The sequence below is a fragment of the Stenella coeruleoalba genome, assembly GCF_951394435.1.
Source record: "Stenella coeruleoalba genome assembly, chromosome: 7".
Classification (NCBI taxonomy): Eukaryota; Metazoa; Chordata; class Mammalia; order Artiodactyla; family Delphinidae; genus Stenella; species Stenella coeruleoalba.
Window position 1 is genome coordinate 113,972,940 of NC_137153.1, and position 142,208 is coordinate 114,115,147.

Below are 142,208 nucleotides of genomic sequence, written 5' to 3' on the forward strand. Positions count from 1 at the left end.
TAGATTGAGTTGTCAGGGCAGCTGGCTGAAGAGGTGACATTAGGGCTGAGTCCTGAAGGATGGAACAGAGCTAGACTTGTGGAGAACCGGAGACAGCACACCTGCTCACCAAGCCTCATCTGTAAAGGATGCAGGGTGGAGTTGTCCCCACCCTTGAGGAGGTCAGAGACTGAAGTGAAGCAGAAGCCCAGGCCGCTCTGACTCATGCGACCCAGGCAAAGCTCAGAGGAGCAAGGGGCTCCAGGAGCTGGAGGGGTTGACTGGGGAGCCTCAGGGGCCCGAGGGCTGGATCACGGCCGGCCTGGGGACTGTAGCTGCATCCCCAGCAGAAGGAAGGAGGACCAGCGAATGAGCTTGGGGTGTGGAGCTCAGGGCACACAGGAAGCAGCGGGCAGGGTGCTAACCCACAGCGCTGAAATCTGCCCCTCGAGGGGCAGGGATGGGCTGACAGGACAGGACAGGACAGAGGCTGAGGCCCTCGGGCTGGGAGGGGGAGGGGCCACAGATGGGAAGCAGGTGAGGGGTGGATGGGAGGCAGGAGACAGATGAGGCCTGGACAGGGAGGAAACGGAGAACAAGATGGAGATAAGATTTCAAAGACGCGTCAGACAGTGGCAGCGGCTGGACCGGGAAGGGCAGGGGTGGGGTGCGTGGGGAGGGCTGAGGGACCTGAGGCGGGGAGAGGAGGGGAGGGCTAGGGACAGCTCTGGGCCAGCCTCCCCAGAGCCCTGTCCACACCGCCGTGTCTCCACCACAGTCCACTGTGTCCCTGACTCTGTCTAGGTGAGACTCACTCCCACCATTCAGGGGTGAGCCTAGTGCCAACTGTCCCCTGCATCCCTGGCCACTGTGTGATCCCTGCTGTCCCTGTCTGTGTCCCCACAGCTCTGGCCATGCCCTTGCCTGGTGACAGCACCCACACTCCAAGGGGTCAATGTCCCTCTGTGGTGGGAGGGGAAATCCAGACCCCAAGCACACAGGGCTGCCCACAGTGTGGGACTCCCCTGAGCTCCTGCAGCCCCAGGTTTCAGAAGCAGATGAGACCCCAAGGGAGGGGCTGGTAGGGCACGGGAGAAGCCCCTGCAAAGCTGAGTCCCTGGAAGCATCTACAACCTGGACGAACTGAACGTACTGCCACCCGACCCAGCCTCCTGTTTACACGGCATCCTAGGTGGCCCGCAGGTGGCTCCAGGGACACAGAGGCATGCAGATCCTGCGGTAGCCCCCGAACTGCAGACATCAGCCCAAAGCGCCCCCCCCCACTCCTGCAACCTTTCTGCACTACAGGTGTTGGCACCAGGCAGCCGGGTCGACACCCAGCTCCACTTGGCACTTGCTGGGAGCCATCGGCAAGCTGTTCAGCTCTCAGGGGCCCAGGTGTGGATGGGTCGATGGTGGGACCTGCATCCCAGGGTCAATGTTAGGGGCCAGTGAGGGCCTGGCACACAGTAGGACCTCGCTGAATTGGCATATGATCCCCTGCCATCTCCATGGCTGTACTGGGAATGATGGCGTATGAAGGACCCAACTAGAGGTAAGACTTAGGGGCATCCCCGGGGCACCCGCCCAGGGGCATGAGGCGGTGTTGGAACCCAGGGTGGAAGGGAGAGCTGAGGAGGTGTCCCGATGGAGTGGATTGGGAGGCGGTGAGAGAGAAGAGTCAGGTTTCTGGCCGGAGTCAGAGGCAGGAAGGAATTCCCCGTGCAGAGATGGGGAAGGTCGTGGAAGGACCCGGCTGGGTGGGGAGGAGGTTGACCTTTAACTTCATGCACTGAGGGCAGCATGTGGGTGCAGCGGAGGATGGGGCTGTGCGGTGAGTGACACTTTACAGTGGTTGCAGAAATGCCAGTGAGTGCGGGCAGCTTGGGCAGCTCGGGCGGTGCATCAGGGCAGAGGGGCTGTCACCCCCTCCCCCCGCCCCAGCACAGGCACAGGGAGAGCAGCTCCTGGCACTGCAGGGCTTGGGATCTGACCACCCAGAGGGGCAGGAGTGAGTGGTGCAAAGCAGAGGCTGGGCCAGGTGGGCAGAGCCAGCAGGTAGGCGTGGGGATAGGGAAGAACCAAGGAGGTGGGTTCTCAGTGCTCCTTTGAGAGTCCTGGGACCCATCAGGCCAGTGACGGTGGTCTGCCTGCAGCCTCTGACATCAGGGCACACGGCGCAATGTCCGCAACCTGGAGTCAGACAGGCCCAAGTTTGAATCCACCCTCTATTTCCCAGTGGACGACCCTGGGCAGCCCAGTCTGAAATATCTCTGGGATAAAAATCTCTGCTCAGTGACATTGAACTGGGAGGTTTTAATCCTCCTCTTTCTGTGCATTAGAGCAAACCCAAATCCACTTCTGTAAATAACTTTATCTCGGTTACAGTTTATCAGGTACATATTCCTCGCCAGTCCTTCCGCTAAGCACTTTACATGAATTATCTTGTTTAATCTTTATCCCAACCTTAACCTCGGCTGTTGACTCCTGGGCCAGTGATTGCCGAGGGGCCAGTTGTCCACTAAAAGTCTTCCGGTTTGTGATAATGGAAACACATCATCTGAATACACACAAAAAACTCTACTTCTAACCTCTAGAGCTGTGCAACTCTAGCCCGTAGCCCCGTGTAGCCACTGAGCACTTGAGGTCCAGCCAGTACCAATGACACCTGCAGCTGGTATAAAATACACACCAGATTGTGAACACATATACGAATGAAATAATATAAACTATCTCATTTATTTTTATATCGACTCTATGTTGAAATAATAACATTTTGGATATATTGGATTAAATAATCTTTTATTGAAATTAATTTCACCTGTTTCTATTTTAATACGACTCCTAGAAATCTTTAATTGCATATATTTTATGCATTCGACCGGACAGCCCTGCAAAACAGCTCCAGAGCCACCAAAGTATCAACAATTATCATCAAACACGAAGGTTCCAACCCCTGGTTTATGTCACCGGACATCTCTTCTAACTTCCCAGGGGGCACTCCCTACAGGCGCCAACTCTGCCGGACCCAGAGTTGGTTCTGCGCAGGCATTAGAAAACCAGCTAGGCTTACGAGGCTTGGCCCAAGGTCTCCCCAAAGGTCAAGACACAACCCATAAAAGCCACAAGCACATGTTCTTTCTGGAAGGTTTCCTCACAGGTGGCTCAGAGGGTCAGGCACAAGGCTGGTTCATTCTCATCTCAGGCCCCAGTCCAAATGTCACCTCCTCGGAGATGCTGTCTGGACACCGTTGAACACTGTGGATGCGTAGGGGCAGTAGGGCAATGCCTCACTCAGGCTGGGCGACCCTCAGCTCACCTCCTGCCTTGGGGTTTCTCCCTGCACATTGCACGGTGGAAACCCACTTGGAGCCCACACATTTGCAACCCAAACGTTCAGGAAGAGATAATGCCCAATGGGGCGAACCAGTGACCAGAAAATGGGGTAAACCTTTGAGCAACGGGGGACTGGTGTGGTGGACAAACCCTTCCCCCATCTCGCCACTTGTCCCATGGATTTGAGCAGACACTGTCCCTAGATAGCAGAGGCCAGCTTGATGACAGGCCCTCACACTGACTCTCCCTCCTCCCCGGTTCGTTCTGCGTCCCTCAATCCTCCCTGGGATCACGCTCCTCACAAAGTACTTGCACTGATGCCTTGTCTCAGGCCCTGCTTTCTGGGGGGCCCAGACTGAGACAGAGTCCCTCCCTGGCGGCCCATTCCCAGTCCCTGGTTCCCCCATCTCAGCATCTTTTATGCTCCTGACGACTGTGTTTGCTTGTTTGACTTGTGTTTTCCTCTCTGCCCAGCTAGACTGCAGGCTCCATGGGGTTCCACCTCCAACACCTGAAACTGGGCCTGGTGCACACTTGGTGCTTGGTTGAAAGGAATGACCCCGACCAAGTCTGACTGCTCCTCTCTGAGCACATTAGACTGAAAAGCCAGGACTCCGCATGCATCAGCTGGGTCAGGCATCGTTAGAACAGAATACCTAGTAAGCTGATAGGGCTTCATCCTGGGGAGAGAAGATGCTGCTTTTCTGAAAAATAGGATGTTACCTTCTGGATCCACCCAGAGAGGACCTTGCCCTTGAAGGTGCTAAAAGTCAACAGAGAAGCAAGTATTGAAATCCACCAGTCAGAGAGCGCTTGGAACAGTTTCGGGGACAGATAATCCTCTCCTGGAGCCTTGATGGCCTTGAGCTTCTAAATCAACTGGGATATTAGGAAGTATCACCAACGCCCCAGAGAGCAGCCTGGGAGAGCTGACGACATGGACTTCCTTTTGCAAAATGGCAAAGGTACTAAAAGTACTGAGCGTCCCTGATTTCACCAGCCTCCCAGGGGGGGCTTCCTCAGGGGTTGGGGTGGAGACGAAGCAAGATACCGCATGCAGGAGCCCTGGACATAGGCACTGTCTTCATTATTCTTCCCACCTAGGACCCTGAACCTCATTGTCAGACCTAAGAGGCAAGCCCCGGTCCACTCACACAGACCACATCCTCACCAGAGGATGCAGGGTCTAGAGCAGGGTTTCTCTACCAAGGGCAAAGTTAGCCACCCTCCCGGGGCACGTTTGGCAATGTCAGGGGCATTTTGGGTGGTCATAGCTGGAAGGAGGGTGCTACTGGCATCTAGTGGGTAGAAGTCAGTATGTTTAATCCTCCAGAGCAAGGACAGCCCTTCACATGAAGAATTAATCAGGCCCAAATGTCCGTAGAGCTTGGTTGAGAAACCCTGAGTTGAGGATGCAGGGTGTGTATGGAACTGTCCCTGCTGCACAGGGCAGCGTGACCCCAGCAGACCTGGGGCCGAAGCCTGGACCCCCTCTGGCTGTGTGTCCTTGCGCAAGTGAAGTTCCCCTTCTGAGCCTCAGCCGCCTATAAAATGGGGAAGACCACACCCATCTCTGTAGGTTGCAGGAGGATTAAATGAGATAATGTATAATAGGGTTTAACTCAGTTCTTCTCAAAAAGAGCTCAAGGAATGGGGGCTGTGCTAGGTTGAATAGCTCCCCCCCACCAATTCATGTCCAACTGGAATCTCAGCCTGTGAATTTATCTGGAAATAAGGTCTTTGCAGATGTAATTAGTTAAGCTAGGATGAGGTCACACTGAATTAGGGTGGGACCAAAATCCAATGACTAGTGTCTTTATAAGAGAAAGGAGGGGGACATTCAGACACACACCGAGGAGACCCCCACGGGGAGAAGGCCACGTGGAGACAGAGGCTGAGATCAGAGTGATACAGCTACAAGCTAATCTGGGGCTATGGCCATCCGGTGGCTGGGCTCGTCATTACCTGAAGGGAACAGACCCAGAGCACACAGCGGCCTCCACCCGCTGAGGGGACCCACATACAACTCAGCGCCCAGGCTGAGTCTGGAGCTCGGGGGTTTTCTCCTCACATCGAGGAGAACGTCTGTATCTCCAGACACCCAGTCATGTCTGGGAGTCACCAACAGTCCGCAGTGTACACCATCAGTGCCACCTGTGTGCACCAACCCTGGGGTATGTCCAAGGTGGTGACGGCACACAGCATGGTGTGTGTACCAGCCACGTGTGTCTAAGGAAAGGAGAACAAATTTGGAGGATGCAGACAGAGCCCGTGGCACACACGTGTGCACATGGGGGCAACACCAGGTGCAGCCCACACACTGCATCCCCGGCAAACGGACGGTATTTACAGCACACAGCGAGTCTGCGGCACCCGGGCGCACGCACAGCTTGCTGACGATACCTGCGGCCAGAGAGGATGTCTGCCCGCAGCGATGGCTCCAAGGAACTCGGAGTAGCTATGGCACATGGAAAGCAGAGAAGGAGGAAAATCCATTTGGGGCCAAGAGCTCTGTCTGAACTTTGTCCTTTTCTCAAGCAAAAGAAAATATTATTTCACCCTCTAAAGAACCACACATAATAACAGGCGAAATGTCAAGACCAATGTTGATATAAACCCCCAAGGAAAACAAACATCTTTGTACCTTCTCCGCGGCCTCCCCACCTCACCCTGCTCAGCTAGTTTAAACAGATCTAGCGGTGGGCAGAGGGGAGGCGGGGGGAATGGGAAGAGCCTGCCTGGCTGGGAGAGCTTCAAGGGAACCTGGGCCTGTCCAGGACCAGGAGCCGTCTGGGCGAGCCTGGCCTGGAGGGACACACAGACCAGACCAGCCTTTAAGAAGTCATCCTGATTTCAAATCCCGGTGTCACTCACTGGCTGTGTGACCTTGGGCAAGTAGCCTGACCTCTCTGAACCTGAGGTTCCTCATTGGTAAATGGAGAGGATGGTATGGGATAATGCAGTAGGGCACCAAGCACGGTGCCTGGCACATTACTGATCGTTACCCTCTGTCAGGCCAGGTCTCCCCAGGGGGTAGGGGGTGGCGGCGTCACCAGGGAGGCCCCCAAGGCTGCATGATCACGTGAAAAAACATTTCCTGAGCACCCACTAGGTGCCGGCACTAGCCTAGCTACCCTACTGAGATCACCTCATTGAATCCATGCAGCCCTGTGGAGATTACCATCGAGCTGCAAGAGCGGGGACAGGTTTGGAGGAAGTGAAGGGACTTGCCCAAGGTCACACAGCTGGGAAGATGGACTGAAGTTTAAAGCCACATGTGTTTGGCTGCAAGAGCCCGGGCAGGTCTCATCCAGGAAGCTGGAAGCCCAGTTGTAGCCCCAGAGTTTGCAGGACTCGCCACACCCTGAGATGTGTGTTGGGGGGGGGTGTTGGATTACACAGCCCAAGAGACCCCCCCCAGGTTTGGCTCGGGCTTGAAACCCCAATTCACTAACCTTTGGCTATTGGTCCTCCAAGCCCCACCCAGGTGATCTTCCAAACTTCCGGTCCACTTTTTCTTTTTCTTTTCTTTCCTTTTTTCTTTTCTCTTCTTTTCTTTCCATTTCTGAATTGGAGGCAATCCAACAAATACTCGTTGAGCTCCCTCTCCATGCTGGACGCTGGGCTGAGCACTAGAGGCCCAGAGTTAAAGTCTTCCTGAGCCGAACCCTCAAGAAACTCCCCATCCAGTGGGGGTGGGGGTGAGGGAGCCGGACAGAGGTAACAAGACTCTTACAATATGACAAATACTCACTTCCACGGTGCCTGTGTAAGCTCCACTAGGACCACAGGAGAAGGGGCACCTGAGACCTCCAGGGGAGTCAAAGGCAGGTGGCATCCGAGTCAAGACTTGAAAAGGAACAGCAGTTTGCCTGGAGGACCAGAGGGGAAGGGTGTTCAACGCAGAAGGAACGGCGCATATAAAAGCGTGGAGGCAGCAAAGCCCCGAGTGACGGGGATCTGCACGCAGCTCGTGCTGATACTGAGCCTGGGAGACTGGCAAGAGAGGGTAGTGGGCTGACCCAAGATGCCCCAACAAGAAAGTAGGACAGAGAGGCTGGCAGGGGCCATGGTGGGTTTTACTGAGGTGGGCTTCATTGCAAGAACAACGGGGAGCCACTGAAGGGACATAACCGAATCAAATTTGCCTTTGAGAGAGGTGGCTCTCTGTACAGTAGGGAGAAGAGTTTAGAGGAGCAGGGCTGGAGATGGGAGACCAGCGAGAAGGCAAGAGAATATGGTGGCCTGAACGAGGGCGGTGGGCCGGGGGACGCGGAGGAGGGGGAACAGAGGACGTACAGAAGGTAGAAGTGATAGGACCCGGTGCCCCGCTCGCAGCAGGAGTGAAGAACACAGGAGAAGAGGGAGGCGTCTACAGGATGCTCCGACTTCACGCCTGGTTGGAGGCTGATGGTGATGTCCCCGAGATGGGCAGCCCAAGAGGAAGTCTCATTAGGTGCTCCGATGCGGATGTGCTGAGTCTGTGGGGCCAGAAGGGTGTCCCAGCGAAGACACCAGGACACCAGGAGGCGGTTGGCTCTGTGGGTCAAGAGGGAAGCCAGAGCTGGGGTGCAGGTTTGGACATCACCCCTGTGGTCGTGGTGGCTGAGTTCCCCCAGGGAGCGTGGTCCATGTGCACCAACATTCAGGACAGGGGGCAAAGGAAGAGTTGTCAAGAAGTAGCTGGAGTAGAAGCAGCCAGAAGGTGGTGAACCAGAGGAGACAGGGGGTAAGCAGGAGGTAAGATGAAGCCCAGAAGCTGGACAAGTGGACGAGATGACCCAGGGGTCAGAGGTGGCCTCACCCGGGGCCATTTCAGGGGAGACTTGGGAGGAGAGTGCAAAGAGCTGAGGGGTGGGTGGGGGTGACGAGGCGGGCATATGGGGGGGCACACACTGGGCTTTTAAGAGCTTGGCAGGAGATGGAAAAAGAGATAGAAGGTGGTAGCTAGCAGGAGCCTCAAGGTCAAGGAAGGGCTGTTATCTCAAAATGGGGCAGTTGAAGAGCCGCTGGTGAGTCAGGAGTTCAAGCCACAGGAGCTGATCGGTGACTGGAGACGAGGAGGTCCCTGTGGAGACCAAGGTTGAGGTCCGGAGCCCGTGCTGGGAGCGTGGTTCCCACACTGAGACTGAGTGACAGAAGTGACGAGTAGGAAGGTCAACCCAGAGGGGGCGGAGGGAAAAGCGGCCGGACCCCAGGCCGGGGAGCTCGTCAAGGGCGGGCTGAGGCCTCCAGCAGGGCCGCAGAGAGCTGGAGAGGCCCCGGCTCTGGACGCAGGCTGACCCGAGTTTGCATCCCAGCTCCGCCACTCAGCAGCTTCGTGACCCTGCGGTCCCCCCGCACCGCTGCTCCCTCTTCCCTGAGACCAGGATAGCAACAGTCCCTGCCCCATGGGAACAAATGCATGAAAGGCATCCAGCACAGGACCCAGCGAGCAGAGGACCTCGATAAATGCAAGCGAATAAGAATAATAAATAATGAGGAGCCATCGAAGGGTTCTGAAGCCGGGAAGTGACAAGGTCAAATCTGTATTTTAGAAAGACCCCGCTGGAGGAGGTGGTAGCCTTGGGGAGAAACTAAAAGGTCGTGCACTTCTCGAGGTATTTCTCTGAAGTCTGTGGGAAGTTTGTAGTGTCAGGTTAAAGATTTTATTGGTTCCATGTTTGGTTTTTGATTCGGCTGTTTCCTCGGGTCCTCACGCGTCCGATGCCGGTCTTACTGGCGGACTCACGACTGGCCTGGTGAGTTGGGTCTATCTGGGGCTTTGAGGTGTATTTCAGGAATGAAATGAAGTGGTGGGAAAAGTAAATACAGAAAAAAAAAATTAAATAACGGCGAGGGTGGATTTGGGGGAGGGCCTGGGCCAGGGGATGGGTGGTCCAGCGGTGCCCTGAGGAGGATGCGGCAGGGCGAGGGCTGCTGGCCCGACCGGGGAGGGGCTGGGGGTGATTCCTTGTGAAATCCCTGGTCTGCTCCCAGGGATGACAAGCGGTCGGGATTCACACACAGGCCAGCCCCCCCTCACGCCCCTCACGGCCTCGGCAGGAGAAGCTGCCACTCGGGAACAGCACTGACACATCTTGTAGGACACTCCTGGGCCCGCGGTGAGCCCGAGGGTGTGGTACTGGGTGGGATGGAAGACTAGCAGTGATACTAGTATAATAACAATGGTTATTACTGAGTTCTCCCCCCTCATCAAGCTGCACGGCTCTGACGAGACAGACGCTGTCATCAGTCCCGTTGCACAGAGAAGGAGACTAGGGCTCAGAGAACACTGCTTGCCCGAGGCCTCGGCTTGGACTGGAGCCCCTTGGAAGAGAGGTCCACGCTCTTACCCATCCTGCTTCACGGACCCCGGCCTGTGGGGAACCCTGGGCAGTGCCTCTTCCGTGAAGCCCCAGGGCGGCTGAGTTGCTTTGCCAGTAACTCAGGCATAAAAGTAGAAAGAGCCCAGGGGAGCATGCGGCCTCCCCTTCCAGCACTCTGCTAACCTGCTGTGTGACCTTGGGCAAGTGGCTTCCCCTCTCTGCACCTTGGCGGCCTCCTCCTCCGTCGAGTGTGATCAGTCAGCACCTGATCTCTGGGGGTTGGGATCTCATTGGCTCCCGCCTACCTCGGGCCTAGCACACAGTAGGCACTCCGCAGAGTCCCGAGCCCTCTTCCAGGGCTGCCCCGTCAGGGCCGATTATCTCCATGGAATCCACACTGTGAAAATAAACATGAACTCAAGTGGCCCCGGTCTCCGTGGCAGCCAAGGGGAAGCTCGGTCCCCAGCCTGTGTCTGTTCTGGGCAAGAACAAAAGTTTCCCTGTGAAGTTGCCCCCACCCCGCTTCCCTTTCGGAGCCAGCTGGGAAGGGGAGGAAGGGTGGGGGGAGGGGCCAGGCCCACAGCCGGTGAGCCCAGCTGCCTGTCAACACCCAGCCTCCCTCCCGCCCAACCCCATCCCAACACCACCCAGGGCTCAGGCAGGTGAAGGGCCCCTGAACCCAGGAGCCCCAGGGGCAGAAAGCTGGGTCTGGTAGTAGGATTTGAGGAAGAGAAGGTTTCCACGGGTGGCCCTGGGGACCGAGCGCGTGGGACTAGAGTCCAGGGATGTGGATGGGAGAAGCTGCCCAGTTACCCTTGCGCAGAGCGCCGTACCATCCACGCTTCTCACATCCCTCCACCTACCCTCCTCCCGGCTCAGAGCCTCTCCCCTCGTGGGTTTCAGAAGCTGGCGGGAAACGGCCGGTCCTGGAGGACACAGCAGAACTAGCACAGAACTTGGCATCAGAGAGAAATGGCACAAATTCGGGCTCCGTCATAACTTGAGGGGAGAACTTGGGCAGGTACGGTCCTCTCTGTGAACCACCATCTCTGCATCTGCACCACGGGAACGGACCCTCCGACCGGGGTGGAGGGGCAGCCACGTCGAAGTCCAGCAACACGCTTCTGCTCGACAGCTACTGCGCCCACTGAGGACCCAGCAGCATCCTGGGGTAGATGTGAAGCTCACCCACTGTGGGTTCGGACGTGTGACATGTGACAGCCTGGGGAACATGGGAGCAGAGTACCCAGGAGGAGCAGTGGGCCCCTGGGAGAGGAAAAGAGCCAGACTGAGCCCAGGGCCTGAGGAGCAGAGCGGGGCGCCGGCAGGATGTGACCGCTGTGGGTGGCAGTGCGGCTCAGCACTCACGTGGACACAGCTCTCCTGACTCTCCTGACTGCTCCCTGGGGAGAAAAAGAACTGTGCGGAAGGAAGCCTCACTTCACTAAACTCTGCCCCTTCGTGTGCCCAAGCAGCGCTGCTGCGGATCCCCCTAACCGAACAAAACCCAGAGGAATGACCTCCCCTTCCCTTCCAAGGTCATCAGCGCACAGGAAGTCCGCGGGGAGGAGTGTCTCTGTGTGGCCAGTGACCACAGTGGTGAAGTTTGTTCACAGGGCAATGGCATAGGAGGTGAGGGAGGGTGAAGGAATTGTCAAATGACAACAAGGACTTGCGTGAATTATATCTCAATAATTAGTTTTAGCAGCTTTTTTGTAGATTACATTGGATTTTTCTACATGGATGATCATGTCGTCTGCAAATAAATCAATTCTATATTTTCCTTTCAAAGTAAAATGACAACCAGGACTTACCTGTGGGTGCACGTTCTACACCCCTTGGGGTCTCCCTGAAACACCAAGAAGAATGGGACCCTTCAATGTGCGAGGTCTCCTGAGTGAAGGGGCTGCTGCGATCAGAGTTATGGAGATCACCGTCCCTCCCCTCCAGGGGAGTCTTGAGAACTCATGACATCAGACCTGTAAAAGTGTCTGATGCAGAGAAGATGTGGAGCCCACAGAACTGGGATCCCTGCCATCTGGAAAAGACAGTTAAATGTTTGATAATATTGCTACAGGCTAAATGTTTGTATCCCCACCCACATTCAAGGTTGAAGCCTAATCCCCAATGTGATGGTATTTGGAGGTGGGGCCTTTGGGAGGTGATTAGGTCATGAGGGCTCCATCCTCACGAATGGGATTAGCGTCTATAGAAGAGAGACCCCAGAGAGCTCTCTCACCCCTTCCACCACGTGAGGACACAGGTGTCTATGAATCAGGAAGAGGGTCCTCACCAGGCACCGAATCCGCTCATCTTGGACTTCTCAGCCTCCAGAACTGTAAGAAATAAATTTCTGTTGTTTATAAGCAACTCGGACTCTGGGATTCCGTTATAGCATCCTGAAGAGACCAAGACGTGTTTTATTCAAAAACTAAACATTCCAATAAAAATTACAAGGTAGGTTTTTAAATCTGTGAAACTCTTTGACTCTGCAATCCTCGTCTTAGACACTGATCATTAGAAAATTATGAAATGCATCAAGATACAGATCAACCGATTGACAGATGATAGAAAATGCCGTCACAACATCATTAATACAAAAATAACTTGGAGACAATCTGTATTCAACAAAAACATAGAATGCTATGCCGCTGTTACGAACAACTGTGCTGTGCAGATATACCTTTGTGCTGTGTTTGATTTCTGAGTGAAATAGGTTATAATACAGTATTAGAGCATAATCCCATTTTGGTTTTTATGAATATATATATATGAAAATGTCTGGAAGAAGAATATTTCAAAATAGTTACCTGATTATCCCTAAGAGGTGAAATTAGGAATAATGTGCACTGTTTTCCCTGATATTTTTTGTTTTATCTGATTTTCTTGCTTTTCTACAAAGTTATAATGACAACAATATAAATAGCTACCATTTATTAAGCACATACTTTGTTCCAAGTACTGCACTGAGCGCTTTCTATACATTTCCTTATCTAATCCTTATAACAATTCTGGGAGACAGGATTCTTTCCGTTGAAAGTGACAGAATACCCAGTTTGAATACCCAATTCAAACTGGTTTAAGCAAAGAAAGAGGATTAATTCACTTGTGTCAATGGAAAATCATGATTGGGCTTCAAGCAGGGGCTCAAAATTTGTCCACAACTGGTTTCTCTTGACTCTATTCCCCTGGAGCATGTTCCCATTTGGGAGCAAGATGGCTTTGAAGCAGGAGCCAGTCGCACCCTCACAACTGCAAGGCTATGGAGAAGAAGTGGTTCTCAAAGGCCCTAAGGGCTACTCCATTGGACTGGCGTGGGTCACATGACCACCCACCAACCAATCTCTGTGGTCAGGTGATGGGTGCACTGATTGGCGTAAGCCCAGGTCACATGCCCCAGTCACAGAGCCAGGGAGTGAAATCATAGTTCAGGGTAGGAGAGAATTGGTTCTCCCAAAGCAACAGCAAAAGCAGGGTAATGGATGCTGGATGGGAGGGGGAAAAGCTGTCCACTGCAGTTATCTCCAACTTACTAAGAGGAAGCTGCAGCTCAGAGATGGGAAATAGTTTGTTCAAAATGATACAGATAGTAAGTAAGGAGGCAGAGATTTGAACCTTCATTGTCTAGCTCCAAAGACCGGAAACTTCGTTACTGTGTGATATTGGCTTCCATGATTACTTGTGTAGTATTTTGATGAGTTTAGAAACAAAATAAAGTCATAATCCCCTGTCAATGTGTTTAGGATGCCTGACCGCTTAAGGTCAGGGTGGGGTCAGGGCACACCTGAGACCCTTGTGTCCAATGCTTCCTTCTAAGATGGTTGGTCATCCAGTTGCTTCATATCTTTCTATCAAGACGAGTTGTCAAGAGCAACCCTCACACCAGAGAATGGCAAATGCCACTTGGATAGAAGAAAAAACGCTCCAAACACAAGTTATAATATCTGATGTTTATTGGTGACCTATCATGTGCCAGGCATTGTGCTGTTGAGTCCCCGTGACCGCCTGTGGAGGTGTGAGCACGTGCTGCTCTGTGTTACAGATGAGGGAACTGAAGCCAAGAGAGGTGAATGTCCTTGCCGAGATCACACAGCCGTCTCATGTGGAGCCGGGCTTAGGGTGAGTCTGACTCCAGAGACAGCCTTTAATCACACTCTGATGCCTGTATACAGTTCCTCTGCAGCCAAGAGAGAATTTTAGTGGTACCTGCAGAGATCAGAACTGTAGAAAGTGAATATGCTGATAATATAACTCCGAGTATTAAAGGAGCCAAGTAAGGCTGAAGCCTCCAGCCGACATTCTCAAGGCATTTCCCTGGGCGTTTGCTGGGGAAAGATTGTATGGTCATGGCTGGGGCCCAGTGCGCTGCCTAGAAACCTGCTAAATATGCTTCCCATTATGACTTAACCTCAGTCTTGAGCTTATAATTATTTTATATGGTAAAGGATGTAGTCACTGGTGAAAATAAATCCAACCTCTAAGGAGACACTTAGGTTTGAAAAGATTTTCGAATAGGAAAATGTTCATTATACATCGTTAGTGAGGTTTTTAAATGCAAACTACAGATATCTCTTTCTATCTATCTATAGATATAGATCTATCTATCTATCTATCTATAGATCTATCTATCTATCTATAGATATAGATATATCTATCTATATATAGATATATAGCAAGATCCAAATGTTGCATCTTAAAAAAAGATATTCATACATAAAAAAGCCCAAAGGAATACAGAAAAAGACTAACTTTGGAGGCTAGTATTATGGATTATTTTTATTTTCTCATTTGCGCTTTTCTATAGTTTCCAAATTTTCTATAATGAGGTGCATTATATCCATAACTTAAAAGTTATTAAATTTTTAACAAAGGTTTCTGAGTATAAGAGGCATAAGACTTCCATTACAACCACAAGCTTTGTTCTTCTTTCAACCTTCTTTCTTCATTTATTTATTTATTCTTTCAACAAACATCCACTGGTTTCTGCTGTGCGGGGCTCTCACTTCGAGTGGATCAGACAGATTCCCTTGAGGCATTCCCTGTGCAGTGGAGGACCGACAGATGAACAGATGCTCAGACATGAATGATCCCCTAGATGTGAGCCCCATGAGGACAGGACCCTGCCTGGTTCATCTCTGTATCCCAGTACCTGGGATGGGGTCTGAAACAGAGTTAGGAACTTTGGAAATACTTATGAACAAATGGGTGAAATAAGGGAGACAGGAGTTCAAATCCCAGTTCGTTAAGTTCCAGTTTCCACTTCTGCAAAATAGGGGAATAATACCTACCTCATGGGATTGTCTGAAGGCTCAACTAACACACAGAAATCTTTTTATACAAACCTGGAAATAGCAGTAGGCCCTCAACAAAGAACAGAAATAATGTATTTCACATTGGGTGGATTCTGACGGTGTACAAAGTCTGGGGTCAGGCCTTCCTCTGCCAGTATTTGGAGGTTGACTAGAAAGAAATTTGGTTTAAAATTTGGAGAAGAGTGTGTAGACTATATTCTTATTTATCTAAGAATTATCTAATGAAAGGATAGGGACTTCCCTGATGGTCCAGTGGTTAAGAATCCGCCTTCCAATGCAGGGGATGTGGGTTCGATCCCTGGTCAGGAGACTAAGATCCCACGTGCCGCAGGGCAACTAAGCCCGCATGACACAACTACTGAGCCCATGCGGCACCACTACTGAGCCTGTGCGCCTCAACTAGAGAGAAGCCCGCATGCCGCAATGAAGATCCTGCGTGCCGCAACTAAGACCCGACGCAGCCAAAAATAAAATAAAATAAATAAATATACATTAAGAAATAAATAAAATGAAAGGCTAAATGAAAAATTTGAAGCAGCAAAAGTTATCTAACAGGAGAGGAAGGGAACAGGGTAGAGGGGCGGAGACAGAAGCTAGACTACTTGTAATATTCCATGATTTGTGGACCTGAGTTGGAAACCAGGCAAATATTCTCCATAACCATATTATAAACATGTTAAATGTTTGGAAAAGAAATTCCAAATAACAAAAGGAAAACAAACAAACAAAAAGCTGACTTATGGCAAGTTGGCGATAGATACATGGAGAGGATTTCCTCCAAGCGACTAAAACAGAGCAGTCTTGACTGTCCATCCCTAATAAGGTATTCCCTAAAGGCAAAGTAAAAATAAATAAACTGCAAAAGAAAAAAATCAATAATTGCACTTTCGGTGGTATTGGTATTCTCATCTGAGAGTATTGTGTAGAGTAGGACTTAGCAAATGAGTGTATCTTTCACTGGGAACTGGGAAGAAAGGACACACAGCATGTGAGAAAGGATATGCAGATGTAAGACGGATGAGACTAAGTAAAAACACTATAGCCCTGAATTTAAATTAGAAATGTCAATTGAACTCATATTTTGAAAATAAATTAACAGACTATTTTTTTAGCAGTTTTAGGGTTACAGAAAAATTGAATAGAAAGTACCAAGGGTTCCCATATACCCCTTCACCTCCACCTCCCCCAATTTCCCCCATTATTTAACATCTTGCATTAGGTGGAGTACACTTGTTACAACTGATGAGCTAATACTGATATATAATTATGACCCAAGGTCCATAGTTGATATTAGGATTCAGTCTAGGTGCTGCACATTTTAAGGGTTGTGACAAACATACAATGACACGTATCCACCATGGTAGTATCATACAGAATAGTTTCCGTGCCCTAAAAATCCCCTGTGTTCTGCCTATTCAGCCCTCCCACCCACCCCCCAACTCCTGGCAACCACGGATCTGTCTCCAGAGTCTTGCCTTTTTCAGAATATCGTATAGTTGGAATCATACAATATGTATCCTTTTCAGATTGACTTCTCTCACCTAGCAGTATACATTTAAGGCTCCTTTATGTCTTTTCATTGCTTGGTGCCTCATTTCTTTTTACCACTGAATAGCGTTCCATTGTGTGGATATACTAGTTTGTTTATCCATTCACCTTCTAAAGGACATCTTTGTTGCTTCCAAGTTTGGGTAGTTATGACTTACGATATATTCAATCTTTAAAAAAACAAATGTATTTCCTAGCTCTGTCCACTGAAAATGCCCAGAAACAATGACCAACCCAATGGCAATAAGCATCCCTTAAACCTTAACTGTGGTCTCTAAATACCACTACCCACTCCAAGAAACCAGGGATCCTGGAAGAAATGGCTGATTCCAGGTCTGGGGCAGAAAATGTCCAAGACAAACCTGGGCATCTTGCTATTCCAGAAAGCAAGGAAGTTATCAAAGCCTACTGAGGTCAAAAGGCTGCAGGAGCCAATCCAAAGAGCTTCACTCTGGTCTTGTGGGATCATTTGAGTATCAATAAGGATAATAATTGCAGGGGATTGAAACACACCAAATAACATTAAATCCCTATGTTCATAATGATACTAAAAAATTAATAATAATAACTCAATAAAAAATAACTCCAAGGATGTCAGGAAACCAACTCAGTATGTGAGAACTATTAAAGAATCAAGTCTTTGTACTGTCTGTATTATATGTATGAAGGATATTGTACTGTACCTTGGGGTAACTAAAAAGTTGAAGAAGAGAAGTTTCGCTTTTACAAGTATTCCAGCTAATAAATGAAGAAGGAAGACAGAATTAGAATATCATCACTTTGCAATCCCCAATGAAAGAATGAACTTGGGCAGTGGACATCAATGACTGCTAACCTCACAAAAAGAGAGATCACAAGACATTATGGGCCTCCTGATGGAAGGACAGGATACCTCCCGTGAAGTATTATGGCCAAAAATCGAACCTGAACCTCATCAAGCCTTAAATCTAATTACAGGAAATACAGAGGACAGAGGAACATGTTAAAGGAACTCACAGGAATACAGTCCAGATTGAGGAAAACTCTACAGGACAAACAACCAGGTTCCTTCAACAAATAAATGACAAGGGCAGAGAGGTGGGGTGGGGATTATAGATTAAAAGGGACATATATGGACTTTTTTACAAGGTACAAAAAACATTTATGAGACCATCAAAGAAATGTAAACAATGACTAGATATGTGTGATGATAATCTCTCCGGCTGTGATAATGGTATCATGGCTATAGACTTTTTCTTTTTTAATATATTTATTTATTTATTTTTGGCTGTGCTGGGTCTTCGTTTCTGTGTGAGGGCTTTCTCTAGTTGCGGCAAGCGGGGGCCCCTCTTCATTGTGGTGCGCAGGCCTCTCACTGTCGCAGCCTCTCTTGTTGCGGAGCATAGGCTCCAGACGCGCAGGCTCAGTAGTTGTGGCTCACGGGCCTAGTTGCTCCGCGGCATCCGTGAAGATCCGTGGGATCTTCCCAGACCAGGACTTGAACCCGTGTCCCCTGCATTGGCAGGCAGATTCTCAACTACTGCGCCACCAGGGAAGCCCAGCCTTCTTTTTTAAAAAAGATTTTCTTAATTTTTAGAAAGATACAGCCAAATAGCTACGGTTGAGATGTTAAGAGTGTCTGGGATTTGCTTCAAAATAATCCATTGGGATAGAGGAATTGGGGTGGAATGTAGATGAAACAAGATTATGCATGAATTATAATTGTTAAAGCTGGGTGATAGATATATTATCCTCTCTACTTTTATATACGTTTGAAATTTTCCATAATAAAAAAAATAAAGCTTACCAAAAATAAAAATATAAGCTCCTTTTAACAAAGCCAGAGGCAACCCAGGGTCTCTTGTGCCTCTGATGTTTTTATGTTGTCACTTCTTTGTGTAAAATTGACCTGACTGGACTTCCCTGGTGGCGCAGTGGTTAAGAATCCGCCTGCCAATGCAGGGGACACGGGTTCGAGCCCTGGTCTGGGAAGATCCCACATGCCGCGGAGCAACTAAGTCCGTGCGCCACAATTACTGAGGCCCAGGCACCTAGAGCCCATGCTCCGCAACAAGAGAAGCCACCACAATGAGAAGCCCGCGTACCACAACGAAGAGTAGCCCCTGCTCGCTGCAGCTAGAGAAAGCCCGACGCAGCAAAGAAGACCCAAAGCAGCCAAAGATAAATTAATTAAATAATTTTTTTAAAAAAATAGGGCTTCCCTGGTGGCGCAGTGGTTGAGAGTCCGCCTGCCGATGCAGGGGACGCGGGTTCGTGCCCTGGTCCGGGAAGATCCCACATGCCGCGGAGCGGCTGGGCCCATAAGCCATGGCCGCTGAGCCTGTGCGTCCGGAGCCTGTGCTCTGCAACGGGAAAGGCCACAAGAGTGAGAGGCCCGCATACCGCAAAAAAAAAAAAAATTGACCTGACTGGTAAATTTCTTCCCCTTTTCCTTCCAAGTGCCTGCTGGTGAGCTGCTTCTAACCTGCCTGAGCAGAGGTCAGGAGGGGCCGCCTGTGATGCCCCCTCCCAGTATCAGCCTGCACTGTGCGAAGCACTACCAACCACCAGGCAGAAGGAACCAAGCTGGGTGGGGCCCCCAGCCCTGCAGCCAACTTTGCTTCAGCAAAGTAGGAGGATTTTAACCCCCACTACCACTTGGGCAGGCTCCTCTCTGGGTCACACCAGTGCCGGGCGCTCACAGCCTGGCATAAACCAGGCAGATAAAAGCAGAAACGTGTAGTGATTAAGAGCCTGGGCTCTGAAAGACACAGGTTCAAATCCCAGCTCTCCCAGCATGTGTCTTCCACTGCCTGAGCCTCAATTTCCCCACCTGTAGATGGGGAACAATACGAGCGCCTTCCTCGTACAGCTGGTGTGTGCATTCAGTGAGAATGTGTGTGAAGCAGTGAGCTCATGGCCAGGCTGGAGTGGCTCCCGACAAATGGTGATTATTTCTGCTGCTATTATTATTGTTATTATTTTATATTAATTATTCTACAGCTAGAATAGGAAGTAGAGCTTTTCCCCCCAAAATTATTCCTTATATTTGCCTCTTTCCAAAGCATGTTGTATTATGGGACATTCTCTCAATCATTTCATGTGACCAACAGAACACTGTTTGGGGAAGATGCATTAGCCTGAAATGACTGCACTGGGTGCTCATTTTGGATGTTAATCGCAGTAAGCTGACAAATGGGCTAAAAGAGATCAAGTAATTTCGTGTAGCTTTAGAATTTCTCCTGGGAGTGTGGCCTGGCACACACAGGGGTTGCACACTGTTGCAAACAAGCCTTTTACAACTCACTTTATGATGCAATATAGAAGCTCTGCAGATTATGAATGTGTACCTACAAGGAGAATAAGTATAGCCCACTGTCATAATGTGTGGCAAAGTGGTATTTGTGGCTGGGATAATTACCATACTAAGCATGAATCTGTGTGTCAAACAGTTTAGAGAGAAGTGGAGAGAGGTCCTCTGGAAAGCGATGCTGAACGTTTTGAAAAGTGGCTCCGTAATGACAAAGGACACAGCTTCACAAATGCAGGGGAAGCACAGGCAACGAAAGCAAAAATAGATAAATTGGACCTCAAAATTGAACATTTCTGTGCATTTAAAGGACATGATCAACAGAGTGAAAATACAACCCACTGTATGGGAGAAATATTTGCAAATTATATATTTGACAAGAGGTTAATATCCAGAATACATAAAGAACTCCTATAACTCAACAACAACCAAAAACCCCGGGTCTTCCCTGGTGGCACAGTGGTTAAGAATCCACCTGCCAATGCAGGGGACATGGGTTTCATCCCAGGTCTGGGAAGATCCCACATGCTGCGGAGCAACTAAGTCCGTGCGCCACAACTACTGAGCCTGTGCTCTAGAGCCATGAGCCACAATTACTGAAGCCCGCGCACCTAGAGCCCATGCTCCGCAACAGGAGAAGCCACCACAATGAGAAGCCCGCGCACCGCAACAAAGTGTAGCCCCTGCTCGCCGCAACTACAGAAACCCTGCATGCAGCAACGAAGACCCAATGCAGCCAAAAATAAATACACAAAAATTTTTAAAAAACCAAAACAACCCAAAACCCCATCAAACATGAGGGGAAGACTTGGTAGACATTTCTCCAAAGAAGGTATACAAATGTCCAATAAGCACATGAAAAAATGCTCAGCATCTGGGACTTCCCTGGTGGTCCAGTGGTTAAGAACCAGCCTTCCAATGCAGGGGACATCGGTTCGATCCCTGGTCGGGGAACTAAGATCCCACATGTCACGGGGCAACTAAGCCTGTGGGCCGCAACTACTGAGTCCACACGCCACAATCAGAGAGAAGCCCACGCACTGCAACAAAAAGCCCATGTGCCGCAACTAAGACCCGATGCAGCCAAAAATAATATAAATAAATAAATATTAAAAAAAAATGCTTAGCATCACTATTCATTGGGGACGTGTAAATGAAAACTACGATGACACCACATCACACCCATTAGGATACTACTATCAAAACACAGAGGAGGTGGAGAAATTGGAACCCTTGTGCACCGTTGGTGGAAGTGTAAAATGGTGCAGCCACCGTGGAAAACAGTAAGGCGCTTCCTCAAAACAATTAAAATAGAATCACCGTATGATCCAGCAAATCGAATTCTGGGTATACACCCAAAAGAACTGAAAGCAGGGATTTGAAGAGATATTTGTCTACTCATGTTCATAGCCGCGTTATTCACCATAGTCAAGGGGTGGAAGCAACTCAAGTGTCCACTGACAGATAAATGGATTAAAAAAATGTGGTATACATGTACAATGGAATACCATTCAGTCTTAAAAAAGAAGGAACTTCTGACACATGCTGTAACACAGATGAACCTCAAGGACATTATGTTAAGTGAAATAAGCCGTCACAGATGGACAAATACGTATGATTACACCTAAGTAAGATACCTAGAGCAGTCAAATTCATAGAGACAGAAAGTTGAATGGTGGTTGCCAGGGGGTCAGAGAAGGAGAGAATAGGAAGTTATTGTTTACTGGGGACAGAGTTTCAGGTTTTTTTTTTAATTGGAGTACAGTTGCTTTACAATGTTGTGTTAGTTTCTGTTGTACGACAAAGTGAATCAGCTATACGTACACATACATCCCCTCCCTCTTGAACCTCCCTCCCACCCCCACATCCCACCCCGCTAGGTCACCACGGTGCACCGAGCTGAGCTCTCTGCACTACACAGCAGGTTCCCACCGGCTATCTGTTTTACACATGGTAGTGTATATATGTCAGTCCCAATCTCCCGGTACATCTCACCCCCCCTTCCCCCACCCATGTCCACACGTCCGTTCTCTATGTCTACGTCTCTATTCCTGTCCTGCAAATAGGTTCATCAGTACCATTTTTCTAGATTCCACATATACACGTTAATATATATTTGTTTTTCTCTTTCTGACTTACTTCACTCTGTATGACAGATGCTAGGTCCATCCACGTCTCTACAAATGACTCAATTTCGTTCCTTGTTATGGCTGAGTAATACTCCACTGTATATATGTACCACCTCTTCTTTATCCATTCATCTGTCTATGGACATTTATGTTGCTTCCATGTCCTGGCTTTTGCAAGATGAGAGGAGTTCTGGAAATGGGTGACGGCTGTACAACCAGTGTGAATATACTTAATGCCACTGTACACTTAAAAAATAGTTAAGATGGTAAATTTTATGTTACGTGGATTTCATCACAATTAAAAACAATAATAAAAAAAGGAAGAAATGCAAGTGAAGAGTCTGAAACTAAACTGTTTCAGAAACTGCAAGAAAAAAACAATATTTATATTTACTATCTCCTTTTAACCCATTTGTCAGGTTACTGTTATAAACATCCAAAATTATAATAATAAAAATTGTTATTATAATTTTTCCGGTAATATCCAACTCAAATTAATATTTTAAGTAGGCATTGGACAGTTTCTTTGTCTTGAGTTTCTATACTCAAGTTGGCCAAAAACATTTGGGAATATCTTCTTTTTGTTTGTTTGTTTGTTTTTGTTTTTGTTTTTTTTCAGTACGCGGGCCTCTCACTGCTGTGGCCTCTCCCCTTGCGGAGCACAGGCTCTGGACGCGCAGGCTCAGCGGCCATGGCCCACGGGCCCAGCCGCTCCGCGGCATGTGGGATCTTCCCAGACCGGGGCACGAACCCGTGTCCCCTGAATCGGCAGGCGGACTCTCAACCACTGCGCCATTAGGGAAGCCCGGGAATATCTTCTTGTTAGGCAAATGCAGGGTGTTCTCCATCCCTCCTCACATGTTCAGGGCATAATGGAATCATCTCCCATCACCACGGTCCCCCAGCCCGGCGCGCTCCTTGGGCAGCCTGGACTGTTCTGGGCTCCCACACAACCTAGAACTCAGAGCTCAGGGCCCTAAGACTCCCATGAAGACTTCCGTCCCCTCAAAGGTGCGCTTCCTAAATGCAGAAAACATTTATTGTCTAAAAGGCTCTTGTTTGGGTGTGAGGGAGGGGATATGGGGATATATGTACACACACAGCTGATTCACCTTGTTATACAGCAGAAACTAACACAACGCTGTAAAGCAATTATACTCCAATAAAGATGTTAAAAAAAATAAAAATAAATAAAAGGCTCTTGTTTGTGTTATACTTCTTAACGTTCTTTTATTAAAAAGAAATGAGCTTCTCAAAGAAATGGTTGAAAACAGATCTTTAAAATTGCTCTCATGCCCTAACACCCTGAAAACACAGGTTTCCTTTTGCGGGGTCCCCTCAGGGCTGTCACCTTCCAATTGCCCACACAATGACCTCCTTCCATGGGAATCTGGCCTCCGCTCAGGGGTGGCAGACAAGGGCTTGAGGCCTTACGGTTGGAGCCCTGACGGTCACCACCATGCACTGGGTGCTTATGATGGAGACCAGGCTCCCCGCTACCTCTTCTTGTCCTCTTGCACTGCGTGAGACACCACAGCGGCCCCAGGAGTTGCCTCTATGGTTGCCATCAAGAATCCCCAGGTATATCAACTATACCTCAATCTTTAAAAATTAAAAAAAAAAAGAATCTCCAGAAACAGAGAACAGCCTCTCCTTTCCTCACCCTCTGCCATCTCCCTCCCCCAGGCCCCTTAGCTCCTCCCCCATCCCCAAGACCCTGCTGCCTCAGTTTCCCCAGATCATTCTACCCTCCCCTAGAATCTAGCAGGCCCAAGTCTCCATTTGCATCTTCTCCAGCATGGGCTGTGAGTCCAAGCTTTCTTCTTCCCCATTCTTAGCGCTCCCCCGGAGAAGGGAAGGCAGCGATGGGGGGACGAAATGGGATGCTCATTCAGTACAAGAAATCAGAGTCATCTTATGCTGTGAGAAGTCATTTCTTGCCTTGAGTCCTCAGCTGGTCTACAGAGGAGATGCATAGCTCCAACCACCGAGCAAGCGCAATGTGGACCGTGTTATATTTCAAGGGCACTTGTCCCCTCCCCGTCTTACAGATCCCCTTCACTGCCTTGACACTGAGGATGTGCTCCCTATCACTCCTTCCTGAGACCACACGGGGACGGGAGAAGGGTGGGGAAGACAGATAACCCATGTCACCATGATGGAGAAACACACGTTGCTGAAAACATATAAGAGGTAGACAGACCTAAGCTAGTATAGGGAGTGAAGGAAGCCTCCTGGGAGGTGGTGACATTTACACTGAGACAGAAAGGATGAACAGGAGTAAGCTAGGAATAGAGTGGAGAAAGCCTGCCAGGCAAAGGGAACAGCCTGTTCAGAGCCTGCAGGCAGGAGAGAGTAGGAGCTGCTTGAGAAGCTGAAACAAGGCCAGTACACTTGGCATGTAGTGCAGCCTGGAGGGGAAGGAGGTAGGGATGAGGCCAGGGAGGTGGACAAGGGCCAAGAGGCCTTAGAGGCCATTGGGAGGATTCTAGACTTGGAAGCTTCTCCTGGGTTTGGAAAAGCCTGAATTACCAAGTTCTTCCAGGGAGAATAACTTTGTAGGGCAGATTGTGTGGGCTGAAGTGTAGATGGAGGCCAGGATGCTGGGTTTGGAATTTTCTGGCTTTTCTGTGCACTGGGAACAGTTGCAGGGCTGTCTGGATCCCAGAAAGTTCAACAACACGTCAGCTCGCCTCCCTCCTGAAGTGGCCCAGCACCCACAGGTGGCAGCCTGGTTCTGCCCCGCAGTAACCATGAGCAAGGCACTTCCCCACTTTGGGCCTCGCTTTCCTCATCTGTACAATGGGCATCAGTGCCAGCTAACTCACAGGCTTATTTTAGGATTCCATGAGATCCCAGATGTTAGAGACTTCACAAAGGCCTGGTATGGTAAGTCATCAATAAAGGTTAATCGTTGTCATCATTACTATTATTGTTATTATTGATGCTTGCAGCCTGTCCCAACTCCTAAACGCTCTTCCATCTGTTGGTTGCTGGACTGTTTCAGGGACAGACACTGCCAAGCCCCGGGACTGCGATGCTCTACTTTTTTGCATAAACGCGCATCTTGCATTCAGAAGAGCCCCTCCTTCCACAGAGGGTCCAGCGGGGTTGCTTGGGGGACACATTCCAGAAAGAATAACTCTGTGTAACATGAAACCCTGAATCTGGAAACACAACCTCTATGGGAAATTAGAGGATAAGGTCTGCTCTGCGGACCGCCCAACCTCATTCCATACAAAAGGGATATTGAAACCCAAAGGCCTTATCACTTGGCCTCCTGCCTGTGGTCTCACCCCTCATCGCAGCCAGAGAGATCTTCCTAAAAAACAAACATGACCGTGGCACAATGCTGTTTAAACCCTCCCATGGCTCCCTACTGCCCTCAGGTTCAAGTCCACACTCCTCGTTGTGACCTATAACGTCCTGAGGTCAGGCTCCTGCCCACACCTGCAGCCACATCCTTCCTCTGACCCAGCCACACAGGCTTCCAATGGATCAAGTTCTCTCCTGCCTCAGGACCTTTGCATATCCAATGACCCTCCTGCCCCCTCTAACAGACCACTGCTAATTCTTCCAGATTCAAAAGCCCACAGACCTCGTTGAACCTCCAAATAGTCATGAAAAGTAGTAATATTATCCCCACTTTCCCAATGAAACTGAGGCCCTATGAACTATCACGTGGCTCCTGAAACTAAGCCCCAAGCCATGCCAGCCAGACTCCAGAATCTTTGAGCGCCCAAGAGGAAGCACCTGGCTGCACCCCCATCATAACAGGAGAGTGGAGGGGGCTCCAATAAGAAGACTGAGCCAATGTGGTACAGAACAAAGACATACCACTCATACACTTGTGGTCCAAGGTGAGACATTGACCTCTTTGAACCTCAGTTTTCTCATCTGTACAGTGGGGCTAAATAATAATACCTACCTCATAGGCACCTTGTGAACATTTGGAGATGACATACAGGAAGTGCCTGGCACATGGTGGATATTCAGTGACTGGCACGATGCAACCCTCCCTTGCTGCATCTGGGGAGGCTGCACCAGTCCAGACCAGCCCGTCCCAGACTAGACTTGCATCACCCGAGGTTAGGCTGCCGGGGCCTGGGAACCATCCCTGCCCTGTTTTCTGTTTTGGGTTTTGTGTTTCCCAGCGTTTCCTTTGGAAAAAGTCCAGCTTCCTCCCCGCTAGAAGGAGGCAGAAGGGGATTGTTCACGCCTGGGCCTGGATGCCCAGGGGAGCCATGTGGGGAGGTGACAAGAGCCTGAGGTTTGGGGTCTGGCCAATCCAGGTTTGAATCCAGGATCTGACACTTACAATGCTGTGTGACCCCGGGCAAGTGATTTCACCTCTCTGAGGTGCTGATTTCCTCACCTGTTAAAAGGTCTCATGATTTCTACCTCAGAGGGTACTGGATGTAGATGAAGGGACTGAGATAAGAGAAGATTCTGGATGTACTTCCCCAGTGTACACACAGTTAATTCCTTTTGAGGAGGGGTTGAAGATCACGGGAGAAGCCATAGGTTTACAGCAGGAGTCACCAGGCCAGACACTGAAGAGGGCAGGTGTCCTGCCTGGAGCAGGGTGGGAGTGGGGGTTAACTGGGGGGAGGGAGGAAGGGCACAATTCAGCCCCAGATTATCAACACCCTGCTGGAATAAGGGTCCAAGATAATCAGACCTCTGATGTTTCAGGAGAAAAATCCATATTTTCATGCAAAATCTCATGATTAAAGTCTGGTAAGACACATATACTCTACGATTCTGCTTATATAAAATTCAAAAACAGATGAAACTCATGTATGGTGTTAGAAACCAGATAGTGGTTTCCTTGGAAGAAGGGATGGGTAGTGCCTGGAGGTGGGGGGGATGAGAAGAGATTCTGGGGAGCCAGAACATTCTCTCTCTTGATTGGGGTGTCGGAGACATCACCGTGTCCCCTTTGTAAATTTATGCACTGTGCACTTCTCTATATGTATATCATACTTCAGTAAAATGCTAAAATAATTTTAGAACAAATAAATCAGGACTGCAGTGCTGGGAGGAGAGACAACCCAGCATGGGCTAAACTGAATGCACCTGCAGGCTGCATCCTGGGTGCCAGGTGGACACGTGAGACGGGCATGGATGCTCCTAGCCCCTGACACCCTGGATTGGCTCCTGGCCCTTAGGGAGCACCCCTGCTTTCCCGAGCCACACAGGAGGAACACCTATCCTGTCCCACCCCGGCCACCTTGTCCGGAGAGGGCCGGGGAGCCATATCTCCGTTCAACCTGCCGCGCCACCAGATTCTGCTGAGCTCACATTCCAGAGAAGTAGGTTTACCCTGCCACTTAAATGATAACGTGACAACCCCAAAACTCACCCTTGTCTATTATTCATTTTTCTTCACCAAGGATACCCAGAGGACAGTAATCAAAAGACAGGCAGAGTTCTGTTTCCAAAAAAAGCCTTCCTAGAATCTGTGTTTCACCAAGCCCACCTCCCAGCCCCGAGCAACTCTACACAGGAAACCCAAAGGCTGCAAACTCATTTGGCGGCATCCCGGTGCCCACGAGCCCTTGTCAGAGGGGTGTCGGTCTGTAGTGGGACTGCCTCGGCTCCGCCCCTCTCCCTGGGCCGGATATCTAGATTTTATTTTTATTTTCACTCTCATTCTTTTCTGAGGACCAACGGAAGACGCACACGCCTCCTATATAAAGCAGCACGAGCCCAAACAAATGCACATCAAATACATCTATTTGCACAGACACTCATAAAAACTTTACTAGACACCAAATAATTACAGGAAGAGGCAAACCTCCAACTCTGCTGATCCCCAGCTTTTGAAGTGGATTTAAGATAAAGATCAAATTGGATGGGCGCTCACCCCCATATCACACCCAGTCCCCTTCCCCAGCCATGGACCCTCAGGGTGGAGACGAATGAACTTTCTTGCTTTTGTGAATTTGTGTCCAATTCATATAAAATGTCTTTCTGCGAGTTGTTCTTAGTGTCCTAATGGGGGTTTTATGGCTCCAGATATGGTCCTTGGCCTTTTCTTTGTTCTGGTTCAGGTCCTCTGTCGGGAAAGCCCCTGGTTCTAGATGGGCTGCTGAAATAACCCAACCCATCCATTTGGCAAGAAATGCAAAGATTCTTGAGGAAAGTGCCTTTTAAGAAATAAATATAAATGGCACCTTGAGAGTCCCACATACACAGTTTTGATGCACTGGCTGAAGCCCTTAATCTTGTTGCCTTCCAAAAAACCCCAGCCTGCGCTCCACAGCCCAAGCAAGTAGTGAAGGCTGAGACTGTCTGTGCTGGCTGTCTAGGCACTGCCTGGGGGGTCTCCTGTGCCCAGCCCACAGCTGCCTGGACCTGAGTTTCACCTGCCCTAAAGGAAGAGAGATTGCTGAGCTCAGGGTGTGTCTGGTTCCCCTCCGGCCCTGGTTGGAGGGGGAGGAGGCAGCTGTGATTTCCCTAAGTCCTGGGGACTCTCTTTCAGCCAATATTTGAGTAGAGACTTGCTAAGTGCCAGGCACTGTGGTGAGCACTTGAATTGCATTCAACAACCCTGTGGGAATACATGCTATTATTATGCCCACTTTACAGACAAGAAAGCTGCGGTAGAGAGAGAGGGCAGGACTTTGCAGAGGTCCTGAGCCAGATCTGGTGACTCCCTGACACCTGCTCTTGACCTCACTTCTAACCACTGCCCGGCCAGTGAAAGACCTTAGCCTTGAGCCACCTGGCCAGGGTGGCTAGCCACGCTAGCCCCGAGGGCTCAAAGCAGCCTTCGGATCTGAGGGAGCCTGATCTCCTGACCCACCAGGGAGAAATCCCATGACTAATGACCCAGACCTTGTGCTGAGAAGTCATGAGTCTGTGGCCAGAGACCCCACCAGCTGGTTGAGGGTGGGGCTAGGCTGCAGAGAGGGCAGAAGGACTATTGCTGGAGCTGGGCGGTCCCGACGTTGCAGACACACATCAGCACACAGCCTCAGAGCCACACACACTGGGCCTCAGCAGCAAGGTCCGACTAAAATCTCGTTCCCTGCCACCTCAGCCTAGAAAACTCCAGATGGGAGAGTGAGAACATGCTTCCAGTCCTGAGTCAGAGGGACCCCAGCTTGGACCTCCCCAGTCATTCCTCTCTGTGGACCTCCACAGGGCTCAGGATCTCTGAGCTCTCCACAGACACCTTTCCCTGGGCTGTGGGAAGGTGACCGGATTACTTATCACACACATCCATCTCTCTGCTAGCTGAGAAGGGGACTGAGCCTTTGACCCATGTGTCCTGGGGTCAAGTACAGATGCGATCCAAGGAGCCAAGGGTGGTCACCACTGGCTCCAAAGGCCGGGACCCCCGCCCTCTTCCAGTGCCGGCCGGCTCCACTCCCTGAGCACGCAGGTCTCCGGAGCCCGGCTACGACCTGGGAATAGCAGCCCCCAGCCCGGCCCTTGGCTGGGGGCGGCTCTGGTCCAACCTGACTCCCTCCCGCGGATCTGAGGAGCCCCAGGGCCAGTGGTGGGCGGGCAGCGCGGGACGGGTCCGGGTGCTCTGGCAGCCCCAACTCTCCCTGCTGGCAGGGTGGAATCGCGGATCCCTGCAGCTCAGCGCCCGCGCCTTCACGCTGCACAGCACTCGGCTGGGCAGCTCCCTGTACTCCACCCCTGCCCAGGATTCTCACTTCCAGCTGGGGTTGTAAACTGGGAGGGGACCCCGCGGCTGGCTCTGGTCAGAAGCACCGCTCGAGGGAGGACGGACAGGCCTCCGCTGGGGGGAGAGGGGGGTCCTAGGGCCGTGCCTGTGAGCCGCTGGTAGCGAAGGCAGGCTTCGGGAGTGCAAAGCCCTACGGAAAGGAGCAGGGAGGCACAGGGAAGGGCTCAGTGGAGATGGGGTGTCTGCAGAATTGGGGGAGCTGACTCCCGCCCTAGAGCCTCCATCTCAGATCTTGCTTCTTCCCAAGTGATTCCAAACAGCCGACTCGGTCTTTCCTTAGGTGGAGAAAATCTGAAGCTGTTTCTGACGCTTTAGTCCGAGCCAGAGAGAATCCCGTATCGGCCGGAGCGCCCGGGGTTGCCCTGGGGAATCGGCAGGTCCTGGATCGCACCGGCTCCCGTCAGGCGCAGCAAGATGCCACTCGCCGCCTACGGGCAGTACCCGACTTCGGGCCTAGGCCCTGTTTCTACCATTCAGTCTGCCACGTTTTCATCAGGGGAAGCGGGAGGCTCAGGAGCCACGATTGTGCTTGAAAGAGACCTGGGGCGTCTGAGCGCGTGTGCGAAGGAGCCGGGACGCCGCCGACTCAGCTGGGGGAATGAGGGACCGGGGAGCCGGGACAGAGGGCAAGGAACAGGACCTATGGGTTGATCCAAAGTCGGGGTGGGTGGGGGGATTAATGCACAGTGAGCGGGGAGGACGAGGAGACGGGACCCCAGGTTCGTGGCCTGAGCAGCCCCACTTCCAGACCAGAGAGAGCAGCCAGCTGCCTGGGTCCACACCCGCACCTCGGCAGCTGCGGGCAGCTCTGAGCACCTGCCTTGGCCCTCCTGATGTAGGCCCTGGTGGTGTGGGCTGTGACGCCGGCAGGGGCACGGGGTGACATGCCAAGATTCTGTGCGCCCCAGGTCAGATGAGCCGTGGCATCCGAGGGGGCCGCCTGCACGTCCTTCTGCCTGGAGACCCGGCCTTTGGGCTGCCTGGGAATGCGACCCTGGGCAGTCTCGACGACTCTGAACGCCAGCCAGGGAGTCAAGAGAAGCCTCAGAGGCCGGGCCACAGAGGCCCCCATTCCGCCAAAGGGGAGAAGAGAAGTGTGGAGAAGAGGCCCGGCACACGGAAGGTGGGGATTGGAAAACAGGGGCAGGGGGATGCAACGCTGTACCGGGAATTTGGAGTCTGGGGTGGGTCTGCAGGGCCTGTGATGGAATAGGATTCCTAATCGATGGAAGAGGATTCCTAAGTGCGCTCTGAAGGAGAAGAGAGGATCGATCTGGGCCTGGAACATGGACCCTCTCGCCTGCAGGCAGTCGCCCGACAGCGGGTGCAAGAACGTAGCGCTGCCAGCAGAGGGCAGAATGCCCCCGATCGGTCCGCCAGCCCTGCGCCGGGCTCTGCGCCGCCCGACTCTGAGCGCCCGAGCCTCGTCCGCCTGGCTTCTCCCGGCAGCTGTCGCGCCCCCGTCCCAGATGCCCGGAGCGGGCGGCCCAGGCCCAGCCTCGGGAGCTCAAGGCCTGGGGTTTCCAGGCTGCGCAAGGACCGGGGACCAAGGGCGTGTGAGAGAAACTCCACATCTACTTACCACCGTCCTGGATACAAAAACGCCAAGAAATCAAGAAATACACGGAGACACAAAGACACACACACGAAAAAAACTGTGGGACACACGAGCACACAGAATCATTCGGAAACTCGGAGGTACACAAAGACACACAAAGGTGACACGCAGACACATAAACAGAAAAGGATCCCAGACACAATACGGAGGATGAAAGACATACAAAGACCGTGGCACCCGCATAGAGTGACAGACACAGGGACACACACAAAGACCTACAAAAACACGGAAGAGATGGAGGTATGTAAGGCCCAGCAGATTCACATCCAAACACACACACGGATGCAGGGGACACAGATTCACACACTCGGAGCCACTCGGAGCCCAGACTGTCGCAGGGACGCGGAAAAATTGTGTGTGTGCACAGAGACACGGGTGCATAGACATGTAAGAGCCTCAGAGGCGGGAGCATCCATGTGCACAGACACACACAGACACCCACCGACACACACGCAGGTACTGGGCTGGGGCGGGAGCTTCTAATCCTCCACAAAGCCGGGCCCCTCCGCGGGGCCCCGCGGCACAGGGGGCCACTTCTGACCAAGCCTCCCGCAGGCTCCAAATCCGATCTGCCCTCTCGCCTCCAGCGGGGTCAGGGGACCCGCCTCCCTTGCCCTCCGCCCCCGCCCCGCTCCGCGCCAATGCTCCGCTCCGGGAGGGGCTCGGGCTGCCCCGCAGCGGCTCGCAGGGTCTATCTGCTCCTGCCTCGGGGCTGCATCGGCCGCCCTGCTCCCCGGCGAGCCGCGACTCCATGCGGACCCCGGAGGCCGAAGACACAGCCGGCCCGGGCGCGGTGCACTGCAGCCGACGCAGCGGCCTGCGCACCCAGCGCTGGACTCGGCCGCTCGGTCTCTCCGGCCTTTCGTTCCCCAGTGCCGAGGCCCACGCTGCCCAGGCTGGCCAGGGCCCTGTCCCTGCCGGGCACGGCCTACCGACCCCGGCAGGGTCCCTCCGCCACCAAAGGTCGCCTATCCCAGCGATCAATCCGGTTTCCTTCGAGCAGCCCAACGCACATCTTCCAGGGTCTTCAGTCCGCGACCCTCGAGCCACCACTCTCTACCCATGGCCCTCACTCCCAATCCTGTGAGGCCAGGTTCTCGTCCATTGCCCCACCCGTACCCGCGATCCCTTTCTCACACCTAATCATTCTCTAAACTCTAGGTCGCCTGAAACCGGGCCTCACCTTTCTTGCCTTCCCAGTGTTCCCATCCTTGATCCCGGGGCTCTTCCGGGATCTTCGCTCACCTCTCCACCCAATCTCTGCCACGCCTGACGCTTTCCCGGACCCACACCCCAAATCTGGAGCCAAATCCCCCTCTTCCCGAGCCAGGACTTTGACAAATCCTGAGCCAGCAGCCCTCCCCTCCTGCCAGTCCCCGTCCCTCAGTCCAGGCAGCCAGCCCTCTCTACGGACGAAACCGGCTCCGGGAAGGCGCCGCCACCCGGGGGACGCCAACTCAGCCTGGTGCGACCTACCTCGGCCAACAGTCGGGGTCCCCGGGCGGCCACTCCCGGCCGGCGCCGTCCCCTGGTGGAGCCGCTGCGCTCCCCGCCGTCCGTGCAGTCTGGCCTCGCTCAGGGCCACTCCTCTTAGCGCTGAAGCTTTACAAAATATTAATAATAAAGAAGGCGAGAAAGAAAAAAAGAAAGCCTTCATTCCCCAACTCCCAAATCAGTTTTTCAAGGGGGTGGGGCAGAAGGATTTGTTTCGAAGGCGACCCAAACTTCTGCGAGGGGCCAGCGGGGCGCTCGGCCTGGCCGGGGCGCCCAGGTCCGCACTCGGGGCCGGGCACGGCGCGGGGCGCAAGCCGGGGGCGCGGGGAGCCCTCCCGCGGGGAACGGGGGGGCAGCGACGGCACTATTTGACGTGGAGCCTCCGGCTCATCCCGGCGCAGGGATACGAGGCGCACCAATGAGTTCAAATGTCAGGAAGTTTGAGGAGGGGTGAGGCGGCTCCCGGCTGGAGTATCCCTCCGCCGCCAGCTCCAGCTCTAAACCGAGCGGCTCCTCGGGCGCACTATGGCACTAGAGTAGTTCGGGGAACGCGCCTGGAATTCCGCGGCCCGCTGCGCCCCGCCCGGGACCCCGCAGCGCCGCCCGCGCCCCCCCGCAGCCCGCGGAGCCGCCCCTGCACCCCCCCACCCCCTCCCCCGCCCGCCGCCGCCGCCGCCGCCGCCGTCTCCTCCCCGCGGCTCCGTCTGCTGCCGCCGCCGCTGCAGCCCGGCTCCGGGGCTGACAAGCAGGTGACAGAGGAGCCGGCGCGCGTGGCTACGAGTGCTCGGGAGAGCGCGGCGCGGACTGCAGCCGCCCCGGCCCTCCCGCACGACGCCGGGGCCCGGGGCCAGCGCGTCGCCGCTCCGCGCTCGCCGGGGCAGCCGGCGGCCCCAGCCGCAGCCCCCAACCCGCGGGGGCCGCGCCTCCCCGGCTCCCGGGCCGCGGCGGCGGCGGCGAGCCGGCAGGCGGGCGGGCGGGTGAGCACCCTGGCCGGCGGGGCTCGCAGCGCGCCCCGCGTCCCATGGATATAGCAACAGGTCCCGAATCGCTGGAGAGGTGCTTCCCCCGCGGGCAGACGGACTGCGCTAAGATGTTGGACGGCATCAAGATGGAGGAGCACGCCCTGCGCCCCGGGCCCGCCACTCTAGGGGTGCTGCTGGGTGAGTGCGGGGTCGGAACGCCCGAGTGGTCACGGGCAGGGGACAGGGGTCTCGTTCCGAGGTGGACACAGGGTTCCAGGCCAACGGATAAAGACAGTGGTTTGCAGAACATGGGGGCGTGGGGGACACAGAGAGAAAACTCCTGGAGTGATCACCAGAGGGGCAACAGGCAGGCACGCCTAGACAGGCATCCTGAGGGGACAGAGGTATGCAGGGACACCACCTAGGAGGAGCGAGGACAGGACAGCTCCAGCCGCCACCCCCCATCCTCACCGGGCCTCAGTTCCAGAGCTGCCACTCCGGGCGAGAGGTAGGAGGCGGGTGGCAGGGGTGATGGAGGACTCAAGTAGTCAGTCACCTTGGCAAGCTTGAGAGTGGTGCCAGGTCACCTGGGAAGAGGGAGTCTCTAAGAGGGAAATGTTCCCTGGGTCAGCTAAACCACAGATTTTGGGGAGATGAGAGAGAGAAGACAACGAACGCCACCGCGGGGCGTGTCAGCCAGCGGGCGCCTAAGCCTCACCTCTCCTGTCTCGGTCCCAGCCGGCTGCCCCGCGCCGTGCTCGTTCTCATATGTATTATCACCAAGCGCTCGATCTCCGGAGAAGGGGAGCGCGCAGCGCCGAGCCGAGGCTCCAGGCCCGCGGCCTCTCCGCGGCGGAGTCCGCTGACTGGGACGAACTAGCTGAGGCTGCCCGGCCCCTGGCGCGGCGGCCGGGGAAGCGCAGGCGGCGGACGGCGGTAGCGGGCTGCCCTCGCCTTTGGGGCCGGAGCTGCGGGCACCGCGCGATCGGGACGCTGGGCCGGGCTGGTCGGCGCTGACGGCCCGTCTCTCGCCCTGTGCGCTGCAGGCTCCGACTGCCCGCATCCCGCCGTCTGCGAGGGCTGCCAGCGGCCCATCTCCGACCGCTTCCTGATGCGAGTCAACGAGTCGTCCTGGCACGAGGAGTGTTTGCAGTGCGCGGCGTGTCAGCAAGCCCTCACCACCAGCTGCTACTTCCGGGATCGGAAACTGTACTGCAAACAAGACTACCAACAGTAAGCGCCTCTCGTCCTTCTCCTTTCCCGCAGCCGCACGGCACTCCAGCCCGGCCGCCCCCCTGCCATGTCGGGCCCGCGTCCGCCCTGCCGCCGGCCCTGCGCGCCGCTGGGCCCGTCAGCTCCGAGAACTCCGCGGGTTGCGCGTCTCCCGGCAGGGCAGAGCCGTCCCAGCGCGTCCAGCACTGGTGGGGTAGCCAGGACCCTCCGGCAGCCCCCGTTGCCATCCTTTGTCCGGGAAACCTGCGCTGGGCCGCTCAGTCGGGGTGCGGGACAAGGCCCTGGGCCGACGAGGGGGTACGATGCTGCAGTCGTGGGACAGGGGCTGGCTTCACTGAGGCCTGCATTGGGGACCGAGAATTGATTTTTCAAGCGAAAGCAGTGCTTTAGGGAGCCGGGCACTGGCGGTGTGCTTCCCCAGCCCAAAGGCAGGGTTTGTGTTGGTTTGGGATTCTTGAAGCAAGGAGGTGGAATGGCAGGGTGCTGAAGTGCCCAAGCAGCCAGGGATGCCCCCTTCCTGCCAGGCTTCCTGCTGCACTTTCAGTCCCTGATGGAGAGAAAAGGGTGTGCATTCTCCCCAGAGCGTTCCATGCGGGAATTTTGCTCGTATAATTGTTGGCTGGAGAAGCTGTCTAGGAAGAGGACCTTAAGAGGTGGGAAACCACAACCTGGGTTCCCCATGGGGTGAGGAACTGGCCAAGTCAACCTTCCCCAGCAGCCCTTCTTTCTTGCCATGTGTATGTGTTGGGGCAGGATGGCTTGCTCCGCCCTGGCGGAGCCCAAGCCTCAGCGTTGAGGCCAGAAACTGGGCTGAGCCCTACCTACTGACTTTTGCGTTTAGCTGAGACTGTGGGTTTGTCTGGCAGGGGGCTCCTGGCAGATAAGAGTAGATCCAGGTTTTGGTTTTTTCCTTTTTCTTTTGACCCTCTGAGTTTTGTGCCTGACAGTGTGATTAAGAGGGAGGCAGAGAGGAGCAACACGAGGAAGAGGGGTGTGGGGATGCCCAGGGCAGCAATTTGGAGACAAGCGGGTGCCTGTGAGAACTTTCTAGCGAAGCCCAGAAAACCGTTTCAGATGGGGCTGTAGGGTGGGTAGGCTGCTCGAGTGGTTTGGGCCTCAGAGGGGGGCTGTGTGTGCCCAAACCTCTGGGAAAAGGCTGGGCTGCCAGTGCTTGGTAGTTAAGTGCAGCCTACCTGCTCTGCCCAGGGACTGTCCCTAAATCCAGGCCCTGATGGGAAGTGGAGCAGCTTGGCCGAGACCTGGAAATAGGTGGGACTGCAGGCCAGAGCCCTTGAGAGGGCGTCGGGTTCTACTTCAGAAGTCTCCGTGTGCGCCCTACGCTAGCACCTATTCTGACGGTGCTCCCCTGCTCTGGGGGCTCAGCAGGAGCTGCTTTTTCTGCCTTGTACTTCCTGCCAGCTGGGGGGCAGTGAGAGCAGGAACTGGGACCCTGTTCAGAGTCAGCTCTTCTGTGGTCCCAGAGACCTCCCCTTCTGGACCACCCCAGGTTAGGCACACTGCCACTGATCGTATTTGTGCTGTGCCCCGGACTGATATGATTCTACTTCCAGGAGAAAGTGAGGCCACCGGTCAGCTCTGCCACAGGCAGGCGTACAGCAGCGTAAAGTGATGAAAGTAGTTTGGGGTAGATGTGATTGGAGGCTTGGGGCTGGCCCCTCAGCAGGGCTCACCGGCCTTAAGTCTACACACATCCTGCTGTCCTGCACCCCTCGCCTTGCTCTGTTTGCCTGACCCCGAGCGCGGTTGTGGCAGTGCCACTCCCCGCACAGCTCAGCCTGGATCACTTAACACGTGCGGGCTGGAGGCCCAGAAAACTGGAAATGGGCCTCCGAGTCATTTGTGCAAATTTTTGAAAAAAATTTTTTTTTACATTTTGTAAAGATTCTTTCCAGCCTCTTGTACATATCTGCTCACTCTCTCCTCCCCACCCCTCAGTCATTTACAGAGCTTTTCCTTAAAACAAGGAGAGGATGCCCCCTGGTTCTTCAGAGCACAGAATTGTAAAGTCACAAATGTTGAGCTAGATGATCCCTTAAAGCTGAATGGCCAACTCCCTCATTTTACAAAACAATTAAACATTAAACAGCGATTGCTTTGCCGAAAATATGTTTGTTTAAAAAAGAAAAAAGGGCGCCTAAGAGCTTTCTCCCTCAGTGCAGTTAGGGGTGTGCTGGCGGGTGAATTTTGGTTCAGGGCGAATCTCCAGCTCGAGTCTAGGTCCCGAGGGCAGCAGGCGGGCATTATTCATGCCTCTCACGGTGCCTTCCTCTTTCGCGCCCCCCCCCCCTTTCTTCCAATAATGCCAATTAGGTATCTGCACTAGGTTGGCCAGTTGGGGGCTGAAGGGGGATTGTTGTTATCAAGACAATTCTGGGGACAAATACCCAGTCGGATCTCGCATCAGCTTTTCTCTGGGAGAGCCAGCGCAGAGACGCAGGCGGGGGCTCACTGGGAAGCGATGTTCTTTGCACAGTAAAAATGTATTTCACGATTTATTTTTTTCTTTGAGGATCGCAGATGCATATTTATTGCATCTGTGCGTAAATGCTTTTCAGACGAGAATCCAGGCAAGTGGGCGCAGGAACGTGCCTTCTCAATTTTGTGGAGTCTGTGCGTCAGCGGTATTGGGAAATTAACACACACCCCCGCCATAACTTTTGAAAAATGTTTCTTCGTCTCGATAGGAGTTGCCGGGCTCGGTCCTTGGAAGGAGATTGCTATTTTTATTAAGCGCCTCTTCCTCCTTTCGATTTGTTTTAGAGATCCGGGACACAGACCCAGAGGCACAGCGTTATTTTATGCACCACGGGGTGATTAATTGACGTTTGGGTGCATTTAATAGCGTTTGATAAAATCCACCCGCACGTCCTGGACCTGCAAAGCGGAGCGCAGGCCACCACGGCATTTGTGCATTTTCACGCATAACTCGAAGTCTCCTTTTTCTCAGTACGTGTTTTTCGGGGGCTCCTTCAGGGGGGAAAAAAAAAATCATCGGATAGTTCTCCTATGCCTGAGCCTCTGGCCCCTCGGCAGCCCGAGCTCCTTCTCGGACAGAAAACCCGGTTAGAAACCGGGAGGAAACGCGGCCTCCAAACGCAAAATCACGAACACCTCTCTCCTTCCTTCACCGGAGAACGCATTTTTAAAAAATGACAACATAAATCCCTCTCCCCAATTTTTTTTCTTTGCCGCTTGGCCAAATAGAATTATGTAACTCTCTTTTCCTGCCGTCTGTCGCTTGTCTGGAAAGGGTTTCTATCTTTCTATCCCGAGGAGGTGGCGAATTCCGGGAGGAGGCTCCGGAAGGGGGGAGGGTCGGTGGAGAGTCCAAAAATCTGTCACAAAATGGAGCCTAATCGCTTGTAAGACAGCTCCCAGGTCTGACGACCCGAGCCTCGTCGGTGTGCGAGCCGGAGCCTGCGTGCGCCCTGCGCCTACCTCGGCGTCCCGGGCTGGCGGTGCGCTTCTGCCACCGGGCCTTCCCGGGCGGCCTCGCCTCTCTGCCGCCGAGCCCGCGCCGGTCCCCTGGGCCTCGCCTGCCCAGGTAGGATGCGCCCACTGCAGCAGGAGTGGGGCAGCGAAGCTTTGATTGAGTTTCACAAAAAGCCGTCTGAGTCCTGGGGTGATTTTTTTTTTTCTTCTTTTAAATTTACCCCAGCTGGCTGCGGCTCCAGTGGCCCAACCAGCTCTTCCCAGCACATTCCTTTCCTGGGAAGTGTTTACACCGGGAAAGGCCTTCCTGGGAGGCTCACCTCTCCTCAGAGCGGCGGGTGTGGCGCACGGGTAGAGCAAAGTCAGGCCCCAGCCTTTTCTGCCTGCTGCTTCTTCCAGTTTGGGAGACCTCCCTTAGGCCCTGCGGTAGGGTGCCAGTTACCAGCAGCATCCCCTCCACCAGTGGGTACCCCAGCTGGCATGGCCCCCATCAGACCAATTCGGAGCTGCAGACACCCCTGCCCACAGTCTGGGCCAGAGGGCCTGTCCTGGAAGTGGATGTTCTTGGAAGGAAGAGCCAGCGCTTTCCCTTATTAAAAGGCCTCCGTAGTGCTCTTCCTGGAGATCTAAGGGCTGAAAGGCTCACTCTGCCAGCCCAAGTCTGGGGACCCTCTGGCTCCTGGGAGGGCACCTCTGCATTTAACCCTAGCACCTTGGCTGTAGGCGGAAAGGTAACCAAAGGCCTTCCTGGGGTTGCAGTTCTCTGCTGCTGAACAGAGACATTATTCACAGCTGACTCCCGGCTCACCCTGTATTCCCTAGGCTCTGGGCTGGTATAGCCTAATTTGTTTGCTGGGTTTTTCTCGAGTGGGGGAAGCAGGCTGTGAGGATCTCCTCTGGGGTATGTGATTGGTGACCCTCAGCTCCCTCCTGTCTGCCCATTGGAGCCAGGCTTAGGACCACAGAGCCTTGACACCTACCTGAGCCTCTTCTGTAAAATGGGGAACATAGCCACCCGGGGGAAAGTATTCTTATAAGGATTGGAGATAACATGCCCCAAAGGACCTGGCATCTTGCCTGGCATGTTGTTAATACTCTGGAAATTATTGTTGTTACTTTATCACCATCAGCGTGGCAAGGAATGCCTTGTCTCCAAGGCCACACACCAAACTGCCCATGGGTTCCCTGCCAAAGAGAGGGGCAGCTGGCATGCTAGGCTTGTCATAAGCCTCTGTGCAGGGAAGATGAGGGATACCCTGGGAAAACCATTCCCTTTTCCTGAGTGGGACAGTGTGAGACAGACCTGGGTTCACAGCCCAGCACTCAGTAGCTGTGTGATCTTAGTCAAGTGGCTGCCCATCTCTGAGCCCCATGTTCTCCATCAGCAAAGTGGGGGTGATGATATTTCTCAGGGTGGTTGTGAGGATTACACGAGGTACCTGGGTGGGGGTGGGGAGGTTTCAGTAAATGTTTCACACTTCATGGGATCCAGTATCCTCTCCTGCACTTCGAGAGGGGCAGAAAAGCTTCTGATTACATGAGTGAAAACAAATGCCCACTGTGCATTTGCAGGAAGGGCAGGCAGCAGGGTGGGCCTGGTGTGCTGACCTGTTTCTCCTTGGGGGTTGGAGGTTGGACTAAAGCAAAGATCCTTCCACTGGGGAACAATTGGAATCTACCTGGTCTGCATATAACTTGGAAAAGCACACAATAGTATAATTTAATATTTGGAAAACTGTTCATGCTCATTTGTTTTTGTGACTCAAATGACAGAAAATAAAGCTCAACCGACATCTCCGAGGCTGCAGGGGAGAGTCAGAAGAGGGGGTGTGTGAGGGAGAGATCCAAGGATTTGTATGTTTTTCAGGTGAGAGACACCAGCCTGGGCAGTCAGGAGGCTCCTCCAGCCCAAGGAGGTATTTTTGGTCCATGAAAGCTGGCAGTGCTTCCCCAAGGAACTTCCTCTACCCTGCAGCTGTGAGGTTTTTAAAACAGAAAAGGGAAAACACACACACTCACAACCACCCAGTCCTACTTTGGCATTAGTTAGGTGGAGAGACGGAGGATACTCTCAATGACGTGAGTTATAACTTCCAATTTGTTGGACGCCACAGTCAGGCCCCAGCTTCAGGGGAGGGAAGAAGAGAGGGGTGGTCCACTCATCCAGGGAGCTCCTGTGAGCTGTCATTCAGTTGAGGGTGCAGGAGGACCCAAGGCCCTTGGCTCTCTGGCTGACCCAGCCCTCTCCAACCCCCAGATTCTGTGCTGATGGCAGCAGAGAGCAAAACCAAAATTATATACATTTATTGCCACTGCAGTCAGAAGTGGGGGGCGGTGGTATTGAGGGGAAGGCAAGGCTGAAAACCATATTTGAAAAAGTTGATTCACGAAGGCAGAGGAAGCGAAGTGGCAGACGTTTGCCATTTCATCAACCGGCTGGTGTTCTCCATTCATGTCATAAATGTCTCCTGTCATTTGAAGCCAAAAGCAACATGATTTGGTTCCCCGGTGGCCTATAGAGTTTTTCTCCTTTTTTTTTTCTCTCTTTTTTTTTGTGTGTGCAGTAAATGTTTATTTGTTAATAATATACTTTAAACAGCCTAGCCTTGACCTCAAGTCGCCTGAAGCATCCATCTTCTCTCAGAAAAATCTTTCAAAGTTTGTGTAATTTTCGGGGGGAAGGTGTAACTGACAGGGCCGTGAAGGGCCAGTGTTTGCTTTAACTACTGCAGTGTTGGCAGTGCAGGGGTATAAGGGGCCACTGTGCTCCGAATGGCAACTTTCTTGAGTTTCAGGCCTGGCTGACAGCACTTCCTCGCTGCCCTTTACCTTTCCCCGGCCTGATCAGTACAAATAAATTCCTGCGTGGGCCCTTCCTTTGTTATTTCTGGGGCAATATTGTATCCATTTCTTTTTTGTTGTTTTAATATTTATTTATTTATTTGGTTGCACCGGGTCTTAGTTGTGGCATGCATGTGGTATCTAGTTCCCCGGCCAGGGATCGAACCCAGGCCCCCTGCATTGGGAGCATGGAGTCTTAACCACTGTGCCACCAGGGAAGTCCCTGTATCCATTTCTGTTCAGCTTCTTGACGGGCAGCTGCTGGACCTGCCTGGTGGACCCCGGAGCGCTGAAGGGAGGTGGGGGAGTATAGGGGTCTGGGGGGAGGGGGCTTTGTCCCAATTGGGAGCCAGGCCCAGACCTGGACCAAGTGCGCCGGCTGACGGCGGAGCACCTGGCTGGCCTGGCACTTGGTGAACTGGGGGGGGAAAACCCGGTTCCTGGAATCTGGTTCCAGAAGAAACAAAGATGTTTGCTGCTTCCTAGCCGGCCGTGCTGTAAGAGGTTTCCTCGGGAACTGTGAGCTGGTTGCCAGCGGGGAGGGTCCTGTAGGCTGCCCAGAGCATCAGAGGTGCCCACCAGGGCTGACAGGAGTCAGGAGACCACCGAGCAGCTGGCTAGGTGCAGGAAGATGAGTGAGCGTGCTGGAACACCGTGGTGCCAGAGGTGCCTCCCCACCCCCAGGTGCCTCTGCCGGTGCTGCAGCAGCGACGATGGTGAGAGGGGAGGAGCCGGGTGTGACTGCTGTTCCCCCCTCCCGCCTCCTGCTATCCTCCAAGACTCAGTGACTGTCGTCACGTGACTCCTGAATTGCCATAGTTGCTGGGCTGGCTGGGTGTGGGCACCCGCCCAGGCCTGGAGTTGCCCGAGCCTGTGGAGATGGAGAGGACCACGGTGCTCTGGGACCACCTCCTCTAAAAGGAGGGCCCTCTGAGCGGAGCACATTTTCTCAAAGGAAACAGCAAGATTGCAATTACAGATCTGGATTGAAAATGTCTCTGGCTCCCAGTGACACAGGCCAAGGGCATTTAGGGAAGCTGGTGCCTCTTCCCAAGCTTCAGTTTCTGTCTCTGTGTAACAGGGGTGATAATCCCAATCTCACAGGGCTGCTCAGAGCAAAGTGAAACCCAAAGATGCCAGGCTTCGTTCGGCATTCAGTCAATGTATGTTTCCTTCCTGCCTGCCTGGGAAGTAAGCCGGAGGCTCCCTGCCCGGCAGGAATGCATTGTCTGCCCTGAGTGGGAGGCCCAGAGAGTGGAGCCTCCTCAACAGGCCTCCTGGAGCAGCCTTGCCCACCCTCTCGCTCCTCACCCGGGTCTAGGCTGGTGTTTTTGAATTTTTTCCTTGCAAAAGGAATGGGGCAGGTCTGGCTGTCAGAAACTGGTCCTTGGAGGCGGGCAGCCAGCAGCCTGTGGATGGGCCCCCGTCACTCCTGAAGCACGTAAGTCCCCAATTTTCCCCAACAGATTCTTGAGCGTGGCCGGTGTAGATGTGAACGGGCAGAGCAGAGCCTCACTAAGCCCAGAGGGGCAAGCCACAGCAGTGCACCTAGAAGGAAAGGAATGGGTGTTTCTCCAGTGCCTGGATGTGCACTGACCTTTTTTGCTCTAGCTCCATGTGTAGGTGAGCAAACCCAGGCTGAGGGAGTTAAGTCACTTCCCTCAGATCCGAAGTTACTCCTGTAGCAGATTCTCCCCCCACCCGCAGCAGGTCTAACTGCCAAAGCGGATGGGAGCCACCCCCTTACTTCCGGAAGCCCCAGATTCCCACTTTGGACAGTCGTAGTGATTCTCCCTAGAGCACCCAGCGTGGAAGGGTGGGTGTGTGTGTGCAGGGGGTGGGGGGATCACTGCCCTTTTCCCGCCGGAACGCCCCCAGTAAGGCCAGTCCTTGCCAGAGAAGGAAAAAGTTTAGAATAACTGCCTTTCTCCGGGTAGGGAGCTTCCTTCAGCGCCCCCCCCTCCGGCGCGCGGGCAGGAGGGCTCTCGGCGGTCTCCACCCGCGTTCTCCTCCAGGCCCACCTCTCGGAGGGTTCCTGCTCTTCGTTCTCCTTCACCCCCGAGTGGGGCAGCGCCGTGCACAGGCTCCTTGGCTCCCGGGCTCCTTGGTCGAGCCGCGGGCGCCAGCGGCGGTTGATGAATTTCGGTGTCACCAGGGGTTTAGCCCGGATTTGGGAACCGGGGGCTCTAATACGCGCACACGGTCCTGCCCTTTCTAAAGCGCAGCCCTTTCACCCAGCCGCTGATTTATGAAGGAATCCGATCCCGGGACGGGCTGGGCTGGAGCCGGGAGCCCGGGACCCCCGAGGCAGCCTTCGGGGCTCTTTGTCGTTGCGGGGGCCCTTGGCGGCTGCGGGTGTTCTCCTGGGCTGGACTCGGGGAGCTCTGCAGGGCGGGGCCTCCCGCGGCCCGGGAGTTCCCTCCGAGCCACTTAAACGCTCTGGAAGGGAGCAAGGCTGGCGGAGAGAGTTCGCATTTTCATTCGGAATTGAGCAAAGCCCTCGCCCCTCCCCAAGCCCTCCGATCGACCCCCTCGGGCAGGCCCCAAAGCGGCGAGATCGGGAGGTTTGTTTATCGAGGGAATAGAAAATTGAAAAAAAGAGTCTAAGACCTTTTTCCCGCCTGAGAAATGTGCAAAGTCCCTCAACTCCTGGAGGCGGCGAGGCGCCCGGAGAGCCGAGTTCCCGGCGCGGACACTGGGGCCGACCCAGCCCCCTCCCTCCGGCGCCCCCGCCGCACCACGGCGGGAGGGCGGATTTTTTTTCAGATTCGGTTTGCAGGGGGGAAATGGGGTTGTATCAATCCACAAATATTTACTCTTAACAGACTTGTATCTGTGGAGATTTCGAACAAAGACAGTTTAGGGGGATTACAAAAACCCTAAACCCCGTTTTTCTCCCGGACTTGGTGCTTTAAATGCCAATTACAGGCGAGCCATATCCAACAGCAACGGGGGGGAGGCGAGCAGGGTCCGGGGAGGGAGTGGGGGGCGAGTCCAGCCATTAAATGTAACTTTTCATTATGAAAAGGATTTCGCCGGTTTTATCTTCTAATAAGATTATGTCACGAACACAAGTACCTAGGATGGTGCTGAGTGACAGGGCTCTGTCGTTTAATCAGAGGCTGCGCCGCTCAAACCGCGGGGCCCTTTGTCCGACGGAGTGAACGACGGAAACTTGCCGTCCTAATCCCCTTATTCATGTCAAGCAGAGAAAAGAAGCCGAGCACCTTACAACCGTGTCCCCTCCACCCCTTCCGAGGGCTCAGGGAGGAGGGGGGCTCTAACCCTGGCCCCCCCCCCCCCCCCCCCCGCCCCGTGCCTTTCATTTCCCATCGCGCTTGGGTTTCCCGGGCCGCCAGGCGTTGCACCAAAGGTGGGGGAAGGGATCGCTTTGGAGGAGCCTCAATTGTCAGCTTCTGGAAAATGGGGCAGAGGACTCAGGATACAGAGGATACAGGTTGGTGGGGTTTTTTGCCTCCACTGATGGAGAGCACAGGCCCCATCTGACCCCTTTTCCCAGGAGAACTGGCACTGGGTAGTGCACACCCACCATCCCCATTAAAGCAGGATTGAGAAGCAGGGAGAGGTCGAATGGAGATGCCAGCCTGGGGTCCTCGGCGGGGCGGATTTCGTTGGATCCCTGGGATTGCTGTCGCCATGCTGGTACTCCTGCGAGTTGACCATTCCCGGCCGCTCGCTGGGCCCCTTTCTTCGAGGGCGAATTCCTTTGTTCAACCCCTGCAGAAACCTGCTTCTCTGCTGGGCCAGTGGCGCCTCTATTCTCGCCACCGCCGCCGCCGCCGCCACCCCTGTCCCACAGTGTGCGGATCTTTACTGCGGCGCTCGGGCCGCCCAGATCCAGGCAGGTCTACCAACCAGGCCCTCAAGGTCGCCTCCCTGCCCGAGCCCTGGCTGCCAGCTCCGACAACTAGAACTCCAGCCCCACAGCGGGCGCCGCGGGCGCGCACCTTTGTCGCTGGCACTCGCCTCCGGGCACCGTGGGAAGACGCGGGTGTCGAGAAGCCGCCGCGCACGACTCCGGGTCGCTGCACAGGCTGAAAAAACCAAAAGCAACACCAACACCCAGCAAATGAAACCCGCGCACCCCCAGGGCTCCGCTACCCCCTCCAGAGGACCAGGCCGGCGACCTCCCGCCCGGCTTCTAGGATCTCAGACCCAAAGCCCCGGAGTCCACGGAGTTGGAGGGGGGACTTCGTAGGAATTTGTCTCTAATACACCCGACTCCTTGGCCTCCTTTTAAAGCTCTTAGGCTATGCTCCGGGGCAGCCTCCCGGGGACCCCAGTGCGCCCTGGGAGCGCTCCAGAGATGCCTGACTGCACGCAGTCTCCTCCCTCTCGAGCCCAGGCTCCGGGCGTGGGGAGGATCGGGCTGAAAGCAGGGTGTCACCTCGTAAAAGCGACAGGCAAGGGCTATTTTATGGGAAGGGAGAAGGGGCAGGAAGTGATGCTTCCCTCTCTGGCCACTCTGGGACAGAGAGCCCCAAGGAGGGAGCCCCATCTGGGCAGGGGACAACCAGGGGGACAGGGCAGGGTCAAAAACAGTCGGGTCTGAGGCTCTTAAGCAGGGCATGGGGACCCGCCGGAGCTGGGAAGGGGACCAACGGACCTGGGGATCCGGAGCTCACCTCCCGCCCGTGCTCTCCCGGAGCCCCCTCCGCAGTCCTGGGCTCAGCCAGCATCTCTGGCCCTTCCTTCCAGGCCGGGGGCAGGCGGGGGAGAGACTTTCTCCCTCGAAACACTTGATACCAACTTTGTTTTTTTGGCAAGAAAAATAAGCCTTGTTTGGAAAGGGGGGTTGGTGGTCGAGTGAAGGAGGGAAGGAGCGAGCCGGCGGCAGCAGAGCAAACTTTGCGGATTAGGTTTCAGCGCCTCCGCCCCACCCCCAGCCCCGCGGCGGTGATTTGTGTGCGGGGGTCTGTGACCCTGCGAGGCATCAAAAGGCCCGCGGGAACCGGCCGAGTTCAGAGGGACAGTGGGCAGAGGGGCGGCCTAAGACAACGCAGATGGTTCATATCAGCCGGGCCGGGCCAGCCTTGGGCTCGCAGCGTCTGCCCGCTAGCCTGGGCTCCTCGGCAGGGGAGAGGCCTGGGGTCTTACAGGGAGGCCAGGGCCTGAGCGGTAATAGGGGGCCAGACACGCAGCAGTCGATGGCCAGTGGGCCCCAGCTGAAAGAAGGCCAGGCGGCCAGGGACACAGTTCTTCCACCAGGCAGTCCTGACCCCATCCAGCTCAGGTGGAGCCTGACCTCCTGAGTAGCCTCGGAGAAGGGAGTGATCTTGAAAGGAGACCCTCCCGCCTCTTCCAAGAGGCCAGAATTTACCCCACCCCTGCCCTGCAACAGCTGGGGCTCATCCAGGTCATAGTGCCCCTCCCCAAGGGACCATTTAGTAGCCTTTTTCCTCTCCAGGAGGTGCCCTGTCTTCTGCCTGCCTGCTGTGATGGGTTTGGGAAGCCTTCTTCTCTCTCTGACATTCATTCACTCATTCATTCATTCTACCACTAATGTAGAATGCCCTTCCTCTCTCTGCACCCTTAGCCCTTCTGCCTGGCCTGGGCTAACTCCTTCCTCCCTCCTAGCTCCAAGGGAAAGCTAAGACAGAGGCTCACTCCTACCTTGGCCCAGAGCCTTGCTCTGGGGGCAGGGCCCTGTTTGGTTGGGGTGGGAGAGGTGCTTACCCACACCAGCCTTGGCTCTGAGCCTGCTGCCTCCCACCCCCAGAGCTGGAGTCCTGCTGTGGATAGCAGCATGGCCCTGGCTTCCCTACCCTGGTCTCCAGGACCTGGCTTCTCCTTGTCCTCCAGGGACCTCGGAAGACCAGGGCCACACCCACCACCAGGACCTTGGGCTGGTTTAGAATGTCCCAGCTGAAGGCCTCTTCAAGATCCTTGTAGAAATGGGAAAAGTGGGGCCCAGGTGTAGCCAGGACTTGCCCCAAATCTTAGTTGTAGCGGAACAGAAGCAGGAACCTCAGTCTGCCCTCTGCCAGGTTAGGAGTCTATGTGGCAACTCCACAATTCTTTCTAGAACCCTCTTCCAAACTCTGACTTTATCAGTGACCTAGTCTGTCCCCCTGGGCTGAGGTCACCGAGAGGGGAGGGTCCTATGATTCTGGTTCTTGAGAGGGGGTAACAGGCCTCCATGATGAAATGATTCTGCGAGCTTTCTGTATAGCATGTGGGTTTGGGAATTTTATCTTCTCAATTGGGACACTGAGGGACAAGAGCCAGGTGAGCACAGCGCCACGTCCCACCACCTCTCCATCCTCTTAGTGTCAGGCTCCCACACCCCCTGGGCTTGGCCCTTCTTCCCTACAGCAGGTCACAGGGAGGCCAGCAGCCTGGCCAGGGCCACAGAGGGCCACTGGGCTGCCAGGACCTCTCAGGGCTCCGTCTCCCAGGGTCCCTGCCTTGGGGGAGCAGCCGACTGGGTCATCTGTGCACGGAAGACACATCTGTCCTCCACATGTTGGAGGCCGAACAGAGGACATGTGGTTTGGGACGTGTTATCTTAATCATATTTATTAACCAATCCTGAAATTAAAAAAGAGTTTGATATTGTTACAATTCGGAAAAGATCCCCAAATCTACACCGCAACGGATCAGGAGAGACTGCCAGCGACAGGCAGGTTCCTTTCAGCTGGGATCAGGACACAGCTCTGGAAGTTCTTTGAGTTGTTCTAGTGCGGTGGGATCTCTATGCTGTGAAGTAACACTTACCGCTTTCATTTTCCCAAGCAGAGATCTGAAGCAGAATTAATTACCCGTCTTGACTGATAGTTGTTCTGTTGGAGTATGGTTCTAATCCTTATTAACATTCTCTAAAGTCAGGCATGAAATATGACTTTTGCACCACACTCTTTGGCATATGTTTTTCTTTTCCAGGATATTTTTCAGGCTATCTCCGAGCCTCACTGCTGTTCATTATTTTTGCCATAGGTCTAAAGTTGCCAGCCCCAGAGCCAGTCCCGCGCTGAGCACAGCCAAGGGGGGGGGGGCGGGGAATGACACATCTCCCCTCACAACGCAAATTGCTTCTGATTATTGAGCTTTGAATGTTTTCTTCCATCATGTTTTTATTAAAAACTCCAGCATATTTACGCTCGATGGTGTCTTCAATTAGGTTTTTTTTTTTTTTTTAAAGCCGGGGGTTCCCCTTTCTATAGCAGCATGTAAAGAAAATAGTTGTTATGACCGCAAAATTACCGTCCAAGCCTGGTTCTAGTAAATCTGGCCCTGCTTTGACAAGCCCAGCAGGCTGGGAGCTTTTTTTCCTAAGTGTTCCAGCTGCTGGGGAAACAGACCAGGGAGGAAGCCCACAGAAGCATCTGTTCTGCAGGGTACCCGGAGCTCCTCTCAGGAGCTAACACTTCCCAAGTTTGTGAGCTGCAGAAGGGGGCCTGGCTGCAGGGGGCTTGCTGACGGGCAGGCCCAGCCCAGACAGCACACAATAGCGGCAGCAACAGTAATAATCACAGCTGATGCTTGTTGAGGGGTTGTGGTTCCTCAGGCGCTGTTCTAAGCCCCTCACATTCTTTCCAGAGATATGACAGGGGTACTGTTATTATTTTCATTTTCAGATAAGGCAAGAGGCACTGAGGGGTTGAGTAACTTGCCCAAGGTCACACAGCTAGCAAGTGGAACTGGGATTGGAGCCCAGGCATTCTGTCAGGAGAAAACGTTCAGCAGCCCTTTGGGAGGCAGGTTGTGGCCCCTTGCTGCATTCTGTGCCCTGGTGGTGGCCTGGCCCCAGGCTAAATGTTGTTTGTTGAATGGATGCTTCATAATTAAAGGCCAGTGTTCATAGCATGCTGCCTGTGGTAAAGGTTTCAGGGGGATCAGCTCATTGAATCTTCTCACTGCCCCGTGGCAGGTATTCTTATCATCATTTCCCATTTCGCAGTCTTGACCTGAGAGGTGCAACAGTTTTCCCCAAGGTCACGCAGCTTCAGGTAGCCATAAGAGCTACCGTCTATCCTGGGCACATGTTACGTCTAGGCTCAGGGCTAAGCCCTCGGCACCCCAGACCTTAGTGAGAATTCTTAAAAGGTCTGTTGTTTACCCAGATTTCCAGGTGACAGAACTGGGGCTCAGAGAGGTGAAACCACGTACCCAGGGTCACATAGCCAGCGGGGAGCTGCACCAGCATGTAGCCAGCATCTATAGGTGCCAAGACTTGACTGTTCCTCAGCCTTGAGGGACCCGGGCTCGGGGGAGCTTTGGGACCGACCTTCTTGATGGGTCTCACTTGGGCTGAACAGCTGTCCTGGCAGTAGATGGGGCATATTTTGGCCATGATGGGAGAAGCCTGTCTGTGACCTGCCTCATGCTGAGCGGGCATGGCATCATCCCATCCTAGCCTCCCCTTGCCGATGGGGAAACCAGGGCACAGAGAACTTAAGTGACCTGCCCTGGGTCACACAGCTAGCGAGCAGCTGAGGAGAATCACACTCCGGTGTTCCGGCTTTGAGGCGGTGTTTCTCAGAGAGACTGACTCACCATCTTCACCGTCAGCACTGTCAGCATCACGCATGACCGTCCCCGAGTGCCTTCTGAGTGCTTTGCAAACACCCAGTGACCGCAGGGCGGTTCCCAGAGGGAAGGTGCTTCCCAGTGTCACACTGCAAGATACAGCCGGCCAGGGTGTGCCCTCCTGCTCTAGGCAAGGGGACAGGGGAGCAGGCCCAGCCCATGGATGGGATCCCTGCCAGCTCTCCCAGGGCTGCCTTTACTCCTGTCCTGCCTCCTGGGCTTGGGCTGCCGGTACAGCAGCTCTGGGCAGGCTCTGTCTGCCCTTTGAAGGGGACAGCCGCCTGAGCCTGTCACTTTGAACTGCAAAGGGGCCTGCGGTGAGGGCCCGGCCCCCTCCCACTTGTCCCTGCCCGCCCACCCCTCCAGGTCTGGTTCCAGTCGGCAGGCCTGGAGCCGGAGGGGCGGGCAGGGCGGCAGCCTCCCTGTGGGATGTCAGCCTGATAAGTGAGCAGCACAGACCCCTGGAGGAGGATGGAGCAGGCCGCCCACTGGTCCAGCCGTCCCACGTGGCAAGAGTTCAAGCCAGTCATCGAGGTGCCACGCTCCCACAGACATGCTCTGTTTCTGCAGAGAAACGCCTCCCCGACATCAAAGATTTAAATGAAAATAACCGTAATGATAGTAATAATAATAATAACTTATAAAAGGAAACATCTTGCCCTGGGGCACAGGGAGTGTCACGGAATCAACCACGTGCCCTGCTTGGTGACTCCTCAGTGGCAGGAAGTCAGGAGGGGTATTAGGTAAGAGACGGGTGCACCTGGGCAGCTGGTTACCAGGAACCCAGCTAGGGGCCTTTTAGTTGCTCAGCCAGGTCCTGGCTAAGCTGGGCCAGGATGGGGCAGACCTACCCTGCCCTCAGAGAGCTCCTGGGCTCAATGGGTGTCCTGGGGGTGGGGGCAGAGTTAAGTAGAAATCATGTCAGCACAGTCCCTGTGCCTGGAAATGTTGGCCTCTTCTCTGATTTTGTGACCCCAGAACTGATTCCTTGGGAGGCCGAGAACTTAACCAGACTCTTAACCAAGTAGACAGAGGAAAGATGCCAGTGCTTTGGAGCTTCAGGGTTCAGAGTTCGATCTAGGCTCTGCCACTTACTGGCTGTGTGACGCTGGGTTAGGTGCTTTCCCTGTCTGTGCCTCAGTTCCCTCAAAGTCTGTTGAGGACCAAGCACCTGCCTTAGGGTGATGATGAGATTTTAAAGGCAAAAGCAGGTGAAACGTCCTCAGGTTATGTGTGTGGCTCTTGCTGATATTGTTACTGATGCTCCCATAGTCCTTTGTGTTGGGTCTAAACAGGCATCTGGCTATGGATATACGTATCAGGCAGTCTCTTTGCCCCAGAGTTCATTGTGTGCACCATGCCTCGGCTAGAACAGGGCATGGCATGTAGTAGGTGCTCAGTTAGTACTGGAAGAAAGTATAGGGGACTAGCTCGTGGCTCGACTGGCTTGGCTGGATTCCAGGCTCAGCCTTTTTCTAGCTGTGTGACCCTTCTTTTAGCTGTGAACTCTAGCTGAGTTCCTCAGCTTCTCTTGTTGCTAAATCAGGGATAACCAAAACCCTAGCTTCTACGGTTGTTGTATTAAATGAGATGATGCATGCGAAGAGCCGTCCTGGTAGATGTGAGCTGTTTTTGTTATCGAGAAGGGCAATGAGCAGGGGTCTGGTTAATCACGCAAGACAGCAAGGGTCTGTGTACGGCGTTACCCTGGGCAGGTGCCTGTGAGGTGAGAGGCTGGCGCCAAGGAGGATTTGGAGAGGGCATTCCAGGTAGGGGCACTGGTAGCAGGAATATTAGGGGTTAAATTGGTGGGCCGAGAAAAGTGGGCTGAGACAGTGAGTCTGACTGGAGGGACTGCCTGGGGGCTGCTGGGACTTGGGGCTGCAGAGTGGGGCGGGGGCCAGTAGCTATGCAACGGGGTTTGGATTTTATCCTGTGGGCAGGAGGGAGCCATTGAAGGTTATTGGACAGGGGAGTGACAGGACTGGGGAGGCACTTTATGGAGATGACACCGGCAGCGTGTGCACAGGATTGGAGACTGGGGACAGGCAGGGGGAGGCTGCTGCCACCTGGGAGGCGAGGGCAGTGGAGGGGACTAGAGAGGGGACAGGTTCAAGCCAACTTGAGGAGGCAGCTCTGAGGGCCGAGGGGGGGTGGGCAAAGGGAGAGTCAGAGGGGCCTGGGGCTTGGAGCTGGGGTGACTGGAACCCCCAGGTTCTGAGCACTCTGGGCTGGACACAGCAAGGGTGAGCCACTTGGCTGGGTCCTGGCCAGGTCCAGCTTCGTGGGCAAGTTAACCGGGCCCTCCACTTAGGAGGGCTTTGCACTCGGTTTAATGCTCTGCTGTCGCCCTCGTGAAATTCTTAATATGTTTTGAACAGGTGCCCTGCGTTTTCGTTTTGCGCTGAGCTCTGCAAATTATGTAGCTAGTCCCAGTTCGCAAGTCTCAGGCTCTGGGCTCTTGGAATTGAGGCCTGGGCGGGCTCAAGCTAGAACCAGGCCTACGGGAATTAAGGAGACCTCCCTCTCTACCGTTGGCCCGAGGCTTGTTCTCAGATGGCTTCTTCCTGCTGGCTCTCAACTTGGCCTTCAAAGCCTTCCTCAGTCAGGCCCTGCCTCTTCTCTCATTCTCTGACCTCAGCCACCAGCTCACCTGCTGTTCCCACACATCTCAGACACTTGTCCACATCTAGGTCTTACTCAAGCTGTACTGGTTGTTGCAGGATGTGTCCCTGGCCTCTGTCGTCCTATCTTCTTCTGGAGAAGTCCTCTGAAGGCCTGGCACAGGAGTCACCAGTGTCACAGAGTCTCCCTGGCTCTGTCCATCCCACCCCACTGCCCTTGGAGGGGAGCTCGGGTCTGTCTTGCAGTGCTTGTTAAACATGCGGATTCCTACTCCAGCTCTCAGGGTGAAGCCTGTGTATCTGCATTCCCAGCTGGTCCCTGGGGTTGCCTGTGCACACTGGGGTCTGAGAACCTCTGCCCCAGGTACCCCCAAGCCTGGCACAGGGCCTGGTACTGGAGAGGTGCTCCGTGTCTGTCTCCAAGTGAGTGAATGAGCTGTGGTTGTCTGTCATCTCGATGCGTGCAGCCTCCCTGCGGCCCGGCCTGCTGCCTGGTGTGGAGTGCCATCAGTGGGCGACTCTAAATGGTGGTGGGATGGCAGCCAGTGTGGATCTGGAGGAGGATTGGGAGGACACCTGACCATCCTAGGAACTCTGGCCGGGCCAGAAACCCCTCCCCCTGAAACCCCAGGCTGTGGGTTGTGCCCTCTAGGAGACAGGAAGTAGGCAGAGCCCTTCCCCTCCCCCTCTTCCTAGAGGGCGGTCTGCTCCCAGCGTGGTCCTCTTTGCACACAATCGTAACAGCATGATAGAGGTGAAGGGCTTTAGGTTTTATTTCTTTACACTGCATAGGCACTGAGTTAAGGACTTGAATGATTTCATTAAACCCATACAGGTCTATGAGGCAGGGTCTGTTATTATTCCCATTTCAGAGATGTGGAAACTGAGGCACAGAAAGGGGAAGCCAGCTGTCCAAAGCCACACAGCTTAGCTCAGTCTCTCCATGTTTGGCCTCTGAGATGCCCGATCCCCCTGTGGCTCCTGTTTGTGATATCCCAGGAAAGCAAATGCTCCGTGAGTGTTTGGGGAAGAGAAGGAGGGTAGAAGGAAGCCCAGCCCACCCCCCTATCCAACCGGAGGGACCCCTGCTCCAGGCAGGGCTGGGCTGGCACCATGAACCCAAGGTGAGCCGGACCATCACAGCCCGGTGTACCTGGGGTCGGGGAGCGCAGGGGAACTCAGGGGAGGAGCAGCTGACTCTGGCAGGTGGGCTGTGAGGGGGCATCCAGAAAGCTCTGCGGTGGACCACAAGACCAGGAAAGCCTCCTTGCCCAGTGGTGACCAGACTCTGTCAAGAGGCCTGGATGGTCCAGTCTCCACAGATGGCATTCCAGAATCAAAAGTGGAGCCCCTTCCATGCCAGGCCCGCGTGGGCACCGGGAAGGCCTGGGGAGCAAGACAGACGCAAGCCTTGTCCTTGGGGAGTTCATGACCCAGGGGGCAGACAGCATGGAGGAGACCCAGCCAGGCAGGCCCTGGGGAACTGAGTGGAGTGGGGTCCAACCAAGGGAAGACAAGTACACATGCCAGGAGCAGGCCTGGCACATAGTAGGTGCTCAGGGACTGTTCCCAGGACATTTTTCAGTTGTCCACCTACTACAACAGCCCCTTTAATTAGCGCTCCAGAGGGCCAAGCTCCAGGCCCTCCCTAATGCCGTGACAGTGCTGTCTTGGATGAGTCCTTTGACCTTTCTGAACCTCAGTTTCCTTACCTGTAAAATGGGTGCAACTTTCCCTCCTCTCCAGGTCGTTGGAAAGATTAACCATAAGAGGACGTGAAGTGCTTAGCACAAAGCTCATCACTCAAAAAAAAAATAGAGCAAAGAAAAATGTTTCCTTACAGCTGTTGTTGTGGTCATTTTATTAATAAGAATTCTAACAAAACAAACCACAGGAAGGCCAGTCTACCCCCTCTGAGCCCTCCAGAGACTGACTGAGCTCCTTTTCTCCCCTCCCTCCCACCTCCTCAGGGCCAGCCCCCATCTCTGCTCCCACCCCCACCCCTGCACAGGGAACAGAGGTGACTCAACTGGTCCAGACCTTGCTGGAGCTCCAGCCTCACAGGGGACAGAGCCAGGGAAAGACAGGGATGCTGAGGATAATCCTGTGAGTGGAGGGCTGTGGTGAGGGGAGGGTCCTTAGGGATGGGGCACCTGGAGTAATGCTACCTGGAGAGGTGGGAAAGCCTTTACTAAGCAGGGGACATGTGGACAGAGCTGGGAGAGGCGGGAGGGAGGCTTTCCAGGCTCAGTGAATAGTGAGGGCCAAGGCCTGGAGGCGTGGAAGGTGAAGCACAGAATCCCCTCCCTCCCCTCCCCTTCCTGCCCTGTCCCTGGCTGTCCCCCCCTCAGATTAGTGAGTGCAGTTTGGCTGATTTGGTTCAAGGTCTAGCACCTGCTACATGCAAGCCTCTGGCTAAGCTTATCACATGTACCCCAGGAAGCCCAGTGACACACCTGAGAGGTAGGTGTGATTATCATTCCCATTTTACAGGTGAAGAGACTGAGGCCCAGAAGTGGTGGGCAACTTGCCCAAGACCACACGGCTGCATCACAACCGGGTCTGACTCCAGCCTCTGGCCCTCCCCCATCCCCTCCACTCCCCTTTTAGTCAACTGCTTGTCATCCGCGCGCTCATTGCCCACGCCTGTCATGTCACATGCGGAACAGGCACGACCTCCTGGGGCTCACACACAGACGAGGGTGTGTGGACTCTTGGGACTGGGGAGATTGGGAGCAGGGACAGGCGGAGGTGGACACAAGAAGTTTTTGAAAACCCACTTGCAATCAGAGGAGATGCTGGGGCGAGGGCGCTCCGGGCTGAGGGGGCTGCTTGGGCAGAGAGGCTGGCAAGCCCCGACCATACTAATAATTCTGTACACACTGCTGATGACATGACCCCATCAAAACCTCGGAGGGGGCTTCCCTGGTGGCGCAGTGGTTGAGAGTCCGCCTGCCGATGCAGGGGACACGGGTTCGTGCCCCGGTCCGGGAGGATCCCACATGCCGCGGAACGGCTGGGCCCGTGAGCCATGGCCGCTGAGCCTGCGCATCCGGAGCCTGTGCCTGTGCTCCGCAACGGGAGAGGCCACAACAGTGAGAGGCCCGTGTACCGCAAAAAAAACAAAAACAAAACCAACCTTGGAGGTTCAAAGGAATAAGTGTGTGTTTCAGAGCCTGGTGGTCCTGATCTTGGTCGCATTCCTTTCTGCCGTTTAACTGCCGTTTCTTTACCTATAAATTGGGCAATCCAAAAACCCAGATCAGGATTTTCAGCAAATGAAGAAATGGTAACTGCTATTTTTAAAGTAATAATAATAACAGTAATAACAATTATAATGATAATAAAAGTCTCTGAAGTTACAGCTGAGGAAACTGGAGCTCAGAGAGTTTTAAGTGGCTGCCCTGAGGTCACCCAGCTGGGAAGTGGGTGGTTTGGACTCAGGCCTGGGGGCTGTACCTCTTGGTGTGGTGGGTTGCTGCCTCCCCCCGAAAGGAGGGGAGGAGAGCCCAAGGCCTGATTTGAACCCAGGCAGTCTGAGCCAGCACCTGCCCTGTGGGCTGCCAGCCCTTCGGTGGTGGACAGTGGAAGGCATTTCACTCCCTCGGCCCAGGAATGGGTGCGGGGCACGAGGAACTTGGAAAGGCTCTGATGGAGGAAGAGTGGGACGTGGTAGACCCTGGAGACAGGGCTTCTCTCCCAGACTAGGGGGTGTGGAGGAGGGCTTCCCGGAGGAAGAGCTGTCTGCACTGAGAGCAGAGGGATTATCCAGGTAAAGGGGGAGGGGAGCAGCTTTGGGCAGGGAGTACAGCATGTGCCAGGGCCTGGAGGTGGGCCGTGCTGGGGGCACAGGGAGAGGTCAGGTCACAAAGGCTATTAAAGGCCGTGCTAGGAGTCTGGCCTTCACTGGGGGGCCGCTGGAAGCCATGCGAGGATTCTAGGAGGGCAGTGTCATGGTCAGATTTGAATGAGGAAATTTACTCTGATGGCTGCGTGATTTGCAGGGGGAGAAGGGTGAGGCCCGAGAGGAAGCTGTGGACATAGGGAGGGGGCCCTGTAAGGCCGTGTTCAGGTGTGCACACCTGAATGCAGATGGCTGTAAGCACAGATGGCCACGGGCATCTGCATGGGTGTCAAGAGACCTGAGCTCCATGAGGGGGACTCGGTGAATGTGTGGTGACACGTGTCAGTAGGCACCAGGCATCCACGTCTGTGTGTACACGTACCTGGCATTCATCTGTGTGAGTCCGTCAGTGATGGTGGTGCGTCCCTGTGTGTTTTCAAGGTTATTTGTGTATGTGCACACGTGACAGCTTGTGAGGTGGCAGCTCTCTGTCCAACTGTGCTGTCTGAGAGAGCCCCAGACAGCCTTGGGCCAGTTGGTGGGACCGGCCCAGCCCGGGTAGATACCACCTGGTCTTGACACCCCATCCCTGGCCAGAGGCTGTCAGCTCCGCCTCCGCTTAGCTTTAGTGCCATGTCATCTATCAAGGGGTTCTCGCTGCTGTAAATTGTCCCGAGCAGTTTGATCGCCACAGTACCTGCCTGGCTCCCTGCGGCTGAGCTGATGGCAGGCGGGTGGCGGGCGGTGGGCGCAGCGCACTGGCACAGGCAGCATCTGGAGAGGCAAGCTCTGAGCCTCCTCGGGGACCCTGGCTTATTCTCTTACATCTGAATGCCAGTGCATACGGCGTGCCGGCAGTGGGAAGGGACACCGCCTGTGTGTGTGTGTGTGTGTGTGTGTGTGTGTGTGTGTCCTTGCATGTGCGTCTGGGCGTGCTGTATGCCTGCACGTCGTCCTGTGTGCCCGTGACAGTGTGCCTACCCGTCCCCGTGTCACTGAGCTCAGGTCTCAGGGTGCACACGCATGTTTGTACCTGTCTGCCTGTGTCTGTGTGTGTCAGCGTGGGAGGGCATGCTGCCACGAGTGTGTCTCCGTGTGTGTGTGTGGACATGGGTAATTCCATGGCGGGTGGTGTGTGCACGTGTCTCACGGGGGGATGCCGTGTGTAGGTGTGGGTGTTGGCCACAGCGGGCTGATATGGCGGGACACAGGGAGGGCGTACACACATGTCAGTGAGGGCACTGCGTGTGTGTGTGTGTCTGTGTGTGTTTGGACACAGGGGTTGGGTGTGATGGGTGGAGCGGCAGATGGCCCCTCCTGGTGTGTGACGTCCATGGCCACAGCTCTAAGAGCCCAGCCCAGGTTTTGGCAAGAATTTCCTCTCACTTCTGTCAGGGTCAGGAGGGTGGAGGGTGGGGTGTGATGACGGATGGTGCTCTGGGGCTGCCGGCAGCGGGCCGGCGGCGCCCTCCTCACTCCCTTCCCAGCTGGGAATAGTCGGCAGCTCCTCTCAGGCCCCTTCCTCCTCTTCCTCTCTCCCTCCTCTCTCTTCTCAGGTGCTGGGCCCAGGCTTAGCTCCCGGGCCAAAGGTGTGGATACCGGGACACCCTCCCCGGAGGTCAGACCCAGACCCTGGGCGGAGACAGACACTCCCCCCTCCTGTTCCATGGCCCTGCCCGGGGGTCTACTTTGGGTCTATGGTCAAGGAGCCTCATCAGGGTGCCCAGGCTGGGGCCTCAGGGCCTGGAAACACAGGGAAAGGGGTCAAACGGCAGAGGGCCGGGGCAGGGGGCAGGTGCCTGGAAGCCCAAGGAGCCCCCAGCCCAGGTGAGCCCCTGCTGGTGTCCCTGGAAGGTGGGTCACGGCAGGTGCACTCCAGTGGATGTGCCCCAACTGGTGTGTGTCCTCACAGGTGTGCCCCAGCCTGTGGCCCCCAACAGGTGTGACCGAGTTTCCCCGGGAGGAGCGAGCGGAGCTAGCCGCTGGGCCCGTGGGGCGAGTGGCTGAGCCTCCAGGGCTCCCAGTACCCACCCCCGGCCCGGAGGCCAGGGCCCTCCCACCGCTGCCACTGCCCCACCGGCAGCCTGGCCACCCCAGGGAGGTGACCCTGACCCCACCCGGCCCCCCACGTCCCAGCTCAGGGGCTCACAAAGGGAGAGGAGGGAAGAGAAAAATCGCAGAGATTTGTCTTGTCTGGGGCTGACAGCGGAGCGAGTGATTGCCAGGCCCGCTTGGCAGTTTTTAATCATTTTATCTCTGTTCTCGGCTCTCCGGGGAGACAGCCAGTGCTTAGCAGTCTGCTCAGAAAGACCTCAGGGCGCGTGGCGCAGCGGCGGCTCCGAGCTCCCATTATTAGCTGTGCTCTTCGGAGCGCGCTCCGATCTCTCCCGGGGGAGCCGGTGAAAAATTAACACGGGCCGGCGGCGCGGGCGCCCGATGTAACTGTAATTACTCCATTGATATTCCTCACACAATAGCGCTGTCATCAGTCATTTACATAAACTTTCTCTCCGCAAAGACGGGCGGAGGTGCCTAATCCTATTGGGTGCTTCCACTGCATGCATTATACATGGCAGGGGGCCCCTAGGTGCGAGGGGAGGGGAGAGATCCGGGGAGGAGAGAGGGGAGGGGAGGGGAAAGAGAGTTGGGAGGATCATTGGAGAGGAAAGGAATGAGGAGAGGAAGGGACTAGGAGAGGCCGGGGAGGAGAGGAGGGGAAGGGAGAGATGGTTGGAAAAGAGGAGTGGAGAGGAGAGAACCAGGAGGGGCGCTAGGGGAGAGCAAAGGGCCGGCTGGGCGGAGTGGGGGCCAGAGCCAGGAGCCACCCTGCGGAGGGCGGGGTCCCCGTGGGCTGGAGCCCAGCGGGGCTGGGGTCCCGCTTTACCCGATGAGGGTTCCCCTGAATCCGGGGCCGGCCCACCAGGTTTGGGCAAGGGAGGCTCCTCTGTTGCGGGGGAGGGAGGGCAGGTGAACCCGATCCTCCGAGGGCCCCCAGCAAAGCCTTGCCCCGGATTCAGGGACCATCCGCCACTCTTACCCACCCGGAGGGCCAAGCCCTAAACCCTGCCGGGCATGTGGCTCAGGCTGGAGGCTCTTCAGCTCCTAAGGAGTTAAAACCTCCCTGGAAATTACCCCTGTAATGACCTAATTAAAGACTTGGGGGGGGAGGGGACACCTACTCCAGGGTGAAAGCTAATAACACCCGCCCAACAATAATAATCCTGGTGGAGCCCCCCCCCATTTTTGCTATAGCCTCAGCCCGCTTCCGACCACCTCACTTGACCCCCTCCTCTGGTATCTGGGGCGGGCCAGGGGCTGAGCCCCCAGCTGGGCTGGGAAGGGCTCCGGATGGGACCAAGGGGAGAGGTCCAGGATAGTCAAATTTCTGTTGCTGAATATTTAATGACGCCTGTGCGGTTTATTCGGTTGGCCTGTCGATTTTTATTCTTCTGTCAATAGCTTCTCATATGCGGGCTGTGATGATCTTTAGCAGGGCCTCTCCAGGGATGGCTGCCACTAAATGCAATTACGGATTTTATACCTCAATGTGTTTGATATTTCCACTGATCTAATTTGCAGCCTGGTAGTTTATTGTTTGGCATTTTAATGGCGTTCAAATGCTATGGGAAATTTGATTTCTTTTTATAATTCCTCTTAACGCAGTTAATGCGGGTGGTGGGATGGCCCAGATTTTAGAGTCCGATGTATAGAAAGAAGAGAACAGAACACACCCTGTATATGTTTAGGGATGTGTCCGTTGAAGCGAGATGTCCCTTTGAGCCGTGGAGCCCAGGTGCCTGCCCGCCTCGGGGTGGTGACCTCTGATGCTGGTGTGGGGAGCTGGGGCTCAGATGTAGGGGAGCTCTTGGTGGTGCCCGGGGCTCAGGCAGAGGGCCCAGCACGCAGTCCTTTGCTCCCGCTGCCCTGAGCCCCGTGGCCTGTAGGCCTTGTCATAAGACCTCTCTGAGTGGCTTTAGGTCACTGCCCTGTCCAGTTTTGAGCAGCTGCAGGGTCAGGGAGGCCAGCCCTACCACTGCCACCAGTTTTTGTGGCCTGTATCTGAGGGCAGGGGCTGTACCAGTCCTGGGACTTTGAGACCAGGGGTGATTTTGTGACCTGCCTGTCATCTGTGTGACACGTTCTTGTGGGGCCTCAGCCACATTCACCAAATGTGTCAAGTTCCAAGTCTCAGGTCAGGGCAGTCCCCACTTTGGCCCCTGCATGCACCTCTCCTTCCTGGCCTCCTTGGGAAGGCTAGGCATGGGCGCATGGCCAGGGCAGGCCCTGGCTGCCCCATAGCCCAGACCTGGGTTCCTGGAGGCCGTGCTGGTTCTTTTCAAGGCTGGACTAGAGCAGAGAGGAAGCTGAGGTCCACGGAGCAAGGTGGAGGACCCTCACCTCCTTGGGGCAGTCCCCCTGAGCTGAGCCACTTTCTTTCCTGACAGTGAGTCCACAGGCTGAGCTCTGGGCAGGAGGGGCCTTCTGCCCTTGGTTAGTGGGGTACAGCCATGGAGGACACTGGGAGAGCCTACTGCTGGGAGCTGCCCGCCTGTAGCAGGACAGCTTGGGCTGGTCTACCAGCAAATGCCCTAGATTTTCTAAAAACATCTTCTGGGGAAAAGGAGTCCAGAAAAGCTCAGGAAGCTCTTGCAAGTGGCGTGCCTGGAAGTGAGCAGGGAGAATGGTCCAAGGCGGGTAGACTGAGTTCCTGTGTCCTGGGTTCCCAGGCGCCACGGGGCAGGCCAGGCAGCCTGGCCCAGAGAGCAAGGAGGGATCTCATCCTCAGGGCTTCCAGAGGGTCTGTCCAGGCTCCCTGCAGCCTGCAGACCCCAAGTTCTGGTTTGGAAGGTGCCCTTTCCTGGAGCACAAGGGGACCTGGAGTCCGGTTGTGTGGAGATGCAGAACTAACCCGGCTGCGCTTTACTGGACACCCACTGTGTGCCGAACAGCACGCTGAGCACTTTGCATGCATCATCTCATCGCATCCGCAGGAAGCGCAGGTACCATCGTGTTATCCCCGTTTCACAGAGGCATAGACTGAGGCTCTGAGAGTTTCACGACACCTGCCTGAGGCCACAGTGATGGCAGGGCCAGAACAGGAACCCAGGTGCGTGTCGCTTCAGAAGCGCCGGTCTTGACCACGAGCCTGATAGTACGTTCTTCCCAGGGCCAGGCTGGGCATGTCTGCGCCGGGAGAGCTGTCCCCCCCTAGCTGGGGCCCTCCTCCTCAGCACAGCTGACCCTGGTTTCTGTCCCTGGCCCAGGCTACCCCCATAATCCACAGGGCTGCTGGCTCAGACACCGTGGGTGGGTTCTGTCTTGGGGAGAATTCTGTACCTTTTGGAAAGGAATGGCTGTCCTTCCCATCCTCCTGGGGGATTCTAACCCTGCCACCTCTCCCAGGTTTCTGCCGTGTCCAGTCCATCTTCTGCATGGCTGCTGTCCACAATGCCAGCCCCGCCAGCTTCTTGGCCGCTTAAATGTGAGCAGTTACAGTAAGAGCTCACGCTCACGAGCCCCTACTCCAGGCCAGGCCCTGGGCCAGCACTTCCCACGCATTCCCCCACAACTCCATGAAGCAGGGACCATGGTTATCCCCATTTTACGGATGAGGAAACTGAGGATCAGAGAGGACACATTCCGGCTAGGGGCCTAGTACGACTCAAAGCTTTCCCTCAACATCCCTTCCAATTAGAACAATTATATTATTCCACAGCTTTCTTTTGTGTCTCGTGCCACCGAATTGTGTTCATGTATGTGTCCCCAGCCAGCCTCAGAGGCCTGACAGGGCAAGGGCTGGGTCTGTCCTGCTCATAGTCTGTCTGCTGCTGTAACGGGGCCTGGCACCCCTCAGATCCCAGAAAGATTGTTGAACAAATGCATGAATGGACAAGTGAAGGCCCAGAGCCCATACTCTCGACCTCTCCTTCCAGCCGTTCTAAGATCTCCTGGCACCTTCAGGAGAGATTAAGGTCTGGATGCCAGATACCAAGGTTTTCATAGTTTTCTTGCCACATACCCCTCAGGTCCCATCGCCAGCCCCCTCAGCCCCACCCCAGATGTCCAGTTCTCACCTCCCAAGTCTCACTTTCCCTGGACACTCAACTCTCTTTCATGCCTCTGTGCCCCTGTCCACACTGTCCTCTGCACCAAATAGCTTTCCCCTTCTCTCACCAGGCGAACTCCGCTCAGCCTGTGTGACCCAGCTCGGGTCATGCTTTGCCATTGTGCCCTGCTGCCCTGGCATAACCTGGAGGGAGAGTCTCCCATTATAGCACAGACACTGGGGAGGGTCTGTTGAATGAATGAATAAAAGAAGGAAACAGGGGGAAGGAACACTTCTGTGGGGCATCTCAGATAACCCCCCTGCCCAGGCTGGAGGTTTAAAACCAACTGGCTTCCTGCTCACCCAGCAACTCCCACCCTGGGGTGGAAGGGAAAATGGATTGAAACTCTGTTGGCCCCGAGTGTGGACAGGGGCACTGTCAGCAGGTGATGGATAAGCAGCCCGCTTCGGCCTCACCCTGTCCTGAGAGCTGTCTGGGTGTTAAGTGGACTCCTCCCTTCCCAGACCCAATCAGCAGTGAAATCAGACCTGAGTAATCTGATGTCCCACTTAGGAAAGAAAACAGGATTCCCCAGCCTGGGAGGAGGCCGCGGCCACGGTGGGCAGTGGGGGGGGCGGGTAACCTGCTAGCATCAGCGTCCGCCATCAGGGGCCCGATAAGATCTTCACAGCTTGTTATCCTGGGTCAGGCTGACTTGTGTGCATGGCTGGGGGGAGCTGTCCAGGTAGCTGGATCTGCTGTCTGTAACCCGCCTGGGGAGGGTTGAGGGGCTGTGTGGAGACGGGTGCAGGAGGAACCGGGGTCCCAAGACCTCTGTCTGCCCCCAGGAGCACCAACTTTTGATCCTTGAGCCTTCAACTGCATGTCAGTAGATCCCAGGGGAACGGATGGATGCAGGCAGTGCAGTTCAGTGGAGTCACACAGACCACAGCGCAGTCGCTTCCCAGCTGTGTGCCCTTGAGCAAACCACACACCCTTTCTGAGCCTCAGTCGCCTCCTCTGTCACTGGGGAGCACAACTCCTACTCCTGGATTGTTGACAAGATTTAGTGACATCTTGTTTGGCCCTGACACAGTGAAGCAAATCAGAACTTAGGTGACCAAGCCATTCATTGTCCGAACCAGGACACTTTCAGAGTGAAAGGGGATGTTACTGATAATTATGCTGGGGGCTTCCCTGGTGGCGCAGTGGTTGAGAGTCCGCCTACCGATGCAGGGGACACAGGTTCGTGCCCCGGTCCGGGAAGATCCCACATGCCGCGGAGCAGCTGGGCCCGTGAGCCATGGCCGCTGGGCCTGCGCGTCCGGAGCCTGTGCTCCGCAACGGGAGAGGCCACAACAGTGAGAGGTACCGCAAAAAAAAAAAAAAAAAAAAATTATGCTGAGGCCACAGATATACACCAGGACCCTCCCAGGCAGCCCGGGATCTATAGTCACCTATCCATGAAGCACTTTTCCACAGGTCAGGGCCAAGGCATCTCAAGGTGTGTCACTGGGCTCCCGTATCTTTCTCTAGTGCTTGTTGGTAGGCAAAGGGCTCCTGGGATTAGCTAAAAACAATACTGTGTAACACTTACTGCCTGCCAGGCACTGTGTTTTCTCATGGTATTGTCACGATAGCCCGATGAGATGGGTACCACTTTTATGCCCACTTGCCTAAAGGTCAAGTGACTTGCCAAGGTCTCACAGCCAGGAAGGAGCAGAACTGGGGCCCGGAAGCAGGTCTGGTTCACTCCCAAGCTGGAGATGTAACCACCGGACGCACTACCCACGTTCTCACCAGGTCAGGCCAGTTCCTCTGCCCCAGCAGCTGAGGGCAGAGGAGGCTGGGCCGATAAGGGGCCATCTGGAGGCCAGGTGGGGACAATCTCACCCTGCCAGGTAACCGGGCCGCCGGCTTTTGGGCCCGCATGGGCCTCCCCAGGCCTTCGGTGTCCTGTACCCCGCCAGCAGGGCATCTGCAGAATTGGTTTCCCGGCTGGAGGGCGTCCCCCATCAACTCAGCAGCTGTCAGGTTTAAAGAATGAGATGGGGAGAGAAATCTATAAGCTGCGGGTTTTGAAAAACCTGTTTGTTGGGTGAGCTATTGATCAACTGGAAGGCTCCTCCCAAGTCAGCATTTAAGCTCACTGGCGGACAGAGGATGGTGGGGTCAGGCACAGAAAGGGAGGGAGAGATGTTAACTCCCCCCACCCTGCCTAGTCCCCTCCCCTAAATAACTTGCTTGGGCCTTGTTGGGCTGTCCCCTTCCCTGGGATGGGGACACCCCTGCCCCCTCAGGACAGCCATCTCTGGGGATCAGTTATTCCTTACTTTGGAAGCTTCCTGTTTCTGCCACCTGCATCTCTGGAACTGTGTTGTGACATGGGCAGGGTAGGGCCCTCGCTGTGACAGGGCGGGAGGGGGAGTGGCTTTGCCCTCCAGCTGAACTGAGTGAGAATCCTTCCCTGCCACTTCCCGGCTGTGGACCCTGGGGCGAGCGCCTGCCCCTCCCTGAGCCTCAGCTTCCTTTCCTGAGCTTCGTTTGACCACTACGCACCATGCAGGGTGCCTGTGCCGGGAGACTCAGCCGGGCTTCATGTCTGTGCTGAGGGCAGTTCCTGGTGAACCTTCCTGAGTCAGGTGGAGATGGGCAGGTTTCACTTGGGATTCTCTGGGGCAAGACAGGCCCTTTCGGCAGTTACGTTGAGTTCCTCAGAATCCCTGACGACAGCTGTCAGGGATGGGGTCCCGGGGGCTTCTCCTGCCCTCCCAGCCCACCTGGCCCCAGCGGCAGCAGGCATTGCCCTCGCTGCATTCTTCCGGCTCGCTCCCAATTTGTGTTCACGTGGCTGGGTCACCCCCACCCCCCGGAGGTCCCATTGAAGAGCCTTCCTCAGTCCGGGGAGCCCACCTCTCAAATAGGCACAGCCCCCCACCCAGCGGTCACCTCGCTCCGGAACTCGGCACCTGGCCCTAGGCAGACCCCTCATCGGCACCTCCTCTGGGCCCAGTTGGCCTTGTGGAGGGACACAGGGAGGGCTCAGACCGGGACCCTGTCCTCGGGGAGCCCCCAGTCTGATAGGGGAGACAGATATGGACACTGGTGGTACCAAACCCAGGGTGATCCCTGCTGTGCTTGAGGGATGCCCTGTGGCCCAGCAGGGAGCAGAACCGCGTCTAACCCAGCCCTCCCCACATGGTACATGCTTGGCAAGCAGAGCACAGACTGAATTTCAACCCACTCCCCGCTCTGAGGAGCATCCTGTTCAGTGAACAACCTGCACAAGCGTACAGGGCGGCCCGGGAGATCCCCGGAGAAGGCAATTACGTAGACCCTTTAACTCAGAGATGGTGCTCACGAGGCTGAAGGGTGGACGATCGGCTCCCCAGGGCCCTTGAGCCACAGGAAGGGAGGACGGGGCATGATGCTGGTGGAGAATGGCTCCAAGGGGAGCTAGAGGGGAAGTGGGCTTGTCCTCAGAATTCTCGGTTCCATGGTTAAGAGTTGGAGTTGACTGTAGAGTCCAGAGGGGTTTTGAGCAAGGGAGCACCCCAACTGCTTCAGGGAGGGTGTGCCAGTGCGAGAGGGGCTTTAGGGAAACACTGTAGCTCTGGGGTGGGAGCGCCGTGAGGGCAGGGCCTGCCCTGGCCTGTTCACACTTAGTACAGTCCCTGGAGCCTGGTACGCGTTCCCGTAAGGATTTCCTGAGTGGATTATTGACCCAGGGGAGAGTGTTAGAATCTTGGCTCAGTTCTTCTCATTTGAGGCCAGAGATTCCTGGCTTCTTGGCAGTGTGAGTGGGGCAAAACGTTGGGCTAAACTCTATTCTTCCTATTGAAAAGAGGAAGAGACCCTCAATTTTCTCCCCTGTGATATGGGGTGACGCCCCAGAGTAGAATGTGGATGGCAAGAGGCATGTCTGAGTGCCTAGGAAAGCAGGAAGGCATGCTGACCCCTCTTATCTCATTTATCCATCCACCCCACCCTTTCCATCCATCCACCCACCTGTCCATCTAGCCATCCATCCATCTGTCCGCCCATTCATTTATTCACCCATCCATCTGTTCATCCGTCCACACACCCACCTATCTATCTACCCATCTGTCTGCCTATCTGTCCTCTGTCCACACATCCTTCCATCCCTCCATGAATCCACCCACCCATCCATCCATCTAATATTTACTGAGAGTTCACTCCATACCAGACCCCATGTTAGACAAATGAAGACACGGCAGTGAAACCTACACACGTAGCCTACCCTCATGGACTCACAGCCCAGTGGGGGAAACTGGTGAGTAGGTGCAGCAGACCCCAGTCCCATGAGTCCAGGGCCAGCGTGGACATCTGTTAAGACAAGCCCCTTGGCTGCTGGGGTCCATTTCTGGGGGATGAGCAGATTCTGGCTCTTAGAGCCAGTGATCCCACAATCAAACTTCTGGTCTAGTCCACGCATACTTCTTGAGCTCCTCCCCTGTGCCAGACCCCGCCCTAGTGCTGGGACACTGCAGGCAAGGTCCCTACCCCTGGTGGGGGGCAGGGGGGGCACGCTCACACCTCATGCTGGCTATGCAGTTGCTGAGGTGAATTGAACAAAGTCACAGTTTAAAGGGGGGGGGCACAGACAGACTGTGATATGTGCCCCGAAAGCACCTGAGTCAAGGTTTGGGGTTTGCTAAAAGGAAGGACAAACACATTCCGCTTTGGTGGGTCAGGGAAGGTCTTAGGTAAGAGGAACCTAATGGGCTTATTACTCTTTTGAACAAATATCCTTTTAATGTTATTATCATTACCAAAGCAATACATGCTAGGAAAAATTCAAATATAGAATGTCTAAACAAAGAAGGAAAAGCTCTCTCCCCACCTCCTGCCCCCTCCCCTTGGGGATAAACTCCCTCAGAGGTGGGACAGATTCCTCCCGACACGTTCTACACAGTTATGTTCAGTTCTACGCGCATTACTTTGGGATAGAATGGAATTGTGCTGCCCATACTCCTTGGCAACTTGCATTCTTCGCTTACTGGGCAGTTCCTTTCCTGTTGGTGCCCCATCTTCACTGTGCTCTGGCCTGGAGTTCCTTTAACCAGCCCCTAACGATAAACAAGGGGTTTGCATCTGATTTTCACTATTACCAACACTGCCGTGGTGAACATCCTTGCGCAGCAGCTTTGCACAGATGCACAAGTGGATGTGGCCGTGGATTGGGAGAGCAGGGGACCACCAGATGGACCTGCGGGGAAAGGCAAACACCCACAGATACGGAGTGGCTTCTGCCTGGTCCGGGGACTGGTCAGTGGCTCCAGGGGGTTGAAGTGTTGCGTGCCTTGGTTGGGGGGATCCGTGACCTGACTGATCCCCGCAGGAAGCCACACCAAGAGGAGGCTCAGGGCTTGGGGCGCCGGCTCAGGACTCTGAAGCCCTGCCCGTGCATGAGGATGCCAGCCTCCTGGGGAAGCCCAGAGGTCTCACACAGCCCCAGGCCCAGCCTCACGAGCCTACCCTGCGTCCTTCGGAGCAGCCCCCCCAGGGCAGTCCTGGGAAAGGACTGCGTGAGCTCATGGGGACACAGACTTCTCTCCCCAGAGATCCGATACCTGCCCCCAGCCCTCCATCCTGCTGTCTCCAGGGAGCTGTCATCTCTGTCCTCCCCCTCCTGCTCTCCTGGCCCTGGCAGCTCCTTGGGTGATGGGAAAGGCAGCTTTCCAGCATGTGGCCCTGACGCGATGTGGTATGCATTTTTATTTTTTCAGCACGTTGTGAAACTCGTAACACTCGGTAATGACTTCCTCACTGTACTGGGTAAAGAGAAGGAAGGGGGGAAAGAAAGGCCCTTGAAGAAAAATGAACCGTGGCGGTAGGCATGGACTCCATTTATAACAATATGGAAATTGATTGTTGAGTCAGAGGAATATTTTGTAGTTTGCTTAGCTGTGCTCAGCACTAAGAGCCGGGAACATTAGTGAACCCAGGGAATGAGTTATGGGCGCATTAAGGAGGCCTCGAGACTCCTGGGCCTCCCTCGAAGGCGGGTCCCAGCCCCTCGGGTCTGCCCACTGCCGTGGGCACTAGCTCCTTCCTCCCCTGGGAGAACCAGCCAGGGCTGCAGCTCTGCTGCTGGGGAAGAACACGGGTGCCATCTTGATGGGGTGATGGGGGCAGGACTTGGGTTCAGATCTCAACTCCTCTCATTTGTTTGCTGTGTTACCTTGGGCAGGTGACTTGACCTCTCTCAGTCTGAGTTTTCTCATCTGCAAAATGGTGTTCATCATCCCTCGCTTAAGGAGTGGGGGAAAAATAATGCACATGAAGCCAGGAGCCCAGAAATGGGCAGAGTGGTGGCTCAGCGAGGCAGGTGGCCAGATAGGTGGACAGATGCATAGGTGGATGACTCGCCTGCTGAAGATGATGATGGACTCAGGTGGAGAGATGCTGAGCTGCCAGTGGAGGCCTTGGGAGTGAGCAATGGGGCTTCCCAGGACCATGAGGTCACCAGGACTGGGGAGGCTGTGACCATAAGGACCAAAAGTTATTAGGTGGAGCGAGGCCATGACTTCCAACCCTTTCTGCACATCAGCAACTTCCCGACCCAGAGCTCCACCTGGATGGGGCATCAGACTTCTTGACTTCCTCACGTGAGGGCTGTGCAGGTCCCTGAGACACCACGGATCTTGAAGTCGTGGTGCCCACCGCCACCCATCAAACCCTCTTTCCCATCCTGGTGAGAGGCACCTGTCATCCTCCGGGTACTTAGGTCAGATTTGATGCCTCCTTCTCCCTCACCTCCTACATCCTGGCTGTTTGACCCGTTGACTGTCACTCAAACCTCTTCCCTTCTCTCTGTCCCCTTGGCCATCCCCAACCCAGGCCTTCCCATCCTTCTTCCCTGGAACCATTGCCTCAGCCTCTTCCTGGCCTCCCTGCCTGCCTGCCTGCTGCCGCCCCCACCCCGAAGTCAGTGCACTTTTTAAAATGTTGATCTGGCTTTATCACTCCCTTGCTTAAAAACCTTCCACGCTCTCCAGTACCCTTCCAGGGATTCAAGACCTTCTGGGAACCTCCTAGAGGCCTTCACCTGCTGTATCTGCCTGCATCCTCCCAACTCCCCTCCTGTGTATGGTCTAGCGCCAGGGGTCTCACACCTGAGCAGGCGTCAGAACCCCCCCCACCCCAGGGCTTGTTAAAATAACCACAAACTACAATTGGTACAAACTACCAACAAACTAGTTTGTTAAACTAAACACTTCCCCAGGGTTTCTGATTCAATACCTCTGGGGTGGAACCTGCAAATTTGCATTTCTAGTAAGATTCCGGGCCTCCAGGCTGAGGCCACTGTTCTAGGGAACCTCACTTTGAGAACCACCGTTCCAGGTACAACTTTTTTTTTTTTTTAACTGTTCTCAAACATCAGTCTCATTCTTGCCTCTAAAGAATTGCACCAGCTGTGCCTGCTCACGAGACTATTCTTTCTTCCTCTTCTCAGCCTGGTGAACCCCTGTCCATCCTCTCCCCGCGTGCCCAGGCAGAGGCCCACCAGGAGCCCCTCTCTTACAGCATCATTTCTTTTTTTCTTAAGAATTATTTATTTATTTATTTATTTATTGGCTGTGTCGGGTCTTCATTTCTGTGCGAGGGCTTTCTCTAGTTGTGGCGAGCGGGGGCCACTCTTCATCGCGGTGCGCGGGCTTCTCACTGTCGCGGCCTCTCGTTGCGGAGCACAGGCTCCAGACGTGCAGGCTCAGTAGTTGTGGCGCACGGGCCCAGTTGCTCCGCGGCATGTGGGATCTTCCCGGACCAGGGCTTGAACCCGTGTCCCCTGCATTGGCAGGCAGATTCTCAACCACTGCGCCACCAGGGAAGCCCTTACAGCATCATTTTGTCCCTGTTGGTCCACAGACCGGGAGCTGTTGTCTGACCACCTCTGAGCCTCCAGGAGGGCCAGGCATCAGAGGCCTCAGATAATGGGCTTTGTGCCCGGCCTAAGTGTCAGGGCAGCTTGTCCTGGCAGGTCAAGCACAGAACCTGTCTGCCAGGGGTCTGGACCGTGTGTGGGGCGCAGACCCTGGTCATCCCTCCTAGAGGCCAGAGGGAGCAGAGGCCTCTGGGAAGACAAGGCCAGAGCCGCAGCTCTGACCGGTCAGCTGAAAGGCAGGCGGGCTCCGAGGGGGCCGCCCAGTGTTTTGTTTTAATCACGAGCGAGATGCTGACGTGGGCCTCCCTGGGGACAGTGAGGGGGAGACCAGCCCCACGGGCGGTAGAGGCGCTTCTGCAAACAGTGAGGAAAACCCAAGTCAGCAGTGGCGGGGGAGAGAGGGCCAGCGGTCCTGGAGGGAGTACATTCATTATGCCAGGAGGGCAGCGGGGGAGCCCCGAGACGGCCCTGCCGCACAGCCTCCTGGCTGGCTGCTCGCTGCCCAGCGCTTGGGCCTGGCCCCTCACACCCTTGGGTCCCCAGGACAGCGTGGCCGGCCTTGCGGGAGCCCTGTTAGGAGCTGCCGCGCAGCTCGAAGTTGTAGCCACAGCAAAACTTCCAGCGCATCCTTTTCGTGGGTGCCCTGGGCGGCCCTCGGCGGGCTGGGAAACTGCTCGCCATACCTATTTTAAACACCAGTGTAATGGTTTATGGCCCATAGAGGGATAATTACGGAGTGCAGAACCCAGCTTTTATGGCCCCTCCTCCCCCGGGTGCACTTAGAGAACAGTATGTGTCATGTAGCCAATTTAGATAATGATTCTGATAAAGATAAACGGAATTGTTTATTATAAGTAATTGGGTCTGCTAAGACCCAGATGAGGCAGTGATGGGGAAGGATGCAGTCGGATATGGGGGGCATGGAGTCAGGGGCCTGGAAGGGGCTCCAGGGTGGAGACAGGCCTACTCCCCTCTCACTCCGTGTGTGTGTGTGTGTGTGTGTGTGTGTGTGTGTGTGTGTGTGTGTGTGTGTGTGTGTGTGTGTCTCTCTCTCTCTCTCTCTCCTCCCCCCCACTTTCCTTTTCCCTCTCCCCCGTCCCCCCTGTCCCCCCCCCCCGTCTCCCCCCATCTCCCCCGTCCCCCCCGCCCCATCTCCCTCTCCTTCCTGGGCCTGAATGGCTCCTCCTCCAACTGCATCCTGGGCAGAGGCACCTCCTGGGCATAAATAAATCATGGGGTTTTCTGTCGAGTCAGCTGAGCTGGGGGAGGCACCTGGAAGGAGGGCTGGGAGGATCGGGAGAGAGTTCCGACCCACCCTGGGCTCCAGGGCAGCCTGGCCTGTCGGCCACCGGACCCCATGCAGGTCCCTGGAACCCTGAAGGGCCGCTGTCCTCCTGGCAGCTGGCAGGTGCAAGGCGAGGGGGAGGAATGCAGGGAACTGGGGGCGGCCAGAGCTGAGATGCAGAGTCGTCTCAAGGGGGACAGTGGCCCCCTGGTGGGGGTCTTTGTGAAAGATAAACAACATGAAGGCCTTTCGAGCCCAGCCCCTCCTCACAACACACACACCTGAGACCTCTAATTATGTCTCAGCCCCAGGCAGGGCCGTGGGAACGCTGCCCCTTTAACCTGCCCGCCTGACCCCTCTCCCCCAGGTCCCAGTTTCCTCTCCCGCGGCCTCCTGGGTCTCAGTGCCTGGCTCTGCAGGGAGGGGGAACGGGATCCTGAAGACCCAGATTCTGAAAGATGGAGCGCTCAGAGATTAGAGCCTCAGAGAACAGGACCATGTCCCCAGGGTCTCTGAAACGAGGGTCCCCAAAGCCAGGCCCTGAGCTGAGGGCTTAACAAGCCAAGGTGTGCACCCGCAGATCCTGCAGACCAGCGCCCTTGGGGGCGCGGTGGGGACCTACAAGCCAGGGTCTTAGAGGGAGCCCACGATCTAATTTGGGAAACCAAGGGGACCCCACAAAATAGGGGAATCCTATAAACCAGGGTTCTTGAGACGAAAAACAAAAACCACAAGCCAGGGTGCCTGAGGCCTGGGGCTCCCCATGAGCCAGGACCCTTGCGGCGGGATCCCTACAGAGGCCCCCAGCGGCCCCTCAGACGCAGGTGTAGGGGCCCCAGCCAGGCTGCCTGAGGCTGCAGCTCCCCCGGATTGAAACCCAAACCGGAGGAGCGGCCTGTCACCGGGCCTGTGATCCCCGGCATGATTGAGGGGGGTGGGCAGGGCCCGCAGGCAGCCCCTCTGCGCGGAGCAGCAGCGCAGCAGGAACCTGAGGAGGAGAAAGAGAGGGGATTTTCTCTTTCTTCCCCGTGTGCTTATCTGATCGAAGCCGAGGGGAGGGCTCCGGTTCAAAGGCAGTGTCCTTATCAGCTGGGATTTGTTTGGGGCGTGAGAGCTGCACCTGGCAGGGAAACCTTCCTGCAGGTGGGCGTGGGGGAGGCAGCCTGGGCGGGTCTGGGGCTCCAGGGTGCACGTGTCCCCATGATCCGTGAGCGCGCACACATCTTTACGCACATTCCCGGTCTCTGCGTGCGCAGGTCTGCGTGCCCTCTGTGTCTGTCTCCGTGTGTGCACGTGGCCGTGCCGGTTCCTTGCATCTCCACCTGTGCGTGACTTTGTGCACGTGGATGGGCACGGAGCAGACATGCTCTGCGCAGAGGACCGAAGGAAGGGCCTCACATCTGTGCCTGGGATCGAGCTTCCCTGGTGATGCTGGTCCTAGCCAGTGTGCACCTTCCTGTGGGAAGCAGGGGATGGGTAGGTAAGTGGCATCACAGGGCACTCGTGGTCCAGCAGGGACAGGATGAGTGGGGAGGGGCATGATGCTGAGGTAAGACCCTGGGGATGTTTACGGAGAAGAAAGAACCCGAGGGTGAGGCCAAATCAGGTGGGGGGAACTGGTCCAGCCCAGGGCCAGGGAAGACGCAGAGGGAAACCAGCTACAGGTCCAGGGTGCCCAAAGGCTGGAACAGAGCAGTGGGCCCGAGGGTGCCGTGGGGCTGGGGTTTTTTGTGCTAGGAGTTGACTTAGCTTGAGACCCATCCGCCGTCCCAAACCCCTGCTTCCCTGGTGTTTTTTTCAGGTAGATGTTTTTTAATTAATTTTTTATTTTGAGATAATTGTAGAATCGCATGCAGTTGTAGGAAATAATACAGAGATATCCCCTGTACCCTTTACTCAGTTTCTCCAATGGTAACATCTTACGCAACTAAAGTGCAATATCACAACTAGGATACTGACATCAATTCAATTCAGATTTCCCATGTTATGTGCATTTGAGTGTGTTCTTCGCAATTTTACCACTTGCGTAGATTCCTGTACCCACCTCAGATGCGGTACAGACCGGTTCTATCACAAGGATCCCTCCTGTTGTCCTTCTATAGCCACACCCATCTCCCTACTCACTGGGCTGTATCGTTCTGTTTACTTTTAGAAAATGGCACTTCTATCTGCCAGGCTCCCAAGCTGCAAAGCAGCGTATTGTCTTGGTGCCCCTCGTCTCTGCTCATCCTGTGCATCCAATCGTCAAGGCCTGGGCATCGCCTAACGCCAGTCCTGTCTGGAACGCTCCCCTCCTCTTCACTCTCCCTTCACTGGCTCATCTCTCCGTTGGGCCTGGGCTCTCCCCCTCCAGTCTGGGCCCTGCCCCCCCCCCCAACAGTGGTAGCTGTAACCAGGCCCTCCTTCTCAAACACAGCACCAGCCCATCACCGCACACCTCAGAGGTCCCGCAGCTCCACTGTTAGGATGGAGCACGTGGCTGGCTCTGCCCTGCCCGCCTCCAGCCCCCACTCTCTTTCACTCTGTATTCCAGTCATTCTGAGCTGCTTACAGGGCCCCCCGGGATGCCACCCTCCCAAGCCATCCCCTCTGCTGGGGCCCAGCGCGCACGGCTGCCTCCTTCTCTTGGGTGACTCTGCCCTCCTGCAGGTTTCAGCTGGAGTGCCACATCCTGGGGGCCTTCCCCAGCACTCTGCCTGGCTTTGCTGCCCCTTGGCTGGGCTCCCGCAGCCCTCTGTGCTTCCCCCACCCTGGCCCCCATCCCACGTATTGTCGTGATCTGTTTACTCACTGGTCTTCCCCAGAGACGGCAAATAACTTGAAGGCAGAGACTGTGTCTGGTTCAGCGCCGGGAGCCTGGTGTCTGCACGGCTGGGAGCAGGCACCCGAATCAAGTTTGCATGAATGATCAGTGGACGAGTGGGTGGATGGTAGGTGCCCAGGTGGGGACAGACAGCCGGGGGTCGGAGCCAGTGGAGGGAGAGACTCGCTGTTGCCAAACCATTGCAGAATAGGGCCTTCCCCCTGTGACCTCTGTCTTCTCTCCTGTGACCTGAGTGCCAAGCCCTGAGCGGCTGGCTCTGGAGAAGGAAATAAAGGAATAATTACTGAGTGCCTTCTGCGTGCCAGGCGGGGAGCATGCCACAGGGAACAGGGCGGGCCAGTGGGAAGAGTAGGGGGTAGGGGCAGTTGCGACACACAGTCCTGGGTCTGTTTTTGCCTGCTGTGTGACCCTGGACAAGTCCCTTCACCCTGTGAAATGGTGTCCCTTCCTGTGAAATGGTGGGTTACGATAATACCTTCTGTGTGCAGTGCCCAGGAGGAGCCAGGGAAGCAGTGGGCATGAATGGGATAAAGCTGTGCTTTTTGTCGTGGGATAGTTAACTTTTTGGAGGCCCCCAAAGGTGCCCTGGCCTGGGACCGAAGCCAGGAGATTGTCCCCAGCTCAGCCCTGAGGATCCTGCCACCCTGCCCTTCAGCCCTCCTGCGGTGGCCTCCACTGACGGGAAGGTCTAAGTGTCCTCACTGCCCCAGACACCCAGCTGGTTCTCTTGACAGGGACAAGCAAGACGGGGGCAGTGATGGGTGGGGCTGAGGGGGCTGCCCAGGGCGCCAGAAGTTGGGGGTCACCTGCCCAGTGCAGGGGAATTCTGTCCCAGGAGGGTGGACAGGCAGGTCGGAAGGGGGGTGCTCCAGGATGACGGGTGTACCAGATGGGAATCCTGGCTTTGCTCCCTACTAGCTGAGAAGCTCTCCACAGCGGAGGCAGCATGGAGGGAGGGGTTTTGCTATTTTGTTTACCGATGTGTGTATCCCTAGTACCCAGAGCAGTAGCTGCTCAAAAAATATTTGTTGAATGACTGAATCAACCTTGGGCAAATCACGTCACTTCTCTAAGCCTCGGTGGGAAATGGGAATATATTGCTGCAGTTTTGTTTTGCTTTAGATATAATTCGCATCACATAAAATTCACCATTTCAAAGTGTGCAATCCCTGGTTTTTAGCGTAGCTGCAAGGTCTGTGCTGCTGCTTGGTCATTGAATGTGACACCGAGGGGTGAGCGATCTACAAAGTGACTGGCTCCTCTGCTCAGGGACGGGGCTGTGCTTCTCCATTTATGATGCTCACCTGCTACTTCCTCAAAGGCTGTGAGCCAGCTTCCCAGATTCTTGAAACAAAAGCAGTGGCTCGACTCCCTGGAGAGCGCAGGGGAAGCAAATCAAGCACCCAAGCGAAGCGGATACTCTCCCAAGACGAGGATTCCACTGAGCTCTGAGCATCCCAGCAGCCAAGACAGAAGGGGATACAGGATGGAGCAGAGAATCCCCCTGGTCTGACCACTGAAGGCTGATGAGTTCATTGGGAGAGATTTTCTTTTCCTGTTACCAAATTCATTTTTTGCAGGTGTCTTATATGAAGAATGGAAAATGGGCAGGTGTCAAATCCCCAGCCCTTGCCTTGTGCCTGCCCATCAGAGGCTCCCATTAAACCTTTGATGAAGTGAAATATTGAACAAGATCTCCAGCGGAGACCGTCTCCCCCCAGCTCATAGTTTCAGACAGACAAGATGAAGGGCGAGGAAGCCGCTTGGAGAAGGCCTTTCTGTGGGTTATACGCCGGGGAAGGAAGGGATGTGATGCCTCAGGGAACTCGAGGGCCCTGGGGGCAGGTGGGGCTTAGGAGCCTAACAGGAGGGTGGAGGTCTCCCTGCCCTCAGCTCGTTAGTGCTGAGCTCTCTGGCGAGAGTCGAAACCACGGTTAGACGCAGCGTATCTCAACCTGGGCTGTATTGCTCTTTGTTGCGGGGAGCTGTCCTGTGCATTGTCGGAAGTTCAGCAGCATCCCAGCCGCTACCCACAAGATGCCACTAGCACCACACCCCCAGCCGTGGCAATCAAAAATGCCTCCCGGCATCGCCGATGTCCCCTGGGGGGGCAGCAGATCGCCCCTGGTGGAGAACCACTTGAGTTGGAGAGACACCAGACCTTCTGACCTTACACTTTGGTGTGGCCACATTGGGAGATGCTGTGCACAGATACCCCAAACCGCCCTCCATCCTGGATCCAGCTCTTGCCCGTCACCTGATGAAAGAAGGAATCTCATTCTTGTGAGGTGGCACTGGCCACCTCCCAGCCACTCACCTGGCCCCATGGCCACGTTTTAAGCAATGTGTATGCATTTTGCGGGGGGGACTACTTTATTACATTTCGTTCTGAGCTTTTAAAAAAGTAAAACAAGTGGGAAATGGTCAAAATAAAAGCGCTACCACTAGTAAGAAGAAACAGTCTTCTCACAAAGGTAGACATCACCAGCTTGACAAAGTGGACAAAAGACTGGTTGTGAAGGAAAATAATGATGTTAAAGAACACGAACGTGGTAGTACGTTAAAAACACTGGAGAGGGGCTTCCCTGGTGGCGCAGTGGTTGAGAGTCCGCCTGCCAATGCAGGGGACACGGGTTCGTGCCCCGGTCTGGGAAGATCCCGCGTGCCGCGGAGCGGCTGGGCCCGTGAGCCATGGCCGCTGAGCCTGCGCGTCCGGAGCCTGTGCTCCGCAACGGGAGAGGCCACAACAGTGAGAGGCCCGCGTACCGCAAAACAAAACACTGGAGAGCATTTTTAAAACCTGGGCAGGTATTTTTGTATGACACCCAAAATGCACAAAAGAGGCAAAATGTGCTTGGGAATCTGACCACACTTTTAGTTCTCTGCAGACAGAACTCTGCTTGTATGTGTAAGTCTGCCACCGAACAGTGACTCGTTTCCAGGGGCTGCCTGCCTGCAGCGGGCAGGGGTGGGGGCCGTGCGAGAGGGAGAGACCCATGGGCTTTGGATCCCAGAAGTCTCCTGAGGGAGGGCGGCGGGGCGTCCTCATTGTGGAGCCCTTGCCACTTGCACAGGGGCATGGATACCCTGCAGCTCCTGAGCCAGAATTTTGGAAGTGGGAGGATCTTGATGCATTCGTCATTCAGCAAGCAGTTAGTGAGGACATGCTGTGTGCCAGCCGCCGTATCAGGCATGGAACATACAAAGATAAGCAAGGGAGCTCCCAGTTTTGTGAGAGCACCCAGGGCTGTTGATGAACTGTTGTATAGGTTGTTCACTGCACAAGGGCACCCAGCCAAGGGGGTGAGTAGGAGACTGAAATCTATCTTGTACTTTGTTCACCTGGTCTGGCCGGAAGAAGGGGTGTCACTTTCATTTAGTATCAGGGTCCGGCGTGGGCTAACAGTTAGTGAAGGGATGACCACGGGGTCGTGGGGCTTCGCTTGGGGGAAGTAGCAGTGGGATGGGAGAAATCCTCTCAGAAGAGGGGCTGGCCTCGGGGCACCCTGCCTGCTGACCCTCTGCCCTCCCTGCTGCCTGCCAGCCCCCTCCCTCTGGTCCAAATTCCCACCTCCTGATTAGATTTGGGAAGGACTAATTAGATATAATTCATTATCCTCAAAAACGAGATCAGAAATCAGGAGCTCTCCTCAGAAGAAGGTGGCCTCGCCCCTCATCCATCATGCCTCTAAGTAACCAATTTAAAGTCAGGCGGACGCACGCGGCAGCATTATTACCTTGTCATAAATAGTTAGGGGAAGGCCCCCGAACAAGGCAGCTTTATAAATGGTTTTTATCACATTAGTTTGCAGTTATTTGTCATCCACTTTGCTTAAGATAAATGCCGAACAAATAATCAAATTATCAAGCCAAAACCTTGGAAAGTCATTTGCATCAATGGCAGCAGTAAAGGCCGGGCATCCCAGTCAAGAGAACCCCCTGCCTCTCTCAGGCCTCGTTTGTGGGGTGGGGCTCGAGGACTTCCTGGCAGGGGTGGGAAGTCTGTACTGGCAGCCGGAGACACCCAGAGGCCCCGCTATGGGACAGGGCCAGCTGGACCTGGGGCTGGGCTGGGCCTTTCAGGGGGCTGAGGGGCTGTGCTTTCCTGGGGCTGGAGCTGGGGTGTTAGGGTGGGTTTGCCAGGGCCCCCCTTCCTCATACACCCACAGACACGCTCCCACAGATACACACACACACACACACACACACACACACACACACTCCTTACTCTCTGTTGCTGGGAGCTCATTGGTGCCTTTTGTCTGGCCCCAGAAGGGCCCTGTCACAGGCCTGAATGGACCCCCTACCCCTGCAGAGCGTGACAGGTTCAGGCGACTCATGCCCCAGGCCTGTCTGGCTCCTGTGCCGGCCACCAGTGCTCTGGCGGCAGGTGGTGAGGAGGGTCCCGGGCCTGGGCGGAACATGTCCAGGGGCGCCCACTGACCCCTCCCAGCTGGGCCCGGAAGGCTCCCTCCAGCAGCAGCCCCTCAGTAACGAATGGCAATTTCACGCCGCCCCCAGGAGGCCCTCCTGCGCCCCAGCTGGGCCAGGGACTGGCTAGGCCTGCAGGCGCCCAGCCGTCCTCCCCGCCCGAGCGGGGCCGGCCCTGGCCCATCCAGCTTCCTACACGTTCAGGTCAGGGCAGGGGTCCTGCTCAGTCATCTGGCTGCAGACACTGGCCTGACGTCAGAGACGGTCCTGGGGGTGGATGTCTACACTGGCCTCAGAGGTTGTCTTATGTGGGGTGGTCTACACTAGCTTCAGAGGCTGTCCTGTTTGTGAGCGTCTCCACTAACCTTAGAGGTTGTCCTGGTGTGGCCAAGGCAATATGAGTCTTCTGTGGTCAGTGTAGACCCTCTTGGAGCCGCCCAAGAAGGGATTTCTGAGGCCAGTTTAATAATAAAGTGATTAGCATGGACTCTGGAGCCAGGTGGCCCGGGTCAAACCCCAGCTTGACCACTGTGAGACTTTGGGCAAGTTACTTAACCTCTCTGTGCCTCAATTTTCTCATCTGTAAATAGGGTAGTAACAATATTAACTGGGTTAATATTATTTGTAAAGGGCTTGTACCAAAGCCTAGAACACAGCACCATAGCAGGGCTTGAAATACAAGAGGTCAGAGTGATTTCCAGCCTCGTGTGAACATTCGGGCAATCTTTGCTTAATGGATTTATCTGCCTATCCTGTCCTTCCTTCAGTCTAACACTAGTCTTCCCTGAGCATCTCGTGTGTGGGCCGGGGCTGTAGCCAGGCCAGCTGCGGTCCGTGCCTGCTGTGGTTCTTGGGTTGGGATGAAACAGGCAGCGTCGGGGCCTTTGGTGGGTGTCGTGATGGGGGACGACACAGGCAGCTGCTGCAGAGTCAGAGCAGGAGAGCTTAACCAGTTAAGGGACCCTACAGAAGGGGTCCCTGAAGCAGCAAGATCTAAGATCTAAGATGGGAACGAGGTAGCCCAGGGAAGAAGAGTAGAAAAACTTCTCCACGCAGGACAACCTCTGAGGCCAATGTAGATACACTAACCCTGAGTGGCCTCTGCAGCCAGCAGAGACACCCCACGCAGGGTGACCTCTGAGGCCAGTGTGGACGCCCCAATTTAGGGCCACGTCTGCAGTTCCATTGGCTTCTTGCCAGGAGCGCTGGCAGGGCCAGGGCGGGTTCCGAACAGGGCAGCCCAGGACGAGGCAGGCAGACATGTCCAGGGCAGCTGCTCCGGGTGGTGGGCGGAGGGCTGGCGCGTGGGGGGCACTGAAGCTGAGCCGCAGCACATGGTTGCTGTCTGTTTATTGGGCAGCGGAGCAGGTTTAATGGGCCAGCCCGCAGGCCATGGAGACACAGCCCTCAGAGGAGCCGTAGCAGAGGGAGGCCCTCCCTCCGCCCCAGCCGCCCCAGCTCAGCTGGGCCACCGGAGCCTGGGGCTCTGTGGGGCCCTGTGGGGTCCTTGCCTGCCCCTCCCCGCCCCCCAGCCTGTGGTGTGGCTGTGGCCCAGCCCTGAGCAGGCACCTGGAGATGCCAGGCCCCGGTGGGAGGGGCTGGCCTGCCCCTCACTATCCTCAGAGGGGTCCCTGCAAGGTGTGGCCATCACAGCCGGGAGGAGGACACCTGGCCAGGCGCGACCTTTGCCCTCCCCAGGCAGGCCTGCAGCGCCCCCGGCCCGGTGGCCCTCGCAGCCCCCAGCCGCATCAATCACTCATCTTCCCACCCTCCGAACAGCTGGTGCTTCCAGGGAAATTACCTAATGAATCAACAATGCGGGGATTGTGGAGGCAGAACGGCTAGAGACAGGCCTCTCCCAGTGCTAGGCCCACTGGGCACAGAGGGTACCCGCGGGCCAGTAGGGCCCCCTCCCCCCTCAGGCTCCTACCCCCAGCACCTTGCAGGTTAAAGAAGGCTGCAGTCAGACAGACCTGGGTACCACGGCCCGTCTCTCACTTGCCAGCTGCATGGCCTTACGAGAGTCACTTTACTTCTCCCAGCTTGGGTTTTCCTTGTCTGTACAAATGGGGTTAATATGGTACCTTGTGCTCTGAGACTGTGTTGACTGAGAGACATGGCCCACGTGCAGTGCTTAGCAGGGGCCTGGCATGAGTGATTGCTCAGTGCATGGGAGCCTAATAATAATAGTTATGGCTATACCTGCCCAGGAAACGTTCATTTATTTATAGTTCCCAGTGACCCTTGCCAGGGAAATTCCCTTCAGCCTCACTCTCCCTAGCTGTAAAGTGGGGCCAGGAGCCTCTTGGCTTGAGGGTCGTGACAGGGACCGAAATGTCCCAGCCTGTGCATGGTGGCTGGCCTGGTTGCTGTCCCTGGAAACCTCCTGGCTCCCAGCCTGGGAGCACAGCCCTGGGAATTCTGCAGAACCAGTTCCCTGATCTAGCTGCATGCGACTCCCACGCCCTGCCCTCAGGGGGAAGGATGCCTGCGCCTGGGGTGAGCACAGGGGCCTGGGGAGGTACTGCGGAAGTGTGTGGGGCTGGGCTGGGAGCCGGTGGGCAGCCTGTTGGAGCAGGCCCTGAGCTGGGCACAGAGGGCCCATTGTTGCTGGGCCCAGCCAGGCTAGGCCCCGAGTTTCGAGAAGTGTCTAGACAGGGCAGCCCCAGGCCCTGGCCTGGCCTTCCTCTGGGCGGGGCTGTGCCACAGGGGACAGGCAGGGAGGCTGGTGTCCTCAGCTCAGAGAGACAGACGGAGGAGGCTCGGGTGGGGGCAGGGCTGCCAAGCGGGAAGAACAAACAGGCACAGTCCACACGCTGCTGGCAAGGAGGACGGCGTCAGCTGTGGTGACCCGCGTGGGACCTGGAGAGGGACCTGGACCTGGGAGGCAGAAAACCCCGGGCTCCAATCCTGGCTCTGTGGCCGTGTGACCTGGGGCAGGTGATTGCCCCTCTCTGAGCCTCGGTGACCTCAAGGGAACCACCTAAGGTTTAACAACTCTGAAGTCAGAGAGACTTGGGTTCAAATCCCAGCTGCTGTGTGCCTTTTGCAAGGTATCTTTGTGAGCCTCAGCTGCCTCATCTGTAAAGTGGGGATAATGATAATCCTTTCCTCATTTCTAAAATGAGATGAAACAAACGATGCCTGGCAGGGAATGAATGTGCGATAAATGGTAATGACTGCAGCTATTATTATCGTCATCATCCCGATTTGTTTTGGATGAAACCAGACCTGCACATCACCTGCCAGGCATTGCCTGGCGCAGAGCCGACGGTCACTGTTGAGAGAGCCTTTCCTGAGACAGCGTGCTAGGGCCCTGGCCCTGGCCTTGGCCTCGGTTGCCCTGCCCATGAAATGGGCTCATCCCAGACCAGGCCACCCACAGCTCAGGGGCAGTGGGCCAGGCCATCTGTGGGGAATTCCCCTCCCGGCCTCTCTGCCTCCCAGCGTGGGACTGTTTTTAGCTGGATGGGTAGGAGTTGCTGCTCTTCTCTCTCCTGGTATTTTTGGCACGTCCTGACTGATGGGGCTCCTCTGCCCTCCTGTACCAGCAGCTCCCACAGAACCTGGCCTGAACCTTGTACCAGGGTCTTGCCTCCCACCCCAGTCCCGGGAGACACCAGGAGGAAGAGACACCTGTGCAGCCACCTCTCATGTGCCACGAGCGGCCTCTGGGCCACCCACAGCTGGCCCCAGGTCTGAGGCTGTGGGGGTCTTAGAGCACCCGCCAGGCTCCCCTCCCCCGCACGCTCTGTGTGGTTTCCATGGCAATGAACACAAATCCCCTAGTGCTTCACAGAGGAGCCTTGTTTGTTTTGTACGCATAACTCTGGAAACCATGTCACAGGCCCCGGCCCCCCAAATCCCCCCCTCAGCCCAGCGCACTCCCCAACCTGATCAGATGGACAGGCCCAGATGGGGGGCAGCACGCTCCTCCTCTGGACCAGGCCAAGGGGCCGTCGACGGGGAGCCGGGCCGCGTCACCTCCCAGCCCCTTCCCCTCTTGGAGCCTCACTTCCCTTGCCTGTAGAATGGGGATGTGTCCTGAGACAGAACGTGTGACCTGGCCCACACTAGGTGCTTGATAAATGCACAAGTTGTGCAGAACCTTTCCTGTCCTTGACCAAAGTACTTCACCTTGCTGAGCCTCGATTTCTCTACCTGTGAAATGGGGAGAAAGGTCTCTACCTTATTAGAGGGGATGAAGCATTCAATAAAATGATGCATGTACAGTGCTTAGCAGGGTGCTTGGCACTGAGCAAGGGCCCACTCGGTGGCGATGCTTTCAGTGTTGCTCCTGTGTTATTATCATCATCCCCAGCTGGGGGTGGGGTATTCCCGCCAGGCCCTCCTGCCTCTCTGGCTTCCTCCAGCTCAGGGAGCTGCTGCCTGAACCCAGTCCCCCTCCTCGACGCCACACCCCCCACACCCCACCCCCTGGCAGGGTAACCTGATTTGGGGGGAGGGGCGGTGCAGCCTGGCACGGCCCATTGTTCGGGTCCCCCTGGAGCTGGGGCCACGCGGTTGGCGGGGTAGCTGCCAGCTGCGCGGTGACATTCCGCAGCCCTGCTAACCGCTGCTCCCGACTCTGGTGGCTAAATTGAGTCTCGGTTTCCTTAAAATGACTATTTCTTGCCTTAGTGCAGTACTGAGTATTTACTGAGTGTTGGCAAAAAAGGCTCGCCCAGCTCAGGGCGGTGCAGCCTCCGGCAGCGGCAGTGGGGCTGCTCCAGGAGGGCCGTCTGGAGAAGGGGGGCGGCCTCTCTTTCCCAGAGAAACAGAGGCCCCTCCGGTGCTCCCCGTACTGGGCTGCAAGGGCGGGGTTGCCAAGTCTCTGATCTGGACCACTCCCTCCCCAGGTGGTGTGTGTTCAGGAGGAGAAGGCCTGCCTGACACCCACCCCCCACCCCCGCCCCTCACAGGCGTGGAGAATCGCTGCCCTTTGAACAGATCAGGCACCAGCTGCCCCCCACCTGCCCCCAGCAGCCCGCCTCCTCAGCGAGGCCAGCTCATGCCAGCCTGGGGCATCTCAGCTGTGTCCCCTGCACGGAGACCTTCACACACCCAACGAGGCGGGGCGTGGGCCCTCCCTGAGGGCTGCACCATTGTCTCCAGGGTTAATGCAAACGCTGACCAAAACCCAGAAGGAGCCGTGCGTTGAGAGGCTGCAGTGTTGTGCCTGTGAAACAGAGATGGGAGGAGGAAGCATCTCCATTGGAGCTGCCCTGTGTGGGGCGCCTGAGCCGGCCCTGGGCTGAGGTGCTGTGCCCCGGAGCTCGGGAATCCCCCTGACAACCCGTGAGGGTAGCTGCTGTATTTGCCCTATTTTACAGATGGGAAAACTGAGGTTTGAGAAGTCAGATCTGAACCCAGGTCTGGCTGCTCGGCTCCCCACCTTGCAGGGTCCCAGGGTGTTATGGTAGCCCGAAGGAGGATGCCAGGGGTGCCGGCGGGCTCCCTGGAGGAAGCGCCCATTGAATAGCCTTGAAGGACAGAAAGCATTCAACCAACAGCCCTGGAGGGGGCCCTGAGCAGGGCAGGAGGAGGGATGGGGGAAGCAAAGGCAGAGAGGTGGACCAGGAAGAATCTCAGAGTGCGCAGTAGCCTCGAGAGTGAGGCCGATCACGTGAGTGGAGCCAGATCAGGGAGAGCTTGCCTTTGTGCGGCTGGAGCCTCAGATCCACTCCTAGAAAGAGGAAGGAGAGGCAGTGAGGGAGAGAGAGGGCAGAAAACTGAGGGCAAAGAAAGAAACAGCAAAAGGAAGAGGGAAGTGGGCAAGAGAAGTTGTTGAAGCGGCCACGATCAGGAGGGCCACAGCTCAGGTGTCTGGCCTTGCCTCTGCGCTGGCACTGCTCTGGGTGCTTCATGGATTCAAAGTGTGGATGGAGAGCTCGGGCTGGCCAAGGAGGACTGCGGGCTGCCCAGGGGAGGGACTCTGAAGACGTCTGAGCAGCGTGACACCATTTGACTTTCATTCCCAAAGAGCCAGGAGGAGGCAGAGAGGTCCAGGAGGCCAGTGCAAGGGCTGGCAGGGTGGGTGTACAGGGACAGGGGTCCACAGAGGTGCCACGTGGGCAGAATAGGAAGCGGAGTAGACCAAGGTCGCGGGGTCCTGGGGTCCTGGACCTCAGCCTGGGGTGTGAGTGTCACCTCCAGAAGAGCTGGGCAGATGAACCGAGCTTAGGGAGGAGAACGAACTGGCTTGCGACACGTTCTTTTCTTTTTTATATTATAAAAGTCTTTGTTGCTTGTTTAATAAATCCAGACCAAGCAGAGGTAAGTCAAGCAAAATGGGACAGTCCTCATCCCTTCCCCCACTCCCTTCTCAGAGGCCGTCAGCGACTGATGGGGAACATTCCAGACCTTTCCTACATGTGTGCGAGCATGTTCTGCAAGCATGTCCCGTGCACATGCAGTTGGCTTTCCTCTTTAGGAATCCGTATTTTCTCGGCGCTACGCGGCTCTGCACTTGCCTCCTCCACTTAGCAACGTGCTGAGGACATCTGCCCATTGCAGTGCATGTGCATTTACCTCTGTCCTTGTAACCACGACATAACAGTCCAAGGAATGGGTGAGCTTTGATTTATTAACCCATTTCCCCCACTGACAGCCCTTTGGGCTGTAGCCAGTGCTTCACTGTCACACACACAATACATCAGCAAACATCCTGGTACATATATCTTTGTGCACATGTGCCGCATGACGGGAACTGGGGTGTAAACACATTGGGTGGTGCTGCCCTGGGGGCATCTACTCTCAGCAGTCCAGGAAGCAGGTGGGCGAAGGGATCTGGAGCCCAGGGGAGGAAGGGGGTCCCTGAAGGAGAGATCAGTGCTGCAGAACTGGAGGTGGTGGCTTGAGGGCATTTGGCATCAAAGCGACAATCAAAGTCATAAAGGGACAGAGCCCTGGGGGTCCTAGCATTTAAGAGCAGGTGGCGAACCAGGAACCTGCAAATATGTGGGGGGAAACCAAGACCATGTGCCTTCGTAGTTACCAGAAGAAAGGGATGGTGAAATGTGTAAATGGCAGAGGAGGCTGTCAAGCCCCTTGCGTAGTCCTGGCACATAGAAGCTGCTCACTAAACACTGGGTGGTTAAAGGAGTGAATGAGTGAATGAATGAATGAATAAGGCCCTTAGGTCTGGAAGGTGTTGTGTGTTTTCAGCTGAATGGTAGTTTGGGGCAAGTGGAGAAAGCTGAAACCAGGTTGCGTGGGGAGGGATGCAGGTGAGGCTAAGGTAGCAGTGGGTGTGGACAGTCTCCTCAGAGCCTGGCTGGCCAGGGATGGGGAGAGGTGGGCAGGTTGAGGAGGGGGCCGGGAGCTGAGTGTCCTGGCAGGTTAGGAGGGGGAGGGGGAGGAAGAGATGCTGAGGGAGTTTGCGGCTCGGGGACAGGGACTCTTAGTGAGGCCAGGGGTCCACAGGGACCTCAGTATTGAGGTGCTCAGGCCTTGGAGGGGGTGTGGGAGTCACTTCCTGAGCACCGTCCTGGGCTCTCAGCACTCACCCTCTCCTTGTTTCTTCACCAGAACCCTGCGAAGGCAGGTGATAACCTCCCGTTTTACAGAGGAGGAAACTGAGCCTCTGGAGGGGAAGTCATGAGCCCAGGGTCACAGAGCTAAGATGAATCCACATCCTACAGACTCCAAAGAAGCCCCCCGCTCTCCCCGCTCTGTGCCCCCTACTCTCACCCAGGCCCTCCTGGGGTGGCGCTCATCAAGGAGTGATACTCAAACAGAGCCAGGAGCCCCAGGGGAACTGGTTCCCTTTACCCACAGAGTGGAGTAAGTGTTTGCATTTTTCCTCCTCTCTTAAACCACCATGGAGGCTTTGTTGGGTAAAAAACCCGAGATGCAGTCAGATTTATTTGCCATTTAGAAATGGACCCAGAGACGGTGACAGTCCTGGGGTCCAGTCCAGCCAAGGGGCTCTCTGGCCACCTTGGGCACTGGGCGGCCCTGGCCCTGCAGCCTGCGGGGAGGGCTGGGGAGGAAGAGTGAGGCTCGCACAGCAGAGAAGATGGGCGGGCCTTCCAGGGAGCCAGCAGGCAGGAGTGAAGGTGGAGAGGTGACAGTGTGTGCAAGGAGCAGCAGGGAAGCGGAGCAGGGTCCAGCTGAGGGCTGGGAGCTCATGTGTCTGACATGGGCTGAGGCCAAGGGGAGCTGGAGCTGGGCCGATAGGGCAGAAACCGGGGTGGACGGCCATCCAGGGTGCGAGGCCCGGGGAAGACTGCAGCTGGGGAGGAGAGGCGGTCAGCGAGCTGGGGGCCCTGAACGAGCCACCCAGCAGCCTCGGCTGCGGGCTGGCCTCTTCCCTCTCAGCCTGGCCTCCTGCCCCACCCAGCATTAACCCTGCGGCTACTTTTAGGAGAGCCAGACCTTCCTAGACGTTTTCTTCTGAAAAAGAGCTTCACTTGGGCCTGTAGTTTGTGTGTGTGTGTGTGTGTGTGTGTGTGTGTGTGCGCGCGCGCGCGTGTGTGTGCGTGTATACCTGTATGTCTAGGTGTGTCCCTTGCCACCTGTGTGGGCCTATGTGTCTTTGTTTTCGTGTGTCGATTTGTGTCCTTGTTTGTCCAGCATCTCTTAAGTTCTTGTGTGCTAGTGTGCGCTTGGGTTTTTGTGTGCTCTGTGTGTGTTTGTACACACCGTGTATCTGCAGGTGCCTGTGTGTACCTTTGTATGTGCCCTCAGGTTTCCCTGGGTAAGTAGATGGCATCCTAGTCACCTTAGGTGTGTGTGACTCTGTGTCCACATGTGTGTCCATAGGTGTACATGTGTTACGAGTGTCCCTGTGTGTGTGTGTGTGTACTTATGAGGCCATGTGGCACTGGGGCTAGGGGGTCAGTTGTATCTAGGGCAGGGCAGAAAGGGAGCCCAAAGTCTCTTGGAAACTGGATAGCCCACTTCCCTGCCCCCAGGATGCCCGCCCCCCGAAAACCCCCAGGACCACGAGGCAGGACAGGAGCCACAGTGACCCTGGCAGAGGTGAGGGAGGCAGGTGAGAGGGAGGATGCCTGCAGAGGAGCTGAGGGCAGGGCTCCCGGGCCCGAGATTGATGACAGCTGCAGGCAGGAGCTGCCTGACTGACAGGGACCCCAACATGGCAGCTCCTCCAGAAACCTGGCACACGGAGGCCAGCAGAACTGTGTCCCCCAGAGCAGTCACTGGAGCAAACGTGGGTGACACCCCTCTAAGGGCAGACCCCTGAAACAGCCCCAATGGCCTCCCATGGCTAGACACGCCTACACAGTGTCTCCGCCAGTAGGAATGTACGTGCATCCACGGTCATGCACAGCGGTAGAACGTGTGAACATGTTCAGAGATCAGCCTATAGATGTAGTTATGCACACGTGCAGTCATAAAAGGAGGCACGTCTTAGTGTGTATGTGAATATGTGCGGACAGTATGTGTGTGCACGGTGGCGCCGGCGCTCGTGTGTCTTATGCAGGCATGAACAGCAGGGTGGGGCACATACAGATGTTCAGGTGGGTGTGTGGCCGTACGTGAGTGTGTATGGATGTGTGCCTATGCAGTGCCAACACACACATCCGTATTGGCAGGCTTGGGTAGGTGGATTTGGGGGGCTGTAGACTACTGGTGCATGCAACCCAGGCGTGCACGCACGAGTGCGTACAGGGAGGCGTGTGTACGTGTGGAGTCCTGTGTTCCGTGGTGGAAGGCGGGCTCACACCAGACGTGTGTACACGTAGACCTCTTCTCCCTGACCAAGCTCGCTGCTAGCACAGTGGTTGCCTGGTGGGGACTGCAGGACAGACAGACACACAGCCAGGGGCCATCCAGGTGGCGGAGTTGGGGGCGACGGAAGCTCAGGGCGAGGGCACCTCCCCAACACTCGCAGAGCTGGACATCCCGGGCACACGTCCAGGCCCTGCGAATGGGCAGGATTCAATCCCATCCCAGTAAACCCAGCTCTGCTCCACCACTGCTGCCGAGCTGTGAGCGGGGCGGGGGTAGGGGGACCAGGCTCGGAAATCGACCATAAATTTCTTGAGATGCTTTAATTTTTTAAAAGCTTCACTTAAGATGTTTTGCATTGAGAAAACCCACAAATACCAGCTAAACGAGGTGTGCCAGCGGAAGGCCTGGTGGCCAGGCCCACGGCCCTCCCCTCCCCGCAGCTGGGCCTGGGCTCAGCTGGGGCCCCTGGGCCGGCCAGTGGGGCCGAGGGGCCCATCTTTGTTCCGAGCGGGGCTCAGACTGCAGAGTGGCTGGGTAAATAGTCGCCGCAGTAATCACAGGCTGATTCCAACTAATTAAATCCTGCGCCAAGAGCCCACTCCAGCCAGTATCCCGAGAGGCCACGAAAACACAGACACCCCAGACGGGGCTTTGCTCCAGGTCGGGTCTGGTGCTCTAATCCCGTATCTTTTGAAAGATAGGCGAGTCCCGGGATGAGGGGTCAGCGGGCCTGCCCTGTGCCGAGCGGTGGAATTTTTCAATAACCAGCAGCTGGGTCACCCGGCACACAAAGGCAGTGTAATATCCTGTGGGCTTACGCGGGGAGAGAGCTCAGACCGCGCAGAGCCAGCTCCCTCCAGGCCCGGGGCGGCGGTCCCCCACAGCCCAAGCCCCCAGCAGCCAGGCCGCCGCTGCTCTCCCACCAGAAGGGCAGAGAGAGCCTCGGTTGCAGCCTCTGCTGCCCCCTCGTCCGGAGCCTGGGCTTCCAAGAAAATTCATCTTCCTTATTAAAAACCAGCCTCGATGCTCTTAGGCCCCAGCTGCAGGCTGTGTGGGGACCTGCCCAGGGTAGGGCTGTCGGACCAGGCCCCTTCCGAGGGGGCAACGACGCTCCTCGTGTGGGGAGACCACGCTGAACAGGGCAAAGGCCTCCAGCTCTGGAGTCCGAAGGGTGGGGATTCAAATCCCATGGGGCCTGTCGGCCTGAGGAGGTCCTGGCTCGTCTTTGTGCTGGCTGGTGACCTCAAGCAAGGTGTCCCCTTGTCCGCTTTGTGAGTGGGTGATCAGGGCACGGTGGCTCTCTCTTCCCTCCCCCAGCCTCAGTTTCTTTCACTGTATAATGGGGATCTGGGGCCTTCCTCACATGCTCTGGGGAGAAGCAGGGTTTGTGCCCCCGAGGGACTGACACACTGTAGAGGGCTGTCCTCGGCAGGAGCCATGCAGCACATGTGAGAGTGATTAGAAGCTGCAGAGACCCAGTTGATTTTATTTTATTTTATTTTTTCTTAGAGAAACAATAGTTGCCCCCTCTCCCGAGTCTGGAATGCTTTACGCCCAGGGTCTGGGACCCCTCATTTAAATTGGCTGCGAAGGGACAGGCGCTGTGAGCCCGGGGAGGAGGTTGTTAGGGATGGAAAGCCCGGGCCTAGGAATTTACAATCCGTTACTTGAGAGGTGTCCTACCTCCCCCTCACCCCATCCAGGCCTTCGCAGGCCCAGCATGTGCCGTAAAGATGTCACACTGGGTGGGGTGCCGAGGAGGGATCCAGGGCCTGGCCTCCGGGGGTGGGGAGGGGTGTACACAGCCTGAGACAGAATCCTGGCTGCACCGTGTTCGGCAAGATGAGCCCAGACAAGGGCTTCCCTCTCTGAGCCTCGGTGGCCTCCATAAACCAGGACACAGAGAGCGCTGGGTAAGCGGGAGCGTTGTTTTTATCACGCACCCCTCCACGCCAGCAATGCCAGCTGTGAGTCCAGCGATGCCCTGATGTGATGAGGTCCACAGACCCATGGGGCACCTTGCAACAGGGACTTGGTCAGAGTTGTGCACTTCCCACTGCCAGCCTGTGCCAGGCACAGTGCCAGGAACCCTGCTCACATCCCAAGCAAGCAGCTCTTTTTGTCCTTTGCCAAATCACACACCAACCTTCTCTCTTATTTGGGGCTCTGAAACTTTGTAGCTGCGAGGCTTGGCACAAGGCACATTGCCTCTCTGAGCCTCAGTTTACTCATCTGTGAAATGGGTGGTCGTTTCCCCTGCCTTACAGGGTTGGGAGGAAATGAGAGAGAATGCATGAGCTCAGCCCAGGGCCAGGCACGAAGCAGGTGCTCAGTACACCGTGCTTTCGGTGCTGGGGCAGGGGGAGAGCCTGACCCTGTGGGGGCACCTCCCAAGGGTTTGAAAGGCATTTGAGGGGACCTGGGAGAGTGAGTGGGACCACCAGCAGAGGAAGGGGGAGGGTGCGGCATGCTGGTGGCCAGGCGCTGTGGGCACCTAACACACCCAGCTCCCCTAAACAGCTCACCACCAGACAGGAGGGTCAGATCGACAGCCAAATAGGAACCTGATGGTGAGTCAAATGTGGGTGCAGGTGGCGAGGGAGACGGTGCAGGGCGGCTGTTGGTGGCCTCAGGGATATGGAGACACCAGTCTGGAGGCCAGTCAGTGAGGTCAGCTTCCCTTGAGCCATCTGAGGCATTATGGTTGGGACGCTGAACTGGACCTGCCTGGGAGCTGTGAGGGACAGGGCAGAGGGCAGGCCTGGCATGGGGCCCAGGAAGCCTGGAGAGTCCCCCTTGGGAGCCCTGGGCAGACATATTCCCAGGAGGTGGTCTGAGAAGGTGATTCCCCAGACACACCAGCTTCACCGGGTCTCCAGACTCTGAGACACTCAGCTTCTGCTCTTGGCAGAAAGTGGGCATCGGGGAGCATTGCCGGGAGTCCCCTGGACGAAGAGTGGGCACCTGGGAGTGAGCTCTGCAGGGCCTCGGGTGACTGTGGCCCATCTGGGCCAATCAGCCATTTCAGTCACCAACTCCTGGAGCTCCCCCGCCCGCCCCCCCAGCCCTGAGCAAGGACATCCTTTTCTCAGAGTTGAACATTTAGGAATCTTCTCCGGGGTGGTGGGAGGAGCAGGGGTGGGGGGCGCATCCCCAGGAGGAGATTGCAAATGCCCTGCAAGGCTGCGTGCGTGCGTGTGTGTGTGTGTGTGTGTGTGTGTGTGTGTGTGTGACTGTGATGGGGGAGGGAAGCAGAGTAAACAGCCACTGCCCTGTCCTCTCTGCGGCTGTGGCCAGGTACACAGGCCTGTTTGGACAGCTGCCTTGTCTGTCTGTCTGTTTGGGAGATGCTGGCTGATAGATGGGGGTGGGCCTACTGTTAACCCCTCGCTGCCTGCAGTGCTCCCTGCCTCCTTCCATGGGGTTCAAGGGGGCAGAGGGTGGTCCTGGCTGCCCCTAGCACAGCTCCTCTCTGGGAGGACACCTCTTGCTCTGAGTCAGGGACAAGGTTAGGGGGCTCCGGGGCGTGGAGAGTCTACGCCCCACTCCCACCAGGGAGCGAAGGGCAGAGGAGATGTGCCCCTCCCCAGTGGTGACCAGGGGCAGAATCTGTCCAGGGCCCTTCTCACGCCCACATCCATGCTCTAAGGAGCCTCCTCTACCTTTATTAAAAAGCCAGCTGCCAGGCTTCCTCGGGGCTGCCCTGTCTCCAGAAACACAGCCTCAGCGTGGCGTGGATGAAGGAGGGGTTCAGGGCCACCAGCAGCAGGCCCCCTAAAGAGAGAGCAGGCAGAGATGGGGCTTGAGGCTGGTTGTCGGGGAGCCGGGCTCAGATCCGGAGTGGGGAGATCCCAGACCCAATGATGAATCAGACGCTGCGCTGGCTGTCAGTGCAGTCAGACCAGGGTAACTTCGGACCTGGGGTCTCCACGCCGTCCCCGTCCACCACTACCTGTCCCCATCCCGGTCTTGGCTCTTCCATTCACCAGGCATCGGACAGGGTCAGGTCGAGGGAGCCACCTCAGGGCTCCTCCCACCCAGCCCAGAGCCCAGTCCATTTCACGCCCTACATCGCTCTCGGTAACCTAACCCCTTCTCGCACTCCTGCACCCCTGGGTGGAACTCCCTGCACCTCTCACTGGCAGGGCACCGACAGTGATCCTCTTAGCTGGTCTCCCTGCTCCCACTCTGCACTCCCCCCTACCCTGGGTCCCTACTCAGCAGCCAAAATGATCTTCTAAAAATGTAAATCGCTCCAGCCACTCCCCACTTAAAACGTTTCAATGGCTTCCCAGGGCTCTTGAGATTAAGACAAAAATCCTTTAAATGGCCCGCAAGGCCATCAACAGGGCACGGGTTAAATAAATTAGGGTTTGCTCATACAATAGAGTATCGAGCAGCTGTATAAGGAGGTGCTCCAGGCCAAGACGTGGAGTCCTCTGCAGCAGTCAAGCAGGAGGGCGGGGGAGGGGTGGGCGGGACACAAGGAGAACAGTGTGTAAGGTAGTGTTTGCGTAAAAAAAAGAAAAAGAAAAACCAGACAAACCCCCCAACCAGTCCTCATTAAAAAAAAAAAAGTCGAGGGAGGGGAATAATGGACCTACACGGGCTTGTGTATGGGCTATCTCAGGAAGGTGGCTTGAATGGAAGACTTGGCTGGTCTCTGGGGAGGGGATCTGAATGGCTAGGGACTAGGGACGGGGTAGAGGAGAGAGCAGTGAACAGCCTTCTTTACATTTGAATATTAGACCATGCAGTGCATTGCCTATTCAAAAATACGTCCAATTATTTTAAAAACACCCCCAGTTTAAAAAGTAGATGGTCTGCGAGACCCTGCGCACTCCAGCTCCTCTGGAGCTCCTGCTACTCTGCCTCTTGTCCCCTGCCACACACGCATCTCCGCAGCTTTTATTTCTGGTTAATGCTGGTCCCGTCTCTGGGCCTTTGCACGCACTGTTTCCTCTGCTGCCTGGACTGCCCATCGCTTCCCATCCTCACCTGGCTGATTCTCCTTCCTCTCTGTCTCAAACCTCTGTCTTCAGGAGAGTGGCCTTCTCTGATGCGCCCCCCAGCTTGGGCTGGCTAATGAACCATTGCGATATCTTCCTATTCGCTTGTCTCCCTTCTCGGCTTGTAGGGCCATGTGGGCAGAGCCCACTTCTGCCTTGTCCACAGCTGTCCCCAGTGCCCAGCACTGCACCTTGCACACAGTAAACACCACATCGGTATTTGGGGAATGGGTGAACTAACTAGCAACGGGAGAGGATGTCCTGAGAATTCCAAGGAGAGGGGGCTGTTGCCATGGAGGTTGGTAGGTGCCCACCTGGGCCTTAAAGCAGGAGGATTTTGCCCACCTGACTCACAAGGCGCCCGGGCACAAAGCAGAGGGCAGTGCCAGGCGCAAAACCCAGGCAGCTGGATTTCTCTCTCTCGCACCCGGTCTGCCAGCCCCGCTCTCCACGCTCAAGCTGAGCTGTGTGTCTTGGCGAAATTACCCGCCCTCTCTGCGCCTCAGTTTGCTCCTTAGCAAAATCGAGGCTTGGCAGGGGTCCCTCCGAGTTCTAGGGGCGGGGCCACGGGGAAGGCGCGCACACAGTCGGCGCTGGATAAATGCCGAGGGAACTGCTGTGGGCGCAGGGAAAGGGTTAAAGCCGGGCGCTTTTTAATTGTCAAATGACTGCGGGCGATTAGCGCTGGCAGCTTCCTCAATAATCGCTCTTCTCTGTACCTGCTGGGAGCTTAATTAAAAAACAAAGAGGCTCAATTTAAAGGCCATTACTATGCTAATGCGGCCGGGCGGGCGGTGATTAAGCGGCTCGGGCGGGCTGCGGGCTGCTGGGGCGGGGCGCGGGGCGATCAGTTACCCACTAAACGGGCGGCCTGGCGGCGGGGCAGGAGCGCGGTGCGCGGCGGGGCCCAGGCCCGGACCCTCCTGCAGCGCCCGGGCGCGGAGCCCCGACGAGGCGGTCTCCCAGAGCCTCTTTTTACTCCCTGGCAAGGGCCCGGGCCGCGGGGAGGGAATAAATGTCACCCACTCCTCTGAGGGCTTCCTCCTCCAGCATTTCCCCCCGGCCTCCCCCGGGCCTGGAGTCCACTCTGCTCCTGCACCCACTTCTCGGGTTATCGTGTCTCAGGCCCCTCAGCTGGGGGACGTGTTCTGCCCATGCACTATGGCTGTGTCCCTGCAGTGTCAGCCGGGCACAGGCCACTGGTCTGGGACATTTGCTCCCCAGTCCCCAGGCAGCTTCCTAATCTCCAGGAAGGCAGGAGAGAGGTGGTTTTACTAGCCAGGCTGGCCTGGGATGGGGCCCTCCCTCTACTAAACCAGCTGAGTGACCTTGGTAAGAAAGGGACTCCTGCCTCCGAGGGGGGTCATGAGGCACTGGTGAAGCCCCTGCCTGTGAAGCTATGAGCACAGGGCTGGTGTGGTTCCTGTGAGTGTGACAGTGGGAACGTATGCCAGTGTGCAGTTCAGAAACTGGACAGCAAGAGTACAGGTGTGTGTGTATGTTCATCTGGGAGGCGGGGCGGGGGGGGGATGGTGGTCCAGATCTTGTGAGACTGGGCAGTGAAGCCCTCGGTGACTGGGCTAACAGTGTTATCTCTGGCTGCTTTAAGAGGAGTATACGGTAGGGAATCAGGGAGCAGACGGCTCTTCTGGCCCATGGAGGTCTGTGCTGAGCAGTGGGCGGCTGGGTGCCAGCTTTAAGGGCTGTTTTGACAAACTCAGGCTCGTGACCAGAGTGTAGAGAAGCAGCCACCAGAACCTGGGGGTTATAAGTGGGAGAGGGAGGTGTCAGGGGAGAGATCACTGCGTAAGAAAGAGCGCACTCAGTCCACGGGGTCCCAGCTGAAGCTGGACATTCCACACCCAACATAAGATACCACAAGGCTGTCTTGACCCGTCGTTTTGACCCTGAGCATGTTCTTCATTGGCTTCCTGGTAAAATTTGTGGTCATCAACTTTGGTGATTTTGTTGCTAACACTAAAAACCACCTGAGCCTGGGGGTAAATTTGACTTGGTAAATTAAGCAGTACAAAATGCAACGGACAGCAGTGAAACTGCTCATGGTAAAATGTGTCACTGACTACAAATTAACCGAAGAGTCAAATCCCGATAATCAGTAAGATACAATACAGGCACAAACCTGACAGTGAAGCAAATCTTTATCAAAAATTGTTCATGGGAAATAGTTCATCTCAATGAAAATAATTTTAGTAAAATGGAAATGGAAAAACTTGTAAATTATTTAACTGCACTAGAAAGAAAATTGGTCAAAAAATTAAATTGCCTTAATGGAGTTTGTTCCAGAAAACACTTGCTCAAAGGGAGTTTATCAGTGTTGTTATAACCCTAATTAAAATGCTGTGGTCTATGTATAGGGAGTCCAGAATCCTTGGGGTCAGAATGATGCGGCCAAAACATCAGTGAGGTCAGCTGTTAGGCTCTGTGGTGCCCTGGATGTCTCCTTCTGAGACCTCTTTCCCCTGGAATATCTTGTTCCCCATTGATTCCTCGTCACCTAGCACAGCACTTGGTCATGGTGGGTGTTAGGTGAATGCCTACAGAATCAACAAGCCTTCCAGTAAGCCTTAAAAGGCAGTTTCTGCTTTTAAGAGGAGGAATCGTGGCACAGGATTTGGCACAGAGCGAGTGCCTGAGTATACGTTGGATGGATGGATGGATGACTGAGAAGGGTGGATGGGTGGGAGATGGGTGGATAGCCCAGCAGGTGGGTGGATGGAGACTTGCGTGCATGGGTGTGTGTGTGGATGAGTAGATGGAAACAAAAGAAACCTGACCTGTCTATCTTCTTTAGCCCAACATTCAAGGCCTCTGGCTTGACCCTTCTCCTTTCTCACCTAAGCTCCAACCTTTCTGAACCACTGTCTCCCTAACCCTGAAAATGGCCTCCATTTTCTTCATGGCTTTGCTTTTATCCAACCCCTCCCTCCCAGAACGGCCTCTCTGCTCCTCTGTCCCTGCCTACCCAGAGCCCAGACACTGGGACTGGACATACTCCTGTTCGCATCCCAGCCAGCACTTGCCCCTTTCAATTATTTACACTCTTTATAGCCCCCTCCTCCAGGAAGTCAGTCCTTCTCCCCCACCCCACTGACCTTACACTTCCTCAGGCCCTGTCCTGGATCGCTCAGCCCTTCCTAGGTCACAGCCTTGGGCCTGGCCTATTCTGGCCACTCAGGACCCTGGAGAGAAATCCAAAGGCCTCTACATCTTGTGGTGTGTGGGGTTTCTTATCTTGCACCTGTGTTTTCAGCCCCTCATATCTGTACCTTCAGCACCCCCAGGCCCAGCCCAGGTCATGAGCCCACAGCGCTAAGCTAATGAACCGAGCAAGTGCAGAGTCATTCCAAGGGGCGGGCAGGGAGGATGAGGCTGAGGCAAGAGAGGGCTTCAAGCACAGGGAAGTCCAGGAAGCCAGGAGGCGAGGCTGGGGGGGGTGTGCTCTGAAGCCCGTCCCAGCTTCGATCCCAGTTCTCACAGTTCTGAGCGGTTGTGTTAACCTCTCCAAGCACCACTTTCCTCTCTTATGAAAAGAGTGCCAGAGCCCGTCTCTAAGGGGTCTTATGGGGGAGGAGTATGTGTGCAAATAAGGCACAGGGCCTGGTATGTAGGAAACACTTAATAAATCTTAGTAAGTAATAATAACAATAATAATGGCTGCTAGGACAGGAATAAAAACGCAGACATAGAGAATGGACTTGAGGACATGGGGAGGGGGAAGGGTAAGCTGGAATGAAGTGAGAGAGTGGCATGGACTTATAAATACTACCAAGTGTAAAATAGATAGCTAGTGGGAAGCAGCCCCATAGCACAGGGAGATCAGCTCGGTGCTTTGTGACCACCTAGAGGGGTGGGATAGGGAGATGCAAGAGGGAGGAGATATGGGGATATATGTATATGTATAGCTGATTCACTTTGTTATAAAGCAGAAACTAACACACCATTGTAAAGCAATTATACTCCAATAAAGATGTTAAAAAATAATAAAAATTGATGTTTCAAAAAAACAATAAAATAGGGCTTCCCTGGTGGTGCAGTGGTTGAGAGTCCACCTGCCAACGCAGGGGACAGGGGTTCGTGCCCCGGTCCGGGAAGATCCCACCCCCCGCGGAGCGGCTGGGCCCGTGAGCCATGGCCGCTGAGCCTGCGCGTCCGGAGCCTGTGCTCCGCAATAGGAGAGGCCACAACAGTGAGAGGCCCGCGTACCGCAAAAAAATAAATTAATTAATTAAATAAAATAAAATCAAACATAGAAAATTAATAATAATAATGGCTGCTGGATTTGGCAACCTGGAGCTGGTGACTCAGTGAGAATGGGGGAAGGGAACCTAGGATCAGCTCAGAGGGGTTTGATGAGCAGGTGGGAAGAGAAGGCATAGGGCCTGGCTCATAGTAGGTGCTCAGTGAATGTTGATGGATGAGTGAATAAATTAATTATCAAATGAATGGAATTCACCAGGGAAGGGCAGAAAAAAGAGGGAAGAGCATCAACCCGAGGGTTAATGAAATGATACAGGTAAAGCCCTTAGCTTGGGGCCTGGCCTGGAGCACATAGACCTCTGCTGCTGTAGGCCCTGGCTGGAGGGCAGGAAGAGGCAGGTGGGGGATGATCAGAGGGGCGTGATGCTCCACCTTCCACCTGCCCTGCACCATTGATTGTCTCTCCCTGATGTCACCAAGAGAGGTCTGGTCCCTGGAGAAGCCCCAATATCCCCAAATGGAAAAGCAACTCCTGAGGCAGAGTCTGGGCCTTGCCCCTAAACCCCCAGGGGTCAGAGCCCCAAAGGTGAGAGACTAGTTATCAGGTGCCACGCCACGTATAACTCACTCTGTAGGAGTGTGTATGTGTGTGAGCGTGTGTGTTTCCATCCTGGCAGCTCCCAGTGTCTCCAGCCCAGGGCCTCTCTCTGAACACCAGACTCATACGTGCAACTGCCCTCTGGACACATCCACATGGCTGTTAGAATTCAGCTCAGATGTAACATGTCCTGAACTGCACTCCTGACTCTCCCCTCCCCCACCTCACCTCGGTCTCCATTTCATTTAGTGGCAACTCCATCCTTCCAGTTGTTCAGGCCCCCAAATCTTGGACTCACCTGTGCCTCTATCCTTTCTCTCACATCCTCTCGTGTCCCTGTCTGCCTTCAGAATGCATCCCAGGTAGGGTGACTTCTCAGCACCTTCCCTGGTCTAAGCTGACATTATCTTTTGCCTGGATTATTGAGATAAACTCCCAAAGCATCTCTGGGCCCCCACACAGCTGCCTGAGGAACCTGATTAAAATGCAAATCAGATCACACCCCGCCTCTGCTCAAAACCCTCCCTCCAAAACCCCACGTGACCTGCCCCCCCCCAGCTTCTACCTGCACCTCCTAGCCCCTTCCCCTGTTGCTCACCTGCCCCAGCCACATGGGTCTCCTTGTCTTTCCTCCAACACCCCAGATACACTCAGGCCTCAGGACCTTTGCACTTGCTATTCGCTCTGCTGGGAACCCCTTTTCCCCAGATATCTCACTAAGGCCTCTGCCTGTTCTTTCTAAATCTCCTGGCCACACACACACCCTGCCCCGCCCCGTCGCTCTTCTTTGCCTCTTTATTATTCATCATTTTTACCAATTGTTACACTCTGCTAGAGATCTATCTATCTGTTGCCTGTCCCTCACCCTTTAGATTGGAAGCTGGGGGGGCGGGGTTGGGAGAGACTGTCCATTTGACTCATTGCTCTATCCCCAGCCTCCAGACAGTGCCTGGTACGTAGTAGGTGCCAAATAAATATGTGTGGAATCACCGAATGTGTGCCTGCCTGGCCAGGCTGGCCCCTGGATGGTACCCCGGGCTCCCAGCTGGGCCTGTCCCTCCCTGCCCCTGACCCGTGACCTTGAGCCCCGGCTGCGGGCTCCCCGACAGCGCCCCAGGCCGGGATCAAAGGGCCTTGGAGCCAGCAGCCCCGCACAGCTGGGTCTGTGCGCCCGCGGGAAGCGCCAGGGCAGCCCTCACGGCAGGCCGGCCCCGGCGCGGCTAGGTTGCGGAGAGGCCCGCGCGCCGGCGGCCGCCGGTCCCAGCGACCGGCCACGCCAAGCATTCCAGCCGCGTGATTGACGCGCGCGCACCGGGGCCCCCGCCTGCGGCTCCCGCCGCCGCCCGCCTGGCCCGCCGCCGCCGCCGCATCAAAGCAGATGTTTGCAGCTGGTTTGAGTTGGATCCCCATCAACAGGCCCCTTTTTGTCTCAAAATAAAAACCAGCTACGCGCGGAATGATAAGGACGCGGCAGGCACGTGGGGGAGATGTCAACGAGTCGGGGAGGGAGGCGGCCAGGCAGCTCCCTCTGCCTGCTCTCACCGCATCAGCTCCTGCAAGTGACAGGCAGCCTCCAGCAGCAGCAGCTGGACCCCCAAGAGTGTCTGGAGTCCTGTCCCCTCGGCTCCTGTGAACTCCAGCTCATCTCTCAACCAGCATCATCATAGACGCCACAGTCCCAGGAGCCATACTAATACGAGCCACCTCCTGGGCACTTCCTATATGGGGGCCTGTCCTAGTGCTCTGCGGCCACTCCATCCCGGGATCCCACGCCAGCCTGTGGAGGTGTGGCACAGAGAGGGCAAACACGGGACCATGATCACGTTAGGTGGGGATTGTGGTCCGAGTTTTCAGACTGGAAAACGGGTTCAGAGAGTAGAGGTGGCTGGCCCCAAGGTCGGGCAGCTGGTAGGTGACAGAGCTGGGACTGACTCTTCACACCATTCTTTCTGCCTCCAGGACCAAGTTCTTTTAACTCTGTGTCATGTCACCTTTCCCGGGAAGTCCCCAGCTCTCCTCCAGATTGACTATCATGCCTTTCTATGCCCACCACAGCCTGCTGAGTGTACCCCGTCAAAGCACATGTCACGTTATGCCAGCTCCCATGGGACGAGATATGATCTGACTGTTCCCCAAACATCTTGCACGAGCCTGGCACAGAGTCAGACTCCTTGGGTGTTTGCTGGGTGAATCCGTGAAGGTGTGGACGGTGGGGACAGAGGGCCTTCAGTTCCAGGTGCTAAGCCTCGTGGTCCCCATGGAGGGAGTGCTTCCAGGAACTGTGGGACTTGGGCCTGGAGAGGCCCTAAGGGAAACCAGGTCCAGAATCTCCCTGGTCCCCAGTGTGGCCCTGGGGGAGGGTCTCACAGAAGCTCATACCTCAGGGAGAACTCAGACCCAACGATGTGATGGGGGCTTCAGACTTGAAATTGGAGGTGCAGAAGAGAAGGTTCCAGAGCCTGCACTGGGCACCACGTGACACTTAGACTGGGGGGCGAGAGGGACCACACACCTGCCGAGATGCCCTCTGGACTAGGCCTTCTCACATCACCAGGTGAGGGAAGGATTAACACCCCCATTTTACAGAAGAGGAAACTGAGGCTGACCCAAGGCCACATAGCTGGTGTTGGAGATGTGGAAAGTCACACCTCTGAGGACGAGGATGGGGGTGGGGGGCTGTTAAAAGGGCCCTTGAATGAGCAGGAGAAGGAGGAGACACAGGACAGAGGGTCTAGTTGGCCCACCTTGAGTCAGGTGTCCAGGCCTGGCCCAGTCACTTAAAGGTCAGGGAAGTCATTTTATACCAACTTGGCACTCCCAGGGCTTTCCCTGTGAGCTATGGATGCCAGTGCAGTGCGGATGTTGGGGGTGTTACTGCAGGACTCCCAGCCCAACAGGAGTGATGTATAGAACTTCGTTGACAAAAAATTGGGACACTGGATTCCGGGTTGTTTAGCTGTGGAGGGGGCACGGGAGGGCAAGTTCACTTATCTTGTTAGCTGGTAGTATTCTAAGACCCCCCCAGAAGCAGAGGAGCCAATATTCTATTGTCCTACCTGGCTGCCCATTTCATTTCTCCCAAGGTTATTCATTCACTCAACAAATAGTCACTAACCACCAACTCAACGCCGGAGCAAAGGGTAGGGGATTGAATTAGACCCAGTTCCTTATTTCTAAGTCAGTGGGGGCTTGAGACACACAAGTATCTGGATCTGTGGGTATCAGGGAAGGCTTCACAGAGGAGGTGACAATTGAATTGGGTCTTGAAGGATGAAGAGGAGTTCAAGGAGAAGTAAAGGGAAGGGGTTGAGAAGATTGGTCGTAGAGTCAGTTGGAATTTTAGGTGCTAAGGAGGCAGGAAGGGACTTGCTGTGTTCAGGGAACAATGAGAAGTGTGGCAGCCGTAGCAGAGCATCTGAGGCCAGGTGTGACAGGGGTAGAGTGGGGCTTTGAATGCCATGATTAGATCTTTGGGCTTATCCTAAAACTGTTGGGAGCTCTTGGACTGAGAACCCAGCAAGAGGCTACATAAACTGTAAAGTGCAGTGATGGGGGTCTGGGAATGGCAGTACAGTGAGGAGGAGGAGGCCGAGGAGCTTCTACTCAGCAAGGATAGTGAACTGGTGCTTGGACAGTCTTGGAGAGATGATGACAGTGATCATGATCACCACGTGTTGAGCCTGGGGGGATGTGCCCAGGCCATCCTCCCCACTGGACAGATGGGGTCACTGAGGCTCAGAGAGGAGAAGGGACTTGTGTAAGCTTCCAGTGCAAGGAAGTGACAGAGCCAGGATTCCAAGCCTAATGAGTGCTGTGTGGACTCCAAGATCTGGGGATGAAAGCCCGTGAGGAGAGGCTGGAGGGGCCCCGGGACATTAGGAAACCAGTTTTATCAGAGGTAAGAGAATCAGCTGTACTGCATGTATCACTGCAGGTGTCAGTGGTTTAAGAGAAATTAATTAATCATTTTGTAATCCACGTTCAAATGCTCCCCAAAAAATTGGCTTTCTGAGTTTTGTTTATTAGCTTTATGAGTTTAATAAATTGAGCATTAAATAAATAAGCCAATAAAAACTCAAAGGAGATGGAGACATGTTGTCGTAGCCTGGGACTCTTTAAGAGGACATCCCGAAAAAGGTAATTTCTTAAGCTGCAATCACAGATGATCCTGGGGGAGGGGGAGATGTTCAGTTTGGTTTAAGAAACTGGGTGCTGGGCTTATGCCAAGTAATAAGAACTCGGGGTGTTCAGAGCCTTGAGGGCAGACAGACGTGGGCATGATACTCAGAGCAAAGGGCCAGGGTAATTGATGAACAAAGAAACATTTGGATGCACAGAGCAGGGAGGGAGTATATGGTGATGCTGCCATGTGACCTTGAACCTGCCCTCTGCATCTTCCTGTGCTCATCTGTGAAACGGAGATGGAAACATCTTCCTTTTAGGGTTCTGTGAGGACTTAATGGGGTGATGCAGTTAGATGTTAACTGAGCTCAATGATATTAATGAGACAGACAGAGAATTGAGCCAGGAGTGCTCTGTCCAGCCCAGGCCAGACAGAAGCTAGAAGGATGGATCGAGAACCAGGGTGGTCATGAGAAGGGGGAATGGTTGGGACCTGCATCAGGAAGGCTGCTCCCAGGGACCCCTGGGAGACCCCAGCGAGGATAATCAATGAAAGCATGTTGGACTCACGTGGAACAAGAGAAAGGCAGAAGCCTGCTCTCGTGGGATGCCTTCTTCACGCCAGCACAGGGCCGAGGGCTTCACATGCATTCAGCTCTCCCAACAACCCCATAGGTAGGTACCATCATTCTCATTTTACAGATGAAGAAATTGAGGCTCACTATCTTGAACAAAGTCACACAGGGAAAAGTTATGAAGCCAGAAGGGAACCCCAGGCTGCCTGCTTTAGCCTCCTGCCCCCCACACAGCTCCCCTCCCAGGTGGTCCTGTCTCCCCAGGGCAGGTGGGTGAGGCTCCCACAGACCAGCTTCCCACAGACCAGCTTGGGGGTGGGGACTGACTTGCCCTGCCTCACGGGCTGAACAGGGCTATATTGGACGGTTCAGCATTCATTCAGCAAACATTCACTGCTCACCTTAGCGTGTACAGGGACTTAGGCTCAGCACTGAAGACACAGAGGTGACCACGGGGAAGGTGCACCTGGAAATACGTAAAGTGCAGTCGTCAGGAGAAGTATCTGAGACTGGAGAGGAGAAGGGGGCTTCCTGGAGGAAGGGATGCCCAAGCCAAATCCTTCATAAACAGATATTCGCCAGGCAGAGGGTGGGAGAGGGGGAATGGCGTTCTAGCTTGTAGTCACAGCCTGAGGAGAAAAGGGTCGGCGGTTTACATGCAAAATGGGGAGGGGGTTGTGTGGATTGCCAGCAAGCCTGTGTGTCTGTGTTGTGGTCACGAAGCTGCCGTCTAAATTTGGAGCTTCTGGATTGGGGGAGGAGCCAGGGCAGGGGGATTGGCACCGAGAGGGCAGGGCAGCTAGAGGGAAAGCCACAGGGAGCTCCCCCCACCCCCGGCCAGAGCTTCGGAGCTGCCCCACAGCACCCTATCGTCCCCTGACCCCGGGGCCTGCCCCATCCTGGCCTCCCAGCCCAAGGGTGGGAAGCAGCAACACACCCATCTGGAATCCCCAGGCCAGCTGGGGAGTGGGGACTGTTGTCCCTATCTTACAGGTGAGGAAAGTGAGGTTCAGACTTGCCCAGGGTCACAGAGCCGGTCAGGATGGAGAGCAGGACGAGGGCTGCAAATCCAGTGCCCTCGATGCTTTCCGGGCCTTTCACATCAGGCTCTGGAGCATCTCTGGGGCAGGAGGGGAAGGGAGGCGGGGTGGCCCGGAGCTTTTCAGCCTGAGCAACTCTGCATCTCTGGTCAGTATTTGCAGCTTCTGGGCAGCATTCACGGAGAGGCCCGCCCCAGCCCCCAGTCACTCCCTCTGTGCTCACAGCTTTATCCTGACAACTCACTGCATTTTCACACTGAGAAACAGGCAGTGTTGCTGAGCCCATTATACAGATAAGTGAGCTTAGAGAGAGGAAATTACTTGCTCAGTCACAAAAGAGCAAGTGGTGGAAACAGGCATTGAACCCGAGTCCATCTGATTCCAGTGCCACCCGCCTGTAGCTGGGGCTGCTTCTCAATGGCTGGTTCCACCGATCCTTCATGGTGGGAGGGATCGAAGGAGAGAGTGGGGGTCTCGCAGAGGAGGGCACCCCGCTGGCACCCCAGCCCCTCCCACGCATGCAGTTGGTAGTTCTCACCCTGGCACGGTAGACAAAGGCAGCCCCATAATTGGGAGCGAGTATTTCATGCGTCCCCCCCCCGCCCGATGTTTTATTGGGTGGAGAGATGCTTGGAGACCAAACGAATGGCACATTCTGTTTATAAAGTGTGCAGTTTGTTTTATTTCCCGAGTTTTTGCAATCTAGATAACAGATGATGCCCCGAGTGGCTGGCGCTGCCTCTGTGATGGCGGCACGGAGGCTTTGGAGAAGTATTAATAATAGATTGTGTTGATGAGTTTGGAGAAAGTAGCAATCGACCCCCTGCTGCCAAGGCATTAGCGGGGCTGTTCTGAACGAAGCCTGCATGGTGGCAGCGCCTGCAAATGCGGGTCACACACCCCTCCCCCCCCCCCCCCCCCCCGCTGCCCCCTCCCACTGACTAAGAGGGCCTCCTCTCTGGGAACCGCCCAAGGTGTGCCAACCCAGCCTGGGGCCCTGGCCCTGACATGGTGACACAGAGATGCAGCCATTGCCTGTCCACCCGTGGGCCACAGAGGCCAGGCTGCAGCCCTTAGTGGGGCTGCCAGGTCAGGAGGTAGAGTGTGGGGAGAGGGACAAGGAGGCAGTGAGAGGGGCAAGGCAGAAGTGTCCTCCATGTCAGAGCAGCAGGTTCTGCAAACCTGGCTCCTTCCCTAGCCCCTCGGCAGAGTTGGAGGGCCAGCCAGATTCCTAAGGGCCTCTGCTTAGGGTACATGGACAGCTGAGTGGGTTGCACCCTGAACAAAGGTCTCCAGCCAAAGGGCCAAATTGGAGCTGCATCCATGTCATATACCGTTGTGAAGGCATGCACTGTGTGGGCCAGTGGGGTCCTGTCTGCCTGAGCCTCTGCACCCCCTCAAGCCTTCACTCATGGCCTTTTCAAACACTGAGGCCTCCTTGAGGATCAGGTGGACCTCTGTAGAACTGGGAGCTGACAGGGCCATGTGCCATCACTCTGATGTGGTACTCATTCATTGAATTAAATGCTCAGTATCATTGAATCCTGACAACAGCCCTTTGAGGGAGGTCCTGTTGACATCCCCATTTTATAGTAGAGGGAACTGAGGCCTGAGATAAGCATAGAGGATGCCACCTCCCCCAGACTGGGGCATCAAAGAAGGCTTCCCAGAGGAGGTGGCATTGGAGTTGGGCATTGCAGGATGAGTAGGAGTCTGCTGGCTAGACTAGAGGTGGGTGGCAGGGGTTGCTGGGGTGTCCCCAATTTGAGTGCCCTGGCCAGTGCCAGGGCAGCAGGCAGAGCTCGGAATGGCCCTGCCCACTGCGTCCCACCAGCTTGCCGTGGGCGGTGCTGATGGCAGCCTCGGGAAGGGAGGCAGGCCGAGAGCCTCGCATTTATGGCCATTTCTGTTCCAGAACCGATTAGTAGAGAATTGCAGCTGTAATCTGTGCCTGTGATGGCGGGCCATAAAGAGGGATGGGATGTGCACAGTGCTCCCCAGGTGGCGCCCGCAGACGTGGCCCGGGGACGTGGGGAATGAAAAATGGTTTTAATTCCCTCCCAGCAGCAATAATTTGATTCTTCATAAATTTTTCCATCAAAGTGTTGTTCCCACAGAGCAGGGCACGTGACAGGGATCGGGGGCCGGGAGGAGCGGTCAGTAGGTGCAGGCAGAGGCGGGGCCCTGCTGCTCAGACTCTTTCTGCACACTCGCCGGAGTCACGAAGACCCCTGCCCCCACCCCCAGCTTTGTCTCCGGAGATGGAAGATGGATCCTCCCTGTCACGGAGGGACTGGATCAGGCCCGGGAACAGAGACGGCTCCATCATTTACTCCCACGTGACCCTGAGCACGTGACTCTGCCTCCCAGCACCTCAGTTTCCTTATCTCTAAAATGGGATTAATATTTCCTGCCTCATAGTGTTGTTGCAAGGATGAAACGCATTTCTGCATGCAGAGCGCTTAGAAGAGCGGCTGGTACACCATACGTGCTCCGTGAATATCTGTTCACGGTGTAGATTCCTAACCTAAGATGAGGGATAAGCAGGTGGTAGCCAAGGCAAAGCCCAGAACATGTTGAAGAGCCAAGGTGATGGTGCTCTGGAGAGACTGCAGGCTGTTCCATGGGGCCGAAGCCTCGGGGAGCAGAGGGGTCAGAGAAGAGGCAGGACTGTGAAGGGCCTGAGTGCCAGACTCAGGAACTTGAAGGTTCTCCGGAGGGCACTAGGGAGCCATGGAAGAGTCTGGAGCAGGGAAGCAGCATGATCAGATGTGTGTTTTAGACAGATCCCTCTGGCTGTCATCCTGGAGGGTGAGTTGAAGGGTTGGAGAGGCCAGGAACCCAGGGAGGGCACTGGGGCAGCCCTCAGGCAGGAGAGGAGGGACCCAGGCTGGGTGATGGGCTGGGTAAGGCTGGGGATTGCTTGGATGTGGGGGAGAGAGGCAGGGGCAGAGAGGAGGAGAGCCGGTGCTAGAGTAAGGGTAGATGGGACCTGTGGGCTGCCTGGCCTTCCCCTCAGGGCAGGGGCCCACCTGGCTCCCAGGGAAGGCGGAGGCTGAACCTGCACTCTGCCCTCTAGTGGCCACTGTGTCTCTAAGCGGGAATGACCCTGAGCTGATGCTCCCAGGAGAAGGCACCTCCGGGCAGGTTGCCCAGTGCAGTGCCCACCATGAGGCCGCCAGGGCCCTGTGAGCCAAGGGGGTAGGGCTCCCACTGTCTGGCTCTGTGCTCAGGGAGGGCCTCTCCCACTTGGGCTAGAGGGTCAGCGTGGCGGGAGGAAGAGGTGCTTTGTGGGCAGTGCCTCTGGGAGGGACCACTGAGCCCAGCCAATGCGCCCACTCTGCACCTGCAGGCTCTTCGCGGCCAAGTGCAGCGGCTGCATGGAGAAGATCGCCCCCACTGAGTTTGTGATGCGGGCACTGGAGTGCGTGTACCACCTGGGCTGCTTCTGCTGCTGCGTGTGTGAGCGGCAGCTACGCAAGGGCGACGAGTTTGTGCTCAAGGAGGGCCAGCTACTGTGCAAAGGTGACTACGAGAAGGAGAAGGACCTGCTCAGCTCCGTGAGCCCCGACGAGTCCGACTCCGGTGAGCTGCGCCTGGAGCTGGGGCAGGCGGTGGGGAGAGCCGCCCCTGCAGGAGAAGCCCACTCGTGACCCCAGGACCTGCACTATACACAGACACTGCACCCACATCCGATACGCACACGCACTGATGGGTTCAGTACACACGTGCACATGTGGGGTGCACACAGACACGTGTGCACAGCCTCACAGGTGCACGAATGTACTTGGACACTCACACACACAGGTGTAGGTGCATGTGATCACAGATGCACACACACAAGCACATAAAATGCATGTGTGGATACCCATGCCCAGGAGTGTAAATACACAGACACATGTCCATGTGTAGACATGTGCTTACATGCCCAAGCATGCAGAAGCCCACACCCATGTAAACATGTGCACGCACGCCCCAGCACACTCACGCAGTGAACACCTACGCGTGTGGCTGCACACGTTCATCCACGTGCTTACATGTACTGTGGCTTGCACACACATGCTGCCACACCGCCTGCTCTCGGGCCCACCACCCTCCCCCTGCTCTTATCCTTGCTGTGGCCCCCCCACCCCGACAGCACAGCATCCCAGGGGTCTCTCCCAGCACCGGGCCTGCAGGCTGCAGGTGTCTGATCTGATGCAGCCTTTCTGCATCGCCCCCCAGAGCCTTCAGCAGTGGGGAGCAGCAGCCCCAAGCTATTCCCTTTTTTCCCCGCTGCATGGGGAGACTGGGGCCCTCGGTGGTGGAGGGAGAGACTCCATTTCCCGGGGTGAAGCCTCCTCTCTACCCTGCTCCAGCCCCCAAAAGACTTTACCAGTTTGGAGCCCTCCTGGCAGGAAGGGCAGGGCCAGCTGGGAACAAGTCTTAAGGACGGAAAAGTCAGGGAGCAGGCTGGCACCTTGTCATTCCTGGGGGTGGCGAAGATGGACTGGAGCAGGGGGCGTGGGGAGGAGGCGCCCTGATCTGCCGGGCCTTGTGGGGAACCTGGAGCCCATGGTCACAGGACCTGCCCACACGAAGGAGCGCTGTCCCTGCCAGAGTCTTTGGAGGAGGTGTGAGCTCCCACCACCTGTACCTCTGTCCATCCCTGGGCAGGGCACCACGGCGGCCAGGCTGCCTGGGCTCCTGTGGGAGAGCAGAGGCCAGCCAGGTGCCATTGGCACGTTCACGCCAGGCCTAGGGAGGGGTTCTTGGAGGGAGGTCCCCTCCACAGGGGTCATGCTCAGAGGAAGATGGTCTAGGAGAAAGGAGACCAGTTCAGACTCGGGGTCAGCAGGAGGCATGGGGGGTGGGAGGGATGCTCTGCTATCTGTGTGGGGCTGGCATCTCTGAGACCCACAACTCGGGCATGGAAGTGGGTGTGGGTGTGCCTCCGGGTGAATACACACGCTTCTGCACGCACGTGTGTGTCTGTTCAGATGTGTACATGTCTGTATGTCCCTGCCTGTGAGCATGCACCTCTACGTGTGTGTGTGTACGTGTGCACATGTCATGGTCACAAGTACTCCTGTGTGAGAACGTCTGGAGTGTGTGTCTTTGCCCATCAATTCTTAGTCCCTGGAAGCTCCAAGGAAGCAGGCTCCTGGTAGCCTCCTCTCTGGGCCGTGAGGCCCAGCTAGTGCTGGGCTAGTGCCGTGGGAACTGGTTTTCCCAAAGGCTGACTTGCTGGGCTGGGGTCTGCCAGGCACCGGAGGCCAGCAGGACAAGATGGGTCCCAGGCAAGATGGGTCAGGGGAAGCCCAGGGCCAGAATGAACACAGATGCCAGCATCTCTCCTCAGGTGGGCCATGGGCCTGATGAGGACAGCAGATCGGCCACAAGTGAGCATCCTATGCTCCCTTCAGTGTGTCCAGCCACATGTGTACACCTGCGTGCTTCTGCAGTGCCCATACCTGTCGCCACGTGGGCCTGTATCTCTACCATTCTGAACGTGTACGCATCTGAGTGTGCAATGCACGCGTGCCTGTGTGTCTCTGCCTGCTCACCAGGGTGCCTTCCTGTGTGTGTCTGCCTGTGTGTTGTCAGCAGAGCAGGTCTGGGGGCCTTGGTTCAGGTCTCCCTGGGGATCCAAGCTAAGAAAGTGAGGAGTGTGTGCTGAGGAAGGGGACACACAGGGCCTGGATGGGAGATGAGAGACTAGATAGGCAGGGTCTATGGGTCAGGGGAAGGGGGTGGTCTTTACCCCGAGGGCACTGGGGAGTCGTGGCAGGTGTTAGCAGGAGGTGATGGGATCCCATCAGGTAGCAAGTTGCCTGAGGATACAAGGCTGACAGGCTGGGGTGTGTCCCCCACAGTGAAGAGCGAGGACGAAGATGGGGACATGAAGCCGGCCAAGGGACAGGGCAGCCAGAGTAAGGGCAGTGGGGACGACGGGAAGGACCCGCGGAGGCCCAAACGACCCCGGACCATCCTCACGACGCAGCAGCGAAGAGCCTTCAAGGCCTCCTTCGAGGTCTCCTCCAAGCCCTGCCGGAAGGTGAGGGGCATCTGGGGTGGGGTGGAGGCTGACGGCCCCGAACGCGCTGCCTTTCCAGACACCACCCCTTCTGCTCCTGCTGGGGGCTGGGCGTCCCTCCCCCTCCCCGCCCATCCCCCCAAACCTGCTGCCTCCCAGCTGCTGCCCCCCGCCTACCCCCAGGCCTGACCCGTCTCCTTCTCTATGGGCAGGTCCGAGAGACGCTGGCGGCAGAGACGGGCCTCAGCGTGCGTGTGGTCCAGGTCTGGTTTCAGAACCAAAGAGCAAAGGTGAGTACAGGCACCTGCCACCCCGCTGGACAGGGGTGGGGTGGGGAGGGGGTGCAGGCAGAAGACCAGGGGCCTGATGAGGTGGGAATGAAGGGGGGCTGGAGGCGGAGACTGGCACACACTGTGTCTCCTGCAGATGAAGAAGCTGGCACGGCGGCACCAGCAGCAACAGGAGCAGCAGAACTCCCAGCGGCTGGGCCAAGGTGAGCAGGGCGGCCCGGGGTGGGGCCCAGTCTCTGTAACTAGACTCCCAAGAAACCTCCCGCCAAGGTGATCAGCGCTCAGGGAGCTGCTGCCTTGGAACCTGCTGAGATCAGTAAAGGAGACAGGCAGTGGGGGCCGTGGGACACAGGAGGGGAGATGGCAGGGTGGGTGGCCCAGAGGGGTGGCAGAATTTCCATATTCAAAACAGCGACGCGGTGTGCCAGGCACTGTTCTCACCGTTCCACACGCTCCGTCTCACTTAATTCTCACAGATCCCTGAGAGGAAGGGCATCGTTACATCCCATCTCACAGATGAGGAGACTGAGGCTCAGGGAGACTGAGGGACTTGTTGGGATCACTCAGCTAGTAAGGGGCACAGCCAGGCTCCAGCCCGGAGTGTAGGGCTCCTAAGCCTGTGCTTAACATGACCATACACCCTACTGCCCGCAGTAGAATTCAGCAGAAGTCTCCAGAGAAAGTCTGAAGGTGTTGAGGAGTCCAGCATGGACTGGGCTTTGCCCAGATGCTGTTTCCACAACTTGGGCTGGGGCTGGCCTCCCCGGCCCCATGGGGACATGGAGCCTTCTAGGTCTTGAAGGGAGGGCACTGGGAGCTCCCTGAGTCCACCAAACTGGGGAAGGGGCCTCAGCTGCCTGCTCCCAGGTGAGCCGGGGTCTCTGAGGCGGCTGCCAAGGGATTGATGGGCAGCCCCTCTACTCAGAACTCTGGGGCCAGACCAGTGTCCCAGGCTGGACCTTGGGCTTCAAGGCCGTGGCCTCAGAGCCCAGCTCTTCCTGTCTTCTTTCTCTGCCCCCCTCTCCCGAGACGGCGCAGCCTTCTGGGGCTGCAGCCACGGCTTCAGGTCTGCCAGCCTGCTCCCAAGCTGTGTCTCACTCTCCGGTGTTCCCAGCTGCCCCCTGGATGCAGCCTCCCCAGGAATGTTCCACGGTCCCCTCGAGCTCATCACAGCCCATACTGCACTTCATACCGCTGCCCCTGCTGCCACATGCACAAAACACCCCCTACAGCTCCCCTACCCCGTCTCAGCAAATGGCACTACCGCCCACCCAGTACCCACACCAGGAACCCAGGAGTCACCTCCCCCGTCCTGTCCTACACGTACTGCATCTGCTCAGTCACCAAATCAGGCAGTGGTTTCTTGTCCCATGTCCCTCATGCCCCTCTTAGTCTTTCCCACATCTGCATTAATACGGACCCCAACCCCTCCCAATGGTCTCCTCCTCTGGCCTCCACCCTCCCAGCCTTTCTCCACAGTCGCTCCACAGCTAAGACCCTCCACTGGCTTCCTACAGCCTCAGGCGAGCCCCCACTCAGCTCGGGTCCCCAAGGAGCCATCTCTCTCCTCAGGCACAACCTTCTCTTGTCCTCACGCTCCATCCCCATGGACTGGGCTCCTTGCTCCCACAGGGCAGTTTCTCTCTTCTCTGCCTTTGCTGCCCTTCAGCCTGGCATGCCTGCCCCCTGCTCGGCTGGTTGAACCTCTGCTGGTTGTTTAAGTCGCATGGAGGTGGTGGGCCCCTTCCTCCAGGAAGCCTTCCTTCCCTGAGCCTTGTTGGCCGGGGTGCGGGCTCCACCTTGATGCTCCCAGATGCAGGGCACTCACTGCACCCATATGTTGTCGAATCAGTACTGGCTGCTCACTGGAAGCCTCTGTCTTCCCCAGGCTGGGAGCTCCTGGAGGGCAGGGCTGTAGGAGGAAGGGAGGAGGTGGGGAGGGAGGGCCCTTTCTGGAAGAGACGCTGGACTGTGTGTCTGGGGAAGGTTGGTGGGCTGGGGGGTCAGATATGTAGGCTCAGTGACCCTAGAAGGCCACAGGCAACCTCAGCAGGGGCAGGGCTGGGAAGGAGGAGGCCAGAGAGACTGCAGTGGGCAGCCTGGACTCGGGGGTCGTAAGGGAGGTCATGGGACTCCTGGGGTACATCTTTGAGGTCTCCAGGACAGGGCAGGCAGGGCCAGTCAGTGAGGGCGTGCTCTGTCCCCAGAGGTCCTGTCGAGTCGTATGGAGGGCATGATGGCCTCCTACACGCCGCTGGCCCCACCGCAGCAGCAGATCGTGGCCATGGAGCAGAGCCCCTACGGCAGCAGCGACCCCTTCCAGCAGGGCCTCACGCCGCCCCAAATGCCAGGTGACCACATGAACCCCTATGGTAAGCTGCCCGACCCCCTGCTGCCCCAGCACGGCCCCTGCCCCCTGCCTGACCTGGCAGGCCTGGGGCTGAAAAAGCCACCTCCCGCCCCAGGCCCCCCCCCCGCCCACCCCGGCAGCCCCTTCCGACACAGCCCACCTGCCTCCTCCTGACCAGAAGGGGGCGCCCTGGAGACCTCACCCACAGCCCCCAACCCCTCTGGTTGGGCACCGTCGGCAGGTCATCCTGTCCCTCCCTCACCTCCAGCCACACTGCCTGTAGGGCCAACAGGGCCCCCAGGAGCCCCAGCCTGTACCCCGGTGCTGACACCGCCTCTGCCCCCCAGGGAACGACTCCATCTTCCACGACATCGACAGTGATACCTCCTTAACCAGCCTCAGCGACTGCTTCCTCGGCTCCTCGGATGTGGGCTCCCTGCAGGCCCGCGTGGGGAACCCCATCGACAGGCTCTACTCCATGCAGAGTTCCTACTTCGCCTCCTGAGAGCCAGCTGGGCCGCACGGACGCTTGGGCAAGGGCCCTGGGGTGGGACTGCAGGCCGCAGAGGCTGCCCTGCCACCCGCACAGACTCTACAGACAGCCATACGGTGCCCTCCCCTCGGCCAACTGGGCCTGGCTAAAGTGCCCACTGGGCACAGCCAGACAGGCAGACGGGCACAGCCTGGGCAGGGGCTGTGTCCTGCCCACAGAGACTGTCACCCCCAGGGACCCAGAGCTCTCGGACAGCCACTCATCTCCCAGCCCCACCTCGGCCTCCATCACCTCCTTCCCCCTCCCCATCTCTTTTATGGGAAGCTTAAATTCTCTCTATTTTTTTAAATGTCCTCTCTCTGTCCAGGCCACCTCCATGGCATGGGCCTAGGTCGAGGCAGGGCCCCCGTGCATGCCCCCAGACGATGGTGGGTGTGAGATGTGTGTGTACCTGTGCCCTGCACTGTGCCCACCTCCCCCGCCTCTGAGGTCAGGCCCGCCAGCCTAGGATCACCCCTTCCAGCTGGAGCCTGGAGAAGGAGTAGGGAAGAGCCTGGCAGGTGGGCCAAGCCCACCACAGCTCTGCCCTGAGGGGCAATCCTGGCGGGACCAGGGACGGGTAGGTTGAGCCCAGGCTGACTCAAAGGGATGGAGACATACATGCAAACACACACACTTAAAGGCACACCCATGCGGAAACGCACACAGATACATAGACGTGCTGAAAGAGACAGACAGGCCTCTGCGGGTCAGCCCTGCCCTGCCCTGTCAGGAAGCAGGAAGCGGCCAGACAGGGGCAGGGAGCCCCTCTGATAGCAATAGGAGGGGAGGGAGGAAGTGAGGAGGGTAAGGTGAGCTTGAAGCACGTGGACACAGATGTGTCTTAGCTTCTGTCCAGATGGGGGCTGCCTGGGCAGAGGCAGAGGCCGCAGAACCAGGTAGAATCAGACCAAATGGCAGAACCTCCAGGCGGAAAAGCATCTCTAAAGTCACCCACTTGGCACTCCATAGGATGTTTGGTTCCTGCCCAAGCCACTTCTGCCTCTCCTCGCAACCTTCAGTGACTTCATCGGGCCCCAAGTCAGCTGCCTTTTCTGCTGATTCCACCTCTGCTCTATTCAGCCCTGAGTCCTCGCTTCTCAAAGCCAGGCTTTTCCAGCTTCTCCAGCTCTTCCTTTTAAACTGTACCACTCAGCCTGGCTCCAGCTTTCCCTCTAAAGGTATGGAACAGATATAACCCAGTCTTCCCACTGTCATCAGCCAGCCAAAGTGAGCAGGTCAATCACCTCCCCCACTTTAGGCACCCTGCCTCTGTTAATGTGGCCTGAGACCCAGTGAATGGTTTAGGGCACATAACCTTGGAAACTCACCCTGCCCTTTTGTAACCAGAGCCCCTGACCCTGCCACACGTGTGATAGCTAAGCCACAACTCTCTTCTCTGTGTGTGTGGACGGGGCACTTATCGGTCCCTGGAGAGCCCGTGAAGGACCTTGACTTTTTTCTTGTTACGTTTCCTCTTATTTGATTCATTCCAGCCTGTGGAGTTTCTCTGCACCCCAACTCTGGGACCACTGGTTTGTTCTCCCTCCTCAGCACGTCTGCCGATATAAGGAGTCGGCCCTGTGTGTCTCACCTAAGGCATGTGGACCATTTTGTCAAACGCCCTGCTAGGAGCCAGATACACTGTATCAACCTCTGCCCCCAATCTACCCAAGTACTAACCCTGTCAAAAGAGGAAATGAGGCCAGGCTGATGGGCCCTGTTCTCAGGGACCCCTTGCTGGCCCCTGGAGGCCACTGTGTCCTCAGCCAGTGCTCATGGCTCTGCTTTCCATTCTAACACTGAGCCCTAGGCTGCAGAAGCTTGCCTGGTCCAGCCTTTGAGCTGATGGGATGACGGGTGTCTCTCCACCCGTCTGGAGAAGGGCCCCTCTGTCTGGCCCTTCCTGGGATCCTCAAAGTTCACCAACATCCTCTGTGGTTTTGCTTCTCTGTCCTCTGGGGAGACCTCAGTCCCTCCAGAGCATCCCAGGCCAACCTCCCCACCCCTCCTGGGCTTCTGCACACACGTCTTGCCACACTCTTCACCATGGCAGAGCTGGCAGAGCTGAGACGCGGCTCAGAGTCAGCCCTCAGGCCCCAGCAGCCAGCCTGGCCCTTCTGGGCTCTTCTTGTTCTACACAGAACTTCCACACGGTCTTAGCTGATGTCCTGAGTCCTTGTGCAGTCTCAGCCCACCTAGGTTCTGTGCCATCTCTTGGTCCTGGGTCACCACTTGTCCCTTAGGCAGCCACTCTGGTTTCTTGAGAGATGGTCCCCTTTCTCCTCTTATGCCCACACAGTCAAATCATGCCAGGGGCACTGGGGCAGGTCCAGGGGTAGATGTTCTCCCCCACCAGTAGGCCTGGCCCTTCTCTCCCAGACTCTTTAAGTTGGAAGGAACCTCAGGAATGGGTCAACTAGTCCACCCCTTATTCTGCAGCTGGAAAATGTGGGCCAGGAGAGGGGCAGGGACAAGGCCTCTCTCAACTAGTCAGGGACAGAGCTGGAGCAGAGAATAGGGACACCACGCCAGCTTCTCATCCTCTGTGTCTGGTGAACGACCTCCAGGCCGGAGCATGACTTGTCTTGGTAAAATTGCCATTCTGGGGCCTCATAAACCCCAAATCCAGCCTGGGCTCTGCCTCTGCCGTTACACTGCTCCCTGCCAGGAACTGGTACAGGACACCCATGCTGATGGCCCACAGATTGTCCAAGCGAGAGGGACCTCAGCCCCTCGTGCCAAAGATGCCCCATCAGCTAGTCTAGGTAGCACCTTCGCTGTACTGCAGCTCGCTGCCCCCAGGCTCTGATGCCCACTCTGCCCAGCTCTGGACTAGGTGTGGGGACACAGATGCACAAGATGTAGGCCCCCCCGCCTTGAGGGGCTCTCTCCTAGGAGGAGAGGCATACACATTCCGCCCCAAGCCTGTCTGGACATTGCTGGGGACCCATTTCTCAGATGAGGAACCTGAGGCTCAGAGAAGGTCACCCAGCAGAAGCACACAGAACCGAGCAGGCTTGCTGGGGTCTGGGGCTAGCTGAGATGGCCAGGCTCTTTCCACTTCGCATAGCAAGTGCAGCCTTGACCTGAGGTGGAGGGTGTGCGTAGCCAGGACCACTCCCGCCCCTGCCGTGATATGGGATCACCATCACATGGTGCCTGGGTGGGAAGCCCAAGGGAAGGGGGAGGTAGCAGTCTGGTCTCTGGAGGAAGAGGGAGAAAGTAAGAGGTGGGCAGGGTGAGTGCTGGAGAAAAGGCGAGTCCTGTTTCCCTTTGGGGAAGTTGAGGTTCAGAGAGAGGAAGGAATATGCCCCAGGTAACACAGCGAGTGTTACCACCTACCCCGTGGAGCCTTCCAGGGAGGCCACACAGAGGGACGCTGTGGTTCTAAGAGTCAGACTGTGGGCTCAGCAGAGCCCATAGAGAAGGGGCCAGTGCCAGTGGGCTGGGCATCTTGGGAGGCTTCCTGGAGAGGATGAGGTAAGGGGGTCCACCACGTCCAGATGAGTAGGGCCCTAGCAGTGAGGCTTGGGGGAAGGAGAAGTGGCTGACCCCTGCCTGGGCCCAGCCTGAGCTCTGGGCACCACCTGGGGTGAGAATCTCATCTCCCATGTGGGAGAACCTGCAGCTCTGGGCTCACTCTGCCCCACGCGGAAGGGGGTCCACGCTCACAGGCACGCACACAGACACACTCACACCCAGACACACATGAAGGCTCACGGACCCACACTCGTAGACATGCCGCCTGGGGGCCAGGGGAGCAGGAGGGACCCTCCAACGTTTGGCCCTTGGACGGTGCCATTTCCAATGGGCGTCTCTGCTGTGCCCCGGCCCCCTCCAGGGTCCCAGGGGAGCTCAGCCCAGCCAGGTGTGGGGACCGGGCCACCAGCCACTGCTGTTCTCCTTGTACAGACTCTCACTGTCCACCCGCCATCCCCAGACACATTTTATTTAATAACTTGTCATTGTTAAATTATTTATTAGCGTTTACATCACCACCCCACCCTGCCCTCCACTCTCACCTTCTGCCTCTTCCCACAAAAGCAGAAAATGGAAACAAAAAAAAGATGAGACATCAGTATATTTGTAAATAAACCAACCTGTACACGCCTGTGGTGCCTCTCCTTGGGGGGAGGCTGTGCGGGGCCTGAGCCAGTCCTGCATGAGATGTCAGCAGATTTCTCAATGGGCACCAGGGACAGCAGGTCAGGAAGGGAGAGCCTGGGGTCCCTGGTCTAGCCGAACACATTCCCTTGTCCCATCCCATAATTGTCATCTCCCCAACCTTGTCCTATCCCAACCCCGACCCATCTCCATCCTTGAAACAAATGCATCCCTCCCATCCCATTCCATCCCTTTCCCCAACACAATCATTCATTCACCCAACCAATATGAAGGGCCCCTTAAGTGCCAGCCACTAGGCTGAGAACTGGGGCTTGGTCCCTGCCTCAGGGAGGTAGACAGTGTGATGTGAACTCAGTTGAGGTACAGTGCAGCCTTGTTATAGGAGTACCCAACCTCATCTGGAGGGGCGGAGCATCATGGAAGGCTTCCTGGAAGCAGCTACATATTAAGCTGAGATGGGAAGTTAGCCCGCATGGGGGCACTGAATGGGGAGGAGTGTCTGCGAGCGCTCCATGCTTGTGCAAAAACTCAGGGGCTGGCAAAATCTTGTGAGTCTCTTGAACTGCAAGAATAGCTAAGTTTGGGGCTGGGGGAGAAGCAGTGAGGCTGGAGGCAAGGCCAGACCATCCAGGGTCCTGATGCTGAGTGGAGAATAGATCCAATTAGGTCAGATGGACTGGAGACTGGGGTCAACTCGGTCACCTAGGTGACAGATGACTATGGCTTTGACCAGGGTAGTAAAATTGGGAAGAAAGAAGGGGGCAGATCCCAGAGATACTGGCGAGAGGGGAGTCAGGGCACCTGGATCACTGTGATGGGGTCGCTGGAGCACTCTGATCTGAGGCACGTGGAGCTGAGGGTCTCTGGGGCACCCAAGAGGTGTCCTGGACAGGGCTGAGCCTCAGAAGGACCAGATCTGAGTATCCAGGTGTTCAACAACCAGGTGGATGGTCACTGAGGCACAAGGTGGGCGAGCTCACCCAGGGGAATGTGACAGGGAGAATGAAGCTGAGGCCAAATCCTGAGGACTCCGGGCTGGACATGGCCCTGGGATCCAGGGGAGATGGGGGTGGGGGTGGGGCCGGGGGGGTGGAGATGGCAGAGACTCAAGGAATGTGGTTCTCAAAGTATGTTCCTTGAGGTCTCAAGTTTCCTCAGAGTACCTTGGGTAGTATCAGTGTGTGTGCGTGCGTGCCCATGTGTCTATGGAAATAGCTCTGTGGGTCAGTCTGCCTGGGTAGATTGTGTAGGAAGCTGGGAGTCTGCACGTATTGGTTTATGGTGTGCAGCTGGCTGTCTAGATCTATGTATGGAGTTGGGTGTCTCAGACTTGTGTCCATGTGTCAGTGAAGACGTTTGCACAACCACACCTGGGTGTATCATTGCACATATCTGCCTGGTTGTGCATCAGGGGCACCAGCGCCCCTGGGGGCAGCTCCGCCCCACTCTCTCCTGCAGCCTCGGGTGACTCCCAGCCCCAGGGGCTTCTGGGTGAGGCCCTTCCATTCATCGCTTTCTTTGCACCCCACACACCCCCGAGAGGCAGATGTCAAGGTCCCATGTTTCAGAAGCGAAACCCAAGGCTCAGAAGGAGGAAATGACCAGTTCAATATGACAAAGCCAACAAGAGGCAGAAGAACCAGGGCTCAAAACCAGGTTTAGCTGTAAACCCATGGCCTCAACACCACCTCGGATGTCTCCCTAAGCCCACACTCTCTGGCCCTGCAACCTGGTCCTTCAAGGTCAGGCCCAGGGACCCAGGGAGCAAGGAAACTCTCTCCTACCTTCAGAGTGGCCTCACTGAGGCTCAGAGAAATTAAGTCACTTGGCCTAGACTGCAGAGCACAGAGGCAGGACTAAACTGGGCCCTTCAACCAAGCCCCAGGCCTAGGCTTCTGAGAGAGGAGACTCCCAGCTCAAACCCCCCACCCCACTCCCAGCAGTGGGCTGCCAGCTCTCTTGCCAACAAAATTCTGTCACTAAAAAATGTTTGGGGGGGTGGAGGGGAGGGGCTGTGCTAATCCATTGCTCCCCTCTCTCCTGCCTGTCTTCTCCCCACAGCCCAGAAAGTGAAGTCAGGGGAGGGGGAGGAAATGTAGGCCAAGTATGGAGACAAGAGAGGGTGTGGGAAAAGGTCTCCCTCCAGGCCCCTCTTTCCAGAGGACCAATAGTAGCCAAGTCCCTGCCACAGTCAGTCACAGACTCTAGCTCACTGACCCTCACAACAACTAAGAACAGCTATTATCCCATTGCAAAGATAAGAAAACTGAGGCTTGAAGAGAAGTATCTTGCTCCAGGGTGATTCCTCCCAGGAACCTGGGGTTGGAGAGGGTCTAGACCACGGTTCTGTGGGAGTTGAGAAGAGGGGTGGTCCCAGGAGAGGAACGCGACTCTGAGCCCACCCTACGAAACTTGTCTTCGAGGGTCTGAGGCCCGGCCCGGTCCTGCCTCTGGAGTTCACCACTGCTGCCTTCCCTGAGAAAACTGCGGGCTGTGAGGCTGGATTGGAGAAGGTGAGGTCTCTGCAGCAGCTACGTGGAATGCGAATCCACCTGACAGATGTGCGGTTGGATGGGCAGTCCAACAGGCATTAGGAGGATGGTCTGAAGGAGGGTGGCTGCATACAGCCCTGCAGTCCCCCACCGTGATGAGAGGGGCACCCCCTGGGCTCAGGCAATGCAGTTGGCCTGCTCGCCCATGGCTGACCTGCTGGAAGGTTCGATGGGCACTGAGGCAGAGAGTTAGGTAGCTGAGGGGTTCCACCCATTGCCTCTGGGAGCAGCCTTCAGGGATGCTCACCGTGCACCCCACGCTGTGCTAAGCCTTGCATATCTCGTTCCACTTTCTCCTCGAAGTCCCATGGGGCGAAAACAATTTAATGTCCACTTGACAGTGAAGACTCTGCTCTCTGCTGTTCCTCCTGTCCTGCTGGCCAGCGCTGCTCTGCCTCAGATGCCCCCTTTTGGCCTCTGAGTGTCCCAGACCCCACGCCAGGCAGACCTTGACCCCGGGCACTGACGGATGGACAGGGGTCTCTATTATGGCTTTGACTGCAGGGCAACCCCTGGGGCTTGACTGGAGAATGGAGACGGCCCCCGGATTGCTCATCCCTTTTGGTCTTCATCCCTTGCATGGCAGACCCTCCCAGGACCCTGCCCGCCTGTCAAGAGCTAAGAAGGAGCTGCGAGACAAGCACAAAGGACTCAAAGCTGGGGGAGGGGCTTCGTCAGCTGTGCCTGGGAAATCAGGGGACGCCTCCTGGAGGAGGGAACAGCCAGAACAAGTGCTCAGAGGTTGGAGCCTCAGAGGACCAGGGAGGCGGGGCACACCCAGGTTAAATTCAGGATCCAAAGGCCAGAGACAGCAGGAGGTGAGATGCCCACACTGGGCATCCAGGGGTCAGTCAGGCCCTTGGCAGTGACAGGACAACTGACACATCCCATACTCTGATTTAGCTGAGAATGAAGTGAGCACACTGTGAGATTTTGAATAATAGAGAGGAGTATATGTAAGGTACCTATTTGTGGCCTAAAGAGGAATAATAAAAACCAAAACCCTCTGTATCCGCTCCCTAGGCTACAAAAATGTACCAAAAACGTACATTTTCAATTCCTTGGAGCCCTTGATGTGCCCCACCATGGTCCCAGAAGCCCGTTTCTTCATTTGAAAAACTCTGATTCAAATCGGAGCCAAATCTGCAACAAAGTGAAGTGCAGGAAGTTCTCAGCACAGAATCAAGCAAGAATGGGCCCAGTGGCAGGGGGCCGGCCCCTGGAGCATCTCCTGTCTGCACGGAACATCCAGGCGCCTTTCTGTGTGCAGCACCCCACTTTCACTCCTTACCTCCCTTGGGGCGCTTTGCTATTAAACCCCCAACACAGACCAGAAGCTAGTTTGAATTTTGCTTCTGAACCTGCAGTCACCCATCAGGCCACGAGGTGGCCACCGGGAGTCAGGCAGGTGACAGCTGAAGCATCAGTTAGGCTCAAGAAACAATGCAGAGATGGGGCAGGCTTCAGATCATGGCCAGAGAAGGAAGGAGGGAAGAAACTCTCCTTCTGGGAGGCTTCTGTGCACCAGGCCCTGTGTGAGCGCTTTACAAGGATGATACCATGCATTCCTCGGCATTCCCATCTTACAGAACAGAAAAATAGGCTCAGAGATGTTAAGGAACCTTCCCGAGGCCACACAGCTAGGAAATGGCAAAGTTGCGATTTGAACCAGAGCTGGGGCAGTGACAGAGACAAAGGGGGAGGAAAACAAGGGGAGGTGGGAGGAGGGAAATAGCAGCCTTTCCTTGAGCCCTTGCTTCAGCGACTTCCAGCCTTGTCTGTCCTTCTCACTGATTCCTCACACTCACCTATGAGGCAGTTACTGGCACTACCTCCCTTTTACTGATAAGGAAACTGAGGCTCAGGGAGCCTTCGTATCCTCAGTGCCCTAGCTCCTGGGGAATCAACCCTCCCTGAGCCCAGACGGAGGAGCGCAGGGGATGAATAGAAGACTGCAAGGCACCCCCCACAGTCCCGCCTGGCCCCTTCTCCTCCACCCCTCCTTCAGTACCCAGAGAAGCCTCGTTCCCCAGGCACATAAAGGGGGGCTCCCTCACCAGTGCAAGATCCGGCTCCACCCTCAGTGTGTGCTGGTCCTTGTGGATGCTTCTAGAACAGGGGATGCAGGTCACAGTTGGGAGCCCCAGATTCAAGGGTCAGTATTTCATTCTGATCATTTCAATCCCTGGGGCCTACCAATAGGGGGCAACTGATCTGGTGGGGGCCTGGGGCTCTGAGGGTATCCCATCCCACCAAGCTTCAGAGAACGGGGGTAAGTGCGATGATGTCAAGTTCCAGTCCCAGCTCTGCCAAATGCCGGCCATGTGACCTTGGGCAAGTCACTTAACCACTCCAAGCCTTGGTTTCTTTGTAAACAGAGGGATAAGCATAGAGCCATCATGAGGGTCACATGAGCAAGTGAACCAGGCACAGGGTTCAGCCAACCTCAGGTGCTCAAACAGTGCAGCTAAGATTATTCATGGGCGCTCCTCACTCTGCCTACCCAGGAAGCTCACTCAGCCCAGAACACTGAACCAAGAGGAGCCCAAGGGCCTTGAAGGCGTGGATGGGGGGTGGCCCTTAGCACTGACAATGGCAAGGCTCTCCCTTCCCCTTTAGGCCAGGGAAGCTTCCAGGAGCTGGGTTTCCTGTGACACCAGGCTACCTTTCCCCATGCTCGGAGGCTGACAGACACCTGGGCCTCCCATGACCTCAGGGGCCACACCAGAGGAGGCATCGAGGCACAGACAGTCAGCCAGTCCTGAGTCTCATGGCACAAGTTACAGGGATGCTGGTCGTTATGCTATCTGAGCTCTTGGCCATGAGCACATGCCTGGCCCCCTCTGGTGCCACACACACAGAGGGGAACCCCCTCCAGTTCACCCACAGCTGGAACTGGGAAGCTGTGCCGCAGGGCCAGGCAGTGGGGTACTTCATAAGCAACAGAGGTCAATTGAAAAAGTGAATTACTGGTGCTGAGTTACTAATAAGCAAACAATCAAGTTATACCCACCACAAAAATGACCACAAACACAGCGACTGTGACAAGAGCAGAAACCTAGAGTCATGCTCTGCAAAGCAAAACTCTGGAAGAAAGCAGCTTACTACAAGGTGTCTTGTTGCTTATAAAATACTCTGCCAACAACGAACAATAATGATAATAGTGATGATGACCAGGACAATAACGATAGCTACTGAGTACTGGGTACTTAGCATAGGCTAGTGCCTTCAGATATGATCTCATTTCATTTCCACTCAAAGTACTGTCACCCCCATTCTACAGATGAAGACGCTGAGGCTCTGAGAGGTGAAGGAGCTTGTTCCAGGTCACAGAGCTAGTGAGTGGCAGATCCTGAGAGCAACTTACCACTGTAAACAAGCAACTCTGCCTAGAAGGAAGGCCAGGACAGACAGGAAAAGCCCCAAATATTTTGCAACTCTGCATTTCTGAGGGGTGGAGCGGGCTTCACCGGACCAGGCTCCAAGCCAAGGAGTGCCTTGGAATGGCCTGAGAGACAGAGAAGGAGGCCTCATCCCAGGGCAACAGGAGTGAGGATTCAACAGCAAGGCCGAGAGGTGTGGCCCGTCTTAAGCTGCCTCCCAGGTGCTGGCCAGCAGGTTGGCTCATACAGGCCAGGACAAGAGAAGCAGGGAGAAAGGGAGACTGACAGCCAGAAAGCCACCCTCCCTCTCATGGCTAGCCCCGTCTATCACAGGCATGGTCTGTGCCTCTTGCATCATTGCCTTGTGCAAAGGGAACGGCGGAACTCAAGGTGGTCAGCCACTTGCTAAGTTCACACAGCCAGCTGGCACAGATGGGAAGATGGGGAAGGAAAGAGAGAAGGGTGGGTCCATTTTCACAGATTAAAAGCCCCCCACACCAGGATAGTCCGGGGAAGAAATCTTGTAGCTTAGGAGCCGAGAAAGTTGATGAACATCAGGCAGGTCAGGAGAAGAAGCAGGAAGAAGTAGGCATCATCCATGGGGAGGCCAGATATAGAAGCAAGTGCAGGAGCTGGGCTGGAAGTCTGGACTGGGACCCCTGGGAGCCTGGCCACACTCCCTGAGGCCTTTCCAAATCACTGGGAAAGGTGGGCACCTGTCTCAGAGGTGACTCCTGAAGCCACGGCACTGCTCAAGAGGGGGCCTGGCTAGCAGCACCATTGCATGGAGGACTCTACTAACACCAAACAGGAAGAATATTAAGACAACTACTGAGATTTTTTTTCCCTGGAGTTTTGCTTTATATTAGTTGGCTGCTGTGTTGTTTGGTACAAGGTTTATGATTATTTTATCTTTCTCAGGGAATGTATCTTTCTTCATTAGCTAATTCTATCTCTGTCCTGTTCAATGCTTTTGGTACTGAATTCTACTTTGATAATAAGGTTGGTACTCCTACATTGTTTTTTTTGTGTGTACCTTAACCTACTATCTTTGTCTCTGTCCAGCCCTTTATTTTATAATCTTTCTTTGTTCTTTTTTGGTTATATCTTATTTTTTTTAAAGTGTGTAACTGGAGTTCATTTTTCTTTTTGTTATACCTGATACATACACAAAACTTATAACTGATATAAGTTGTGAAGCATAAGATAAACACCTGTGAACCCAACTAGAGCATTACGAAAGACAGAAACTAGGACACTACCAAGACCACTGAGTCTTCCTGAGTATTCCAGCCCATCCCTCTCCTACCTCATCCTGAAGATAACCACTCTCTTGTATTTTGTGTTTATCATTGCCTTGCTTTAAAAATAAAAACGAATTCCTGATCCCATAAAATTATTGTTCAGTTTTCCATGTTTTTGAACGTTATGCTAGTAATACACTGTGCATAGTCTTCTACTAGTTCCATTTTTCACTCAATATTGTAGCCAACATTCACCCACATTCTCGCTTGTGACCATTATTCGTTGCTATCTAATATTCCATTTATTTTTTAATTTTCCTATTGCAGATATTTGGGTTTTTCCAATTTTTCATTAAAACAAACACTGCTGCAATGAATGTCCATCTACATGACTTCTAACGCACACATACCAGAGTCTTTACAGAATATAACCTGGTGGGGAGTTGCTGGGTTGCCAGGATATGCACAGGGTCAGCTGTGTCAGACAAAGTCTGTATCTTCCATGGTGATTTCACTATTTACACTCTCACCAGCAGTTAAGAAGAGTTCCTGTCGCTCCCCATGCGTGACAGTACTTATCGATTTGGATCTGCCCCAAAGGATTAGTGAGGTTGAGCATATTTTCATATGTTTATTCTCCATCTGTGTTTTCCCTTTTGTGAAATGCCTATTTACGTCTTTCACTCAATTTTCTTTTGGGTTGTTTGTCTTTTTCTTATTTATTTCTAGGGTTTTTAAAAAATATATATATTCTAGATACAAATCCTTCACTAGTTTTATGTGCTACAAATAATTTTTTCCAGCTTGCGGAATAGAAGTTCTTCATTTTAATGTAGCCTGATTCATCATACATTTATGGTTTGTGCTTTTTTTGTGTGTCTTATTTACAAAATCCTTCACTACCTGAATCAGAAATATTCTCTTACATTTTTTCTTAAAATTTTAAAGTTTTGACTTTCACATTTAAAATTTTAACCCATTAAGAATTTAGTTTGGAGGGCTTCCCTGGTGGCGCAGTGGTTGAGAGTCCGCCTGCCAATGCAGGGGACACGGGTTTGTGCCCCGGTCTGGGAAGATCCCACATGCCGCGGAGCGGCTGGGCCCGTGAGCCATGGCCGCTGAGCCTGTGCTCCGCAACCGGAGAGGCCACAACAGTGAGAGGCCAGCGTACCGCAAAAAAAAAAAAAAAAAGAATTTAGTTTGGAGTACAGGTGAGATAAGGATCCAACTTCATATTTTTCCATATGAATAATCTAGTATCCAGGCACCTTACATCAAATAGTTAATACTTTCCCAGTCATCTGAAAAGCCAATTCTATCGTATGTCAGCTTTCTACACATGTGAACTTTTATTACTGTTGCACTGGTCTATTGGTCTAATCCCATGCCAATACCACGTGCTCTTAACTACTAACACTTGATATTAAGTCTTGATTGCATTTAGGCATGTTTAACCACCATTTCTTCTTCAGGAGGGTACGGCTAGTCTTGGGCTTTTGTTCTTCCACTTAGAATCAGCTTGTAAAGTACTTTTAAAAATCCTATTGGGGTTTTGATTGGAATGACAATTACTCTATAGATCAATATGTGGAGAACTGAACAGGATAAATCTCCCTGTTTATTAGGTCTTCTCTGACGTCTTTCAATAAGGTTGTAACATTTTCTGCAACAGGTCTTGCACATCTTTTATTAGATTTATTTTTAGATTCCTTACTTTCTGTTGCTATTCTAAATGTTGTCTTTTTCTGAATTGTTTTATAAGTATAGAGACGAGCAATTTAGTTTTGAATATTATCTTATATCCTGCCACCTTCATAAACTCATTAATCCTAATAATCTCTTGGTATATTATTTTGGATTTTTTAATGTAGATAATCATCTCACCTGGAAATGATAGTTTTGTTTCTTTCTAATCATTATTCTTCTTTCCTTCCTTTTCTTCTCCTTGTTCTTTTAAAAATATTAAACACATTGGCTAGGACTTCCAATAAAATGTTGATTAGGAGGATATTAAGATCCTTATCGTGTTTTGTTAAGGATAATCCTTTTTACTCTTTATTAATAAGTACGATTTTGCTAAATTTTGTAAGTTAAGAAAATTCCCTTATTTTCCTAGGAAGGTAAGAATTTTAATCATGAAAGAATGTTGATTTTGATTAAATGCTTCTTCTACGTAGATCTTCTCCTTTAACCTGTTAATGTCACTGCACATATTTACAATTTAATATATATTAATAATGTTATAGAACATGTAATACATGCTAATATGTAACATAATATCTACTATACACAATATAATAATATATAATATAGTAATAATATTATTATATTAATATATAATATATGTTAATGTTAAACCTCATTAGGTCCATGGTATAAACCTGGTTTGGTCATGATTTTTAAATATCTTGTTGGATTCAGTCTTCTACTCTTTTTTGATTTTTGCATTTAGGCACATGAATGAGGTTGTCCTGATTTGTATAATAGTTATACCGATTTCTCAAAGTGAGCTGATAGTGTTCCCTTTTTTCTATTCTCTGGAAGAGTTTGTATAAAATTGTAATATCTGTTCTTAGAATGTTTGAAATCATCTGGGCTTGATGTTTTCTATGTGGGATTAGCAACCTATTTAATTATGTTTAGTGGTTATGGGACTATTCAGGATTTTTTTTTTCTTAAGCCAGTTTTGAGAAGTCATGTGTTCCAAAGAATCTGTGCATTTTGCCTGTTTTAAAATTTATTTAATATAAAGTTATATAAAATATTCTTTTTATCTTTTTGATCTCTGCTCTAGCTGTAGCAATATTTCCTTCCTCATCCTTAATATTATTGATTTATGCCTTTAAAAAATTCTTTTTAAACTTTGCCAGATGTTTATCTACTTTATTAGTCTTTCAAAGAATTAATTTTGGCCTTGTTGATTCCCTCTACTGTATCTTTATTTTTCTATTTTATTAATTTATGATATTCTTTCCTTTTCTTTCATTCAGCTTTTATTCGTTTCCTATTTTTGTAAGCTGGATGCTTAGCTAATTATCAGCTTTCTTTTGTCAGCTTTCTTTTTTAAAAATATAAGCATTTAAGGCTCTAAATTTCCCAAAAACTACCACTTACACTGCATTACAAAAGTTTTGATATGCAACATTTTCACTCATAAGGGCTTTAAAATTTTCCAGTGTGATTTTTTTCTAACTCACAAACACATGGAAAAATTTTTACTCATTGTTTTATCATTGATTTTTAACCTAGTTGCATTGCAGGTTACAGAAACATGATCTGTATACCGGATATTATAATTTACTAAGAATTGTATTATGTTCTAGTATGTGGTCACTTTTTATACATTTCCCTTGTGTGGATGAAAACATTTGTATTCTCTAATTGTTGGATTCAGGATTTTATCTACATCCATTTGTTCAAGTTTGTTAATTGTGTAGTTAAAATCTTCTATACCTTAATTTTTTCTTTGTTTGACATAGCAATAACTACAAGAGATATGTTGAAATCTTCCATAATAATCATGGATTTACCAATTTTTCTCTGTAGTTGTCCATTCTTTCTTTGTATGTTTTGAGGCTATTTTATGAATTGAATTGTTTTATCTTCCAGTTTCATTAAAACTTTTATCATTATTAGGAACTCTCTTTATCTTTTATAATATTTAACTTAATGACTATTCTTTTTTTTTTTTTTGGCGGTACACGGGCCTCTCACTGTTGTGGCTTCTCCCGTTGCGGAGCACAGGCTCCGCAGCCATGGCTCACGGGCCTAGCCGCTCCACGGCATGTGGGATCTTCCCGGACCAGGGCACGAACCCTTGTCCCCCCATAGGCAGGCGGACTCTCAACCACTGCGCCACCAGGGAAGCCCTATTGACTACTTTTTTGATAGTAATAAAGCCACTCCAGCTTTCCTTTGGTTGATATTTTTTTCTCTTGAATCATTTTGGGTTTTGTTTGTTTTAATATTTATTTATTTGGCTGTGTCAGGTCTTATTTGCAGCACATGGGATCTTCGTTGCAGCATGGAGGATCTTTTGTTGAGGCATGTGGGCTATAGAGCACGCGGGCTCAGTAGTTGCAGCGTGCGGGCTCAGTAGTTGCAGCGTGCGGGCTCCAGAGCACGAAGGCTCAGTAGCTGTGGCATGTGGGCTCTCTAGTTGTGGCATGCGGGCTCTAGAGGGTTCAGGCCTAGTTGCCCTATGGCATGTGGGATCTTAGTTCCCCCACCAGGGATTGAACCCGTGTCCCCTGCATTGGAAGGTGGATTCTTAACCAGTGGGCTACCAGGGAAGTCCCCTCATGTATCATTTTGAATGCCTTTATTTTCAGCCTTTTGGTGTCCTTATGTTTTAGGAGTGACTTTTGTACACAACATACAGCTGGATTTTAAAAATATTTAATATTTCAAATATTATGTCTGTTTCTTTACTAAAGAGTTTAGCACATTTACAGCTTTTACAGTTAGTGATAAATCTGGATTTGTATCTGCCATCTAATTTTGTACTTTCTTTTTGATCCACCCATCTTTTCCATGGTTCTTGTTTCCCCTATCTCACTTTTTTAAAAGTTGAGAGGTTTTCCCCTTTTACTCCATTTCTTTTCCTCTACAGATTTGGTAGTTACATACTCCTTTTCTATTATTTTTTAGAAATTACCCTTAAATTTTTATTTTTCAAACTTTAAAAACAGTCTAGGGTTAATAATTATTTAGTCCCCCTGCCATCCCCAGATAATTCAAGGACTTTAAACCACATTAATTCCAATCACCTCTCCCAACTTGTATGTGACTGACATCCAGTATTTGGGTTCTACCTTTTTATTTCTTTTTTGCCCACAAAGTAGACATTATTATTGCTATTAACACTATTTTTTTTTTTTTTTTTTTTTTTTTTTTTGTGGTACACGGGCCTCTCACTGCTGTGGCCCCTCCCGTTGCGGAGCACAGGCTCCGGACACGCAGGCTCAGCGGGCATGGCTCACGGGCCCAGCTGCTCCGCGGCATGTGGGATCTTCCCAGACCGGGGCACGAACCCGTGTCCCCTGCATCGGCAGGCAGACTCTCAACCACTGCGCCACCAGGGAAGCCCTTAACACTATTTTATACAGACACTTTTTGTTTAAATTTACTTACTTGTTTACCACTTCTTTACTCATCATTTGTTCTTGTATATCAGACTTTCCTTTTGGGATCATTTTTACTTTCCTTTAATGAAAGTCTGTCAGTGGTAAAATCCCTCAGGTTTTGTTCATGTGAAGATGACTTTATTTTGTTCTCATTCTCAAAAGATAGTTTTACTGAGTATGCAAACCTAGGTCAATAATTATTTTGTCTTGGCTCTTTGAAAATAGTTCCCCGTTTCTTATGGATTTCTATTGTGGCTATCGATAATTTTACTGTTAGTCTAAATGCCATTCTTTTATAACCAGCTTGTTTCTATTCTCCGGTTGCTTCTAAGTTCTTATCTTTATTTATGGTCTTTTGCAAGTTTACTACAATGTGTCTAGGAGTGAATTCACTTCTCTTACAAGTTCTGAAAAGTTCTCAGCCATTATCTCTTCAAATATAATCTCACCTTAGCTTTCTCTGCTCTTTCCTTGTGGGTTTCAGCTGCATAGCAGACCTTCTTATTCTTGTCTCCATTTCTCTTAACCTCCTTTTATATTTTACATCTCTATTTTTTTTCTGTGCTATATTCTGGGTAATTTCTTCAGATCTACTTTCCAGTTCATAATTTTCTCTTCAGCTGCATCTAATCTATTTAGTCCAGCTCATGAGATTTTTATATCACTGATTATAATTTTCATTTATACAAGTGCTATTTGGTTTATTTTCAAATCTTCTGGCCATTGTAGACAGGTTTTTATTCCACATTTTTTTTGCGATGTGATTCCATCTTGTATTTCTTTGAACATTTTATACATGATTGTTTTATATTCTGTATTTGGTAATTCCAATAGCCAAAGTATTTAGGAAGGGCATATTGTCTCAGCGTATTGTTTATTGAATTGCTGACTCTCACTCATAGTGGCTTGTTTCCTTGTAGTTTGGTGATCACTGATTGTGAGCTCATATTTTTAATTTAAACTGTGGGAATCCTGAGGGCCTAAATTGGAGGTACATTCATACTGATGGCATTTGCATTTAGTCGGGGCTGCTATTAATCTGGGACTACTTTAGCCACCTTCAAGAGACCTGGGCACAATTCAGGAGTCTCAAGTTAAGTTCTCTCACCTCGCCTCTGCCCTAGACTTAATTTGCCTATCACAGTGCTTATTTCAACACTTAGCCTGACTTCCCTGTTTACCTGTTAGTGATGACTCCATGCTTTAGTTTTAGTTACTCACTGTCTTGTTGAGTTTTTCTTGGCAGAGGATATTTAGTCCTTAGAGATTTCCCTTACTTTCTAACAAACCCAGCAATGCATTAAAAATAATGGTTTGTTTTATTTTGTTTTGTTTTTGTAATTCATGCAGAATCTAGTTGTATTTTAGTGGGAGGGCCTTTTAGAGCACTAGTTCACCATCTTACCAAAAGTGGAAATCTCATGATGCTATTGTTATCCCCATTTTACAGATGAGGGAACTGAGACTTAGAAAATTAAATGTCTTGCTCAAGACTACACAGCAACACAAGCAGTGGCAGAGTCAAGACTAGAACCCATGCTGTCTGACTCCAGAACCTGAACCTGAGTTTATCCAGAGGTTTGCTGGTCCCCAAAGGAGAAGAAACATGTTTATAGGGTTACGGCCTTGAAGTGTGTGGTGCAGGCTCGGGTCAACACTCTGGGATGAACCCACAAACTTCTACTGAGGAAGGAATGATGAGACCCAGTCTGGCCCAGAGTGGGTAGGCCCCAGCCATCCAGCACCAGCTGCCAGCTTGGCAGCAGCTCAGCCAGAGGCCGTAGAGGGCACTCAGCCCGCAGTTCCACCCTGGGAAGGGAGCCAGAAGGAGCTTCCTGCACTCGGGTTTCCATGACAACCAGTCACCCTATTCAATAAGACGCAAAAGCCACAGGCAGTGACTGGAACATTCCTGAATCTTCAGTCCTCATTACAGGTAGGTCTTCTGCAGCGTTGGGGGCAGTGTGAGAGGGATTCAGAGGAAAGAGAATTCATGTGAAGGGATAATGTTCAAACAAGCTCACAATGCCACTCACCAGCCTCTTCCTCCTCACCCACACCCCAAGTATCATGGACCCAGGGTCCCATGTCCAAGGAAGTCCAGAAACAGGCTGGGGGCAGCCTGGTGCTAGGTCCCAAACAATACCGGTTCCCCTTTATCATTCAATAGCAATCCCCTCTTGACTCCTCCTGCCAGGTTCTCAGGCTCCTATGTGAAATAAGGGCCCTGCCCTCTGTGAGCAATTAGTCTAGTGCAAGACCTAGACAGATCCTAACAGCCAATTATAACCAGGGGGCAAGGGAGCACAGAGGCCATGAGAGCACAGAAGACGGATTCCCTCCAGGAAGTCTTCCCAGAGCAGAGGTACTTGAGCTGGGCCTGGGGTGACAAAAATCTAGCCCAGTACAGAAGGGAGGGAAGGGCATTCCAGGCAGAGGGCGCCACATGCAATAGGCTCAGAAGCATGAAGGGGTAAGGTTATTTTCGTAAAACGAAGCGAGGGAAGCAGGAAAGGCAGGCTTGAACTCAACGCTGTGAACTTTGGCTTTATCCTGGGAGCAACCGGCAGCCCTTAAAGGGTTTTAAAAGGGTATGACAGGACCCTATTGTCATCATAGTATCGAGGACGGATAGGAGCTCGTTGCAATAACACAAGGAGAGACCACAGTAAGGAGTACGATGACTGAGGTGGCAGGGATAAGAGAGAAGGGGACAGACTTGAGAGATGTTTAGAAGGGCAAATCCATAGGACTCGGTGAGAGATTGGCTGTGAGGAGTGTGAAAAGACAGGAGCGTTAGCCAGGAGCAGGTGTGGGAGTAGGGGAGGGGCAGCCACAACAGACCCTTGCCGGGTCATGCGGAGGTGACCAATTTTCCTCATACAGATGCTGGTGGTTGAGCTCCCTGGAGTGTGCTATCCAGGACATGTCCTCTCCAGGTCAACGCAGAAAAAGAATGTTTCAAAGCCTTTTTCAGCAGGCTTCAACTACCAGGCGGGCAGTTTCAGCTGCAGTTCTGCCCCCAACTCCCACGCCCTGCTCTGAACTGAACCAGCCCTGGTGTCCCAGAGCCCCCAACCAGGGGCAATCTGGGAAGCTAGTGTCTCTCCCTGCTGGGCCACTGGCTCCACATCTCCCAGGCCAGTGGAGCCAAATTTCTGTTTTATGCTTTTTGTTTCCTTCTGGTTATGTGCTTGTCACAAAGTTATGTCTGTGGCTGCTTGATTGGATAGTCTGAGGTTGTATCAATAAGAAGTAAACTGTAGAGAAATCAAGGTGATGATTACAAATCTTAAAAAGGGGCTCTGGGGCTTCCCTGGTGGCACAGTGGTTAAGAATCCGCCTGCTAAGGCAGGGGACACAGGTTCAAGCCCTGGTCTGGGAAGATCCCACATGCCACGGAGCAACTAAGCCCGTGTGCCACAACTACTGAGCCTGCACTCTAGAGCCCGTGAGCCACAGCTACTTAGCCCACGTGGCACAACTACTGAAGCCTGCCCACCTAGAGCCCGTGCTCTGCAGCAAGAGAAGCTACCACAATGAAAAGCCCACGCACTGCAACGAAGAGTAGCCCCCACTCGCCGCAACTAAAGAAAGCCTGCACGCAGGAACAAAGACCCAATGCAGCCAAAAATTTAATTAATTAATTAATTAATTTAAAAAAAAGGGGGGCTCTGGAGTCAGACATAACTGTGTTCAAATCCTTACTCTAACTGGCTGGGTGTCTCTGGGCAGTGCCTCCCCCAGTTAACGGGATCCTCCGACAGTCCATGCCCTTCTGCTCACACTTCTTTCCTCCCTCAAGCGCCACTCCTGTCCACATTCATCTCCTGTTCTCCTTCATCCTCTCCAGTGCAAGACCACACTCCTGCCCCCACTAATTGATCCTGGTAAGGAGTCATAGCAGGCTCCTGAGGGAAGTGTTGGGGCCCAGCTGCCTTCCCATGCCCCCTCCCTTCATTTCCAGCCCCCAACCTGATCTCCCAGCAGGTGCCAGGCCCGTCCATCAGGGACCAGAGCTTACCTGCCTCATCTGCAGACTGCACTGGTGTACCTGACCTAGATCGGGGCCCCAAGGCTGATATCCACTTCCGGTCCTCTTATTCCCTCTTCCAGGATCCCTCCTCGACCCCGCACACCCCAACACTCACTGGGAGCTGGAGGACGGAGGTGTGGCCTATGAAGGAGCCTGGGAAAGGGGGCGGGGCCAGGCCTGAGAAGCTACGAGGCAAACCCTACCCCTGGGCCCAGACAATCCAGACCCCCTCCAGGAAGGCCCGGGGTAACCAGAGAGGGGTCGCAGGCTGGCCGCCCCGCAGAGTCCGGGCACCCCGGGCCTGACCCACGCCCTGCCTGGTGGAGTCACCCCCTGGCCTGGGAGGCTCCCAGACTCAGCACCCACTTCCTGCCCGGGGCGGGGCCTGCGGCCACAAGCCAAGCGCCGTAAAATTTAAAGAGGTGAGAGAGACACTTCGCAGAAACCTCAGCAGTGCGGAGAAATGAAATAAGGCCTCCCTTCGGGGCGCCCGCCCCCGCCTACGCCGCCCCGAGCCCGGAGCCACCTCGGAGGGTCCAGGTGCGGACCCTCGCTTAATACACCCCTCTCCCTAGGGCTGGAATGGAGACACGCTCCCTCCCCACACTGACCCCCAGCTTGGGAGAGCGAGGCCAGGCACCAGGGATCCGGACCCCAGCAACCTGCGTGGTGTTCCAGGCTAGGGCTGAGTCCGGCCGCTGTCCCTCATCCCGGCCAGGGCCAAGAGAGCATCTCCTCCCCCACGGGGAAGAGCAGATCCCAAAATGCCCACCCCCGCCAACTTGTCCCGATGCCTTTCTCGGGTGTCCGATGGTGCTCCTGGTTCCCGCCACCCCCTCCCTCTCCTCGCCATCTGAGAGTCCACCCCCACCCCCGTCCAGCCCTCATCTTTCCCTCCATGATGATGGATGGAGCCTTCAGGGAGCTAGTGCGGGCCGGCTTGGCTCAGGCGGAAATGAAGAGGATAAGATCTGCGAGCCGAGCCCCTGTGACACTGTGATATCCGCCTCGCTCGCTGAGCTCGGGGCGATGGATGGGCAGAGCACCCCCCCCAACCCCCCCCACCCCGTACGCTGTGGGGCCGAGGGTCTCCGGCCCGCAGCCCCGGAACCCCGCCCCCCACGATGAAGCTCAAGCTAGCGCGCGTGTGCGCGCACACGGCGCCCCCCCCCCCACAACGGCGCCCTCCCAGAAACACCACACTGCAGTCACACACGCGGCAGGCTGACTCCCCCTTCCCACACACTTAGCCCTCTACACATCTGGCCGTGCCCCACACACATATATGGAACTGTCCCTCTTCCCAATACACTCGCAGCAGGCACGAGTGCACACACGAAGATTGTCCTTAGAACAAATCACACCTTATACATTTGCCCATCCTACTGCTTCTTGCCTGTGCACATATACCCACACCCAGGCAAGCTGAACCTCCTTGCCCCCAACACAGTGTTCCTAGAGTCTCATGGGTCACTCAAGAAGAGGGTGTGACCACTGTGAAACTCAGCCCTGGGCGGGGGTCTTAGAGCAGGGAGCAGGACAACAGTTGCTACTTGTACTCATCATCTTGTTTGGCCACTGAGTGGGTCAGGTTTGGCATGGACAGCGGGCAGCACTTGTACTGTCTAAAGAGGCCTCACCATCAGTGTTGCCATGGTTACCATCTTCCTAGCACTATCACACAGCAACATCATTGTTACTATGGCTGCAGACCCCGCACTCCCCTCCTCTGCATTGCTACCATTTGCTTGCCATTGCCATTACCATTGATTCATTCACTCATTTGTGTATTCACTCATCCCCTCACATTCTGCTTATCAACTCCGGATACAGAGATGAGTGAATCGGTGCCCCCCTTTGGGACTGCACAGTGGAATGGGGAAGATGAGAGGTAAGCAACCAACAGTATTGTATTGGGTGGGCCAAAAAGTACCTTTGGTTTGTTAAGTAAAAATAAAAGACATTTTTCATTTTCACCAAGAACTTTATTGAACAACATATTCACCCTTTTGTTCCACTACCTTCTGCCATTTTTCAGGCAACTTCATAACTCCATCTTCCCAAAACTTTTTACCTTTTTCAGCAAAGAACAATTCCAGGTGCCTTTTACAGTCTTCCAGGGAATTGAAATTTTTTCCATTAAGAGAATTTTGTAAAGACTGAAGTAAATGGAAATCCGAAGGTGCAATGTCTGGTGAATACGGTGGATGAATCAGAAGTTCCCAGCCAAGCTGTAACAGTTTTTGCCTGGTCATCAAAGAAACATGCGGTCTTGTGTTATCCTGAGGGAAGATTATGCATCTTCTATTGACTAATCCTGGACCCTTTTCATCGAATGCTGCTTTCAGTTGGTCTAACTGGGAGCAGTACTTGTTGGAATTAATTGTTTGGTTTTCCAATCCCACCGTTTACACAACATCACCTTCTTTGGATGAAGACCGGCCTTTGGTGTGGTTGGTGGTGGTTCATTTCGCTTGCTCCACAATCTCCTCCATTCCACACTGTTGTACAGTATCCACTTTTCATCGCCCGTCACAATTTGTTTTAAAAACGGAATGTTTTCATTACATTTCAGTAGAGAATCACATGCGGAAATATGGTCAAGAGGTTTTTTTCACTTAACTTATGTGGAACCCAAACATCAAAGTGATTCACATAACCAAGTTGGTGCAAATGATTTTCAATGCTTGATTTGGATATCTTGAGTATGTAGGCTACCTCCCGCGTGGTATAACGTTCATTGTTCTCAATTATTGTTTCAGTTTGATTGCTACCAACTTCAACTGGTCTACCCGACCGTGGAGCATCGTCCAACGAGAAAACTCCAGCACAAAACTTCACAAACCACTTGTAACACGTTCAATCAGTCACAGCACCTTCTCCATACACTGCACAAATCTTTCTGTGCCTTTGAGTTTTTACCTTTCTTGAAATAATAAAGTATAATATGCTGAAAATGTTGCTTTTTTTCTTCCATCTTCAATATTAAAATGGCTACACAAAAATTCACCAATTTTGATGTCTTTTTTTTTTTAAAAGCATGCTGATACGACAGCTGTCACATACAATCTAAAAAAATTGTTTTGAACGAAGTTAAAGACAACTAAGTGCTACTAGAGCCATCTTACAGAAAAAAAGCAAATGAACCTTTTGGCCAACCCAATACATTTTGCAAAGCCTTGAAGACCCATGAGGACTTGCCACATAGATGGTTTGGTAGAAAGGATACTCAGGGGACACCATGCAAAGAGGGCAACAATAAGAAGGGTGTGAAGCCATTGACAGCATCATCACCTGACCACCAGTTCGTGCTTGGTGTGCTGGGAGATGAGTGTACTCTGGGGTGTCAAGAGCAGGCAGTAAGGAGAGAAGGCCAGTTGCTGCCACACTATGAAGAATCTTCAGTGACCCAAGATTCCCCGGGGCACAGATCTGGGAGTCTGACAGACCTGGGTTTGAGTCCTGACTTTGCCAGCCCCTAGCTTAGGGACTTTGGATGAATCATTTCTGCACAGTGTCCGGCAATTAGCAAGTCAATGTTTTTACTACTGTCATTTTAAACCATGCAAAGGGGCTTGGAAAATCACCAACATTAAAACTTTTGGTCTCTAAGGGAAGCTCAAGTCCCTCTCCTCACTAACCTACCTCTTAGAGCCAAACCCCAGAGGAACCAAGGCGGGTGGTTCAGGCCAAGGGTATTACTTACTGAAGGATGAAGCCTGGGAGTGGGGCTTTCCTAGAAACCAGTCCACCTGTGTGCGTCCTCTCCTTTGTCCACAGGCTGACTCTCGGAGGGAAGAGAGTCACTATTATGCACTATTTTATCTAGTGCATAAAGGCCCGTTCGCCTAGGCCAGGGGCTTCAACTTGGTGGTTTGAACCCAAGGCCTTAAGTGATTTTCTTTAACTAGGGTTTCCCATCAGAACCAACAGGAAGGCTTTTTTGAAATGTGAATGCCTGAAAATTCTGACTCAGCAGGTTTGGGTTTGAGTCCTGAAAGAAGCTCCTAGGGGATTCTAATGTGTATCCTGGTTAATTTCCCATATATCCTGGCTGCTTATGCCCCTGGGACCAGCACTCAGTCGGTATCTTTGGTTCTGTGCAGATGCCCTCCCTTCTCAAGGACACTATCTCCATCCCCAGCCTCCTTCCAATACATGGCTAGAGCAAGAGCAGCTATGTTCTTCCATGACTCAGTTGATTGGTCCAAAAATGGGCAGCTGACCCAGGATAGGTCAATTAGACTCCTTCCCTGGGACTTTTAAAAGTTATTTTATTAAATTTTAAAATATAAACTATTTCATATATATGAAAGAATAGAGTAATATAATAAAAACCTTCTGCTCATCACCCATATTTAGCAATCATTTTGCCATAGTATTATGTCTGATTCTGCCCTCCTCCTGATCCATTTTCATTACTTTCTTCACTGCTACTTACCCATAGGTAACTACTATTCTAAATTGGTGTGTATCTGCTATTCACATTTTTATACTTTTACTATAGAGGTGTCCATTAAAATATAGTATTATTTTATATGTTTTTTATATTTAAATAAGTTTCACATACCATTATGTACATATTTACATAAATGGAATCATTTTCAACTTGCTTTCATTCAACATTGTTTTATAACATTTGTTTATGTTGATACATGTAGCCCTGGTCCATTCATTTTACCTGAGGAAGAGTAACCCATTGTATGAAAACACCATAATTTTTAAATTTCCTCCACTATTGTTAGATGTACAGATTACTTTCTTATTTCTTATGCAATTGCAAATGATCCTGCGATGAGCATCCTTGTGCATGTCTCTTTGTGTGTAAGAGCAAAATATCTCTGATTAATATAGCAGAGAGTGGGATTGCTGGGTCCTGGGGTGTGTACATTGTCAAGCTGTGTTTCCAAATTTCTCTCCAAAGTTGTTGCACTAATTTACTAATTTGCCCTCCCACCAGTAGTTTGCAAGAGTCATTTCCCCACATCTTTATTAATACATACTTGGTACTGCCAGGCTTTTAAATGTTTGCCCATTTGATGGATATGATACGGTGTCTTATTGCTGATCATTTTTGTGTCTTTCCCCAATTATTAGTGAAGTTGAGCATCTTTTCTTTTTATGGGAAATTCCATTTTCTCCTTTGTATATTAGCTGTTGATGTATTTTGTCCACTTTTCTGCTGGTTGTTTCTATCTTATTGAATTGAAGAAGTTATATAATCTGAATATTAGTCCTTTACAGTTTTTTTATTTTGAAAATATGTTCATTCACTTTGTGGTTTTTAAATATTTTAAACTTAGGATGCCTTTGTATATGGTGGTTTTGGCACAGGAATAGGCAAAATGGAGCAGAAAGGACAAATTTATCACTCTTTTCCTTCATGGTTGGTTCTTGTTCCCCCCACCCCCCATCATTTGCTCTCTCCCCTACGTTTAAGAAATCTTTTCCTAAACAACACCACAAGATATTCTCTAAGACTTTCTTCCAGTTATTTTTAGCCTGCCTTTTTATTTTTATTTTTTGGCTGCGTTGGGTCTTTGTTGCTGCACGCAGGCTTTCTCTTGTTGCAGCAAGTGGAGGCTACTCTTCGTTGCGGTGGGCGGGCTTCTCATTGTGGTGGCTTCTCTTGTTGCAGAGCACAGGCTCTAGGCACACAGGCTTCAGTAGTTGTGGCACGCAGGCTCAGTAGTTGTGGCTCATGGGCTCTAGAGCACAGGCTCAGTAGTTGTGGCACATGGGCTTAGTTGCTCCGCGGCATGTGGGATCTTCCCGGACCAGGGATCGAACCCATGTCCCCTACATTGGCAGGTGGATTTTTAACCACTGCACCACCAAGGAAGTCCCTACTTTTTTACATTTAGCCTTCAAGTCACCTAGATTTTAATATATGGCCTTCCATATATTTATTATTATTTATATATTATTTTCTATTGTCTTCTATATAGATGGCCAGTTGTTCAAGCACCCTGTGTTACATGGTTTCCCATTTCCCCACTGATTTGTGAAGTGAGCACTGTCATATACAAACTTCCTATACATGAGTAAGTCAGTTTCTGGGTTCTGCTTTCTGTTCTGTTGATCTAGTCATTTATCCCTGTGCCACTACAGTTTTGATGATTATATTTATATATAAGAAATCTTTTTTTTTAACATCTTTATTGGAGTATAATTGCTTTACAATGGTGTGTTAGTTTCTGCTTTATAACAAAGTGAATCAGTTATACATATACATTATGTTCCCATATCTCTTCCCTCTTGCATCTCCCTCCCTCCCACCCTCCCTATCCAACCCCTCTAGGTGGTCACAAAGCACTGAGCTGATCTCTCTGTGCTATGCAGCTGCTTCCCACTAGCTATTTATTTTATGTTTGGTAGTGTATATATGTCCATGTCACTCTCTCACGTTGTCACAGCTTACCCTTCCCCCTCCCCATATCCTCAAGTCCACTCTCTAGTAGGTCTGTGTCTTTATTCCCATCTTACCTCCAGGTTCTTCGTGACCTTTTTTTTTTTTTTTCTTAGATTCCATATATATGTGTTAGCATACGGTATTTGTCTTTCTCTTTCTGACTTACTTCACTCTGTATGACAGACTCTAGGTCCATCCACCTCACTACAAATACCTCAATTTCGTTTCTTTTTATGGCTGAGTAATATTCCATTGTATATATGTGCCACATCTTCTTTATCCATTCATCCGATGATGGACACTTAGGTTGCTTCCATCTCCTGGCTATTGTAAATAGAGCTGCAATGAACATTTTGGTACATGACTCTTTTTGAATTATGGTTTTCTTAGGGCATATATGCCCAATAGTGGGATTATAAGAAATCTGGATACATGGCAGATGTGACAAAGACTGGTTCACTCTTTGCTACACCTCTTTTTTCTTGTTCTTAGGATGACCGCTGGGCTCCATCTCACAGCACCCCCTTGCAAGTAGGTGGGTGAATTCTGACCAATGATGTGAATGGAAACAATGTACACTATTTCTAGGCATTGCTTATAAAACCTCCCATGCATGATCCTTCTCTTTCCCCTTCTGCCAGTTTGATGCAAATATGCATGATGACCTTGAAAAATGGGAGCCTAAAATGGAAGAAGCCTGGGTCTATGAATTGCTGCTTGAAGGAGAGCTGCCCACTGATCAGGAACATCAGATCTGGATTTTAAACAAGCTAGAAATAAAGTTTTATCACATTTGAGCCTTAAACATGTTGAGGTTTGTTTCAGCAGCTAGTGCCATCCTAATACTGTATGGCTAAGTACCTCCCTGTATCCTTGTTCTTCCTCCTCAAAACTGTCTTAGCTATTTTGGGCCCTTATCCAAAAAGATCAGTTTACCAAGTTCCTTTTAAAAACCTTGCTGTGTCTTTGGTTGGAATTCCATTTCATTTCTTTCTTTCTTTTTTATTAAAGTATAGTTGATTCACAATGTTGTGTGGAATTCCAATTAATTTCTACATTAATTTGTGGAGGCTTACCATCTTTACAATATTGAGTTTTTCCATTCATAAACATAATCCATATATTTAGATATTATTTAGATTTTATCAGATCAATAAAGATATATAATTTATTTTATACATAGGTCTCATGTATCTTCTGTTACTTTTAGTCATAGTTATGTTGATTTTGTTGCCATTGTGAATGAAATCTTTTTCCTTTTCACATTCTATGTCCAAATTGGGTGCTGCTATATAGGAACCCGAGTGGTTTTTGAATATTTATCTTGTATCTGGCAACCTTGTTAAATTCTCTTATTAGTTCTGATAATGTGCATACTTTGGATATACAACATATAAAAGTTGCCTCCACTTGCCATTTTCTATTCCCTCTGCCTGGAACTCCCTTATCCCACCTGGTTTACTCCTTCACAGCCTCAGGTCTTTGCTCAAATATCTAATCAGTCAGGCCTTCCCTGACCACTGTGTGCACACATACACACACACAGTGCTCTTTCTTTCTCCCCCCTTTTTTCTTTTTAGAATTGACATACTATAAATTGGTTTGTTTTTGTCTGCCTCCTCCACTGGGATGTAAACTCTGTAAGAATAGAAACTGTTTTGCTTACTTCTGTATCCCCAGTACGTAGCTCAATAGATTTTTCTTACAAAAGTGTCAAAGTTCTTCCTTTTTTCCCTATGCCTCGTATTTCTTTTGTTTTTTAAGAGATTTTATTTTTTTGGAGCAGTTTTAGGTTTACAACAAAATTGGGAAGAAAGTACAGAGATTTCCCATATACTCCTTGCCCCTACACATGGATAGCCCCCCCATTATCAACATCAGTCACCAGAATGACACGTGTTTTTTTAACAAGGATAAGCCTACACTGACATGTCAAAATCACCCAAAGTCTATAGTTCACCTTAGGGTTCACTCTTGTTGTACATTCTATGGATTTGGACAAATGTATAATGACCTATGTCCATAAATATAATATCATGCAGAGTATTTTCAATGCCTTAAGAAAAAAATCTCTCCCTCTCTTTACCCCTGACAACCACTGATCTTTTTATTGTCTCCACAGTTTTGCTTTTTCCCAGAATGTCATATAGTTAGAAT

At 54.0% G+C, this 142,208-nt stretch overlaps 1 protein-coding gene across 2 annotated transcripts; it reads left to right on the forward strand.

Moving 5' to 3' along the window:
- Positions 1-33,452: 33,452 nt before the first annotated feature.
- LMX1B (LIM homeobox transcription factor 1 beta) lies at positions 33,453-113,143 on the forward strand (the record flags this gene model as incomplete). 2 transcript variants are annotated; one of them, XM_079926939.1, is made up of 8 exons in its annotated part: positions 33,453-33,878; positions 34,727-34,913; positions 107,335-107,567; positions 109,838-110,019; positions 110,211-110,288; positions 110,425-110,491; positions 112,496-112,660; positions 112,986-113,143. In XM_079926939.1, exons 1-8 carry the CDS (start codon positions 33,740-33,742, stop codon positions 113,141-113,143), a joined length of 1,209 nt encoding a protein of 402 aa, XP_079783065.1. In that variant the 5' UTR covers positions 33,453-33,739. The 2 variants fall into 2 exon arrangements, with proteins under 2 accessions (XP_079783065.1, XP_079783066.1); XM_079926940.1 differs by having other exon boundaries at positions 112,496-112,639.
- Positions 113,144-142,208: the final 29,065 nt, after the last annotated feature.